At 44.7% G+C, this 133,144-nt stretch overlaps 2 protein-coding genes across 2 annotated transcripts; both read left to right on the forward strand.

The window, feature by feature from the left end:
- Positions 1-71,429: 71,429 nt before the first annotated feature.
- LOC311203785 (urea transporter 2-like) lies at positions 71,430-107,007 on the forward strand. The gene is made up of 14 exons (XM_084278542.1): positions 71,430-71,518; positions 74,012-74,204; positions 75,424-75,571; positions 78,532-78,666; positions 80,440-80,489; positions 81,922-82,171; positions 99,596-99,757; positions 100,525-100,714; positions 100,958-101,086; positions 102,209-102,401; positions 103,765-103,912; positions 105,104-105,238; positions 106,223-106,272; positions 106,797-107,007. Exons 1-14 carry the CDS (start codon positions 71,445-71,447, stop codon positions 106,971-106,973), a joined length of 2,034 nt encoding a protein of 677 aa, XP_084134668.1. The 5' UTR covers positions 71,430-71,444; the 3' UTR covers positions 106,974-107,007.
- Positions 107,008-127,089: 20,082 nt separating this feature from the next.
- Positions 127,090-131,843, forward strand: SIGLEC15 (sialic acid binding Ig like lectin 15; the record flags this gene model as incomplete). The annotated part of the gene is made up of 3 exons (XM_084278543.1): positions 127,090-127,123; positions 128,204-128,587; positions 131,400-131,843. 3 exons carry the CDS (start codon positions 127,090-127,092, stop codon positions 131,783-131,785), a joined length of 804 nt encoding a protein of 267 aa, XP_084134669.1. The 3' UTR covers positions 131,786-131,843.
- Positions 131,844-133,144: the final 1,301 nt, after the last annotated feature.

Below are 133,144 nucleotides of genomic sequence, written 5' to 3' on the forward strand. Positions count from 1 at the left end.
CTGCGGTCGGGTGGCCTGGGATTGCTGTCAGGTGAATGCTTTCGGGTCTTTCAATTATGGACACTAGAGAAGGGCAAAGTCTTCACAGGAAAAGAGTAACACTGTGAAAGTACACCTTGGAAAACAATTATGTTAATTTTGTCATTTTTATGCTTTTAAGGTAGGTGATAAACAGTTTATATTCTGACTCTTGATGTTCTCTCATTTGTTACCTTAGTAATTTCTCCAAGTGGAGGAAAATCACTTTAACAATTTAGTGTCTGAAACTCAAACTTTAAATGGGCATTTTTATCTTGGCACACAGCTTTTCCTAATCTATTGTTTCTGTTCACCAGTGAGCACGAGTTTGAGAATAAGGTGTGAGAACGTGAATCTGGCATTTTATTCCTCTGGTTGCAAGACTTTCTATTCTCTTCTGGAATAGTTGGTACATTTGCTTATTATATAAAAGGGGCTCCTATTAATACAACAATGAAATAAAGACAAAAAGACATTCATGAATGTTCCACTTGCAAGAGGGAATAATAATTTAGCTGGTAGGGTTGGACAGGTGACTGCAAAAGAATTGCTATTGACAAAAATTAGTCTCAGAGCAGCCAAATATTTGAGGCACAGGGCTAATTCAGATGGGGAAGTCCAAGCAGATGCAGTCTCTTGTTGCACTGCTTTTGTAGAAAATATGGACATATCAGGAAAATGGCAACCCCCAAAACTTTGCAGCCAAAAAAAGCAGCTATAATCGTTCTCTTTTGTCCTTTTCCTATTCTTTTGAAAATTCCAGGATACATGATTCACATATATCTTCCCCACTTCTTTTTGCTTCCCTCGTGATGAAATCTGTGTCAGAGCAGGCGCTTGCGAAACTGCAACGTGAAACAGTAGATTATAGAGGAAAATGAGAGTATAAGGAAACATAAAAAATACGATAAAAGCATATGGTGTGGAAGAAAAAGACCATTTTTTTCTGCAGAAAGCAAGCATTATAATGTAAATAATCACTGACAACAACAAAAAAAAGGTTAAAGATATGTTGCAAAGCCCTCAAGTACATGTTTGAACCCTATTTACAGCACAATGCATAACACTACACATCCATTAGCATCAGCTGGTAGTAAATCCTGACTTGTAGTATTTATAAATTCACAGAATGGCTTGGAGTTTTCAGTCCAACTCTACTGCAGTAAGCAGGTACTTCTTCAACTAGATCAACAAAGCCACATCCATCCAGAGCTTGAAAGTTTCCAGGGATGGAGTATCTACCACTTCTCTGCGTAAACTGTGCCAGTGTTTCACCACCCTCATTGTAAAAAAATATCTTTGGTGATTCTAGACTAAATCTATGTGTTTTCATTTAAAACCATCACAACAGTGCCTTATCCTATCACAGCAGTGCCTGATAAAAAGTTTGTCCCCTTCTTTCTTATAAACCCCTTTTTGGTACTGGAAGGCTGCTCTACAGACTCCCTGGAACCTTCTCTTCTCCCGGCTGAACCACCCCAACTCTCTCAACTTGTCTTCACAGGAAAGATGTTCCAGCCTTCTGATCATTTTTGTGGCCTCCTCTGGACTTGCTTCAACAGCTGTATGTCTGCCTTGTACTGGGGACCACAAAGCTGGAGGCAGTACTCCAGATAGGGTCTCACCAGAGCAGAATAGAGGCATAGACTCATCTCCTTCACCCTGCTGGTCACACTGATTTAGATGCAGCCCAGGATACAGCTGTGAGTGCACATTTCAGGGTCACGTCCATTTTTTTCATTCACCAGCACCACCAAGTCCTCCTCAGGGCTGCTCTCAGTCACTTCATGGCCCAGCCTGTATTGATATTGGGGACTGTCCTAATGAATGTGAAAGACCTTGCTCTTGGCCTTTTCGAACCTCCTGATATTCACATGGGCCCACTTCTTAAGTTTGTCCAAGTGCCTCCGGTTGGCATCCTGTCCCTCAGGCATGTCAACCACACCACTCAGATTGGTGTCATCTGCATGTTTTACTGATCCTTTAGACTGTGTCTCACAGCTTTTGCCTTGGCTTTAGTCAGTTTCTTTTGATACTCCTTTGTGGAATACCACTATTATCATGATTGCAGACTCTGTCTAGAAGGGACTTTAAGACTATCTATCTATCTGAGTAATTTTGTCATCTACAATCCATTCCTCATTGTAGCCAGCACCAACTGTATTTATTTAAGATTTTCTTTTATTAACTCCTTAATAAAAACCCATGGCAGTGTCAAAGAGTAGTTTTGCACCATAAAACTGATCCCTGGTGGGATTATAATTTATATTTTTAAACTGAAACCTATTGTCTGAGTCATAAATTTTTTTACTATGGAAATCTGTGCAGTTTTCATGATTACAGATGTTATTCTTGACTTAATTTTTTCCTTCCTTTTTAATCTCAAAATAATATATTTTAAAAAGCTAGAATAGCACAGAAATGTTCAAGGGTCTCTTTACACCTAGAGGTAACAGTTTACTGAGTTTGTTAAAACACAGGCCAGGGGAAGAGAAAAGATAAACCAAAAGTGGTCTTGGAGAAACTTGGCAAGGTCACTGGAAATATGGACTGAGTTTCCAGTTCAGCCACATACCCCTTGTGTTACCTGAGATAATTCACTTAGCTGTTGCTCAAGGAAGCAGTTAAATAAGTTTTACACACATGCTCAGGGTCCACAGACTCTAACAGAAATTAAACAAGTATTCACCTACTTCCGGAGATATAAGCTGCTTCCTGAATCAGGAAGTATCTTAGCTCCTTATCTCAACCAGGAATGTAGCAACATTGCTTCCTCTTATCCTTTATTTATCTTATTTGTCCTCAGCAAAGGCCATTTCTCAGACACATTTGCACAACACCCAAAATACTGGGATCTGTTATATCAGCAATATATTCTGGATAATTAAGCATTTACTGAAAAGGTGTGGAGAAGAGAGGGATTTGAGGGGATATGAAAAATGTCGTGTTGATATGTGCAGAGAGAGATTCTTGTTGAAATGGAAATGGGGGTTGGGGGTAGGCAAGAAATCAAAGGAGGACTAGCTGAGGGCAGAGTGAAGAAAATAAGAGATAAAGAGAAGAATAGAGACAGAGAGAAGGAAAGAAGAAAGAAGGAAATGAAAGAAGAAGAGAAGAAGGAAAGGGAACAAGAAAAAGATGGTTTCAAAATGAACAAATGTACACCACCATTGTAAAACACGGCAATAGGAGGGCAGAACAGCACCATTTCAGGTGAAAGCAAGAGGCTTTGTAGTGTTCTTTGTGCTCATGAGAAACAGTATGCTTGTCCCTTGCTAGGACAAGGTAGCCCATTAAGCTTTCAGTTCATCAAAACCAGATTCTAGACATGTCTTCCATGCTCTTCCCCAACCTCATTTCTACCATCCCCCCTATATCCTACACCTTATTTTTCCACCTCCATCCCGTTCATGAAAACTATTCTTCAGATTTGTGCTGGACCTTCGGACAGTGATTTTGACTTGCCTGTAATCACTGGATTTGCAACAGTCACAGCTGAGATAATATCCTTGAGAAAGCTCTGGCAATGATGCAGACAGGAATCTGTGTACATGAGAAGGCCGTGATTCAGAGGAAGCAACAGTCAAACACACAGTGCAGATGACTTTACAGATATTTTTTTGACACTGGTAGAGGTGTAGAACATCCCATGAGGAGGAATTAAACTCGGGCAAGGTCTCAGGCTGGATTTTGTTGCTGTCAAGGTCACCCGAAAGACACTACCCAAGGCTATGAAAGTTTTCTAAAATTAAAACAGACCCCACTTACCATGGTAGGCAATTGAAACTGTTTATCCACTTTGAAGAGGTAGAGTTACCTAATCCTTCTATGATTAGAGGCTAGCGAAGTTAAGTTAATTCCATTTCTGCAGATGCTGCTGCCTTTGATGGAAGCAGTGCATCTCCTGGAATGGCCTGCTGGTGTGTGATGGCAAAACAAATAGTTTTGTCCTTTTGAGCTAAGGAAAAAAAAATGTACTATTGATTTTGGCTTAAGAGTGGTAAGTGCTTTCTTTACGATTCTCATCATGCCTAGACAGCTATTATTTTGGGCATTAGCCTTACATACCTTGCTGTGGAAGACTGTTGCAATACAGCGTCTTGCAGGAATTTACTGCAGGGATCGGTAGGTCTCTTGCTTTTGGTTTTCCAGACAGAAAAAAAAGGGCTGAATATATGAAACAGCCTCTCTACTGGCACAGAGCTTAATAAGCTCGACAGCCCACAGATACTGATTATTTTGGGGAGAAAGGTCAAGAGAACACAAGAGTCTTGCTGTTTTTTCTACCTACAACCGGAGGTTGGTTTATTACGAAAGACCACACAACTATTGTTTAAACCCCCCTGAAAAACCAACAGGCTCACGGGGCTTTCAGCCTGATTATAAAGGGTACTGGTTGTTTTCTATAGCAGCGTGCAAGTTGAAAAGGACGGAGGCAGCGAGCCTGGCAAAGCCCTGCAGATTGGCAAGATCTGTACAATAGTGATGTATTTAGCAGTGCTGAGAGCATGAACAGAAAGGCAGGTGGAAAGGCAGCAGAGGAATTACTATGATGGTGCAGCACACTTTGAAGATCAGCCTTCTAATGACCAGGTCTTGAAAATGGTCCTTCCACTCTGCCCTTTACAAAAGTTATGAGTTCTTGAGCAAGTAATAAATCTTCAGGGGCATAAAGATATGATGCTTTTTTTTTTTTCTCTGGCAGTATTCTGCATAACAGGAACAAAATCTTTTAACTTGTCCTTTTTAGGTGAGTGTAAAATCAAATACTTGCCTTCTAGCTATCAGCTACATTAATTGAGTAGAAGATATGGACAAATCTTCCTGTAGAGAAGAGCGGCTCTATGCAAGTGCAGTATGGCAGATCCTGAGACTGAAAACTACCACAAGTAAAAAAAAAAAAGAAAACGAACTTTTTTCCCCCCCCACAGAAAAAGGTGGAGTTTAAAAAAAGAAAGATCTTGGATGCAAGCTTTAAAGAAATTAACTTGCTTGAACAGATTCCAAGAAAATCCAAAAAGAAAAGTATCTCAGGTTGATGTTTCAAATCAAAATGAAGTTTTCTCTTAAAATGTAGGGGAATTTTACTGAAAAGAAAAAATGACAGTTTAGGTTGTACTGTAACACAATATTTCATCTTGTTTTGAAATGATCACTCAAAACAATTTTTTCCTTTTGAATTTCTCACCGGCAAAGTTTTGTGTGTGCAAGTACATATAGCTGACATTCTCTTGCCAAAAATTAGGTTTGACAAAACTGTATTTTTTGGCAGAAACTCTTTCCTCCTGAAATTTCAATAAGCCTTAACTTTAAGAAATAGATATGTTTAAACAGAAGGGAGAGTAGAAAACCAAGAGATTCTGGGCTAGACACTGGGATAGCAGAGGCGCTGGGTCAGATGGAGACCAGAGTTAAAAAATCCATCACCAGAAATGCTCACTGCTGAAAAGAGCTGTTGATGAATTGTGCGTCAGCAAGTATCTTGCAGCTATGAACCTTGGTCATGTGTGGATGTCTGGGTGTGGGAGGGTAGTGAATGAAGGATTGTTCATGAAGGCACAATAAATTAATGTTGTTGATGCATTTTTACCATGCAGGCGTGGCTATAACAAAACTTTGTATACAAAAGGTTGTTATTCCTCTTCCCATGCCCAGCTACAAGTGCTTTCCCACCTACCAAGACAAATGCCATGGTAAGAAAGGAACTTTCTTTTGTCTATAAAGTGGCAAATGCTGCCTACAGGCTGCTCTGGCCAGTGACTTCCACCTACTGTGAGAAAAGACTGCTGCAGCTGCATTATCAGTCTGATAATGTCACATGCAGGCAGGCTACTATTTATGTATCAGGGCTCAACATAAAATCTATCAGAAACTCCAACAAAAGCCTCCTGTTCATCACACTGGTCTCCAAATCAGGCATCCAGCTACGATCAATGCTTGCTGAAGTTGTCGGAGATGCTGCACTAGTCACTGATTTAATGTCTGGAAGAAACACTTTAGCATCAGCACCATCAAACAGGGCGTGCCCATGCTGCCTGCTCCTAGACACCAGGCCTTGGTGTCCTGAAGAAACTTCTGGGGGAATCTACCTCTTTCTCCTATCTATGAAATTAAGCTCAGGATGTGGGTGTTTAACTTTACAGGTCTCAAATGTAAAAGTTACACTGACTGGTCACCCTTCTCACTTGGAAGAACTCCAAAGGACAGTGCCCCTAATCTTAAAACTAATGATTCAGAACCTCTCTTTCACCATTGACTATGGACTAAAATGAATCAAAGATGAACAGATCAGATGGAGACTTCTACCTTCTGGACTTCTGAAATTAAGAATACAAAATCCATTAGGTTTCTTCAGTGCAGTACCCAACATAGCTTAAGGAAAGCACATAAATATCCCACTATAAAGTTAATAAAAATCTGTAGACCAAGTAGAGAGAACTGTCTATCCATAAAACTCAGGCAGAGGGGTTAAAGTGGTATTTTACAACACAAAGGCAGGGTAGAGTAGGTGATTCTGAAAAAGATGGTAGTGGGAGGATTAGACATCATGCAACAGTCTACAGTGAATCTCTGTCTGCCTCATTTCCCTTATTGCAAACACCTTTACCTCATCCAGTGTGACCATCTTGCTTTCATATAAAAGTCAACAAAGGACTAGAACAGGCCCATCAGCCTTGTAAGTATTACTTGTCTCCTGTCCTGCCATCTCAACACACAGGCGGTGTGAGATTGCATCAGCCTGAATATGTCCTCATGGACATATCCCATGCAAAGACAGAGGTATATGTGCTAAAATCCTGATTACTTCTCTCCTTCCTTCTGTCAACTATGCAATACCATGCTACTAGCACTTGCTCATTGGAACATGCCCAGCTGCATGGAGCGAGCACAGAACCATGGGGCTACAGCGTCACAGTCAATGTCCTAAAGTGCAAAGGGAGCATAGTCCTTCCTATCAAGTCACTAGGCATTTGTGGACTTCTTGCACAGACATACACACACAGACCCACCCAGAGACATTATCATCAGTCAGACAAAGCATCTCCCACCATCCTCCTATTTTCCTAAAGCTTTTCATTGTCTTCAATATTTTATATGCTAACAAGAGACAAACTTTCTTGTTTACCAAGTTTGAGACCTTAATAATAGAAAAAAAATAAAGAAAGATATCTGTTGGTACAAGAAAACTCTTCCAATGCACAAATAAGTCAAGGCTTCAAAACAGGATACTGTAGATACAGGTTCCTACATTCAAAGGTATCTTGCACCCAGTAATATTGCATCACTCAGCTGTTTCATTCAGCTAGCAAAGTATCCAGCTGTATATTCTTCAGGACAGCTTACACAAACAGGACATCTACATGACACAGAAAACACCTTGCACGGACTCCCTGTTGACAACACACAGCCTGTTTATACAGCCAGTGGCAGACAGTAGCCTCTACATAGAGACGTGATGCCTGGGACAGGAAGGGACGAGGTTTGGCCATGATGCCCAACTCACTGCTTAATTCCCTGTTAGTAGAAGGCAATTTTTTCTGAACCACAGAATAGAACTGCATCTTAAATAAACATGTAGTAAGGCTTTCATGTATTTATAGAAAGCAGCTTATGAGATACATAGTCTACGCTGTAGACTTAGTCAATGGAGTGGTTTTCAACATGTGATCTCTAGGTCATGCAGGAACTACAGCTAAGGAGGTGGAAAAGGAAAGCTAACCACGTAAACAAATCCTGTAGTTAGCATCTTAACTTTGCAAGGTAGCAATCCGCATCTCCATTTAAAAAGAAAAGTTAGAAATTGAACATCACTGGCAAATTCAGCGAAACCGACTCAAGAATGTCTCTCTGCTTTCATTAAGTATAATGAGCTACTCCTCAAGAAGCCATGGGAGATGCCATGTCCATTACAAACTGCAGATATGACTCTTGTTCATGCTCACAGGTATACACATGTGTACAGCAGTGCTACAACAGTGAATCAGAACCATAGTAGCTTGGTGGATGTGCAAGGGAGCACTCATTGTTCCAGCCTGATGCTGCACCAGCGTGTATGCACTTCAGGAGACATTTCATTCAGGTCTACCAGGTTTCCCAGAAAGGGCCCCAAAAGGTCAGCTGAGTAAACCTCTTTTCAGCATAGAAAGCAAAATCTTTTTTTTTTAATATGGACTCACCTGACCAGCGTTTTTGGGCTGGGGCTCTTCTGGTCTCAGACCTGGACATGTTCTGGTTTTCCACACTTTATATCGCAAATTTCTGAATTCAGCTGCGAAAAGGAAAGCCAAGCTTTGGGGCACAACACTAAGGTGGTAAGCATGATTGGAAGCATGACTCTATATTTTTCTTCTCCAGGAATATGGGCCATGGTCAAGCTTTGCAACAGAGTGCAGAGTAGTGCATACAGAGAGCTGGTATGGGTAGTTTATTAGGTCCACACGCTTGTGAGTAATGGAACAAGGAGTTACACCATAGATTTTTAAATTCTGTTCTACTGATGTGAAACAAAAAAAAAATTGTTTTTGAAGACTGCTAAAGCAATTGCCTTGCTGGTTAGGATGTTTTATTATTCACTCTGAGGCTGTAAGTGATGTCTTCTGCTGGTCTTCTTGCATAAAACTATATCTCAGCCAAGAATCATAAGGATGTATAAGTAAAAAGGGAGAAAACTGCACTGGAACTATATAAACACCTATTTAAAAATTACATTGTTAAAATAACAAAAATACAGGACCAAATTCAGTTCTAGCAGTGTGTACATATCTCTACTGATATCAATCAAACTGAAACCGTTAACACCAGCAGAACATTTGATCCATAACTATAAGATCTGGTCACACCAGAAGAGTTCCAGAAGGCAAATGTTTTACTTGGTAAAAGAATATCTGGTGTCTGATTACGCATCCAAATTCAAAACATGAGATTGCCATGTCCATGATATGCAAGTTCACAAGGCATTCAAAAAATATTCAAATATATAATTCACAAAAATTAATATTATCCAGCAAACAGGTACTCAATACTACTAAAACACAACCCAACAGAATAATTTACAAAGATTGCATTTCTTTGTCACTTTCTTGACCTTTAAAGTAAAGCCTAATTCCAATTAGTTCAGTTATAAAGTCCATAACTCTTGTAGGTACTGCAGTGTGCAACACATTATCATTTTACAATGTTCTCCCTGATTTGCAGCACAAAACATGCACTCCTTGTGGGAATTTGTTGGCAGGCATTTAGGGCAGCTGGAAGTGATCATGAAGTGCAATTACTGTCTGTGCATATCCACATCTGGAAAACAGTTCTTTGCAGATTTTAAAATAGCCCTAATGAAGAATGGAACCTTGTACTTGAATAGATGGAAAGGGTGAAAGGGTCTCAACGCCAAATTTGTTAGAGAGCTAGAATGAAAAGAACACACTGTACAGAAATAGAAAATAATTAACGGAAAATTAATTATTGTCAGAAATGTTTGCAATCATTCTTCATGGAGGGAGAAATATCATTCTTGAGCAGGGGTGAAGGGAAGTTCTCCATTAAATAAAATATTTAATATTTGCCATTAAAGATTTAACAGTGATGATATTGGCTGAGTGAAGGATGTTAGGCGATATTATCTTTAACACGTAATCTCACAAAGCCTCGTGGCCAGGGTGACACTGGTTGGTGTCAGACATGCTAAAAGGTTTACTGGAGAAGGTCTAGGTGCAAAATGGAGGCAAACCAAGACATACCAGCATAATCGCTAAGACTTTTCAACAATGGGTTCCTTGTGAAGGGAGCTGCTACACGACGTGCTGGGTCCAGCCCTTTCATTGCCTCACAAAATCTCCTGTGTGTACACTCAGATAAACATTATGGTATTTTTTGCTATCTCTCTGTGATCTTGGCCAGCCTGGCCACATTTCTAGTTGATTTAAGATGATGGAGAGCTGAGGACGGTAGTTTTGTAACATACTGCAGGTATGAGAATTAACGTGCACAAGCACCCTGGTCTGGAAATCTCACCAGTTCAGCCACACTGGGATGTCATTCTCACAGTATTGGTGTCCCTCATGCTGAGCTCAAAGCAGTGGATGATGCTGCTCCTCAGTACCTCTAAAAATTGGGGAAACAAAATGGAAGGTACCCAAAGCAGAACACGTAATTAAGACAGGTTTCCCACATTCAAATGTATTCCAAAAATCTCTTTAAGACTCATTTAATTTTTATTCTGAGTTTATGAAACTGTCATCTAAAGCTTTCTCTTTTGCTTCCCCCTTCCCCCGGCTGCAGGATCATGTCTCACGTGTGGGACATGACCCTGCAGCTGAAATCTGCCATAAAGTCCCTCCACATTCCTCCCTCCCCATGCTTAGCCACTGAAGTTGCTAAATGGGTTCTACTTTCTGCCCTGCAGGTAGGCACGCTGTGTTGTCCGAGAGTAATAAACTGGATATGCAATTTGCAGAATTTACTTTGACTCCTTCCAGTTGAAGCTATTTTTAACAAATGCACTTGGGTACTTTTAAGTTCCCCCTCCCCCCCATCTTTTTTTCTCAGAAGACCTGTCTAAATCACTGAGCTTCACTCTCTTCAACAGAAGCTGGATCATGTCCTGTGCGAGCATTTCTATACTTAGAATATTAGTTACTTTCCACTGACCTAAGCTAAACTAGACAAGTACTTAACATAAATATAAACAGGCCTCTACTGATACAAAAGATTGTAATGACAGAGATTTTGCAGCCATCCTAAGAGGCTTCTTTTTCTTTTAATCCTGAGGGAGGAAAACTAAAGCAACAAAAGCGTTGGGAAGGGTAGCAAGAAAGTAGCAAGTGTAGATCCAGGCCTGGAGGTTGGTGTCCCTGCCTGTGGCAGGGGGGTTGGAGCTCTATGATCCTTAGGGTCCCTTCCAACCCAGACCATTCTATGATTCTATGATTCTATGAAAGTGAAGGCTGTGGAAGTTAGAACAGCTCAGGCAGGAATAATGCACTGTTCCCACTACCCACACAGGAGCAGGCCAGGCAGGTTGCCATGCAGGATGCTATGGTAGCTACATTACAAGTGCTCACTGCGTCCAACACACTGCCCAGATCAGGGATTTCCCCAAAATTTCCTCACTGTCTGCAACCTCCAGACGCTTTTTCTGAATGGTGGGACTAAAAGGAAAAGTGTAAACTGTTTCTCCAGCAGCTTGTGATTTTGTTCATCACCCTGAGTGTGCAGGTCAGCTCACCTCGGTGTTCTGGAGGCACAGCTAGCATGAGGTTTCACCCAGTCATTCCTATAGCAAGCAAATAATTTCTAGAAGAACCATAGAATCGCCTAGGTTGGAAGAGACCCTTTAGATCATTGAGTTCAACCATAGCCTAACCCTGCCTAGTGCATCTCTAGATCAGGTCCTTGAGGACTTAATCTGTATGTCTCTTAAATACCTCCAGGGATGGTGACTCCACCTCCCTGTGCAGCCTGCTCTAATGCTTGACAACCCTTTCAGTAAAGAAATTATTCCTGATATCTGACCTAAATCTCCCCTGGTGCAATTTCAAGCCATTTCCTCTCATCCTATTTCTTGTCACCCAAGAGAAGAGACCAACCCTGACATCTCTGCAACCGCTTTGCAGGTAGCTGGAGAGAGCAATGAGGTCTCCCTTCAGTCTCCTTTTCTCAAGACTAAAAAGCACCAGCTCCTTCAGTCACTCCTCACAGGACTTGTGCTCCAGATCCTTCACCAGCTTTGTCACCCTGCTGTGGATGCACTCCAACATCTCAACATCCTTCCTGTAGTGAGGGCCCCGAAACTGACCACAGTACTGAAGGTGCAGCCTCACCAGAGCCGAGTACAACAGAACTATCCCTGCCCTGCTCCTGCTGGTCACACATACCTGACACAGGCCAGGATGCAGTTGGGCTTCTTGGCTATCCGGGCACACTGATGTCTCTTGTCCAGCTGGCTGTCCACTGACATCCCCAGGTCCTTCTCCAGGCAGCTCTCCAGCCACTCTGCCCCAGGCCTGTAGTGCTGCACGGGGTTATTGTGACCAAAGTGCAGGACCTGGCACTCGGCCCTATTGAACACCATAAAGTTGGCCTCTGCCCATCAATCCAGCCTGTCCAGGTCCCTCTGCAGAGCCATCCCACCTTCCAGCACATTGACAGTCCCACACAATTTGATGTCATCTGCGAACTTATTGAGGGTGTACTCCATCCCCTTGTCCTGATCATTAATGAAGATGTTAAACAGGACCGGCCCCAGCACTGAGCCCTGGGGAACACCACTTGTGACCTGCCACCAGATCACAAGCTAGAATGTCTCAGGGAACAGTTTGAGGGCTTCACCTGCAATGTTCCTGAAGTCACCTATTGTCCCAGGAATCCCCACCATGAAATGACCCATCTGGCTCCCCTGGCCGTTGCATACACAGGCACCCTCACCCTCTCCACTACACACAGGAGGGAGAAAACTGAAATCGTCGTTCATGGTCTGCCTGCTGTGGGTAGTCTGCTCTCAGGTACATCTCAGGCAAAGGAGCCTTAATCTTATTATTTTTTATTATTATCATTAAAATTATTAATAATAATTGTTTTCTTCACTGAAGGAAGATGACAGACAACAGAAAAAGAAAGGAAATAATCCTCTTGTAGCATTAACAATATACAAACATAGAAATAAGTGAAGTATTACTGTGAATAGTTCCATGCTTGTACTTCCTCTGGAAATAGCTTTAGAGTAGAAAACTGGTGGTTTAGTGAAGTCTAATTTGTAATTAACACAAGCTTCTTTTCCACAGAGGTATTTTTTATTACTTTTCTATTTCTTTTTCTATTAGTGGAAAGATTACCATCACAAAAAGGCTTTTTTTTTTTGGCTAAAGGAGAAGTGTTGTTAAGTAAAGCCTTGGGGGTGAATTTTGCTGCCCACAGTCCCATTCTCACCTGGAAGCTGGACTCACCAGCAAACTACATCTCCCTTAACACTTCACTGCCTGAGATTTCCCAAACGTTCAGCTTTCCTTCAACAAGAAAAGAAACCTAGATGTATTATGGAGGATTTAGCAGCAAACTCCAATTTCCCTGTGGCATGATGTTCAAAATATTTTGGGGACTGATTTAATTTAAAATGAGATGTTAGATGGAAAAATCACAATAAAACTAAAATCCCGCCTCTGCACCCCCACCCTGGAAAATTATGCAGAAAGAAAATTCTGTCCAGAGTTAGTTTTCCCACTTCTCAGATGGAAAGAAAAGCATAGGGAAAGTAGATGCATTTTCCAATAAATACATACTGAGCCTGTGACAAGGTATAAACTCAACATCAACACATCATTCCTCGCACTACACAGATTTCTCTCTGCTGGAAGCAGGAGTACAATTACATGTAGGCCTCCAGACAGCTGGCCTGCAGTAGGAATTTTTCAACACTTTGAATGTGAGATAGATGAGAAAAAGAAAAAACATCTATGCCACAAACCTGGTGGGAGAAGTTTTGCCTGCAGGAGATGATGAATATTCAAATCACAGCTTCCATGAAATATCATAGCACCTTAGTCAAATAGAGTTTGAAACAAAATCATTCCTCGACCATTTTAGGTCTGGTCTACAAATCAAAGTGTTTCAATTCAGAATTACAAAAAATTAAAAGTACAAATTAATTTTCACTAATTATAATACAATACTTGAGGAAATAATTTACTTTTCTCAAATCCCTCTCTTTTCCAAAGCCGATGTTTAGTGGAATTTGCATTCTCTGTCTTCAACTTGCAAACAAGGATCTTTAGCCATATGTAGGTTAAAATATTTGCCTAGGGGCATCCCTCATGCCATTAGTCCTAATTAAGTAACTCACACATGCTCACTGTCTCCCCTCTCCTGTCCTGTGGCAGGGAGTCCCATAGTTTATCCTTGCACTGATGGAGAAACACTTGCAGTACCAAATGCAGTCTGACAAATGCTTGAGGATAAATTTATTTATTGTATCAAATGATTTGCTTTCCTGTACTGAAGGTGTAAACACTAATAAATTGGCAGTCGTGAAATTAATGATGACTGTAAATTACTGAGGTACTTAACTCCTTTCTATGAAATGTATCCTGAACAATAAATAACAAGAAAATTTATTTGGAGATAAGGAAGACCCATAAAAATAATAGATGGAATTTGGGAGCTCAGGGGAGTCTGGAACAAATATGTCAGTACATCTATGTGATAAGACGTAGTTGGTAAGAGAAGTACACCCAGTATTTTATGGCAAACCCCAGTGCACAATGACCAGAATTTCTCATGTGTCACAGGATCAGAACTTGGCTGTAAAGACAGTGAAAGAGTTCAAGTGTGTGAATAAAAGCAACATTGCGTATTATCCCCATTTTCGGTCTAGGGCCGTGTGTGAACAGCTCCAGGGATAAGAATGAAAGCCATGGCCTTGTTAGGAGCATAACAGATTAAAAGCTGTCACGTAGGGTACAAGCCCCTCCTAATAATAACAGTGATGGTGAGCCTTTTGCATGCTCAAAGGCACCTTGAGAAGTGGGAGGAGAGTCTGTGTTTGTACACACATTTTGCAAATGAAGGAAATAAGACCCTGAGGCCCATTTTCATTTCAACATAATTCCAGTTGCACAGTATCTTGAGCAGGGCCTGGATTCTTCCAAGCACCTGAAAGACCCTCTCAATTGTAATTGACATCATATGCCACCTAATTTCCCCTCCCAGCAGTAATTCAGTGGCAAAGTGTGGATCCAACCCATGACTACTGCTGGCTTGAAGGTCTTTCACCTTTGTCCCGGCAACTGTCCTTCTTGAGGACCTAATCCTGCTCTGTATTATTGGGGAAGGAGACCTGGACACAGGCAGCTCTGACAGCCCAATAAAAGCAGATCCTTGGGGAAGGAAACTCATTTTCCTGGAGCTGTGGGTCTATTTTTTTTTTTCTCCATGAATGGATGGGAGATTGATGTTAAGGGACTTCAAACCCAGCCTCTCAAACACTAGGAAGCAGCCAAGGAGTCCAGCCAAAGCTACACAACTTTCCCCAAATGCTGCCCCTTCCTAATTACACTTTCGAAGTGATTTGCTTACAGTATCTCTGGCTTCCTTCTCCCCACCTGCCACTCAATCAGAGCTAAATGTCAAATGTCTTTGCCATCAGCCATGCCAGGCATGCTATAAAAAGCAGCTGTCTTCCTGACAAACTGTGCTCTCTGAAAGTCCTGTCTTCAACTTTACTGTAATTTGCAGTCTTCCTTTAATTTTATTTTTAACATTCTCCCCAGCAGTCTGTTCTTCTCCCTGGGATCACTCTCTGGCAGGGCCATCCCAAAGGAGCATGCTCCCCTCCACAACACCCTGAAGGAGCAAAGGCAGGTAGGAATATCTGAATCCCTGCAGACCCAGGGATAAGCAGAGAAGTGCAATCATCTCATGGTCTGCTTAAATCTCCCTGGGAGGGATATGCTCACAGGGGAACTCCTCAGTGACAGGTCCCATCACCACCATGCTCCATACACTTGAGGCATGGCCTAAGGCACCCTCACACCCAGCCTTTCCCCACGGGCACTAACACCATGAGCAGGCAGCACAAGTCAGAGTAGGTTTGTAGTTCCCCACAATGACTTTGGAGACCAGGTCTGGAGACCTAAACAGGGTTAACCTGAGCATGGTTATTGAACTTGTTACCTGCAATGCAACCCTCTCCCAAACAAGGATATGTTTCCCGTTTGATGCTGAAGCTTATGAGCAGACAGATACTGGGGTTGAAAAGCTGTGAGAAACAAAAAACTGTTGACTATGTATTAGGAAAATGCATATGCTGTACTACCAGAGAAGTAGCATTGTGGGGATTTGTAAGGTGTCTGCCTATTTCCAAAATTATTTGCTTGATAAAGCATTTTTTTAATAGCAGAAAAGTAACTTTTCTCCTTACTTTAACTCTGCAAACTGTTTCCAGCCAGCCATGCCAAGGCCGCTCTGCACTTCATCTCTCTCTAGCACAGAGGAGCACAACCAGATCCCACCCTACACAACACCTGCAGCACAGCTCAGGCACTACCAGTGCACATGCTCCACAGGTTGATGCTGTTTCTGAATTTATCACCCATGAACCTGCTTCTTGCTGAACCATTAAGCACTCAGGTAGAAGAAGAAAAGCACCTCCTTTTCGTGTGGAGTTGACTCAGGATGCCACCACCATTCCACCCTTCTCTTCCTGTATTCACCCGGTCCCATTGTCATCCCCACACAGTCTTCACCAGTGAGTCCACCTGTGCTGTCAGCACCAGTGATTTTGCAGAGAACATGGCATTTTACCCTTCCCTCTGAATACAGACCATCCTGCTCACTTTGAACTTACAATTTGATTTGGAGAAGGGATTTTTTTTTAGAGAAAATAACTAGGTTGACTACCATGTTTACCTGCCCCCTGTGACATCCATTCTTCTGTGTGTGTCTAGGCAAAAAGGTATTTTTAGCCTCACTGCCAATCCCACAAATAGTCCAGAATTCAAACTTCATTCCTCTTGCCTCTCTTGTTGCCACCAGTAAAAATACTGCAACCAGAGGCATGCTCACAGTGTGAAGTGTTAGCCACAAGAGAGTCCAGCCCTTACTCCCAGGAGCATGTCATCTCTGCAGTGATACCAAGCAAAAGACAGCAAATCTGCCCTCATGTGCACATCAGAAGGTAGAACTGAACTCCAAAGCCATGTACACAACACACAAAAAAATGGGGGTAGCAGTTAAAAGAGTTGCTTTTAATTCTTTACGTGATCATAGATTAGAAAAGTGTGGGTTGGAAGGGACCTTTAAAAGTGATCCAGTCTAACCCCCTGCCATGGACAGGGACATTCTCAACAACCTCAGGGACAGCCTCAAAGAAGGTTGCTCAGGACCCCATCCAACCTGACATGGAACATTTCCAGGGATGGGGCACCTAGCACCTCTCTGGGCACCCTGTGACAGTGCTTCACCTCCTTCAGGATAAAACATTCCTTCCTTGTACCTTGTCTGATACAGTATTAGCTCTGCCAAGTTTCTCAGTGTTTGTACACACAGAACATGAATTATCAGGGTGGATCCAACTTAAAAATATTTGACGATGGATTTTATTTTAAGCAGTACTGAGGCAAGTTCATACATGGGTGACATGATCTCAAAAGATTTCTTTCTGGTGTGGGATATTAAAAGTGCACATGGAGTCAAGAAAATTTACTGTATGATCAGAGTTTGTTATGCCAGTCAGGCTATACTAGGTGATGTCAGCTGCAACTCTGCCATGTGGCCTTCATCTATTCTTTCTCCTTGCCTGTTAATTCCTACTGTCATTTGCAGAGACTTCATTGGGAAACTAAATGGACTCAGATAATAATAGTGTTCTGATGTGGATGCAAAATCAATCTCATTTAAATCCAAGACCCTGCCCAAAACCTTGAGGAAGCCTAGCTCGTTATAGTGTAAACGGATGCTTAAATTCATCCCAATTAAGTGCAACACATTAGAGTTTTTCTAAAGATTTTGCAGATTTGGGGGTCTTTGGTTTGTAAATGGTGAGTGGCTTTGATTTTAGTGTGCCAAAGGAGTTAGAAAGCAATTTAATTTTCATAATGAAAATCTTTCCACCAACAAAAGACAAGTGGTTCTAAGTAGGTCTTTTTGCTGTCTATTTAAATTAGATTAAATAAGATTATTGTATTATTAGCATTATTAGGGTTATTATTAGCAAATTACTATTCACAGCATTTTTATTGTCATATTCTGCAATAAAGAAAGCAAATCTTTTAAAATGGTTGAACATCAGTACCTAAGCTCTTAATAATCCAATGGTATCAATGAGTTCATCTTTTAGATTCAGTTGCAAAAGTCATCATTTGCTGGTTAATATCCAATTGTTCATTAGGAGAGATTCTCTGAGACTCAGCAGCTCTCTTATGATGAAACATAGTCATTAGATTTCAGTCAACCTATTCTTAGTACAGCCATTGAATGGCATTGAGTTGTTGCTATTTTATTATTGTAATTGGCACGTAACAAAGAATCGTGACCCAGACCATCACATCAGAATTTTATCTTGTCACGTATTTTAAAGGATGCCAGTGAGATGGGGCTAGGATTCAAACTGTGATTTTAAAGGCAGACGCACACGCTGCATAACATAGAGCTGATCTGTACATTGCAGTGATTGTTCCTCTAACTCAAGACTGAACTGTAAGTCCAGTAGGTCCCAGACAGCATAGTATATATGACAATATAATAATATAGTGTATGTATACACACAGTATCTCTCTCTACAACCTGAAAGGAGGTTGCAGTAAGTTCAGAGTCAGTCTCTTCCCAAGTAACAAGCAACAGGAAGAGAAGAAATGGCCTCAAGCTCTGCCAGGGGAGGTTTAGATTAGATAAAATTGGGAAAAATACTGAAAGAGTTGTCAGTCACTGGAACAAGTTGCCCTGGGAAGTGGTGAAGTCTTCGTCTCCAGAGGTGTTCAAAAAAACCTGTAGATGTGGCACTTCAGGGCATTGTTTAGTAGATATGGTGGTGTCGGGTGCATGGTTGGACTCAGTGGTCTTAGAGGGGGCTTTTCCAACCTTAGTGATTCCATGATTCCTTGATACTATGATGTAGTGTACAGTATTTAGTATGTAATACATAGAATATAGTAATATTGTAGTGTATGTATGTAGTATATAGAATATAGAATCACAGAATGTTATGGGTTGGAAGGGATCTCAAAAGATCATCTAGTCTACCCCTTCCAGAGCAGGATCACCTAGATTAGGTCACACAAGAACATCTTCAGGCAGGTTTTGAATATCTTCAGATAAAGAGACTCCACAGCCTCTCTGGGAAGCCTGTCCCAGTGCTCTGACACCTTCACAGTGAGAAGGTTTTTTCTTATGTTCACATGGAATCTCCTGTGCTCCAACTTACACCTGTTGCCACTTGGACATCACTGAGAAGAGCCTGGCTCCATCCTCCTCACACTCACCCCTTACATATTTATAGACATTGATGAGGTCACACCTCAGTCTCCTCCAGGCTAAAGAGGCTCAGTTCCCTCATCCTTTCTTTATAATGAAGATGTTTCGCTCCTTTAAGCATCTTGGTGGTCCTGCACTGGACTCTTTCAAGTAGTTTCTTGTCCTTCCTGAACTGAAGGCCACAGAACTGGATACAATATTCCAGGTGCAGTCCCACCAGGGCAGAGCAGAGGGGAAGAAAGACCCCTCTTGACCTACTAACCACACCCTTTCTAATACACTCCAGGATGTCATTGGCCTCCTTGGTTAAGAGGACACATTCCTAGTTCATGGTTATCCTGCTGTCCACTGGTACATGATGAATATATTGAATAGTACAGGGCCCAGTACCGACCCCTGAGGGACTCCACTAGACACAGTCCTGCAGTTGGACTGTGTCCCATTGACCACAACTCTGTGACTTCTTTTCTTCAACCAGTTCACAATATACCTCACTACCCGATCCTCCAGACCATGCTTCCTCAGTTTAGCCACAAGGATGCTGTAGGAAATGATGTCAGATGCTTTACTGAGATCAAGGTAGATCGCATCCACTGCCCTACCACCATCTATCCACCTGGTTATGTCTTCGTAGACATCAGGCTGGTAAAACCTGACCTCCTCTTGGTGAAACTATGCTCACTGCTCCTAACTAGCCTCTTATTCTTGATGTGCCTAGACAGCACCAAGGATAAGTCATTCCATCACCTTTCCAGTGATGGAAGTGAGGCTGACTCGTCTGCAATTATCTGGGTTTCCCTTCTTGTCCTTTTGAAAACTGGAGTGACATTTGCTTTCCTCCAGTCCTCAGGCACCTCTCTCATTTCCCAGCATCCATTAGCAAAGATGACGGAGAGTAGCCTAGCAATGACTTCCACCATCTCCCTCAGCCTATGGGTGCATCCCATCAGGACCCGTGGACTTATGGATATCCAGATGACTTAACTGATCCCTCACCCAGTCCTCATCAACCAAGGCAAACTCGACATTTGTCCTGACTTTGTCTGGGGCTTAAGAGTCTGGGGCTCCTGAGAACAGTCACCAGCAATATAGACAGAGACAAAGAAGACATTCAGTAATGCTGCCTTCTTAGTATAATCAGTCACCAGGGCACCCACCTCATTCAGCAAAGGGCCTACATTGCCTCTAATGTTAGTTCTGTCTGCAGTGTATTTGAAGAAACCCTTTCTGCAATCCTTGACCTCCCTTGCAAGGTTTAACTCCAAGGAAGCCTTAGCTTTCCTAGTTGCCTCCCTACATGCTCTGACAACAATCATATATTTCTCCCAAGTGGCCACCCCTTCTTTCCATGACCTTTAGGCTCTCTTCTTCACGTGAGTTTGCCCAACAGTCCCCTGCTTAAACATGCAGTTCTTCTGGCTTCCTTTCTGGATTACCTACCCATTGGGATGCTCTCATCTTGAGCTTGGAAGAAGTGGTCCTGGCATATAAACCACCTATCTTGGGCCACTTTTCCTTCCAGTACCGTGTCCCATGGGATTTCTCCTAGCAATTGCCTGAAAAGGCCAAAGTTGGCCCTGCTGAAGTCCAGGGTCATGATCCTGCATAGTATTCTGTTGCTACCACATAAGATCCTGAACTCCACCATCTCATGGTCACTGCAGCCAAGGCTGCCCTGAACCTTCATCTCTTCAACCAGACCTTCCCTGTTAGTGAGTATAAGATCCAGCAGCACTCCTCTCCTAGTTGGCTTATCCACCATTTTCATCCAGAAGTTACCATCAAGAAGTACTGGAAGAACCCCCTGGACTGTAAATGTTTGGCTGTCTTGACCTTCCAGCAAATATTTGGGTAGTTAAAATCCCCCATGAGAACCAGGGCCTGTGACTGTGAGGCTGCTACCAGCTGCCTGTAGAAGGCCTCATCAACTTCCTCATCCTGATCAGGTAGCCTGTAACAGGCACCCACAACAGCAGCAACCATGCTAACGCATCACTTAATTCTCACCCCCAAACTCTCAACTTGTTCCTTGTCTGCCCCTGGACAGAACTCAATACATTCTAGTTGCTGTCCCACATAAAAGGAAACTCCATCACCTCGCCTTGGTAATAGTATATATCAGAAAACAAGTCACAGCTCTGTGTGTGATTGCTACCTATAAAACACTTGTTAGAAATCTTAACTCTGCAGTTCTCACGCAATAGGTGTAGCCTGATGATGACAGTAGCCATCACAGGAACAGTCTGTGTAAACGTTGAACTAGCACTTAATCTTTGATAGGCTAAAGTCTGAAAATATCATTTGACCTTCTTCATGCCCCTTGAATCATTTGGTTCTCATGCGACACACCACAGGAGGTCATTTCTTTTGGGACAGGGATTGTCAGGGAGAGGAAAGACCATGACTGGGATGACTTCATTCAGACAGTTTTAACTTGGGGGATGGTCTTTCACACTTACTCAGACTTTTTGGCCCACACTGTAATCAGTGGCAGGACTTCCTTGTACTTCAGTGCTCATGGAGCTGTTGAAAAACAATTGAAAGTCTTCCAGGATATTTCCAGAAATAGTGGAAACCCATTTTCAGTTATTTTAGACTTAGTAATCTCAAAGAATTCTGGACTGAATAAACTTTTGCACCTTTTGCATCTTTGAAATCTACCTGCATTTCATGTACTCATGTTGTCCCTTGCTACCTAGAGAGTGACCTGTAGACAAGCTGCAATGGTAGTCTGGTTCCACACGTAGGGAAAACATGTATCTGATACTACTTCCAGAACCAAATATGAGGTATCTCTTTTTCAACTTATTAACCCACATTATGTTATATCAATGTGGATGCCATAGAGATCCTTAGAAATTGCTGTGTTTATTCCTGTGTAAAACTGGTAGGGAATCCTAATAAAGCTCCAGCAAATATGGTTTCCACAGTTCAAGGAGAATGGTGATTTTGCATCTGACTCCAAGTTTCGACTGTTTAGATCCTATGGTTACATTGCAGTTGCTGTTGTACACGTTTAAACTGTGATATCACTCTGAGCAACATCCATGGGCCAAAACCCCTTGTCATCAGTTCACTTTTGGCTGGAATTTAGATGCAGAGCTTCAGGTTGGCAAAAAGGCTCTTGGGAGAAGCAATTCAATATATATATCTATATATAATATGGAGCACATGCTTCTATGCTTTGCTGAACAGGAGTGGATTTAAAAACAGAGTTAAATTCTTTGCTGAATGAGTCTTAGCTAACTGAGAATGACTGCAGCTAGATAGGGCTAGTTGTGGACCTAAGGGAGAAAGAAGTGCACAACTTTGTTTCTTAAATCCTCTGAGCAGCTTCAGAACCATTTCTAGAGATTACTTTTCTCCCATTTATCCTGCAGGAGTGCTTATAGCAAGATGACTTAAACCATGCAGTACCCCCTGCTTATACATTCTAGTCATAAACTGGTAGTTTCTACCCTGTCTTTGCAATCCTTTCATTGCCTATTCTGTCTTTGCAAAGAAACAAACAATCCATTTTTTTTAACCAAGAAATGTTGGTAGATGGGGAATGTCTGTTCCTCACAAGAGAGATCATCGTGTATGTGTGTGTGTGCTTGTGTGAGTGCGCACGCGTTGCCATTTGCAAGTGGCCCCGTTGCATTATGCTGTCTGGTGCTGGCTTGAGCATCTTTGGGACCAACTGTAGGGAAATGCCATTACTGAGGTATTTCCAAGGAAATATTGGCAGCATCTGCAATTCAGAACCAAAGGTGTTAGCAGTCTCCTAAGCTGCGCCTGGATATTGCATGCCTGCCCACATCCTTTTCCTCTATCCCATCTCGTTCTTCAGTTTGGCCACTGGTCTGATTCAGACAGACTAGATGGTCTGGGGTTCCTCTTAGGACCTTCTGCCTCCCAGAAATTGTAGAGCGAAGGAGCACTGTGGTTCCAGTCCCAATGCAGTCCTGTTACGTATTTGTCATTTCTCCAGCCAGCTGCATGAAGAAACAATGTGTGATATTATGGTTTGTGTATGAAAGACTGCTATGTGTCAGAAAGTCTCAACCCTGATTTGACACATGAGAAAGCAATTAGGGAGACAAGAGAAGCCAAATGTCTCAAGAAGAAAAATGAAAAACCGTGGGATCTGGCTAATTCCAGAGGCAACACCACTTATGTTATTACTTGATGCCAATACTTACAAAAATAGCAACTATTCTCCTTAGGCCACAGTGATTCTCTCAAATTGGCTGAGAACAGCCACATCACAAGCAGCAAAATTGTTGCATGTGTCTGGAAAAAGAAAACCCTACAGGAAATGCAAGAGATATCATAAGTAGGTTGCTGCTCACCCTTGTGCATGCCCCATGGGACAGAGGCATGCATGTGGGCTGGTTGTGTCAATCAGGGTGAGATTGCCTTGCTGGGAGAATGTTCTGGCAAAGAGAAAAAGATCCAAGTCATTGACTGCCCAGGACTGCAGTTGGCTTCAGGATTGATGTGGAAGTGATAAAGGTCTGCCATGACTCATCTACTCCCCACTGGGATGAAACAGTTGTCAGTGAGAAACAACCAAGGAAAATGTCTGAATGCTGAGCACACAACTGCAGAACAAGGTGACACCTATGTAGGAAAAGATTTATATAGTCAAAGATCCTGGATTCCCATTGCTGAGCTGTCAGGCAAGCGAAGACCAATGCCAAGAATAGAGGATAACTGAGATCCCTGTCCAAGTTGTGAAGTTGAACCAGATCCAAGATGCCCTGCGGCTGTTTGACTAACTAGGAAAACTTAAGCAATCCCCCCGCAGTCAGTCTCAATCTTCCGCACTCATAATACCTCAACAGTTCCTCTTGCCATGATAAAGGCTGTCAAGAAACAAATTCACAATATCTGCAAGGAAGTTTTTGAGCCAGTCAGTAATCATTTGTATCCATGTCTTCGAACTCAGCAAGAATGTGGGGTGGGAATAGACCATTATATGCACATTCCAGCTGCAAAATATTAAAACTTTCTACAAACATCATGACCTAACTCATGATTGTGGCAACTACCACTCTCTCAGGGATCATCTACTTATGTCAGATTCCTTACTTCATTTAAGAGACATGCTTTCAAACAACTGTCACGTGCAATTTCCTCCGCATCCTTCCAAGGATGAGCCAAGTACAGTAGCCTGGTAGGGTGGGACAACGACCCCATGTGTACATCTGTTGGAGTTGTTTGCAAGGGCAGGACACATTCTGAAGTGGAGATGGTTCCTATGCCAGCAGCTGTGAGGAGAGCAGGACTGAGATAATTTATAGAAATGGATATTGCCTGAAATCTAAGCATGTTTAGGGGCACTTTCACGCAGTGCTGTCTGTTTCCTGATAATGCCCAAGCTAGTTAGTGCATATCACCTCTAATAAAAAGAATGGCAGTCTGAAGAGCGAAACCTGGGGCAGACTTGGTAGACCATGATCAAGTGAAGTGAACATGTGATGTACAGCCTATTTTTTATCCACCTCAATATCAAAGGATGCCAGTCTAAAATGGGCCACTTGGTAATTCATCATAAATCACTACGTCTTGGATGTGTCTAGCTGCTTTCCTGGGTGTTATTAGATTTAGCTGCTTCCTGGGTGTGATAAGATTTCTATCAAAATACCCACGGGTGGGCTAAACCATTTTCCTGAGTATACTGAGAACATTTTTTTCCTAAACAAACAAACCCCAAACCAAACAAAAGCAAAACCAAAAAAAACCCCACCCCAAAACAGAACAACAAAAAAGCTCACACCGAAAGCTTTCTTACATATGCACAAACAGCCTTGTTTGTGCTAACAAGTCCTGTTTAATGCATTTCCCAGTCAAAAGTGATTTATATATTATTGCTATAGCATGTAGCAATTAGAAGCCCCTTGACACTCCGTTCTTTCTGCTCCTTCCCCCTCTCCAGTATTCAAAAGACTTTGGCTCCTAAAAACACTCACCCTCATATCCCATTCCCCTTCATGTCAGCATCAGCCAAGTTGCCCTCTTCCTTACCTTCTTTAAGTGTTCAAAGGTAATTTTAAAGAACACCTCATTTAGCTTTCATTTTACTGAGATTCAGCCTGCCCATAAATCAGAGCTGAAGGGGAACTGGAGAGGGTCTCAGCTAATCAAAGCTCCAATCTCTAAAATGTTTAAATATAAATCAAAATAGTTGAAGGCTCTCCAAAGCTTCAATTTTCTTTGAAAGCCCTAGTTCTTATTTTTTCTGTGCTTAGCTCTCAATTTCATCCTCATCCCTTGAAGGTATTTTTCTAAGTATTTTTTAGTCGTTTTCTCCAAGACATTGAGCTGCCTAGTTCAAGAATTATATTAAATTTTGACCTGTGAGTGAGTTACTGTTGCTCCCAAGTAGGAGCGCTTTGTCCAAATTAAGGTTTTAAGGTTCAGCTCCTAAATTGAAGTTTACTAATGACTTTAAGGCTAAAAATGTTCCTAGAATCTATTGAAAACATGACTTTGATCATCCATTCCATATTGCAGTCAGTACTACATGCTCCATATGTCAGAAATGATAAAATGTTCTTGCCTCCCTCTTTTGCTCAGAAGTCTGGAAGTCTGCTAAATTAATCTGCTTACCTGTCTTTACCACATCTTATAGTTCTGGAATGCAATATGGGTTAGGAAAGTTAAGAGTATAAGCTTATTTCTCTCTCTTCCTCCCTCCCCTCCTTCCTGTGTTAAAGTTATTGCAAGAAAGGAAAAAATTACACATTGTAAAAGATATTTTTGTCCTTGGTTTAATCATTCAAGCATGTGAGTTTACCTAAAGAGTTCTCATTGAAAAGCTGATCCTTTCATTCCTCCCAATAACTGGACTATCAGCACGTCTTATCAATGCATTTCATTTTGCTACAAAAAAAAAAAAAAAAACCCAAACCAAAAAACACCCCAAAACCCAGTCTTTCAGAAGCCTCCCCTGTAAGAAGCAAAAATGAGAAGTGTGCAGTGTATGAATATTTTGGCATTCGTCCGGGTGTGCGTAAACATCGATGTGTGAAAGAGCTTCTGTGCAAAAATATACCAGGTATCACTTAACAGATGATGTACATCTAGTTTATATTTGATGTATTGACAGCGGGTACACAAGGTTGTGCAAATCAAGATTGAGGATTGTGTCTTGTAGCATACCAGGATGCTGCCAGCCCCGTGTAAGATGGCTGTTTTAGGGGATATTGTGCTCTGGCATGGCTCTTCAGTGAGTGGGATGACCTTTTTAGAACTCTTTCCTAGATGCCTGAGTTAGGGCAGATGAGCCTCAATAAAAACAGCAAGACATGCACAAGGGTGGGTAGATTGTAGGGCAGAATTTTTCCACGCAATATGCATTCTTGCTTACTGTCATCGTGAAGCAAATTTCTCAGCACTGAACAGAATTTTTTAAGCTGGGTTGGTTTCAACAGCCTCTCACAACAGGAAATTTTTGGAGGAATGTTTTTACCATTCAGAAAGCGCACTTTCTACCAAGAAAATGCTTGATGGATCTTTAGCTGCATGTGAATAAGGCTCTCACCAAACTCTGTTTGCTCCCGTATAGAACAGGAAGAGCAGCATTCAGAAAACCAGGACAGTATAGAACTGAATGGGTCAGTGCTCCCTGGAAGCAACAACTCCTCTATAAGGAGAAAAAAGAAAGGGGAAAGGGAAAAGAGGAAAGGAGGGGAAGGAAGAGAAGGGGAAAAGAAAAATTCACGTATCTCTTGGCATGATAATATAATAGAACAAAAAAATCCAGGATCCTTGGGTTCACTGACAACCAGCTTTACCCTTAGAAGGCAGTTATTACAAAGACATTTTACAATATTTTGCCTGACCTCACAGGTAGCTCTCGCTTTTCTCTTTCTGGAGGAGGCAAGTTGCAAACTGCATCATTTCTTGGTGTCTGCTTTCCTTCTGTTTGGGAGCAGACTACTGGAAAATAATGAAAAAAAATTGCTTCCTAGCAAATGAAAGGTTCTGCTTCACATTCCATTGTTTTCACACTATTACCATGCAACACAAAACTGGGGAAAATCAAAACAGAAGAGCATCAAATAAATTAGTATAGACTTTTTCTGGATCTCAATTTGATTCTATTCTGAAACAAAATCTGAATAATATTAAGCAACATTTTCGAAGCGTTAGCACTTGGACAAAGCTACTTCCACAGGTGAGAAATCATTCAACTAGATTTTTCTGAAGCAGCTACAATGCAAAGGAGAAAGAAAATGCATTTTTAAAAATGGCCTTAATGTCTAGCACAACACAAATTGCACATAAGAAAAAAAAAAGGTTAAAAATACAGAATCATACAGTTTTTCACATTTATAAGAAGCAGGTGCACCGAAAAGTTATATAAGTTAAAGAACAATATTGCCAAAATAAAGGAAGAATTTAAAGTCTCCAAGACTATATTTTGACTGGAAATGAGGACAAAATTCCAATGAACAAGAGAAAAAATTATCCCAGGATGTCTATCATGGTGAAAGGGTGTAGAGGGGAGAACCTCAAGCTTCTGTTGACATGACTCTCCGTGAGCTTCTGAGAAGAATGATGTGACTCAGGACCCCCAGTAATGGGGAATGGCACTCATTGACTCGGCTTCTGCTACCCTAGGTTTGCACAGGGATGCAGAAAGCCATGCCCATCCTACAAAAAAACACATCAGAGGGACATTGGAAATCTCTTTGGAAAACGAACTGCTGAAGGAAAGATGGCAAGAATTGGCCCCTTTCTTTCAATGAGAAAAGGTCATTTCCTTTATTCTGAGTTGTGAGCCTGCCTGACAGCTAGCCATACTGCAGGTGTCACTTGCCAACGTACAAATGAATGACTACATAAATATTGCTAATCAACGACACATAACAAAACTGTAATTTTCTCGGGACTTTGTAGGACCTTGGTAAACTGCAAATCAGGTATGGAGCTGCTGACAGGCAGACAATGAAGACCATTGTATTGCTCTTACAAGAGGACCTGTGGCACGGGTATATATTAATTTTTAATAGAAAATGTTATTCTTTATGGTCAGCTCTTTCAGCAGAATCATTTATCAAGACTGACATCAACCAGATACACTGTACGTTGCTAAGGATTGATGTTAGTGTGGAGAGGGAGGGAAGGGGGAGATCTAGTATTTACAAATGGCAGGGTTTTTAAAACACCACTACTTAGAATGAAGTGCAATTACAGTGCATTTAAATGAGTATTAAAGTATTTGTATTGCCAGTTTGCAAATTCAGCATCTTGAGAAGCCCGAATGGATTTTCATGTAATTATTGTCATTAACTCAAAGGAATAAATGCTCAGCAGAGAGTCTGCCTAAAAAAAAAGGCAAGTGCATAAATGTATCACTAAATGGCACCTTCATGCTTAATTCCTCATGCGATCTTCTAAAACATACACCTCACAACTGCTGAGTATCTCAGTGACATAGTACAAGCTTTACAAGCTTCCCGTCTGCATAGCATTAGCATCAGGGAAGCTATATATGGGGTCTTCTGAGAAGTTTCTCTTAAGAAGGTGACATTGAGAAATTTTCTTTCCCTGCAGCCCTATTTATCTGATTTTCCTCCTAACACAGTCATGCTTGCCTTTTTCTACAAGTACTCTGCACAGAAAGCATTCACATATGTTTTTATACACACAACTGTCGCAAGTCAGGGCAGACCCAGGCTCTCCTCAGTGATGGCCAGTGACAGGACAAGGGGCAGAGGGTGCTAGCTGGAGCAGAGGAAGTTCCATGGGAATGTAAGGAGGAACTTTTTCCCTATGAGGGTGACAGAGCCCTGGGACAGGCTGCCCAGAGAGGTTGTGGAGTCTCCTTCTCTGGAGACGTTCAAACGCACCTGGATGTGTTCCTGTGTTATTTAGTCTGGGTGATCCTGCTCTGGCAGGGGGGTTGGACTAGATGATCTTTTGAGATCCCTTAAACCCCTAATGTTCTGTGATGCTGTGAAGTTTCCCTCATTGTTAGCCTTTTCCACTAGAAAACACAAGTACTGTGCCTTCCTCACCAAATCTCAATCAAAATTGCCCATAGCTCTCCAATTCTTATTACATCTGAATACACTGTAGAAGAGATGGATTTCAGCAGCTAGTCACCAGTAGAGACTAGAAATAGGTGGTAATCCAAGAGTGAAAAATTAAAGGGGTGTTGTCCTCCTTGACAGCATCATGGTTCCATCAGCATCCCAGTGTGTGGCGTCAGATAACTCTCTAACCTTCCATTTTCAATGGCAAAATGGGGATAGGAGTACTTATTTTTGCAAAATGTTCTCATCATCCTTCAGTGAAAGATGATATGGAAGTTCAAATCACTGATGAATTCCAACAGTAGCACATGGGGCCTTGTAATATAAAACCTGCAACCTACCCCTTAAAAATAGACAGCATGAGACCATGAATGACTGTCCTTATGGCTAGCTGGGTTTTGGAACAAAGCAGAGTTTGTGTAACTCAGTAGGAAGAAGGGACAGGAGAGATTTTTGAGAATGAGCTGAAACAACATTGTCAAGCAACAAAAAAAGTGGCAGCACAAAGAAGCAAGCAAAAGATTAGAATAACTTAGCTCTAACAAGGATCCAATTCTGTCAGGAATCTTGTCTCTACGTCAAAACCCTCTGTCTCAGGCAGACTTTGAATAGCCAGTAGCAACAACGAGCAATATGACACCCAACTCTCTTATAGAGATTACAAACATTCACCTGAGAAAAAGTAATTTATTCTGCCCCAACCAATAATTCCTTTAGTCAATATTCTGATCAAAAAACCTGCTTTAACCAAGTTGTCTCAGGTGCCTCAGTCCACAGACTCAGTACTTGGCCCACAGCCACACAAGGAATGTTTTCGCTCATGATTATCACAAGCAGGTCCTTCTTCTACCCGGATGTAATACAGGCTCTCAAACTGATGCATGACCTCAATTTCAACTGCTGCAAGAACAACTCCAAACTCAGAAATGTCAGTGTGTCGAGCAGGGCTTTGCTTTATAAACATTCCTTTGTTAATGAAATTGGAAAAGTTCAGGGAAGGAATTTTCCATGAGTAATCATTCCTCACGTAAACATTACTTAAAAGTCCCTTTTCCCAAATTCGCTTTGACAGCTGCTTGGGAAATAATAATAATAATAAAAAATTTTAGTGTTATTGTTTTATCAACAGAATGGACATCTGCAGGTTCAAGTACTGAAACCCAAATTTCTGGGTCTCCATCCAATGTGATGTTGTCTGTTGCTATGTGGCTAGAGTACACCCACCAAGTAAGGGAACAAGATCCAGGCTTATGGTCCACTTCTGGAGACCACCACTTCCAGGGGACATCAAGGAAACTCTGACGCCGTTAGCAAAAGGGAAACATCCAGGCTTTGTGGCATCTGTGCATTTCACAGATCTTAAAAGTCTTTTTCTTTCTTCACTGTCCATAAGCTGATTCCACCTACTGCCTCTTATCTTAGAAACAGATTGCCATCTCTTGGGGAAAGGGGGATGGATCTTCGTTATATGTTTCTACAGCACCCTGTGAAATGGTGATGGGATCTCCAGGGATTTCTGAGGTACAGATAATGAATCTGACAGACTACGCTATGGAGGGGCTGTCAATCATCAGTGAGCTATTCACATCCCCTCTGTCAGGCTCCCATCACTCCACTGCAAGCTGTTGCCAGGGTTTCAGCGGATAGAGCAGAGGGGAGTGGAAACAGCCAAGGGCCAGGTGGTGCAGCCGGGGCCAGCTCTCGGCACTGGCAAAGGAGGCAGTTGCCTGGGGCAGGTTATTGCTTCAAGGGGGCTGGAGGAGAATGAAAGACAGGGACAAAAAATAGATACAGCCCTGCAGACTTTGCACCTTGGAAAATTTCAGTATAAGGTGGCAACTCCAAACTGCAGTTCCTGCCTGCATCTCCCATGCTTTCCGGAGCCCTTCTGGCCCCAACTGACCCCCAGATTTGCTACTATGCTTTTCACAGAATCACAGAGCATTAGGGGTTGGAAGGGACCCTGAAAGATCATCTAGTCCAATCCTCCTGCCAGAGCAGGATCACCCAGACTAAATCACACAGGAATGCATCCAGGTAGGTTTGGATGTCTCCAGAGAATGAGACTTCACAAACAACTTTTCTCCCACTCCTGGCAACAGTGGCCTGGGACAAACCTTTATTCAGCTTTGGTGTCTGGAGGAGCCGAGCGATTTGTGATGGTGATCCTCTAATTGTAGTCTCACAGCCTGAAGACCACTGAGGACATATAATAAGGCACCAGAGCTACAGGTACATACAGGTCTCCTTGCTGCCATGAGCTGCCCTGCAGTGTGAATTCAGTCATGAACCAAGGAACACGGGATGTGTGGAAAAAAACCTGGCACAATGCTGCAGCTGTTTGAGGGATAACGCAGCAAGTACAAGAGGTACTATGGAATAGAAAGAAAACCAAGTAAACAAAAATACCCTCAGAAGTTTAAAGAACAACTTCGGGGGGAAGTGGGTGTTGATGAATAACAGTGTCCTGCATGGTGCATCAGTGAAGGTGATACTCTAGTTTTAGTCTCATAGCCTGAAGACCATTGAGGACACATAGAGCAAAGGTCAGCACAAGGTCAGCCCTTTTTTCTGCTGGTTGAGAGTTCTCCATGTCCACAAACCCCATCAGAAACAGTGGGTGAAAAAGCTGTGCTGTTGTCCACATCAGAAAACCAGTGTGCTGTTTGAACTATTCAAACTGGATGTTGAATAATCATGAATTATGCAGAAAACCAAGGTTTGTTTGCCTGAACTACAGCCTTAACATAAACGCTTTACAAGAGGTAGATGTACTATCACAATGAGTGATATTAAAGGCTGCAGTTACATCCCCCCTTAAAAAAAAAGAGGTTGAAGTGATGGAGTGCTGTTAACACTGCCTTGTGCTGGCTGCTTTGACTTCAACACTATAAATATCTCACTTGTCACCTGTACCAGTCACAATAAGAACTGGTGAAACTCTCTGTGAAAATCAAAAGATCAGAAATAATGAGTAGAGTTGGGCTTTGCAATGCATGTAGGACACATGGAGAATTGAGGTCCTATCTCTAGGAAGAATGACCTGCTTAAGAACACAAGAGTAGTGCTGCCCATCACTTATGAGTCCTGGATTAGTCTAGACAACACAGAGAAAAAAATCTCAGTAAGCTTTAACTAAACTTTTGGTTTGGGCTGACACATTCAAAGCCTTCCAAGCCTTCCACCATTCCTTCATGTTAGAAAAGAGAGAAAGAGGACCCAGGAGAAGGAAAAAAAAGCTTGCATCTTTGGTCTGTCTTTCTTTAGCCTAAAGAAAACTGGTTTTGTTAAGAGTTTATTTTTTTATTTCCATTTTGGGAAAATAGGTTTTGTGTTGAAGGACTGTCTGATGACAGTCAGTCTACTAAAATGAGAATGGGTGAGATCAGAAAAAGCAGAGTAACGGAAAGGTGACCTTTTGCTAACCATTTACTTAACATCAGTGATTAAACTTTGGTCTTCAGAAAACCCATGTAGAAATTTAAATACTGGGACTTGAATTGATTCACATGGTCTCTGTGAAACGGCACAAAGATTCTTTGGTAAAAGTCTCAGCAAGAACAAGCAGCAAAATACTAGAAGTGAAATCATAGAAAATTTGTTGGTGAGTGTTTGTTTATCAAAAAGAAACACAAGAAGAATTTAGAAAGATTCTAAGAGGAAGAGGGACAATTGTTGAAAATCCTTGGCAGGTTACCTTTAAACACTCCTTCCCCTGTAGGTCATAGATCATACAGAAGTGAGAAGCCAAGTTGCATCTCTTTGTAAGATAGAAAAGAGTGTAAGGATTTCCATAAATAGTCATTTTCTGCATTAAAATCTGCCTTCTGAGAATATCTCTACCCTGGTTTCCAAAGAAAATAAGGACTTACGTGATCCAAGTTATATGTGTATCAGCTCATCTCTCCGCATCCCCTTGACAACTTTTGAACCTGTTTCAACAAAATTTGTTAGAGTTGTACAGGTTTCATGAAAATTTACAGCCTGGGGGAAGACAGGGACTTAATTAATTGCACCAGCCAGAATGAGACAGGCTCCAGTTACCCTTTATCAGACACTGGAGAATCCATGTTGGGGAGAGACATTATTCATATCACAACTATGGGAAAGGCTGAAGTTGGCACTCTTGTTTAACCAGAAAGTTCAAGCCCAAGACACACGTCTACAACAAACATGGTATTATTAATTCTGCTGCTCTTGGAACAGCTTGTTCCCAATAACATCTTTTGTTGAAGATAATAGCAAAGATGACACTTCTTTCATTAACACTGTAGTTTCCAGAACTCACCAACTGATGACACTGGTGACAATAAAACAAGCCTTTCAGAGACTGTTTAGGCTGCTGACTCTTCTCACCCTTGTTTGCAAACTCCTTACACAAGCATTTTTCAGTTTCATTGTTTTGAAATATTAGTGATGTGCATCTGGGTCAGCTACAATAGACAGCTCCTCTGAGTGCATCTGGGGATCTTGAAGGAGCACAAGGGGAGCCGTCCAGGTCTCTGGCTTTGAGCTGACTCTGAAAGATCTTTTGAAGCCCAGCAGAAACGACCTACTTTCCATTCACTATCTGGGGACAGACCTGCCAACACCATTAGTGCCCACAAGGGGTCCAGTGACTGCATCATTTACACCATTAGCACTTGTGGCTAATCACATCTTTTTTACACCTAGATGAGGTTTGGTATGTTGCCATATATATAACCTTACATTTGTTGATTTCTCTTGTTCTATGTCCCACTGGGATTTCAGGCTCCTGTTATGTCCTTGTTTTAGAAAAACATGACTAGGAGCCATCTACATTACCCAGCACACTGCAGGCCAAAATAGACAGTCTCTACTTCACAAGTACAAGAGGACAAGACCACCCCACACTACCCTAGTGAGTTCAGGCTCCCTTAGTGTGTGTGTGTGTGTGTATGCCCACGCTCCTTTCTGTCCATGACATCTCTCATCTCAGCATGCTAGTTACCTTTCTCTAAGGCCAGGCACTTTGATTCAGGCTGGAAACCTACCTGCCTTTCAGAGAAGGCACAGTTTCTTCCCAGCTGCCTTTCAAATAAGTTGTGCAGTGGAAGTGCAACCAACCGTGCAGGTATGTTGGAGGACATACTGGCAGCACACCAGGTGGGAGCTCCTCGCCAACTCTGCGGTGCTGTGTGCATTACAGGCTATAGTAAGCCACTCAGTCCATCCAGTAGTTCAGGCACCCCCCAAGGGTCGCTTTCGGGACCCTTGTAAGGAGCAATCGCTTCTCCAAATAGCAACCTACTTAGTACATTCCAGGAGAGCTGTACCCTAAGTAAAAAGCAACTCAGGGCACCGGTGGTGATTTGGCTGCCACCACATCCTCACTGTAATTGCTGCTTGGAGTAACCGAGGTTGTACGTGCTCACAGAATAAATCCCCTTTGCTAGCAAAGCTTCCACATGGAACTCTATCTTGATATAGTTTAATCTATAAAAGGTTAAAGCAGGATGCAGGCATGAAGCTTATTCCCTTCAGTGCTGACTCTGTGCATGGTCTAAACCAGAGCTTTTGGGGAGACCTTGTGCATACAGCCCTGCTTAGTGGGCACTGGCAGCAAGGGATCCCAGTTTGTGAATGGCAATGGTCACACCTTGGTGGTGAATTCTTCAAGGAAAGGGCATGCCAAAAGAAGGTACTCTGAGTGATAATGTGAATACGGATAGCATGATATCATAACCCAGCCCCCTCGCTTTATTTCAGATAAGAAAATGTGCAAAAAGTCAGGAGGATTCCACTTACATTACAGACTGGTATTGGCTGATATTGAGCCAGTTGCTATGAGCTAAAAACCATGTTAAAAATTTCTTGTAATTTGGAAATACGTGTAATTTGCCCTTGCATGATGGCAGCCACGGAAATTTTGCTCAGATTTTCCAAAGTGATTCACATTCTGGCTTCTAGCAAACACGGTTAATGCCAGGTGCCAGAAATATTTTTTTCACCAAACATTTTGAGCTAGAATGACAGTTCCAGCCCCAGCAGTAACTTTAATAATTGTTCATGCTGCTGCATTTCTATTTCGGGTCTTTTTTTTTAAGAACCCCCTCACAAGGAATAGATCCTTCAGTAGATACCTTCCGTACATTTTCAAATCCTTAGGGGAAATGTCAACACTGCAGTCTTAATTCAGAAGGTCATCTTGGGACTTGAACTTCACAGCTGTTGAAGACGTCCTGCTTTTTCCTATTCATTCCTTCCAATACTGCAGCACAGCAGCAGTGCTTTCAAAGCTTTTAACATCTTTTTAGCGATTCTTAATTGCCCCTTCTTAAAAAACTTTGCCCAAAGGTCCTGATTTTTGGAGCCTGCTAGCTATCTTCCTCTTGAAACCGATTTCCAAATTGGAAGTCCGAACACTGAGACACATAAAGCCACCCGGTATCTTTTGTGTCACTGGTATATGTCTACAGGGCAAAATCCACTAACTCTGATGATAAGCAGAGACAATCAGAGCAGGTGAATTCTGGTCTGCACATGGATGCTGACGAACTTCCTCGAGAGAGAGAGAGGAGCAGCTTTGCCATTTCACTTCACAGTAAGTACGAGAGCGTTGCAGAGCTCTGCAGGCTCTCTTTGTGGATTTCATGCCATGTGCACTTGGCTTATTAATTAAAACATATTCTTTACTGTTTTCAATACATTAAATTGAACGCGTCTAATGAATATCCAGCTGCATTTTTCCTTCTTTATACATAATAATTTAGAATCATAAATTGCACTCGTTCCAACCCAGGAACATTTTGCCCATTATATGGCTTCTGCTGATAATGTATCAGACAGCAATAATGATGCTTGATTTTCATAAGCTGCACTAAATGGGAAGTGCTCAGAGCTACATGTTTTGATTAGCAAACTAAGCAAACCATGACATGAGAATCCTTATTTACATTGAATACTAAGGCTTCTTCCACAAAGTGATTTATTTAGCCAGAGGGACAGCTTAGGTGTACCCAACCTGCCTTAACTGAGATCTAGATCATCTCAAGGTGGATTTCTCTGATGCACAAAGCACTTGAATGCTTGTCTACTCTAAGCTACATATGCCAAATTATAGCTAAAATTTGATTTACCAATAAAAGTTAAGTCTTGTTTTTTATGTTGTATGTGTAGAAGTTGAACCCAATGCAGGATTTACTATGGAGAGGCCCATAGACGCCAAAAAGATTCTCCCAGATGAAAATTTCTGTGTCCTACATTACTTTTCTAACACTCCTCCATCTTTCACTGCTGCGGTGACATGTCCTTCATGCCGCAGCTCATTGTTCAGCTACACATCTGTCATTTCACAAATGCAGTCCCTCCCTGATACACCAAAAAAGCAAGCAGGCCCATGTATGTGTTCACCCATGTGCTCTGCATTGTTCCTTCAGCTCCTCCCTTGGATGTCCTAAACAAATGAGTGCCTTGGGGCAACAAGTCTCTTCCATCTGTCTTGAGCACACGGCTCAGCCTTGTACATGCACACAGGTGACCCATTGTCCTCACAAGGAGGAAGTTTCGGATACTGAAGGACATGACTAATCTCTGTGGTTTAAGGACAACTGATAGAACAAAGCTGTACTCTACCAGGGTTAAATGGAAATTCTTCTTCAGAGCTGGCAGAAACATGTGCTTTAGGTAAGAAAAGTCGAATATAAGCCAACCCAAAGGAAGAATGGCCATCATTACCATCATTATCAGGTGGCCTGGTTTCAAGCCAGACACAAACATTACTGACTCAGTGGAGGCAAACAGAATAATCTATAGAAAAGCGAAGAAACGTGTGTGGTTGGTACGCAATACTCCTTGTTGACTGGACTTTCATAATTGAGTTAAGAATTCAAGGAAATCTGATACTGAGAGCCATGAAAGAAGGATCATAGAATCCTGGAATGATTTGGCCTGGAAGACACCACAAAGATCATCTAGTTCCAAGCCTCCACCATGGGCAGGGACACTAATTACAAACAAGTAAGATGTCAAATTGTGAAGCTCTTTTTGTCACCCTTGCAAGGTTCTAAGAGGAGGGTGCGCATGGGGAATGGCAGAGCTAAATAGTGGGTGATATGCTGGCTGGCATCTAACAACCTGCCACAAGGTCCACCTCATTGCCTCACCTGAGCCTCATGCAGAGTGCAACCACATTTCCATGCTCTTTCCCTGGGAAGAGTGTGTTCACCACAACGTGGCTGGTAGGTCCCACAGACTTTGTACCTCTGGCACATCCATGTTTGTGCTTTCTTGGAGGTCAGGATTTCTGGTTCTGGAAGAGCTTTCTTGGGGCAAGATGAGCAGAGCAGCCTCATGAAGGGCAGGGAGCACTGGGACAGGCCACATAAAATCTGAACTCTCATTCAAACTGAACTCTTTACTAGCTTTTGACCTTGGTTGCAAAAGCACTTTTCATGCTTTTTGTCTCTGCTAGCAATTTTTACATGTAGCTTTTCTAAGCTTCCATTTAAAGGAATGTGTTAAATAATCCCCATCCTAAATGGATCCATGTTCACCCAAGTAACTGATATTAAATAAGGACACAAAAGAGAGAGGTTCAACTTGCTTCAGGGTTACATCATACCGATCTATGTTGGGGAAGTCACATAAGTCTCAGTGGTCAGACAGAGATGAGGCAGCAGTGGGGACTTCAGAGAGTTGCTCTGAAACACTAAAATTATTAATATTTTAAAATAACTTCATCTCTGGTGGGAAGGAACTAGTGAAGTGTTAAGTATTATTATGAAAATAGCACTTGGACACATCTCTTCATTGATGTATTTGGTTTAAGGTTGGTTGTTTTGGTAAGTGGTCCAGACTACTGAATGTGGCTTTACAAGTGCTACTGGAGATGACTCAGAGTGCTGATTACAATTCAGAGACTCAGTCACATCCCTATAGGTCTCCAGGCATTATTTGAACCCTCTCAGCTTACAAATTGATGATGGCACTCACATGGAAATGGGCATTTCCATCACATCTGGTAGAAATATCTTGACAACAGCTTCTCCCTATCTTGGCACTTCTGGTTCCAGAAACTACAGATGGAAACAGAAGGGGACAGCAGAGGTATTTTATTTCCAGTACTTTAATGAAAGGTTTGGTCGCAGACATACAGCGCAGTCAGACATTGAGCAACACATCCATCATTGGAACTGTCAGACAGCATTATAGCTTTTATCTTCTCTCTGATGTAGCTGAAGTTTATAAAGTAATGCTGCAAACCTTTCCGGAGATAGTCTGTCACCTGGAAGGTTTGCAGCCTTGTTTCTGCTCTACAGTACCTAAAGAGGGAAAGGAGGTGGCCAAACTCATCTCGATGTAACTCGGATGAGCTGAAGGGAGTTAGCACAAGGAATGAACCCAGCTTGCAGTTCTCTGTACCTGATATGAGCTATGTGATCTGATAGGATGTGATCCAGCTCAAGGCTTTGCAACAGCACAGGCAACAATTGCTTATGGGCATGTCAGGAATGAGGGGCAGAGCTGATACAGAAAGTCTTGTGGGGAAAAACCCTGGAGAACTGGATTTGTAGCTCCTCCTGCTGCCAGGAGCATTGACTGTTCCTATGAGGGCTTGAAATCTCCCTGAGGGAAGATACCGTCCCAAACACCATAGTCTCTCCCCAGCAGCAGTGGCAGCAGCCAGAAAGTCTGGCAAGTGCGAAACAGACGGGGCCAATGCCACACTGCCATCTGACCACGTACTGTCCTACCCACAGAGTGTAATGTTTCCAGCAATCTATTAGCTTTATATATGACCTTGTAGTGCCTGCAGCTTGAAGCCATTATGTCTTTGCTCACCACTTCCCCGTTTTGAATCGTTCCGTCAGCACGTAGCTGCAGGAGCCACATTCTTGTTGAGTTGCTGCAGTCAATAAAGGAGACATGTCCACACCCTGGGCTCTTTGATGGAGACTTTTGCTCACCCTTGCAGTAGTTCTTTTTGGACCTTGCATAAAAGCAGTTCCAACCAAAAAGATTGTTTGAGTGGGAGAAGATGCAGGAGATGCTCAGATTGCTGGAGGGAGTGCAAGCTGAGGACACACACCATCTCCTGTCTAGGAGAGATGTCCCCAGAGAGAGCAGCACCCCTGTGTGTTGCGCTCAGGCTAAAAGATGTGGCTGTACCTAAAGAAAGACACCTGAAGTCAAAAAACACCAGATAAGACCTGTCATTTTAAATGAGGGGTGAGGGGAGAGTGGTCCCAGGGCACTGTGCGAGGGAAAAAACATGCAGTCTGTGCTTTTGGTTGAAGTCCAAAACCGCACTGGCTCTTTGTGCATGAGTCATGAGTCTGTGGACTTGTTCCATGGCCCCACACTATTTCTGTATCATTTCACACACATTTAGGAAACCAGTGCATAATCCTTACAGCTGTATATTTGCACTGTAAATTTACCGGCTGGTTTGTTACCCCCCTCCTTCCACACACACACATGGGTATATATTTGTACACAGTCTATGCCAAGGCTGCAAAAAAGAATTCACAAACAGCGCCTAAAAGTAACACACAAAATCTTATCCTCCACCCTCAACTTTCTGCAGTATGATAGGCAACTGTCCCTTGGGCCAGGTAAAATACAGGGACAGAAATTATTTAGTTTTTCATGTAGGAATGAACTGTGAGGGTTTGGGGTTTGTTCTGTGTTGGTTTTTTAGGTTGTTTTTTTTTTTGGAGGGGGGAACATGGCACAAATTCCAGGAAGCTGTTATCAGAAATGTGTTCAAAACACCCAGTTGTCTCACTAATCTTCCCTTTCCCCCATCATCTCCAAGTTGTTATCTGTTTACCACATTTTTGAACTATAACAAAGAAAACAGAATAAAATTGATAGCCCTTTCCCCATCTAGGAGGACAAAAATGTTCAGCTCCCCAGTGGGAAACATGGTTCTTTCTTCCTTTCTTCCTTTCTTTCTAATTTTAAACTTCACTTAAGGTTCGGTGATTGAACAAAAGCAGACAAAAAATATTGCAGTTATCTGACGTACAGAAGTGTAACATGAAGTCTGCTCATTATGGATAATATTTATGGCAGATCATAACATTAAATTACAACTCAGCCGCCTCAGCCAGAAATTTGTAACACCACACATGTGCTTCTAATTAAGGGCTTTTGAAGTTGCCCTGGATATTTATTTTCAAGGGATTTAGTGCACAGAACGATTAAAGTTTGCTCTTGTTAGGAGTTCTGCAATCTAAAAAAAAGAAAAAGGAAAGAAAAAAAGAAAGGAGACTGCAAAAGAACCTCAAACTAATATATACATTCATTTTTGTATGAGTATATACGTGCACGTCTGTTTATACATATCTATAAAAAAATAAAAATGTGTGTGTTAACATAGATAAAATAATATATTTAAAAGAGTGAGACAAAGGGCCCTTTGTTTCAAATGTGGTCTGAGTCCAAAATTTGTGACCGTAATTTTGTTTATAGGAAATCCTTTATAATGCTAGTTTAGTGTTTCCATATGGAATTCTCATAGGACTCTTTCCCCCCCATCACCCCCCTCCCTTTTTTATTTGGATAAGGCAAGAGAAAAGTGAATGTACATTCCAAAGATGCATAGTCATTCCAGATCAAATTCAATGGATTCTGGCAAGAGTTGAAAAACACAGATGCAGTGTTTTAGGTCTCCTGCTGTGCAGCCTCCAGCCGTGAGTGTCTGGTTGAAGCACTTTGTAAAATCATGAAAACCCTATTAAATTCATGAAATATGATATACTGCATTTTCGGGCTAACTTTCCATTGAACTGTCCATGAAGATGGAATTTGGCTGGCTTGCTTATACAGTGAGTGTGCACACACACACACACACACACAGAGTCCATGTATGCACCAATAGATACAACCAGGAGCTGCTGCAATGGTTCAGAGGGGTCTTTTCCTCTCCAAACCAGCAGAGCTGATCAAAGCTCAGGAGTTCCCATCAAGCCTGCTCTACCTTTTGCACCGCCGAGCTCACCCAACGACCTCCGTACAATTAAAGTGCTGAAGAGGTCCTGATGTTGAGGAGAAAGGAATCCAGCCTCCAACACAGCTGCCCCTCTTCCAACTTAAAACAAAATCCCTTGCTAGGAAACTACCCAACTGAAAGCAGTCTGATATTCTTACTTCATTTCCTATTGGATTTCACATAATAAAACCATCATATGTTTAGGCTTGGGTTTCTTTTCTCCTTTTTTAAATGAAAAAGTGAGAGCAGTCCCCTGAGGAGAATGGTCTTGCTGTTAAAATTGTCCTCGAGACGCAGGCAATTGCAGCCCCTCGCATGCCTGTCAGAGTGAGAAAAGTATGTATTTTAGTAAAACCAGTCTGCCCTTGCTTATTTATGTCTAGGCACCCACTTGGTTGAAAGTTGTAATAAGTTTAATAAAATGCGCGTGTACCTGAGCTCACTATACAACTCTGAGAGGTTTTCTTTACCTCCACGTGAGGCAGATGGAGCTCTCCCATAGAACTTCCAGTTGGGTCTTTTATTCAAGGATATGTAGGTACTTTAGAAACATTGAAATTCATAAAGGTTTGGGACAGAAAGGATATTTCAGCATTCAGCCCGTGTAATACCAACGGTAAATTTCACCCTGTAGCTGCCACACTGACTGTAGTGATGCTGATTTCCAGTTTTGAGATGAAAATGAGAAGTGAATTCTACTGCTATCCCTGGTAGTTTGCTCCAACAGCTAATTGACCCTTCCATTAAAAACATTACCAACAATGAAGTTTAAATGAAGTTACCCATGCAGTTTAAAAATAGTAATGGGAGGATTTAAGTTGCATATCTGTGATTATGACTGACCAACGCTTTTGAGAAAAAATTATGATAATATGCTTCATTTTCTTTCCATGATGTCCTCCAAGTTCTGCTCCACCCCACCCTCAGATAATATTTAAGATTTTGTGTAGAAATGCATGCTGGCAATACCTAAATACCTCTTCATACTTTTGGCACAACTTTTCCCATTTCTGTTGTGCAAGTTTTCCTTCAGTGAAGGTTTATGCTTACTTAACGAGTTCAGATCTTTTGATGAATAGACTTATTGCAAGTACTAAAGCAATCCAAAACTGGAAGTTGCTCTGCAAGACAAATATCCAGAAGTTTGCCCATTGACTTAAAAATCCCAGATCCCTTTGGACAGGAAATAAAGGCTTACATTTCAAGACCACAGTGCATGTTTGACACATTTTCTGGCCTCAGATATGCCAAAATAGAGACAATAGGCTGTCTGCTATTTCCCATTCAAAATAAGAAGGGCAAAGGAATGCCACAAGTCCCTAAAGTACTCACTTTTTTTTTTTAATAAATACAGTTTTAAACTTAGGCTTGTTTGAGTAAGGGCTAGATGTGAAGTTTCAGGTTAGGCTGAGATGAATTACCTTCTGGAGCCATCTGTGTATCTCCATTGACTGAAAAGGAAGTCTACTGCTTCTCATTCAGACCTCCATGTCTTTATAGACATTTATTTTGGGTGAGAATCCAATTTTTTCTCTTAAGAAAACAGATTGAAATGAAAACAATTGCCAAAGTGTTACTACAGCTGCGATTGACTAAGAACATAAGAAAAAATGAAGGTAACAGAGATAAGACCTTGTCTGCTGTTGATTAGAGGTTACAGGGTGGTTTATTTCTGTATCATGTGCCACCATTGGTCAAGGGGTCACCTAAGTTACTTTACAGGTCTTTAGATGTTATTGATATTACGATTCATAACACAATACTCTGCTGTCTTCCAACTTCCTTTATAACACTGAATCATACATTCGCAGATGCTGAAGGAACATTAATTATTGAGGCTTATGTTAACAGACATCTTGAGTAGATTAATGTGCAAAAATTAGATAAATAAGTGCATGCCATTTAGGCTTAAAGTGCAACTCCTGCTGTGTTGTGTGAAAATTTTATGCAGAAAAGCACCTGTATTCTCCACAGTGCAACAAAATAATGGGCGACTTATTAAGCTCTGCTAATGTGATATATAAAGTGGCAGCCACAGGATGCACGCATTTACTGCTCACGGCATTTTGGCAAAGTAGGCTGTTCAAAGGGGAAAAAAGCCCAAAATCGCCTGAGATTGTTTTACTGGACATCCAGGTAGCAAGAAGAGAGAAAATAAAATTTTAGATACCCTCGACTTGGTCCTAACCTCCCCACTCCTACTCCAGCCCTTGCTAGTTGCAGTCATCAACAACCCATTTGACAGGGACACATCCTTTGTAGGGCTCCCTTTTGTGTCAGAGACCAGTGTGCATGTTGTTAGATCCCTGTCCTCCCAAAGCTTCCAAAGGAAGGAACATGTTCAAGCTCCTAAGAGTGCTTGTTACCACCTCTGACTGAGATGTCACATCCTATTATGAAGCATAAGCGCCCCCAAATTCCCTAACCATGTCTGCATACTCTGCCTCAGATCGGTCTCATGAGCACAGATTTGAAAGCTGCTTCTAGAGATGCCACTGAGGTGAGGAACATAATCTACAAATCTTACAAAGGTCTCTAACCCCACTGGTCTTTACTTATACAACAAAATAAACAGGAAGCCCAGAAGAAAAAGAACAGCATTATACACTTCACTGCCACATCTCTCTCACTGCTTCTGCGTGGTTTCAGTGTGGACAAAGTCTTTTTGCAAACCCAAGATCCTATTTAACTCTGAAAAGTTGGTTGCTTATTTCTTCTTCCCATCTCTGAATTCTTTGATGAGATATTTCCCTTCTGTAGAGTCATCCTTTTTGTCTGGTTACCCTCTGGTTGAGCCTGTTAGGTGATCATATTTCTCCTTAGTTACCCACCAATATAATTCTCAAGAATTATTCTCAAGAAAAATGCACCAATTTATTCTCAAGAAGAGACTACTCTTCACTTGACTACTTTGTGCCAGTAGAATATCATGAAGATTTGACAGGTGTTTACAGTCTTTCCTGTGCTGGGGTTTTTGTTTTGGTTTGGTTTGCTTTTTTAATTTCAGAAATTTCAAAAATAAGGAACACACCATTCCTACATTCAGAACAGAGCTCAATACTGGATAAAACCTACAGTTAGTGATGATAAAAAAATTACCAAGACACTTTTCTGAGTCAAACTCTTCATTCATTTCTTATTAACCATTGGGCTGTCATCAGACAGTCCTTTTTGGCTCCTCATACTAACATCACATAGCAACATAAAGTAACTGACTCTATTTGACTGTAAAGTCTTTGGTGAAGGAATGATGGGGTTTTCTACATTTGTGCAGTATCTGATTAATGTTTATAAATATCTCAAGTGTGGGACACATGGAGAAATGGCCAGCCTCTTTTCTATGGTCTGTGGGGACAGGATAAGGGATGATAGTCTCAAGTTGAAGCACAGGAAGTTCTGCACCAACATGTGGAAGAACTTTGACACAGTGAGGGTGACAGAGCCCTGGGACAGGCTGCCCAGGAGGGTGTGGAGTCTCCTTCTCTGGAGATATTCAAGACCTGTCTGGATTCCTCCCTGTGTGACCTATTCTAGGGACCCTGCTTTGGCAGGGGGGTTGAACCTGATGGTCTGTGGAGGTCCCTTCCAACCCCTACAGTTCTGTGATTCTGTGATCTTGCAGCACACTCCATGATCAACACAAGAAGTGCTGAGACCATGTAAATAGTGCATGGTTTCCTGGTAAAACACTTCACCCTTAGGATTGACAGCAATAGGCAATGACTCTATAAATTCTCACTTCCAATAATCATAGCTCTTCATTATTTCAAATCCCATTTCAGGATTTTTTGGATCACAATTTCTCTTGTCCCTTCCCAACAACAATAGGACTGTTAAAAAGGAACATTGTTCTTATTGCTTAAATGCAATGAAGCATTTTGTCCACCACACAAGGAGATAGATCCTTAAAGGCATCCTCAGGCAAATCTCCAGCAAGACGAGTCAAAATGACCACATCATTACTGACATTTTGCTTAATATGCATAAGGGAGGGTCACTAAAGAGTAGCAGGGATGGGCATAATTCAATAGTTATTTCCTAAAAATGCTGTTTGGAAAATTTATGAGTGGAAACACTAGTTTGTTGAAATACAGTTCCCTGACCACTTGCAAATCCCATTGACCAAAAAAAAACCCCAACTAAAAAAACCCACTATGATTCGAACATCTCTCTTGCTTGTGGTGTTCTATTTTTAGGCATAGGATTTGTGTTAGATGGTCTACAGCAAGCTTGACTATATTCTCTATAGTTATTCATACTATTCTTATTATTCATCTTGTGTTCCTTATGGAAGTCTTAGTCGTAAATCCCAGTGGGCTAGATGTTGTACATACTTAGCCAAAAAATATGGCCCAGCTCCAAAATAGTTTTGTATTGAAACATGAATTGAAATAAAAGATTGATACAGCCAAACAGATGGGAAAATATGAGCACAATGCAAGACAATACTGGTCATCTGAATAGGCAAGAGCTCATCACACCAGAAGCCTGATCATTTCCAAATGCTAAATGGAGATTAGTCTCCTCACCACCCCATTTTCCCAGTGAGCCTGGAGAAGACTGGCAGATAGAACATGAGGAAATAGGAAGGCACAGATTAGCATCAAATTTAACACAGCTCTAGAACAGCCTTTCCATGGAAACACCCAGGGAGAAACCTGGTTGGTTCTCAGATGCACAAAGATGGGTCTGTGTGTGGAGTTATACCATAGGTTGCCTGGTGGCAACCAGAAGGTGGACTTGATGACCCAGAACTAGTGGGACTACAGTGGGGTTTGTTCTGTTGTTTTAGGCCCAAAGGACAAGTACATAGAGATATATTTTGGACCCCAAAAATGATAGGAAAAAAAAATAAAGGTTATTAAAAACAGAATCTATACACACTAAAATAGGTTTTGTGGGGAGCATATTTATGGCCACATACAGCTGAAAAGTGATGTTTAGTTTTGTATTACAGATATACACATTAAAAAAATTCTACTAATGAACAAACTCTTTACATGGTTCTTTGAAAGATTCACAATAAGAAAAACGCTATCGTATCCTTTTCCATCTCTCAGAAGTGTGATTTAACATGTCCAGAGGTCTCTACTGTTGCATCCAGGCTACTTCTGGCCCAGATATTTCTTGCCTTACTATGCAAAGAGACTGTTCCTGTGCTTAAAGAGAGAATATTGGGTAAGATGGCACACGTTGTTCTAAGGTGATACTGATTATACTTTCTGTTCAGAAGTTACTCTAGTGTATGCATTGCTTACAAACTACAAGAGATTAGTGTTCAAAATGGTGCCTGCCTTAGAGCGAAGACCAGGACAAAGAGGAGAGGGGCAGGACTCCACCCTTCCCTGAAAGGGAACTCAGACTTGAATGTCTCAACCACACCAGAAAAATGGCCTGTTTCTGGTGAGACATCACACCCTTCCTGAAGCATTGTAGCAGACTCCACAAATAAAACAAAATAACAAAAAGAGCATATGCATGATCTTGGTCCACACTGGTACCTGTGAAACTATATGTCAAAGTCAAGTAGCCCAAACTCATCTCTGATGGGAAGAAGATATTTGATCATCTTATTTTTGTCTGTGGTTGAAAATGGTAGAAATTTAAATCCAACGTTTAGTTTGGGAAGGAACCACAGGCCTTCGTGAACACAGAGTAACATCTAAGTGTGGAGGGAATGGAGACAGATGAAGAAAGCCAGTGTCTGTCCCTTGTAGGTGAGTCACTCCCATGTCCACTGAGGGCTGAGCTCCCACAGGCCTTTTACCATGTTCCTCTCTTGTGCCAGCCCAGGCTTCTCTGGATGTAGTAGATATTCAGAACAGAGTGGAACAGGCTGCCCAGGGAGGCTTGTGGAGTCTCCTTCTCTGGAGATATTAAAGACCCATCCGGATGGCGACCTGTGCAACCTGTCCTAGGGACCCTGCTTTGGCAGGGGGGTTGGACCCGATGATCTCTGGAGGTTCCTTCCAGCCCATAAAATTCTCTGAATTCTGTGAATCTGTGAATCTGCATTGCAACTGATCATGTTTAGATCAAGGTTCTGCCTAGGTGCAACGTTACAGCTTACACAAAATTGTCACGCTTTTCCTACTTTGACTTTCTGAAGTCAACTTCAGCTAGGGATCAACAGGTCTTTCTCTGACAATATAAATGTAAATCCCTCCTTTAGCTATGGTATGGCAGCTACCAAATCATGGAGCTGTGCATAAAGATGTTCTCCTTGCTCAGTCCATCCCTAGCCAATGAATCTCACTGTGATAGGAGCAATGATAAGTATCCATAGCTGTTGGACCAGGCACAGAGTTTCCCCAAAGTTGGCACAGGGGACTGTCTGGACACAAGCTAGATAAGGCAATGTCTTCCACAGTCTGCAGCCCCCAGTGTCTCTGTTTTGTCCTCTCTTACTGGTTTTTCATAAGCGGGTTCCTCTTCCTCTGTGTCAGCACTTTCCACCCACAGGTCTCACAGCATATTTGGGAACATGCAGCAGGTGAGATCCACAGAGATAACCCCTGTCTGGAAACTGCAGAGCCCCAGGAAAGGCAGCATGTGTTACGGTGACAAGGGCCCTCATCCGCAACCCGACTTACAACTGACTTCAGTGGGGTTTGGGTCCAGCTTGTGAAGATTTGGTTCCTCGGGCCGTTGATCTGTTGCCTTTCATGAGCACCAAGTTCACTAACATATTTTTCAACACAGTCCAGCGATCGCTTGGATAATTTCAGATCTGCCAAGTCAGACGGATGTGCTGCATGCCACGGTCCATAAAAACGAAAGGTCAGCTATTAATCGGCTCCAGCTTTAAGCTCCGTCACTTAGGAAAAGTCCCTTTCACAGCCACAACATTTAATTTATGGGTAGACATGTTTGGATCTATTTATTTCAAGAACCGAATTCTCTGGTTTGCAGCCATTGATTTTATAAAAGAGATAATAAAAACGTAATGAGTATGGAGATGCAAAAGTGGAAATGACACGGAGAAAGTAATAATCATTAAAATAAAAATATAAACAAGTCTATAAACCAAACCCTCAAGACATTTGCCATGTGTAATGTAACTTTTATACCTCTTACTTCATAATGCATAACTTTCAAAGAAAATTAATTTAATTCTTTTACTAACCTTACCCAACCCCAATCAAGTAATAGGTAGCAAGAAAAACAATTATATGCACACACAGTAAGCTTTCATTTAGTTCAATTGGTAATTCAAGTATTTTGATAGCATAATAAAGACCTGAAACCAATTTTACCAACAGCAACACTGAAATCACAGAAACTCTGTTTTTTTATGTGAGACTGCTTGGATACTTAAACCTGCTAAAACTTCTAAACCAGCGCTTTTGTGGAACACTGACTTGGACTGGCTTCTTTAAATTTTTTCTGGTAGTTTAACTATGTTTCAGAAACAAGGTGCAAATATGGGAGCAGTCTTGCAGGACGGGCAGGGTTTATGACCAAATTATACTGCAGAGCCAACAGCCAGTCAGAATGGAGAGAAGGACATCTGGGTCCCTGCTGGAGCAGGCAGGGAGGGAAAGACTGGCCCTTATCATCCCACCCACAACAGATGGTTTAGCCATGGCAGCTCAGACCACAAGCATGACTCTACATCTCCATGAGATGCTGAGTTAGAGCTGAACCCCTGCTGGGACTCCCAATGGCCACCACACTGTCTGCATGATGCCAGGAACCTCCTGGAGTGCTGTGAGGGGCCTGCCAGGATGGAGGAAAAAACTCTGAAAAACTCTTTAATTCCCCACCTCCCTGTCTGAGGTCCCACCTGAGGTCCCATCCTGAGAAGGGTGATTGCTGCTTCATTGCAGAGGGAAGGATGGAATCATGGAGATACTGAAGTGGGAAGATTGAAACTGTGCTGTTTAGCCCATATGTCTACCTAAGGATACATGGCTTGATATAACCTGTTGTGAAGCTTTCCTGCCCGCAGCTGCCTTGAACAGAAGTCAGACTGCACACACACAGATTAGAAACTCATGCTGGCTGTTAAGATGTGTGATTACGGATATTTCCATAATCACAGGCAAACATGTCAGCCTTAAACAGTCTCACTCTTGGGGTCCTCACCTGTAAAACAAAAACCAAGGCATTTCACACACCATTCCAAAGTGTCCCAACCCAGAAAGATCAGGTCTGGGGGAGATTCATTGTTATTCCCAGAGTGAGATTAAGACACAAACGAGGTCAGATGCCATGAGAAGAAGTAGTTTAATAGTTATATCAAAATTCACAGAGGTGCAAGAGAGAGAGAAAGATGGGAAAAAAAGGACAATAAAGGTGCAATATCTACCACCATGGAGCTGCGGCATCCCGTCAGTCCAACTTGACTTTATGTCAGGTGGAGAATTCTGTTTGATGCTGGTTGTCATGGCTCTTTTATAGAGATGCATTGCTCCTTCTGAGAATCAATTAGCATATTCTGTTTAGCTTAACCCCACCCACCACTCATCAGTGGTGAGCAAGCCCAATACCATCGTCATCCATAGTCTTCAGGGGTCTCTGGGTACCTCTGTTTTCTGGCACTGGGACTGGGCATATGCATGAGGGTTGGGTTAAAGTTCTTAGACTTTCCTACACAGACTGGTGTGTAGGAGGGCAGGAAATGGGTAGTCTTATGGTTTGCCTGATACTTCTTTGCAGGGGCAGTGGTAGACAAGGTGATGTTCTAGCAATATTGAGACACATCTGCTGGCACAACCAACCACCACCACAGTCTGGACCTAGTTCCTTACACATCCATCCTTCACATCCCACTCTGTGGCTCAACACTGCTGCCATATGGATGGTGTTCCACGATGCATAGAGGATGGAGGTAGAGAAAGGAGAAAGGAAAGGAAAAGTGTGTGCACAATAGCTCAATAGCCACAATCAAAGCATTCAATTAACAATTTTCAAATTACATTTCCAATAATTAGTAATAACTGTAAATATTTGATAAACTTCAATTAACGATTTGAATTTGTTCAATTGCAAAAATCCAGATCATGTTTATATTGTTGTTTCTTATACTTGAGGGGTCAGAAAATAAAAAAAAGAACAAACAGTAATGATTTACATAAATGTTTACAAAATAAACATTCACCAAAACAAAACATAATTATCACAAGAACACATAAAGAAAAAGTTAACAAAGTTAAAAATGCATCATAAATTGGTACCATCAAATTAATATGTTCCATTGGTTTTTGCATTTTCAGAAATGCAAAACTGAGCGGTTTTGGAATGTGCAATGCAGGCAGTCTACAGTGTTCCCACCCCTTCACCCAGAATGTAGCAAATCAAGTTTTAGGTGGATCTCCAAGCCTGGTCAAAGCCATCTGGAGCTGTTCTTTGCCAGTTATGGCCTTGAAACCCGTTCTTTTATTGTCCTGTGTCACACTCATGGCTAAATTACTGGGGTCACTCATGTATGAGATTTTTATATTCCTTTCCAGTACTTTCTGAGGGGCAAAACTGTGCATGTGCATTTCCAAAACCACACAATTAGGTAGACAAGCACTCAGATAGTAGGAGATGGCTGGTGTCAACAAAGATGAGATCCCAGATCCCTTCGTGAGCTTGCAAAGGTATCTACAACTCCACAAGTGGCAACATTTCCTTTCTCCAGGCTGTAGGGACAATTTCCTCGCTATGGCTAGAGTGGAGTATTGTTCCCTTACCATTACATTTTTAGGTTGTCGTTGCCTACCAGACAACTGCATTTTTACCTCCTGGAGCAACCAGAGAGGTGGGTGTTACTGAGACTCAGGGGTCTCTTCAAACTTACAGTTACCTGTTTAGTTGGTTTCACAAACCTGGTATGTTTTATCCCATCGGGTGAAGTCACAGTAACTGCTTGCATGCGATTCACCACATTTTGGATTAATTGTACCAAACAAGGTATTACACAAGGCAAAAACATTAAGGTAACAATAATGTGACAAATCCCTGACCAATTTGCTGGTAGAACTGTGTAAGCATTGTGTCCACAAGTCCAGTAATGTCCCTTTTTGGCTTTGGCCCCTTTAGCAAAGGGTCCAGCTGCAGGCTTCGGGTGTTGCAAGTAAGATGTGTTGTGATCTCCCAGAGGGCCAGAAAAGGTGTTTGTCCAGTACAATACCAAGCACCCGTATCGTTTTTCCACTCACAAGTCTGGATACAACCTCGGCCATTGGGCCACCAAGAGTCAAAGGATTCATTTTTGTTTGAACAAAATCCCTCAAAATTTTTGCTATGCCCAGCTTCATTAACCCACAGCCACACACAAAGACCAAGTTTTTTTGTTAATCCACTTGTATGTATATGTCCACTGGCATTTGCTTTCTCCTACACTAACTCCTCCCTCTTGGGTGTGGTTTAAACAGTATTTACCTTTAACAGAGAATTGAACTGGCCATGTTTCCAAATCGTCCCAAGGAATGTTGCTGGTCTCTCTGTAATTGCTCATAATCTGCTCAGGTGAGATGGGCATGGAGGTCCACAGCCAGCTTGATAGCCCTAAAGGTCCAACACAAACCCAACAATGGCTTAAATTAAAAGCCTCACTTGCAGATTTGGGTAACAGGAAAAATTCATTACTCTCAAAAAAAGGGGAAATTGGCTTCCCTCTACACCCACAAATGAGGACAGAGAAAAACATAGCTGACAAAAAGGCAGGCATCCTCACTGTGGTTTCTTTCTTCCCCTGAAAAAGAAAGAAAACCAAATTTGCTTCTTGGTGAGAAGAAAGAGGAGAAAAAAAAACAGCAAGGGTTGGAGGAAGAAACAGTAAGCCCTTAACTTTAAAGGTGGCAAGAAGACAATTACTATAAAACTATGTAGGCATCAATATTTTCATATATTTTCTTCATGCAGACATCAAAGATTGTATCTGGGGAAAAAAAAGAAAAAAAGCAAACTTGTTTCGTTTTATGGAACTGGAAGTAGGTGGTTATTAAAAAGATGGAACAATACACCTAGGATTGATTCTGTGTTCCTTCCCATGGGCATCCTTAGCTTTCCAAGCGTATTTGTTCATGGGAATTTCAAGGAGCAGTGTGGTACAGCCCCAATGGTGGGTAATTTCACTAACACTGGTTGACCAGGAAAATGTGAGAGGTTCTGGAGATGGTCAGGGCCATGGAGATCTGGGATCAGGGTTAGAGCTTTCAGGCAGAATGCTGTAATTTTAGGGCATCCACTTACTCCCTATCAGTTATTCAGATGAGCAATTGCATCCCATAATCTTTCTGACCACCCTGATTTGTGGGGTTTGAGAAAACACTTGAGAAGTCCATTTGTTCATTTCACTACCCCATTTGCTTAGAGATAATAGGATGTGTGGAAAACCCATACAGTTCCTTCTCTTGTTCCAGTGGCTGAGCCATGGAAGTATGATAAAAGCAATCCATGTGCCCTCTGAACTCCCTGCATGTTGAACTGACACTTAGTGCCTTTGAGTCACAAGCAGACCCGGGAGCTATGGACAGATCCTTGAGCTTCTGTCAGCCCTGTGAGTATCAGGGTATCAGAGTCCTCAGGCACCCACATTTCTGCAGGTGAAACTTAAGACAGATGTGTGACAGCATCATTCTTCCCTCTGTCTCCCTTATTTTTAGCTCAGTTAACAAATAAGGCTGGAAAGCCACATGGGAGAAGTATTTCCTTGAACAGGTCTCATCCCTGGACAACAGCAGCCAGGAGCCAGCTGCCAGCACAGCTGGAGCAGCTCGTTCAGCTCCAGTTCGTTGCGTGTGCCCCAGGACAGGAGTCAGGGAGAGGCAGCTGCCAGGTTGGATTAATATTTTGGCAGGCTGAATGCAACCCACAGGACAAAGATTTCTGGCTGAGCTAGGCTCCCACTTGCCCACGTCCACTGTCTGGCAAGTCAAAGGTCTCCTGCCTGACCTGGGTGCATGTCTCAGGAGGGTAAGCTTCAGCATGGGTCAAGGCACTTACAAGGCAGGAACTGTGATACCCAGACTCCCTTCACACTAACCCATGCATCTGAACCTCAAAACTAACTCCCTTTTCCAGGTTCTCAGCTTCTTAAGCATTTACAACATCAAATACTTATCTCTCCCATTACCTCAACCAACTTGTTGATATGTCAAATGAGGAACATGTTGGCAAATTGTCTGCAAATGTTTCTTCTCCTTCCCCTGCCATGTCCAAAACATACAGATTACACCATCCTGAACTCACATAAACTCCCAACTGTGTTTATTTCAGAGCTGTAAAGCTGATTTGACTGTTCAAATTGATACAAGGAAATGGAAACAAATCACTTTGCAGCCTCCAAGTTGGCTTCTGCTGCCCAAACATCTTTCTTTGTGCCTCAGGCCTCAACAATTCTCCACCAAATGGGTCTGAGCACAAGCCGTGCAGATGAGTTAGTTCTCACACATGTCTTTGAGGGCTTTTCACACTCAGATCTTTTCTTTTTTCTAATTTCCAAGTATCTGGTTTTCTTTAATCATTTACATACTTACTAAGGACCTTGCCAATGTCCATTTAAACCAAATGAGGTCTTCCTGAAAGGTACTGGGTCAGACCATCCTGAAAGCTATCTTATAGCTTTTTCCTCTGGCACAATCTACAGTCAGACCTGTGTCAATAATGGGCTTTTTTGTGGTTGTTTGTTTGTTTTAATGGTTGAACTGAAAAACTAAGGGGAAAAAAAGTAGTGGATGAGTCTTAAACTGTTTCGTTTTTCTCAATGGAATGAAAACAAGCACAAAAACACAATAAATGTTTTATTGCAGTATTTTTTCCTTTGAAAAATTATTGCTGAATTTAGCTAAACTAGGCTTTAAAACACCCAGACTGTAACTCTTTGATTTTCCCTCTTTGCATTTGATCTTTTTTATTTTCCTCTGACAAAGTACTGTACTAAATACAGTTGTTATTGCTAGATGCAGAGTGACCTGAAACTGCCTTTTTAGCAATAAAATGCATCTTTACCTCAAAAATTATTCTATCCAAACACAGAGAAAGCGAGAGATTGATCTAACCTTTTCCTCTCCTGCAGCACAGAACCAAGTGGTATGTGACTCTTTCATTAACATTTTTGGCCAAGATGCTCTAAAATCTCTCTGGTAGTTTCTGAGGTAGGTTCTGCTTTATCATCCCTAAGGGCAAAAGGGGAAGGGACAGGGACTCTTAGCACCCTGCCTAGAAGGCAGTATTTACTTGTGATGGGGCATGGGGATTAGCCATGGGATTTTGCTCATGTTCTAGGCATGGAGAACTTAGGCCGTGGTCCGGAGGTGACATAGCTGATGTCAAGGGCAACATTATTTAGTCTGTGCTTTTGTCAAACTGTGTAACCAGAGCGTTTCAACTCTTCCTAGAAGCACAGGAAATCCCAGGGCAAACTCATGGAGGGATGGGTTTTTTTGTCTGTAAGAAGGAACCCTGAGTGCATCTTGACCCCAGGCCTAACCCCAACTTTGGCTCCCAGTGAGGCGTTCAGACTAAGGTCTGAGTCAAACAAAGCAGAAGCAGCCCTTGGCTCTTCTCGTTGCAGCTGGCCAGCTTCAGCCAAACCCCTGGCTTTCCAATTCAACTTCTTACGAGCCTCCAAACTAATCCCAACCTTCTCGCTGGCTTCAGTACAACTGGCAAATTTATATTATAACCCTCTTTATGCATCCTTTAGTCCCATAAACCCTATATTACCCAAGCACTATGCATCCTTTATTCTCATAAACCCTATGTTATTCAAGCACTGGCCATGCAGAAGGCACCCAAGGTCACACAAGCATGAGAATATGGTATGTAAATAAGCTGACACTAATTAGATGCTTCCTCCACATAACTGGAAACCTTCATTAAAACAAAATGTTGCATTTTGAGCATGACCATAGAACCTAGCACTAAACCTAGCCTGGCTAGAGACAAGGCATATTCTTCTGTGTGAAAATTCACTGTGAGTAAAACAAGTTGATGCAAACTCTTCATGTTCCTTCACTGTTGTGCCAAAGTTCAACTGTAAGCTTGGGTCTGCAGTCTTTCAAACCCTGTAAAAGTAACTTGAACAATAATATATGGAATGAGAAAGGCATAAAGCACCACAACCTACTTGATCTTAAGCTATTCCAGTAAAGTGATACCAATATCAATATTCTCTGCCACGGAAGTTGTAAATTTGAAAATAGCTGTAGCTCTGTGCTCACCAGTTTCATAGAGACTACCCCAAGTCTCTCTCAGCCTGGTCTCTGGCAGGAGTATGTAGCAAGCAAAAATTCAAATTCAGGCAACTGAATCAACAAGAGCAACACATAGTTTTCTTCCATAGGGTCCGTAAAATTCAATCCCAACCTTCTTTGTGCAGCAATTCTTTTTGTGATCCTAACCCTGCTCAAACACTAATTTCTTCCATGCTTAAACTGTTAATTAAAAATTAGGAAGATAGCATTTTTAAAAATTTTTCCAAATCGTGAACATATTCCAATACTTAATTTTTTTTAAACTTTAACAAATAGATTTAATGTTTAAATTCCCAATCAATGCCTCCATGTTCTTCCAGATCACTTTTGCACCTGCAAGTAACCTTTAACCTCGAGCAATGCACACTGCTCAGCCTAGAGTCCAAACTGGCTCACCCACACCTCTGTGAGAGTGAACTCAGTGTTCTTTTCACATAGGGGATGAAGTTGGGAGTACATCACACATAGACCCCAGTACTGTGTTTCCACCTCTTTTCACTTGAATATCTGAGTGTGAATTGCAGAAACTGCCTATGACATTGGCTCCACTTCCCTGTTTCACAGACCCCAGCTTTGATCTGTTCCCTAACTCTCTCTTTCTCCTTCCTGTTCCTCTGGATAAGTTGAGCATTTACTTAATCCTGGCTCTCCAGTCTTTCTTATCATAGAATCATAAAATCATAGAATGGTCTGGGTTGGAAGGGACCCCAAGGATCACAGAGCTCCAACCCCCCTTGCACAGGCAGGGACACCAACCTCCAGGCCTGGATCTACACAAGGCTGGCCGGGGCCCCATCCTACCTGGCCTTGAACACCCCCAGGGAACAACCTCTTTGGGTTGCCCAGAGCCCCATCAAGCCTGACCTTGAATGTCTCCAGGGATGGAGACATGCCTGTGAGGGTGGCAGTTCTTCCTAATGTTGAATCTAAACCTACCCTGTTCTAGCTTAAAACAATTTCCTTCCATCATATTGCTACATGCTCTTACAAATAGCCCCTCCCTAGCTTTTCTGTAGGTCCCTTCAGGTACTGGAAGGTGCTATAAGGTCTCCTCACAGTCTTCTCTTCTCCAGACTGAACAAGCCCAACCGTCTCAACCTGTGTCCATAGGAGGGGTGTTCCAGCCCTCTGATCATATGACAAACCCTTAGATATGTCTGTCCAGGTCTTGGCAGTGCAGGAAGACACAAAGAATCAAGAAATCAGACCGGGATGCAGCTGTCAGAAAAATGGAGACATGGAGAAATGTTTCCTTATAGGAAAGAAATAAGTACCAATGTGGACAGCTCCACCACAGCTCCAGCTTGCATTAGGACAAGCTCGATGGTGAGTCTTCACCAAAGATCTGCAGAGCTGTGCAACTCATCCTCCAACATGAAAGGGTCCTGAAAATCCTCTGGTGATACTCAACCTCTGATGTTCCAGTGTCCCATTCTGAAACCAGGCTTTGTTTCCTCTATAACTTGATATTACTGATATCCTACATTGCCATTTCTAAAGAGCAAAGCAAAACTAAGTATTTTCACAGAATCACAGGGTTGGAAAAGACCTTTAAGAGCATCAAGTCCAACTGTTCTGTCCTATGCTAAACCAGATCCCTGAGCACCTCATCTACTCTTTTTTTAAACACACCCAGGGTTGGTGACTCAGCCCCCTCCCTGGGCAGCCTGTGCCAGGCCCTGACAACTCTGCCAGGGAAGAACTTTTTCCTCACATCTGAGCTGACCCTGCCCTGGTGCAGCTTGAGCCCATTGCCCCTTGTCCCATCTCCTGTCCCCTGGCTGAAGAGACCATCGCCCACCTCTCTGCACCCTCCTGGCAGGGCAGGGGAGGTGGGGAGAAGGTCTCCCCTCAGCCTCCTTTTCTCCAGGCTGAACACCCCCAGCTCCCTCAGCTGCTCCTCATAGGATTTGCCCTCCAGCCCCTTCTACCAGCTTGGCTGCCCTTCTAAGATTCAACTTTGACAGATCCAACTTTAAAAAATAACAAGTACTTTAATTTTTTCTCATTAGAGCCCTTTGTAAAGGAGTCAGTGCGTTTGGCACATGCTTTCAAATCTTCTAAATCCTCCACAAAATAGCATTCCATGAAGCTCTTGGGCTATAAATGGACATGCCTCATAATGTGGATGTAAAGTACAGATGTAATCAGCAGTGGAACGTGGTGCTGATCTGCCCTGGGACGTACACCGGTTCAGTAGCACACTGAAACCATTCTCATTGCTGTAGTAAACAAGCCCCCGCTTGCTAAAAGCTCCAGAAACAGCTTTTATATACGTACAGCAGCACAAATCCAGAGCAGCTCCACTGAGGTTGATGGGCACGATTCTCCTCTCACTCATAATTGCATTACTCTGTTAGCTGCAGAGGAATAAAGCCTGAGACGAAAACCAGACTCCATCGAGTGATCTCTGGGCTTGAGCTGCATCAAGAAAAGGAAGCCCAGGTCTGCCAAGGATCCCAGGAACTGCAAACTTGTTACTTGCAGCTCTTGGTCCTCTGCGCTTCTTCCACCTCTCAGCCTAATGAAAAGGTCATTAGCATGCACGGAATCCCTCCATCACTCTTCCAGAAGGTGTAAGGGCAATTCTCCAGTGCATAAATGCCACATGGGCAGCGAGATCACTACAGGGGTGTGGATACAACCCCCCCACATGCACACTCCCTGCCCCACACCCTGCAGCGTGCCCTATATTTCCATTCCATTCCAGTCAGTAAGTCCCAGCGCTGTCAGCAGCTCGGGAAATTTGGCCTGTCGTCTATAATCTTTGAAGTGCAAACTTCAGGCTCATGCAGAACAGAGAGCAGAAGTGATGTCTGTATTTTCAGGTGAGCAAAGCTGCCGACTTCAAAGGTTTGGTACTAGTCTGTGAAGCTTCTTAAAGATTGTCACCCGAGTTTCTCGAAAGCTGGCGGAGAAACGCATCCGTGCATCCAGATAAACGCCTCCTTTGATCTGCGTGATAAAAACAGCTGTTTTTCTACATGTAAACTCCTTTATTGTAAATGTTTATGAACTGTGGGAAATTATGTCTCTGCCAGAATTTAAAATAAAGTGATTCAATGGGTTTGCTTTACATTTACCTTTCATTATGCTCACTAACACTGCAGGAATCCCAACGGAGTTTTCAAGGAAGGTTCATGGTGTTGTAGTTACCAGGGAAACACATGATAAATTGTTGCTATCTGAAAAAGAAAAATCCCCATTAACTTTCTATTAAAGAACATGCAAAGTGAACTATACGGAGAAATGCCTTTACAGCTACCCTATTAAAATGCTGTATGTTTTATTTCAAGATTTAACCAAATATTGGCCAAGCTCTGACATTTTTATTCGTTGTGAACAGCACCTAGCACTTTACAGCCTGTGGTTTACCATGCATTGTTAAAGACAGTCCAGTATTCAACAGGGTCTGCCCAGGAACGGCAGACACGGCGCGATCATTACTGCAGTTAAAACATTTACAGGCAGAGCTTTGCTGGAGAGAGGTTTGATTCTTTCATGCTAAGCTAGCAAAATCTGCGGTGTATTTCACACCAAAAATGAAGGTTGGTTGGTTTCTTTTTTTGCCAATCCCCTGTGGCTTGTACAGGGTATCCAATCCCAGAAGAAGAGTTCACAGGTGGAGCAACCAAATAACTCCACGTATTGCAGGCAAGGTTTCACAGTGCATGGCTGCGTTCATTTTTTGGACTCAGAGCAGAACTGTGTGCACACAGGCATCACAGGTCACTGAGTTCCTTAGCCCTACATGCTAGCGATGCTCCAACCCCATACAGACACGAATGCTCCAACACCATCTTCCTTTGGTGCTCGAGGGTGTGAAAATACCACCTATCCATGCATATGGAATATATAAGCATCCCCACTGAGATTCTAGAAAATTTCCCTAATCAAGCCCTCTTTGGCCTCTTGCAGATCAGGTGGGCAGTTCAAGAAGTCATCATCACCCTCAGCCACCACCTCTGAGGAAGTCAATGACCCCGCTGTCTTTTGGTCAGTCCCCAGCCTTTGAGACTGGCCACGAGAGCTGCTCCAACCTTACTGCAGCATGAATAGGCTGCCTAAAACACTTTCAGTGGAAGCTAAATTAAATCTGGCTTCTTCCACACTAAAACATCCTAAAAGCACGTTTCCTTCCCTGTCCTCTCTTTCACACCCATCAGTTACGGTATCTCAGCCAGGCAGAAGGTAGCTTCCAACAAAGAACAGTAATTTCTTTAGCTGCTCCAACCTGATTCACATTTGACTGCCCATGTCTGTCACACTCAAGCCTTACAGAGTAACTCCCTGAGTGACTATAGTGAGTAAAAAAGGATTATTCTCATTTAAGAGGTGACTTCTGAAATGATGAGAGACATTCAGGAGCTAACTTCCCCAAGTTTCCACTGTGAATTAACAAGAAAGCAGAGATATCGTCAGGTTTCTTGCTGTAGTACTCCTACCTTGATACTCTCTGGATTAAAGGAAGCATTAATTTCCTTGGAGCTCATGTTAGGTCATCTAAGCTTTGTACCACAGGAAAATACTTAGAAGTATTTCTGGCAAATGCAGGCAGTGTTGTGGGTCAGGTGAAGGTAGAAATTACTTTCACCCCCCTGAAAAGACAGAGCAATGGCTTGCTGTGAAAGTGAAGACATGCAGCTCATGGTCAACGTGGAGGAGAAAGGCAGGGAGTCATGTCAAAGCAACGGTGGGAAAGATGGCAGGAATGACTGTCAAGGCCAGAGAGACAGATGCTGTGCTGAAGAAGTGATGTGATGAGAGTTTTGACTTCTCAGATAAATAAGAAAATCAGGTTTCAAAAGACAACACACAGAAAGAGCAAGATTGAGGCACAGCCTGGACATGAAGGTCCAGACCAAACTGACGAAGTGATGAGAGATGAAGGCAGGGCAGGGGTGATGACAGAAAACAATGTGGAAGAAGCTGGGAAAGGGAAGACAGAAAACCCCAGCATCACTACTGGTGGGGATTTTCCTTGGTGCATCCATGGACTCATTCCTGCTCCAGGTCTGACAGGGCAGCCATCTGAAAACATCCAACCTCTTGTAAGAAAAGCCTGGTCCTGCTGGTGGTTACATCTCTGAGGCCAGAACACTCTCAGGGATGGGGGGGAATTGGGTTGTCTCCAAAAGCAAGGCACAGGTCCCACCTCCCTTCTCGGCTCCCAGGTCACCTTGCTGGCCCCTCTGAACATCCAGCACCCAGTACCCTGCAATGCAGATGAGACATTGCTTCCCTCAGATGTTGGACATCACACAGCTTCACACTGTCAATTTAGCCTTCACTTTAAATCAGTGTTACCAGAATGTAAAATGATGGAACAAAACACTCGGTTTAGTCAGTTGAACTAAAATGTTGACCTGTTTTCTTTTTCCTCTCCTTATTTTTAACAAGCAAAACCTTTTTTGTTTCCATTTGCAAAGGATTTAAGAAAAAAAAAAAAAAAAGAAAAAGAGTGAGAGAGACACACAGACACCCAAAGCCAAAAAGAAACAGAGAATCCAAGTGGAGAGGTATGTGTTATTGGACAAGTGTTTAATTTATGGAATTTGGCCGGCAGAACAAGAGTTTGAATTGTACTTCAATAAGTGGAGCTCTTAGAATAAATGTGGCTTGTAAAGTTGTTTTACAGTCTGCTTTGCTGAGCAGCCAACACCTCATGGAAACCTTTGAAAAACATTCTGTTTAGAAGCGACGGTTTTTATATTTCATATTTTCTCTATTTGTTTTCCCCTCTGGTTTTATAACTGAAACCATATGCAGAAAAACAGGATTTTTGTGTCTTAAAATATCTACCTGGTATGACTACTTTTATTATTTAAAAAAAAAAAACCCAACAGTTAGCATTTTAAAAATTCTTCCTGTATTAGGCACTTGGTTCAAACATTAATGTGTCCTTGTTTGATACCCCAGTCAGCTACAGATTTCCTGAATGACCTTGGGATAGTCACTGAGCTGAGATTCATCGCCCCTCTCCCTATGTGTATGAGGTGCAGATGTGTGCGCCGGAGCTGTCTGTCTTTCCCATTATAGACAGAAAATGCAACAGAGTTTAGGGCATGATTCATCTGTGTAGGATGGGAGGGGATGAATCACGCTCTAGATTCATATGTTGACCAACTCTTCACTGGAAAGCAAAGCAAGCTGCACAGATGCAGACGCTCATACTGGAGATAACCCTGGTTAGCCTCATAAGCCCACCTTGGCCTCTCTGTGCCACTAAAGTGAGAAGACAGAAGCCTCTGGAAGGAAATCCATCCCATCCCAAGGATGGTGTCTGATACATCTTGGTGGACTGCCCAGAGACACTACCAACAAGTTTATGTTGACCATAGATACTGCCAAACCAGTAAGCCCTTAAATAGCTGTGGGCAGGCAAGAGAAATTGTTCTCTACAAATATCATTCCCATGATAAGAAGGTCAAACCCACCATCCCTATGGTTACGTACACACGCATGTGCACATGTATGTACATGTGAGTCCCTGCACAACTGGTATCAGCACAACTTCTTTGCAAGGCAGGGGATAATCCATTAAATAAACCAGTTCCTCTGCTTTTCAGGCTGGGAGATTTGCTGCAGAGGCAGGAAGGTATCACCTGGGAGTGAAGTGTGGAGTTGCACTGCATACTGCACAGGCTGGGAAGGGAAGACACGGAAAGACTCTGAGATCATATCGTACAAGCCAAGGATCTAAATCAGGATGTTAGAGTCATATTTAGACCCTTAAGCTAAACTAGCCTGATTGCTATTGTGGTAGCTGTGTTTGTACAGGTAGGCCAGAGCTGCTCTGGAACATGACTTAATTCAATGCCTGTGACAGGAGACAAGTTTACTGGAGCATATTTTTCCTTTTGGGGTGGATCTTTTCAGTGTCTGGGGTTTGGTTTTTTTACTTTAAAGGTATGTGTTTCATACCTTCTCACTGCAATGTTCTTGCATTCAACCTCGGCAACTATTCTGAAATGCCCTGCTTTGTTCCTTTGTTTTCAGTGCTACTGGATAGAGCTTTGCTTGGTAAAGTCACTATGTCTCAGCCAAGCAACTTGCCACCACCCAAAAGTTTTGCCCTCCAGCTGTGTCTTTATGACTTCTTATGAGAGCAGTGTGCTTTTACAAACAGTTTCTTCTCAGGGCCCCTTGTGAGGTCACATCCCTCGAAGCCAACACCTTTCTGATCACCTCTGTGATTTTGGCACAGAGGTGCAATCACCCAGTCTTAGCATCAGGTATCTTGGTGTAAGGCTAAGCTCCCTACACAAAGAGCAGCCCTGTAGAAAAGTTGGCTCAGGCATTACACATCACCCATCATGCACGGTCATGGTCATGTACCATCCCACTGTTCACAGCCCACTTGTGGGTTGGGTTTTTTCTCATGGAGATACTAGGTCACTGCAGGCTGAGGGAGCTATGCTGTCAACGTTTCCTCTAGTAGCACAAGCCAAAAAAGCAACCCAGTGCTTACTCTGGGAGGCTTAAAAAATGCAAGCCTCTGTACTATGAGTATCCTGCACCTCAGAAGCATGCTACTGCAGCTGTCTGTCTGGGAATGAGCAGGCAGAGATAGGTCTCAGGGCAAGCCCTAAGCACCAGGCATTACCCTGCAGTCTGATAAATGCTCATAAGAAGCAAGACACCTCGTTATGGCACTGATGAATCTGTGTTTGCTGACAAAAGGCCCTTTTCTCAAGGAATTCCCCATCAGCCCTAGGTGTGCCGTAAGTGATTCAGGCTCTCATTAGGCCTAATTAGCTAATTGTTCAAATTATTTCTCTATTATTCACAGAGCCTCTACCACTGAGCACAAGCCAATCAACTGACAGGTGCTCGCTGCAAAGAAATCATCTTTTTTCCAGGGTGATGCTCCTGCAGGGATCACTGTGCCCATCACAGCCCTCCAGGATCTTCTCTAGCTGTTGCAGCCCCTCAGGCCACCCTGCTGTAAAGCCCCAGGGTTCACAGCTGTGTCAGTGTAGAGGATTTCAGCATCTCCATCTCTCTTTATACAGCACCACTCTTTTCCCCAGAAATTCGGTCATTCATCAGCCAGCTCCTCCAGTCATGACCCAGGTTGCCTTCCCCTTGAGGTGGGTGAGTGTCCTCCCTTCCAAGGAGAGATTTAGTTCCCTTCTGATCCTTCCGACAGCAAATCATAGGAAGAGACTGCAATATTTTTTTTCTTAGCCCCAGAGCTTTGATGCCCTTCTTGATGCAGATTACAGGCCTGATACAGATGGCTCAGTGATTTAAAGCACTAGGCTGGGACTCCAGATCCCACTTCCATAAACTTCAAGGTTGACCTTGGCAGAATCTCCTCGGCTGGAATTTCTCTCGCCTGAAAACACCCTCTAAAAGCTCAGCAACCAGGTTCCCTCCACAGCCAGTGGACAGAGAGTGGCAGAGTCTTTTCCTCGCATCTCAGATAGGTAATGTAAGAAAAGGGACATGGATCACTCTCTGGAGACACTAGACTCTCTCTGTGTTGACTACAAAGGGTTGCCACCACCTGACTACTTTGCTCTCAGCCCCTAACAGTTAAATTATGTGAGCAAGGAGAAGAATTTTTAAAATACACAGGTCCCACTTCTCAATCTCAGAGGGAATTGAGCAGTGCTGTAAATACAGGGATTAGAAACTCTGCAGTGATGTTTCAGCTTTGTAAAATCCAACAGTAATTTTTCCTGGTGAGGTTTTAAAGGAGCATGAGATTTTCTGGTCCTGTGAAGACAGAGACACAACCACTCAGAGTTTATCCTCCCTGGTGGTAGCAGCTGCTCTTGGTTGCTGATGGTAGATATTGCTCACAGCAAAGGGGCCATTGACCTTTCTTTACTGATGTGTCCCCAAGATTTCTAATGCTCCAGTCTCCTTTATGTTGATGCTCTGCAGCTGCATGAGCCCACCTCAACTCCTGAAACTCTTTGAAGAAGTCTTCTGGAAAGAATATGGACAAACAAACAAAATAGGCAGTGCAATATCTCCAATACCAGCGACACTTGCTAGATGTTGATACTAAGTTCTGGGGGAAAACAACCTCTATGACAGCTAAGTGCTAGCCTGGCATTGCCCTGCTGAGAAGGACGTAGGGTTTCTGGTGGATGAGAAACTTAACATGAGCCAGCAGTGGCTCTTGCAGCTCATAGGGCCAATGGTATCCTGGTCTCCATCAGAAGAGGGGTGGCCAGCAGGGACAGGTAGGGGATTGTCCCTCTATGCTCAGCTCTCCTGAGGGCCCAGATGGAGTCCTGTGTCCAGAGCTGGGGCCCCAATACAAGAAAGATGTGGAACTGTTGGAGAGGGTTCAGAGGAGGCCATGAAGATGATCAGAGGGCTGGAGCACCTCCCCCACGAAAAGAGACTGAGGGAGCTGGGCTTGTTCAGCCAGGAGAAGAGAAGGCTGTGGGGGGGGGACCTCATTGCAGCCTTCCAGAGAAACTGTAGAGGAATCAACTTGTTAAAGGGCAGACGCTGGCAAGACAAGGGGGAATGGACTAAAGCCAAAGGAGGGAAGGTTTAGATTAGATATTAGGGGGAAATTCTTTACAGAGAGAGTGGTGAGGGACAGGAACAGGCTGCCCAGAGAGGTGGTGGATGCCCCATCCCTGGAGGTGCTCAAGGCCAGGTTGGATGGGGCCCTGGGCAGCCTTGTGTAGCTCCAGGCCTGGAGGTTGGTGTTTCTACCTGTGGCAGAGGGGTTGGAGCTCTGTGATCCTTGGGGTCCCTTCCAAGCCAGACCATTCTATGATTCTATAATTGCTATGGAACGTCCTCTCTCCTTGCGCTGTTGACATCAGACCCTGTGTTCCTCCCCAAAAAAAATTGGGTGCTTGACTTGAGCACCCAGGTTAAGCTTTTAATGGGAAGAACAGCAACTTTCAGAGGACTTTTTCTGCTGAGATGGGTTGACTTCCATCTGAAGGTGTTTGAAGCTGCAGTGACTATCAGGAAGCCCAGGGCAACAATGTATCTTACTCAATGTATCCCAGTGTTTCTGGGATGAATCCAGGCACAAATACCTTATTTTTTCAGCAGGACCTGGCCATTTCCTAACTCAGAGGGGTGCAAATTCAGTATCTGGCCACTGCATATTCCCTCAGCCCAGAGGACGCGTAGGAGGAGAAAGGGGATTCCTGCTCAGTGTTTCCTATACCAGTGTGCTCCTGGATAGCCACAAGGGCCAAAAGTGACAGTCACCAAGGCTGCCCTAAACTGAAACTGGGGATTGGACTCAGCTTCTGGCCAGAACCAGAGTACGGGGGGGGGGGGGGGGGGGGGGGGAAACAAAAGAAGAGGGACAATAAACACAGCCACTCCTCCTTCTTTTGCTCCTTGCTTGCTAGGCATGCAGATGCACATTTGTAGCCCCCCATGCAGCTAGGCAGAACCTGGGAAATCCTTGTTTACAATCCCCTGAAACACTTGTAAGCAAGGTTTTGTGGGTGTCTACTTCTTGCACCACCCCATACACTGTTTCAGGCAGTTTGACACCCTCTATACTCCCCCTTTCCCACTAGGATCAAACAAACTGCATCATAGGCTCAGAACCACCCTAGGTAGAAAAGACCATTAAGATCATTGAGTCCAATGTAAACCCAGCCCTGCCAAGCCCACCACTGAAGGATGTCCCTAGGCACCACATCTACATGCCTTCTAAACACCTCCGGGGATGGTGACTCCACCACTTCCCTGGGCAGCCTGTGCAGTGATGGACATCCTTTCAGTGAATATTTTTTTTTTTTCCTAATGTCCAGTCTAAACCTCCACAAAGCCTCCTTTTCCCCAGGCTACACACCCCCCAGTTCCCTCAGCCGCTCTTCAGTGCTCCTGAGTGCTGGCTAGATTTAATGTGTAGAGCTACACCTTAACAACTTCTCTGGTCAGCCTGTCCATCTGTCCGTCCATCCATTTATCCACCCATCCATCCATCCATCCCGGACTGATGCCGATGCGGGAAGGTCACCGCAAAGACTCCTGCTGCCGGCAGAGAGAGCCAGAGCACCAGGCAACAAGATCTGAGGGATGAAAAGCAGGGCTGCACCAAGCTGTGTGCCTCCCAGGCTGAAGGGAAAACATCTTTTGATGTTCGGGGGGCCCCTCTGACTGGGGCATTCAGAGCCACGGGTGTTTTTAACGCTCGCCTCTCTGTGCTCCTCTCCACACAAGCCCCCTCCCCTCCCGTCGGGCATCCCTTCCCGGCTTGCCTGGCTGCTGCTGCAGGCTCCCACGCTGGCAGCCAGCCCGTCTGCGCTGCCAGAGCACAGGCTTCCCACCAGAAGATGGTGCCCATATTCCACGAAACGCGGGGCAAGCGCTTCACAGCGCAATCCTTTTCTGCCCCGCGCCCAAAAAACCTGCTCAGGCTGCCCCAAAACGATCAGGGCAAACCCACCGACAAGCTGGTGGACGCTGGAGCCCCTCAGAAAGTGGGGTGGCGTGTCCACAGGTGTAACATGCAGTGTAGCTCACCAGGGTGCAGTGCAGTGTGGGTTCTCTGGCCACATTGTTTCCTGGCCTGTATCAGGAATAGTGTGGCCAGTAGGTCTGCAGAGGGGATTGTGCCCCTAGACTGGGCATTGGTGAGGCTGCACCTCGAGTGCTGGGTCCAGTTCTGGGCTCCTCACCATCAGAAGGACATTGAGGTCCTGGAGCAAGTCCAGAGAAGGGCAACCAGGCTGGGGAAGGGGCTGGAGGGCAAATCCTCTGAGGAGCAGCTGATTGAGCTGGGGGTGTTGAGCCTGGAGAAGAGGAGGCTCAGGGGAGACCTTATCACCACCTCCCCTGCCCTGCCAGGAGGGTGCAGAGAGGTGGGCGATGGTCTCTTCAGCCAGGGGACAGGAGATGGGACAAGGGGCAATGGGCTCAAGCTGCCCCAGGGCAGGGTCAGCTCAGATGGGAGGGAAAAGTTCTTCCCTGGCAGAGTTGTGTGGCTGTGGCACAGGCTGCCCAGGGAGGGGGCTGAGTCCCCACCCCTGGGTGTGTTTAAAAAAAGGGTAGATAAGGTCCTTAGGGATCTGGTTTATCTTAGGATGGGATTAGTTGGACTCGATGATCTTAAAGATCTTTTCCAACCTTGTGATTCTGTGATTCTCCTAAGGGTTTATTGAGCTTTTTAATGAATGGAGCCCCGCAAGTGTAATTAGAACTAATTAAACCCATTATCCTGCCTGGATATTTACCTGCTAATGAAAGAGCACGCAGCCCTGAACCAAGGTGGTGAACTTTGTCTAAAGCCACATGTGGATGCTTTCTGTGCAATACCTTGTGCTGCCCCAGTTTGCTCCTGATGGTCTATCAAAGGCAGATGTGGAAAAGGGACAATGGATTGGATGTGATATGTGAAGGTACCACCTCAAAATGTTCAAAGGAATACAGCAACCCTGGGCAGCAGCACAAACTGATCTCAGCAGTGGTTCTGGCAGGTGCCTTCTCCATGAAACATCCCACCTTTGAAAAAGGATAACAACATGGGTCTCTAAAGTACAGCAGAAAGTTTCCAGGGCACAGCCTGAAAGGCTTTGTAACACATGGGCTTTGTGATTTACAGCTACCTCTTACCACCACCAAAACAGGATGGAGCTTGGAGACATCGTTGTGGCTGAACATCCCAGTGAGAGGCAGTTGTACACGGAGGAGGAGCCAAGAGCCCAGGGCTTGCTGAGGAGAAGCAGAAATCGGATCCACCGAGTGTTTGAGTATCTCACAGGAGAAATGAAAGAATACGGAGACTGGATGAAAGGTAAGCAGAGGGGTGTGTTTGGGCCACTCTGGCTAGGGAGAACATAGAATCATTGATTGTGTAAGGTTGGAAGGGACCTTCAAAGGACATCTAGTACAACCCCCTACAGTAAGCAGGGACGCCTTCACTAGATCAGGTTGCTCAGAGCCCCATCAAGCCTCACTTTGAATGTCTCCAGGGATGAGGCCTCCATCACCCCTCTGGGCAACCTGTGCCAGTGATCTGCAACCGTCATATTGAAGAGTGTTTTCCTAATATCCAACCTAAATCTCCCCTTTACTAGTTTAAAACCATCACCACTTGTCCTATCACTCCATGCCCTCGTGAACAGTTCTTCCCCAGCTTCCTTACAGGCACCTCTCAGGGACTGGAAGGCTGTTGTTAGGTCCCTCCAGAATCTTCTCTTCTCCAAGCTGAACAAGACCATCTCTCTCAGCCTATCCTCATAGGAGAGGTGCTCCAGCCCTTGGATCATTCTTGTGGCCTCCTCTGGACACACTCCAAGAGGTCCATGTCCTTCCTGTGTTGAGGGCTCCAAAGCTGGACACAGTATTCTAGGTGAGGTCTCCCCAGAGCAGAGCAGAGCAGAGCAGAGGGGCAGAATCCCCTTTCTTGGTCTGCTGGCCACACTTCTTTTGATGCAGCCCAGGGTGCAGTTGGCCTTCTGGGCTGCAGATGCACATTGTTGGTTCATTTCCAGTTTCTCAATCTATATTGCCAACAGTATTTTTGGTGCTGGGACACAAGATGAGGGGCTGCTTCACCCCCTGAGGCAGAACAGGGGCGGCATTCTGCATGTTCACTGCAAACTTACTGGCTTTCTAACCCAAATCCCTTTATCCCCAGGAAAGTCTCACCACATCCTCTTGCCATTACCATGGCTGCAGGCATAACTCAGCACAGGCAGAAGTCATCTTTTACACTGAATCAGTTATGTGCCTTTAGCATCATGTTTCTTAGAGTGGTGCCCAGAATCACGCATCTGGGCTGGAGTTTTAGTCTTGTTTGTAAATGCTCTGTATCAGAGACTGTCTACTTGTCCACATGTGGGCTAAGGATGGGGACGTTATCCAGAATTATTAGGGATCTGGGGTTTTGAGAGGCTGTGTAAGGCTGCAGGTCCTCCATCAAGGCTAGCTTCGTTAGCAGTCCATCTCCAGGAATGGCAGAGAAATAAGAGAAAGACATCTAAGCTTTGTTAGCAGTACAACTCCAGGAATGGCAGAGAAGTAAGAGCAAGACATGTACAGCCAGGCTGCGCAGTGACTATCGTTGGTGGAAGATGTGGGCTGAGGTGCCTCCAGGCATGGAGTTCAGCAAGCTGGCAGTGTGGTCCCCAGCCACAGGGAATCATCTCCTGCTGGTTTCTCTTTAGTGGTCCATCACTGGTAGACAGCCTTTCTTACTACATGTCCTGAAAACCTTTGGCTGCTGCCCAGTGTTTATATTTGAATACTTATAGTTAATACCTGTGTCCAAAGCACGGAGCATTGTTGATTTATTTCATAGCTCAAGACCAAATATTAGCAATAATTATTCCAGAAAGGCCTGAATATTTTTCTCTAAAGAAACTCATTGTTCCTGGTTTGTAACTGGCTGACTTCCCAGCAATGCACAGCCTGAGGGATGCTTGCAAAGTCATCCCTCAACTTGCACTCCAGACCCTTGGGAGGGCTCTCCCAGGGATGCTGAAGAGATGCAGAGTGGTACTCGGCCCTTCAGAGATCTTCTATGTAAACAACTCTTGTTAGAAAGCAAAAGTTGAGACTTGAATGCAATTACAGCACAGGGAGGGAGGGAAGGAGGGAGAGGAGAGTTTATAGGCATAAGTCATTGCTGAGATTCAAAAAGTAGCCTGGCACTTTATCCCGTGTCTACTTGCCAATCTAAAATAAATTAATTAATTATAAATATTTAAGAAGATGACAACTGCACATACATATCACATGAACATATTGTACATGCAATCAGCCCCTCCTTCACATCTATTCTCCTTGCATCACATTTAATAACGTGCAGCAGTACGGAAACAACAAGACCTTTCCCAGAAGCATGGCAGTCTATGTGCAGTGGAAGAGCCAGCAGCAGAACGTTATTGCAGTGCCACAAGACCTTCTTCTTCTGCCTGTGGAGTTCATTAGCAGCACTGTACATAGATGCCTTCAGACAGGCTGCCTTCCACTCCACATACACCTCACCTCTCCCCTTTGCTCACCCAAAGTATCTGAGCTTGATGCTCATTTGTTCTGCCTGGGTTCAGTAGTCTTCTCTGAAGAGCAACAGCTCTTTGTCCTTTGGAAATGTCTCTTTCCCCTGAGTACAGCCCGATCTACAATAAATATTCTCTTAATTTAGGTTCTTTCAGACAGATTTTGACAGTCTGACCCTATATACCTACATTTTCTGCGTCCTAAAAACAGCAAAAGTGCTTCCTTTTCATCCCTATCCACATCCTTTTCCTTTCATCCCTATCCACACAGAGACTGGTTCCAGTCTTAACCTAAGTCCCTCTTCACTTCTGAATTACGCACCAAAAAGGGACTGTCTCCTTATTAAATTTATAACAGAATCTTAAGCAATCTACCATGCAAGAAAGACAATTCTTTGACCACCATAAATAAACCACTTTGTTTATCAATCCCCCCACGAACTTCATAGCAGTGCCTAGTCCATTGCAATTAGCTTTTCCAGGGCTCAGACAGCAATTAATCAGAGAGGGTTTTCTACAGTCTTCTTCATAGATTGCCTGTCTTCTGTGGCCAGAAAACAGCTTTGGAGATGAGTGTGCTTTGAGACCCCCTCCTGAAACGATGCCTGATCTTCAGCTTTTCTACTTGATCTCCTCCAGATAAGCCCCTTATGGTCCAGCTGGTGGACTGGATCTTGCGAGGGACCTCTCAGGTGATGTTTGTCAACAACCCTCTCAGTGGACTGATCATTTTAGTGGGGATCTTTGTCCAGAGCCCCTGGTTGATGCTCACAGGATGTACTGGAACAACAGTGTCGACGTTAACTGCGCTGGCCCTCAGTCAGGACAGGTAGGTGGCACCTCACATCCGGGCACTTAATGAAAATTAATTGTTATGGTATCTCCCTATGATGGGTTATAACCCCTCATTTGAGTATCTTAGAGCCAGCAGACCAGTTGTCCTTACAGATGGTTTGGAAGCAGGTGAGGACAGAGCTGTGGTCCAGGAAGAGCTCACCTGTCCTCAGAATTGGCTGTCTGTGAGAGCAGTCGCTTATCTCTCTGGTAGCCATTGTTACAGTCATGAAGGTCCTTTGGGTTGTGTGGAGCACCCTGGATCATCATTTGATAGTCTCCAAACTCCTGCTTTCCCCATGCTCTTGCAATGCAAGACCACTTCTTTTATCCTTCCCCTTTATTACCTCCACTCGGAGCAGGACAGCATTAAGTTGTGTTTTAGTGGGCCCTGTGACAGGCCACCTTCTGCACTGCTTGCTACCTCAAAAGTGTATCTTTCCAACACAGATCAGTCATTGCAGCTGGTCTGCATGGATATAATGGGATCTTGGTGGGACTGCTCATGGCTGTCTACTCTGACGAAGGGGACTACTACTGGTGGCTTCTTCCTCCTGTGGCAGTCGTATCCATGGCTTGGTAAGTGTCACTCCTCCTCCTAGGGACAATTTTGAGAGAACGAGATGTCCTGCTCTGCACAGCTTAAACATGTTGGAAGTCCCCTCTACACCAACATTTCCAGTCACGGTGGCACTGGAAAGAGGCTTTCACTGATGCAGGGAGCTTGTGAGGCATGTTGGTTGGAGGTGGATTGCACAGAGAATACTGATTATAGCACATGGAAAGACATCCCTGCTCCAGTGCTCTGCAAACAGCCCTCATCAGCAGAACACACTCAAGATGGATGTCACCATGTCCAACAACACAACAATTCTTCCTCATCTTCTGCTATCCTGTGGGTTCAATCCAGTCTTCCCCTCCTCAGGGACTCAACCAGTCATGAGAAAAATTAATTCCCCCAAGTAGCTCCGATCACCAGAAACCATCCTTACCACTTCTAAGTACAGACACGAGCAGCACGATCCATTTAACGGCCTTAACTGAAATTAATTCAAGAGTCACCTTTTAATCACTGTTAGCAGTAAGATTCAAGTCACTGCATTTCGCTGCTTATAAAATCAGATTCTTTTTTTCATATTTCATTTCTTCAGTCACTCTCAGCAAAGGTCATTTTACAACAAACTTCTCAAAACCCAGAACATGTGAGCAAGAACGTTTAGTTTCTCTTGCCTGCCAGAACTCCTTGAGGCCTTTTTGTTAAAAACTTTTCTTCATTCTTTTAGTTCACAAAGACTCAAGGGCAGAGCCAAAAGATCTTCAAATTAGACATTTCAGTGATTTTTTTTTTCAACCGATACTTAGAATCTCAGTTTTAGAAGTGAGCATTTCTTTAATTGTTTCCTTTCTTCCTGACAAGATGTATAAGTGGCAGAAGCTTTGCGCTTCAGCACAGAAATTAGGACACTGCTTTCACTGAAGTGCTGATTTTTCTCCTACAGCTACAAGCGAGGAAACCTGTATCCCACTCTGGGAACCAAATCTATTATGTAAGAATAGGTTTCATCTGAGATTATATACAGGAAGAACAAAGCATTTTTAGCACTGATAGTATCTACACAACAGGACACAAGATGTTGCTTTTGAAATGCCAAACAGTTTGGGTGTGTTTGGCTTCTTTATTAGAACCAGCTAAATGGCTAAGAATTAATCTTCCAGGACTCAAATGCAGCATCTTGAGAAATTCAAGTCTTTAACCTGAATTTTTTTTAAGGTGTGCAGTGTCCACTGCTACTTGGAGGCTGACTGTAAGAGTTGCTCAGCTCACTCATATTAAGAAAGCTCAGCTCAAAGCACCAGAACGCATACCACTGCTATTAAGGACCTGGCTTTTCACTCTCTTCCGTAAAAACAGATATTATGTTGACATTACGTTACCAGAAAAGCAATTATGCAGGACATCCACTTTGAGTGGAAATGAGACAGCCTGGAAACATCCTGAGGAAAGAAGATCATGTGAAATTTATACCCTGGTTTCCTGGTGAACTTTATATCCCGTGTTCTACAGAGAAGAAGTTTGGAAAAAGTCATGGTATCTCAGGCTTTGCATACTTTTTAGTGTTCAGTCTCTAAATATTTTGAGGGTCACCCCAAATATTTTATGTGCTAAATACAGTCAGTCATGTTTCTGAAGAAGGAAGCTCAGTTTTCAGAAAATGCTGTATGATTTCGGTTGGTAGCTGGGCAGATCACAGAAGCAGCATCAGTATCACTGACATGTGCAGGAACATCAGGTCTGGGTCATGACTGGCACAACACATTTCACAGGTGGGTTACAGTGGAGTTGTTTTCTTACACTTTGTCAGCCTCCATCTGTCCTAAGGACTCCTCCCCAAAGCAGTCTAGCACGGTAAATATTTTACATCTTTCTTACATCAAAATGTTTCCACCCTCTTTGATCACCTCTGCTGCTTTATTTTTCTTCTAGAACCAAACCCCTAAAACAAAATAAACAGAAACAAAAAACAAATAACCAAACAGAGAAAAAAAAAAAGACAAATGGACAAATTAGGTCATGTCAACATTTCTCTTGCTTCCTCAAGAAAGCAGCTTTTTTAGAGCATCTGAAGCATTCTCTACTGTTCTTCATGTGGCATTTCCAAACTTTGCTTTTCTGCTTCCTGTTAGATCTTTGTACTGCACAAGAAGCTAGTGAACCTGTCCCCATCTGTGACTAAAGGCTGTACTGGATGCATTTCTTCACTGTGTACCTGAGCTCAGCATAGCTAGCAGAGGGCTCACACATTATCCAGCTGTCCTCAGGAGAAGGAGTGGAGTGAATGGATGTGATAGTTGTTGTACAGCATTCTGCAACTATTTGTCTGATGCAGACTAATAGACTGAAGGCACTAGTATATTAAAGGTGTAAAAGTGATGTTTAGAAGCACCACAACCTGATGTTTCTAAAAGGAACGGCATTGGCTTTCATGTGTTTATGACTGAAGTGGTAGGCTGATCCACCACTATAATCGTCATGACCAGCTGTATTTGTTTCTCTTCTCCTTCTGTTCTCAGCCCAGTCCTGTCCAGCGCTTTGGGATCCATCTTCAGTAAATGGGACCTTCCAGTTTTCACTCTGCCCTTCAATATTGCGGTGACTTTGTACTTGGCAGCCACAGGACACTACAACCCCTTCTTCCCGACAACCCGCATCAAGCCTGTCACCTCAGTGCCCAACATCACGTGGTCTGCAATCAATGCACCCCTGGTAAGCTTCACTCCAACCAGTTCATGTTTGTCATTAAATCAGGGAGTGTGAAGGCATCCAGCCTGGAATAACAATTTCACGTGTGTCAGAGAGCCTGTATGACATGTACAACCAACAGGCATTCACAGAAGTGCATGGCTTGGTTCAGTCTGCAGAGGACAGTGCAATAAAAGCCCCAGGGAAAGTCCTAGCTGATCTGACAGAAAGACTGATAGAGCCTGAGGGAAAAGAGCTGCTGAATCTCTCACTTCATCTAAATCTGGACTCCCCCAGAAGTCTTCAGTGCTGCCAATACAGAAGTACATCTGGATATACACTCCCACTGTCCAGGTGATATCACTTGCTTGTGACATCAGCAAGACAGTCAATGACAATATGGAAAGACAGAAGAAACACCAGGGTAGTGAAGGGAGAGGAACTCATTTACACCCAGTTCTCTCAGGTTTAGCTCTAGCTCTGGAGGATCACCTTTCCAAAGCAGCACAGGTGTAACAAGTATGCTTCATATACATTCACAGAATGAATTAGGTTGGAAGGGACCTTTAGAGGTCATCCAGTTCAACGCCCATGGAGTGAGCAGGGACATCTTCACTATATCAGGTTGCTCAGAGCCCCGTCAAGCCCGATCTTGAATTCTCCAGGGATGGGTCCCCACTACCCCTCTGTACAACCTGTTCCAGTGATCCACCACCCTCAGAGTGAAGAACTTTTTCCTAATATCCAACCTAAATATCCCCTTTACTAATTTAAAACCACCACCCCTCTTCCTATTGCTACATGCCCTTGTGAACAGCTCTTCCCCAGCTTTCTAACAGGCACCTATCAGGTACTGGAAGGCTGCTATAAGGTTCCCCCAGAGTCTTCTCATCTCCAAGCTGAACAACATATAATAATCCAGGCCCACCACACCAGAAAGGTCACCATTTTTCTTCCTCACTAAAGTCACAATCCCCCACCAAAAAAAAACAAAACCACACACCCATCCACCATATTACCATCCCCCCCAAAAATAAGAGTCCATCTTGAGCTGATGAAATTCAAATCAAACAGTGAACTAATTCTGGTTTGAAGGTCACGAGTGATGACATTCACCCATGAGGCTCACACAGATCTAGGGTTGCTTCCTTCCTTTTTGACCAATATCTTGGACAAAATAAGTGTTGTCACCTTTTGGGTACTAAGATACCATAACATCTCTTTTTTCTACTGGCTGATGCAGCTCTTGCAGTCCATCCCAGTTGGTGTGGGTCAAGTGTATGGTTGTGAAAACCCCTGGACTGGAGGCATCTTCCTTGTTGCTTTACTTATCTCCTCCCCACTTATATGTTTACATGCAGCAATTGGATCAACAGTGGGGATGTTTTCAGGTAAGCAAGATATCACGAAGTAATTTTTTAATTAGACTATCTTGACACTAGTCATTAAACATCTCTGTCCAGACTTTAGAGTCATGTGGGCTTGTATGCACCTCAACAACACTCCCATTTTTGAAAATGTATCTAAATTTGGTAGGTCTCACTGAAGGTCACTCAACATGGTGAAGGCAAGAACAGAAGCAGATTTTCTTTAAGTTTTGAAATTTTTATTAGATTTGTAACTCAGGCAGGTGGTTTGTTCCACTTAGCTTAACTCTCCTGCCATCAGATGTGATGAATCCCATGGAGATGATGGCAAAGAAATCTAGCTAGAGGAATAGTTTCAAATTGATCTCTTGCTGCCACAAGCATTTTAAACTACCACCTCATGCAGTTGTCTACCTCAGAGCTGATCAGTCACTAAAAATAAACAGACTTTTGGGATACAGGTCACAGAATCACAGAACAGTAGAGGTTGGAAGGGAACTCTGGACATACTTCATCCAACACCCCCCACACACACCCCGATAAAGCAGCTTCCCCTAGAACAGGATGCACATATCCAGGTGGGTTTTCAATGTCCCTAGAGAAGGAGACTCCACCAACTCCACCATCTCTCTGAGCAGCCTGTCCCAGTGCTCTGTCAAAGAGTGAGGAAGTTTTTCTTCATGTTAAGAGAGAACTTCTTGTGTTCTAGTTTGTGCCCATTGACCCTTGTCTTGTCACTGGCCGCCACTAAAAAGAGTTTGGCCCCGTCCTCTGGACATCCACCCTTTAGGTATTGTTAAGTATTGATGAGTTTCCCCCTCAGTCTTCTCCAGACTAAACAGTTCCAGCTCTTTCAGCCTCATACGAGAGATGCTGCATTCTCATAGTCCTCTGTTGGACTCTCATGCTGCATTCTCCTAGTCCTCTGTTGGACTCTCTCCAGTAGTTCCCTGTCTTTCTTGACTTGGGGAACCCAGAACTGGACACAAAACTCCAGACGTGGCCTTACCAGAGCGGAGTAGAGAGGGAGGAGAATCTACCACAACCTGCTGGCCACAATCTTCTTAATGTACCCCAGGACACCACTGGCCTTTTTTTCACACTGCTGGTCATGGAGAGCTTGTTGTCCATCAGGATTCACAGGTCCTTCTCCACAGAGCAGCTTCCCAGCCCCAGCAGGCCAAACCCTAACCTGTACCGGCACCTGGGGTTATTTGTCCCAGGGTGAAGGTTGTTATATCCTAGTTTATCCTATACAGCTGCAGATCTGTAAAAACAGCTAAATGGATACCACTCACAATGGCCTGTCTCCCCACTAACCAGAGAAACAATTTTCTGACAATCTTCTAACTTCTTAAAGTTAGACAAGTTTAATGCAATTTATGTTTCTGATTGTAATAAAAAATATGATGGAATAAGAATCATCTGAGACCTTGGAAAAGGCAGAGTCATGCAACAATAGGTCCTATGTGCTCTGAAACACTTTGTACAAGATGTGAGCTGCCTTATACTTGTGTTTTTAAACAAAACTACCCACCATTTGTATGATTAAGAGTGCTTGGCAAGTTTTTTACAGGTTTGATATTTAATCTAGAAGAGAAAGGTCAGGGAAAATTATCTGGGGATAAGCATAGCAATGAAACAGAAGACAAATGAGGACATCATAGCAGGTAATGTATTAATCTTAAGACTGACATGAAGGTGGCCTGTGCACTGTGTGTTGTGCTCTTCTTTTCACTGTTAGTCCTGAGGCCTCTGAGAAATCCTACAGAAGTACCCATGAAGTTAGGTTTGGAGCAGACCATCAGCTCCCAAGCCAGTGGGGAATTTCCACGGCAATGATAGAATGACCACATCTAGTAACTAGACCAGATCTAGGAAAGCTCACTAGGCCAAGATGGAAAGCCCTGTTTGTTCCCACATAAGACACTCATACATGCTTCTGATATTCAAGATCAAGGGATGTATGAAGTTTAAACAGCATATGTGAACACAGGCTTCTGCAAGGAGGACACCTGTGAGTGAAAGTCCTCCTACATTCTGGTGGGATCCTCCTTTTAGTCATCTGGGGGAACAACTACAACATAGTGCTCATGCAGAAAGTTTTGCCTGAAAGAAACCATTGAGACTGGGCCAAATTCCAACCCCTTGCACATTATCAGAAGTCAAACATAATGCCCATCTTTTGTTTTCATTCTTTTTCTGCATGTGCATGTTATGCAAGTGTGGACACAGTTGAACTTTCCAAGATGTCATGAGAAGAGACAATTGTCCTGGTTTCAGTCAGGATGGAGTTAACTTCTTTTGTAGCAGCAGCTGGAATGCTGTGTTTGGGAGTTAAAATGAAAGCAGTGCTGATAACACCCTGATGTTTTCAGTTGTGGTCAAGCAGTCAAGGATTTTCTCAGCTCTTCATATTTCTCTATTCATGAAAAAGGAGGGGCAAAGCCAGGACATGTGACCCAAACTGGCCAAAGAGAGTATTCCATGCCAATTACGTCCTGTCCAGTATAAAGGGGGGCTGGTGGTAGGAGGAGGGGGCAGCTCCAGGACGCGCAGTTTTTGGCGGACGGTTGGGTTCCAGGACAGCTCTGGGTGGCACAGCCTGAGCTGTGGGTTCGGTGAGAAACTGCATTGGGTATCAACAGTTTCATAGATTTTTTTGCTCTAAAGTCCTGTCAGCATTGTTATATTTTATCTTTCTGCTGTTTTAGTAAACTATCCTTATCCCAACCCACAGGCTTTTGGTTTCTTGGTTTCGGGGTTGTTATTTGCCCCTTTGTTTTCCCTTCCCTTGCCTCTCCCGCCCCCACCCCCCCACCCCTCTTCTCCCCCTCCTCTTTTCCTTTGGGGAGCAGGCAGCTGTGTGGATCTCAGCTCTCAGCTGGGGTAAAACCACGACACAATGGATTTCCAGCAAGTGATAGGTCCTCCTGCAGATACCTCTCTTACCTGACCTCATGGTCTTGCCTTTTGCCTTGCAGCACTGAGCATTGCATCACCATTTGACAGCATCTACCTCGGCTTGCACAACTACAACTCCGCCCTCGCTTGCATTGCAATTGGGGGCATGTTCTATGCCCTGACCTGGCAGACTCATTTGCTGTCCCTTGCCTGTGGTATGTATCTTTTACATAAAGGGAAGAGAAAAATTTATGCTGCCAAGCAGTCCATGAGGAGTACAGGCTTTGAGTTAACTACCACTCTTTAACCAATCAGTAACTCCACAGATTCATAGAGGCTGCCTTTTCATAACTACATGTATCATTAGAGGAAGTGTGTCACATGAAGAGAGCTCTTGCACAAGGTCAGTTTGAAATCCATCTACCCAAAGACCCCATCATCAACTGCAGCCAAAATCAGGGATTATGGGAAGAGTTTAAGAATGAAAATTACCCATTTAAGAAATTCCTGTCAAGATCCATCCAGATTCAAATCACAGAGTCACAGAATCACAGGAAGGGATCTCTGGAGATCATCTAGTCCAATATCCCTGCCAGAGTGGGATCACCTTGAGCAGGCCACACAGGGCAGCATCCAGGCAGGGTCTGAATGTCTCCAGAGGTGGAAACTCCACAGTCACTCTGGGCTGCCTGTCCCAGGGCTCTGCCACCCTCACAGGAAAGAAGTTCCTCCTCATGTTTAGGTAGAACTTCCTATATTCCAGTTTGTGCCCATCGCTTCTTCTCCTGCCACTGGCCACCACTGACCCACCCTCCTGACACCACCCCTCAAGTATTTATAAGCACTGATAAAATCTCCTCTCAGTCTTCTCTTCCTTAGTCTAAAAAGTACCAAGTCCTGCAGCCTCCACTCATCAGATAGATATTCCTAGCACCCTCCGCATCTCCATAGCCCTTTTGTGTACCCTCTCCAGTAGCTCCCTGTCCTTCTTGGCCCCAGAAGTCTGGCACTGCTCACAATATTCCAGATGAGGCCTGATCAGTGCAGACTAGAGGGGGAGAAGAACCTCCCTCAACCTTCCGGCCACACTTTTTTTGATACACCCCAGGATGCCATTGGGTTTCCTGACCATGAGAGCACATTGCTGGCTCATGGTCAACCTCTGGTTCACCAGGACTCACAGGTCTTTCTCTACAGAGCAGCTTCCCAGCAGGTCACCCCTAACCGGTACTGGTGCCTGGGGTTATTCCTCCCAAGGTGCAGGACCCAACACTCACCCATACTGAATTTCATAAGATGACTCTCTGCCCATCCTTCCAGCCTGTCCAGATGACACTGGTTGGCAACGCAGCCTTCCAGCATGTCAGCCACTCCTCCTAATCATTTGCATTTCAGCTGTTTTCTGTCCTAAGCATAGTTTCTGAACTTCTCAGTAGCTTTCCCCTCCTTGACTTTGTCTTTGGGTGCCTGAGCTTACCTCCCACTTTGTTGTCTCGGACATCCTGGGACATCCTGGGACAAGGAGGCCTAACAAGGACACTGCTAACTGTGTGTGGTTTGAAGCCACAGGGCAAAGAATCGCTGCGTTCCCAAACTGGTGGGGAATTTCTGCAATGCCCCACTGCACACAAGTCAAGTTGTGCCAATTAAAAAGAAACTAAAGACAAAAGAAATACCACACTCACATGCTTCTGAAAAAAAAAAACCACAAACCATGTTCTTAATTTATCATCCATCTCTACAGCATAGGTAGGACCAGACCTAGTCCATACAGCCAGATGCAGCCTCGGGACATTTAAACTGTTCAATGCTAACATTAACCTTCACATCAGGTAGATGGGAGGATAATTTTCATGTGAATTTGGACAGTATCACTATTTCTGGGGTGGGATTTGGTTTGGTTTGGTTTGGGGTGGTGGGTTGGTTTTTTTTGAAGAGATGAACAATACTTTCCCAATCTTGAGCTGTCGTTGGTCTTCTCTTCTTAGCATTGTTTTGTGCCTACTCTGGAGCAGCTCTTGCTAATATCCTATCTGTGGTAAGTTGGTGGGGCATCGGGGTGTTTTATGGGGAGTTTTTTTGTTTGTTTGTTTGAACTGTATTTTGGGTTGTTATGATACATTGTTAAGGAAATTAAAATTCTCTGTGTTCAGTTTTGACAGCACTGAAACGAGTGTGCTGCATCCAGTGGCAGGTCTTTTAAAGATTCCCCACCAGTTAAATTGTGCACTTGCAGACACAGCAGCTCACAGAAAGGTTTTTTTCCAAGACCTTTGGAGCATGTTATCCACTGTGGGATGCCACGTGTAAACATGACTGCCAGCAATCACAAAAGGTTTCACATGCAAGGCTTAGTTGCAGACAGTATTCTCAAACAATTCTTAAGGGTCCAAATTTTTCCCCACTTTCTCTGAAGTCTTCCTCCCACTCTACACACAGATTTGTTTAAGTTTAATCCAGGTATGAGAAATAAAAAGGAGGGTGTTTGTTGGAGAGGGAGGGGGGAGCCTATTCTCTCAGATATAAAATTGCTGTATCTTGACAATTGAAGGCAAGAGGTGAATCCAGAAATGCCAAGCTTTGTTTCTACTGTAAGGTCAGAGAGATTAAAGCAAAACCCATATTTTAATAAATTCTATCTAGTAACTTAAAAGAAAAACAAAAGTAGAACCAGCAGCTTCATGCATTAAATGTACTCAACTGGCATAGAGTCAGTCCCTGCAGATGGGTTGCTCTGTTATGCACATGTGCTTTGGGGATGTGTGAGAAAAAAAAAAGAACATCTACTTTTTCCCCTGGTGATTTTTTTTTTGGCAGCCACCAATTCAGGCCAAAGGGTGAGGTCACAGAGAGGAACTGGGGGCTGGATGCAATGCCACTAACACCTGGGCACTGGAGAGAGTGAATATGTGTGAACAGAATAGTACTCTCAGTACAGGACTTTGTGGGACAGTAAGGGTAGGAGTCAGCTCATTTGTTAGAGAATTTAAAACCCTATGTGTGAGCTGGGTGTCTGGGCTTCCATTGCAACCATCAGAGCTCTGGAGCCTGATTCAGTCAATTCAATATTCGTTCCAAGTGCTCTTCTGGCCAATGGCTGCATCTCCAAGGTGGGGTTTCCAGTGTGGGATGCCTTATATAGCCCCACACATTTCAGATGATCTAGATACCTCTGTGTGAGCAGATCAATTGACGTTTGGTAGCAGAGGAGCTCCCCAGATCTCCAGCAGGAACCTAGCCCACCTTTAGCCCCCGCCACATAGCCACCTGCATCTGGGCATGCTCCTCTGTATCTGAATGGGGGATCCTGCATGGGGAGGTTCAGGGAAGTATGCCCTGCATCACACCATCCTCAGGGAAAGCACAGGCTCTCACAGCTTCTCAAGTGCAAGAATTTTGCAATGGGCAGAAGTAAGCAGAGGAAACCCACGAAAAGAGGTACCAAAACGCAGTTATCTTTCCCCTCCCAGCTTGGGCTGCCACTCTGCACCTGGCCTTTCTGCTTCTCTGCACTTCTCTTTTTGCTGATAAACTCAGAGAACCCAGCCATCTACAAAATCCCCCTCTGCAAAGTCACCTACCCAGAAGCCAACCGCATCTGCTACCTGAGAACAAAGAGAAGAGCGTCGGAAAGCAAGAGAGAAGAGCAGAAAAGAAAGGAGCAGAAGCCCTCTGGTGACTCAAAAATAAACACGGGAGGCACCCCCCTTTGCACCCCCAAAAACCACCACACTTACTGATTTCATTTGCCCACAAATGCACAGTTCTTGGCTGTTTGTTTCTTCAGCCAAGCACACAGCAGCCACAAACACCCCCTTCCTCAGTGGCTGCGGGCTGGGAAGCACAGTTTGCCCTTGAGCTAAACTTTCCAAAAAGCACTCAGGTAACAGATTAATGGCTGCCTTATCAATCCACATGCTGTTAACTTGAAAGTCACCTCTTATCAATAATAATTATAAGAGTAGGCAGAAGAACATTAAAGCTGACAAGAGGCTGTATTTAATTTCAGACATATAATTTAACTAAATAAATATGCTGAGAAGGCATCGGTATCTAATAACAATAAATAATGTAAGAACTACGTCAAGAGCTGCAATTCAAATTAAGAACGTGTGTATTTGAAAGTGGAATAAACAGACTGATCTCTTTCTTTCTTGTGTCCTGTCAATGTCTAACCCTCTTAATCCCACTTAACAGCTACAACTTGCACAGGTAAATATTCTTACAGATCGCAGGCTATTTTTGGTGCCGTCTTCTGACTCCTCATTAAGTTCCCAGATAATGAAGGTGTGAATATATATGCTTTAATCAGACTAGAAAAGTGACTAGCCAGCAGTGATCAAACATTTTCCTTTTCCTTGTGTAATTTTCTGTCTTACAAGCATAAGATCTCTGTCTCTTGTTGAATGGAGGGTAGCAAGTCTGCATCCCTGCACACATCCAGTGGGAGAGGGGGGAACTTCATGTAGCTGGTGGCACTTGCTGCAGCCCTCTCTCTCCTTTTCCTCGGTGTCCAGTTGCCTTGCATTAAACTGTGAGCCATAAACAAGCCATCAGATCCCCTTGGTGTTTGTTGGGTGACAGGTTGGGATCTTCACATGCGTCTTCAGTGTCTCTCCTGTTCTGGAGAAGCCACAAGAGGCATCATCAGAGTAGTCATGGGAATCACAGAATCACAAGGTTGGAAGAGACCTTTGAAGATCATCGAGTCCAACCATTCCCATCCTATCCTAAACCAGATCCCTAAGCTGAGGACCTTCTTGCAGATGTCCTCCGCAGGGGCTGGTTTCTGACAAGCATAAGCTGTGAGAAGGACATTGTGAAGACTCCTCTAAGTCTTCACAACAGGGAAGGGCTCTAGAGAGCACTTTTCTTGGGAACAGTTTCCAAAACCTCCACAAAACCAGCCTGACCAAAAGGCTTCATCATTCATAAGTTGCTTCATCATATGGTCACTTTAATATCACAGACCCAAAGGACTTGAAGATTTGCAGTGAAAGGGATGATGCAACCACAAATGTTCAGATTAGATGCTGTCTTTTTCTTCCTCTTGATGTGGGGCTGCTTTGCAGATTCATTTGATGGTCTCTGAGCGGGTAAGGAGACCACAGCACTTGGACTGATTTACAAAAGGTGAGCCTGGGTGCTTCTCACTGGACTGTGCCTTTGAAGCAACACCAGCAACAGCCAGCCCCTCTACATGTCCCCTAGAAGTAGCAGCCAAGGTGGAAGTCAGCCTGAGATGCTTGTTGAAGGTGAGGCCATTACAGGGACTCTGGTAAAATCTGGGTCCTACTTCCTCCCCTTTCTGCATGACAACAGATTTGTGACTCCAACAGGCAGGACAGCTTCACATATACAGGTAAACACAAATTTCTGTAGCCAAAATCACACCGTTATTGAAAATTTAGGGTTCCAGCAAGCTTTTTAGCCATGATAACCTGTCCTACCTCTCAGACCTGAACATCTACATTACACCTCTGTCCCATTTTAGACCTCAGGCTACCCTCTGAACACTTCCAAGCCCTCCTCAGAGCTGCTCTCAATCCATTCCCTATCCAGCCTGTGCTTGCGCTTGGGATTGCCACAACCCTTGTGCAGGACCTTGCACTTGGCCTTGTTGAACTTCATGCAGTGCCCGTGGACCCACCTCTCCACCCTGTCCAGGTCTCTTTGCATGGCATCCCTTCCCTCCAGCATGTTGACCTCACCACATAGCTTGGTGCTGTCAGTCAAGCTTGCTGAGGGTGCACTCAGTCCCACTGTCCACATTTCCAACAAAGATGTTGAATGGTGCCAGTCCCAGTACTGACCACCCACTTGTCACTGGTCTACACTTGGAAATTGAGCTGTTGACCACTGTTCTTTGAGTTTGGACCATCCAGGCAACTCCTTCTCCACAGAGTGCTACATCCATCAAATCCATGTCTCTCTATATAATAGAGTCAGCTAAAACAATGCTAGAGTCATATTAAAAAAAAAAAAAACCCTCAACTGTGGTTATTTATGTAAAGCATAATTTTTTCTTAAAAATAAAAGTGAAGTCCAAGTACAATAAGGCTATTGGAAATAATTTGCCATGTAAGAGGCATTGCAGGCATTAATTCCTCAGCCACCAGCAAATCCATCCTGAAATCAATTAGCAAAGCAATTTCTGGAGTTGAAGTCATCCATAAAAAATAGGCTATAAACAGCTTTATTAAGTCTCTAGCTAATCAAAAGATTTGAGTAACTATAGGCACTGCTAATAATAATTCTTGAAAACAGCCAAGACAAATCAAGTGTCTACTGGAAGGGAACAGTACACAGAAAAAGCACTCACAGAAATTACCAATGGTGGTCCCAGCAGCCAGCTGCCTGTTGAGTTCCGTAGAAAATTCACATTAAGAGAAGGAAACTGTAGTTATCAATGGGACTAACAATTTCAGAGAGTTCACAGAAATCTAATGTAGACAAACTCCCCGAATCCCCTTCTACAGTAGGAGCAGTCACTCCACCCGGCTCACCTGCAGAGAGAACATGAAATAAATACTCCTGAACAAATCAACAGTTGCATATATTAAAAAACAAATAAACAAGCAACAAAACACCTCCTGAAAATTTGCCTTCAAAATCTGAACAGCAGTGGGAAATGAGAGGAGTTGAAGTAACTCGAAGGAATTCTGAGAGGTCTCCCCAGTGAACAACGACCATCTGGTCCAACGTAACTGGAGTCTGATGCACAAACAGTACATACACTGTGTGGCTCCAGGAAAAATGCTTTCCTTATTGCTCCAAATGTCATTTTTCCATTTGTTCCTCACCCTCTTAAAAACAAAACAAAACAAAACAAAACAAAAACTCTGCTCTTTCAGAGGATGCTCTCAGCTCCTCTCACACAGACACGGGAGATTCTCTTGATCAAGATTAATCACAGAACCTCTTAGAGAAAAAGCTGAACCAAGGGCTTTCAATGTCCTGGCTCGGGACTGTGGTGGCTCCAGGATGACTTACCCGTTAATCACTGTTCATGAACAACTGGCAGAGCTGCACTGGGGGAGTCTGGAGGGAGGGATTTGCCTTCTCAGCAGACGTTACTTGTGGCAAGGTCAGAGCCATGCTGCCATCCACACTGGAGCATCCTGGTTGCTGGAGCATGATGTTTACCACCCAATTCTCCGATTTTGGAGCAGTGTAGGTGACAGGGAGCTGGTGGTTCTGGCACACAGCAGGATGACCATGAGCCAGCAATGTGCCCTCATGGCTAAGAAGGCCAATGGCACCCTGGAGTGTATTAGAAAGGTGTGGTTAGTAGGTCAAGAGAGATCCTTCTCCACCTCTACTCTTCCCTGGTGAGACCACACCTGGAATATTGTATCGAGTTCTGGACCCCTCAGTTCAAGAATGACATGGAACTCCTTGAAAGAGCCCAGTGCAGGTCCACCAAGATGATGAAGGGGGTGGAACACCTTCCTTATGAGGACAGGCTGAGGGAGATGGGCCTCTTTAGCTTGGAGGAGAGGAGACTGAGGGGTGACCTTATTAATGTCTATAAATATGTAAAGGGTGAGAGTCAGGAGGATGGAGCCAGGCTCTTCTCAGTGATGTCCAGTGATAGCACAAGGGGCAACAGGTGCAAGTTGGAGCAGAGGAAGTTCCATGTGAATGTCAGGAGGAACTTTTTCCCTGTGAGGGTGACAGAGCCCTGGGACAGGCTGCCCAGAGAGGCTGTGAAGTCTCCTTCTCTGGAGACATTCAAACCCTGCCTGGACATATTCCTGTGTGATTTAGTCTGGGTGATCCTGCTCTGGCAGGGGGGTTGGAGTAGATGAGCTTTCAAGGTCCTTCCCAACTCCTAACATTCTGTGAATTCCTTCATCTGATGACTTTTATTGAAACCAAACAACCCCTTCACTTAGTACTGGTATCCAGAGCAGACAGAAACAGCAGTGCAGAGGGAGTCCACTCTAGGAGGTGGAGGACACCAAAAGCAGTAGGGCTGGAAAACCTGCTTACAGGGCTGTTTAGGAAGGGACAGGCAAATCATGATGGGTTAAATAACTGCTGCCAGAGCAGGTTGGTTTGCTCACTTCCACTCTCAAGCTGCCAGAGATGCTCTGCAGCAGAGCCTGGGCTTTTCTCTGCCTGCTCCATTCAATTCTGCTGTGAGCTTAAAACAAAGATTGTCATTTTTTTCAGCCCTGCTGCAATGCCAACACCTCTTCTTCCCAAACCTGCAACTGCAGACCAGTGTCTCTCTGCAAACAGGGGTGTAAAGCTGTCAGACAGGGAGGGCAAACATCCCCTCCCACCTCCCCAACTCCAAGGCAGCCTGTGCATGGAGCCCACCAGCACCCTGGCAGCCGTGAGGAAACACCAGTAGGGGCTTTATGCTCCAGGAGGTACTGCAGCGACGTGGGGCCTCACTGCAAGCTGAAAACCTCACAAGTTTACAACATGTCCAAATAAGATAAGCCCCTAAAATTTCCAGCTGCTGGGAAGCTGCTCTGTGCTTTGTCCATGCCAGATATCTCCAGTCTGCAGTGACAGACGCATCCCCCAGCACTGCAGACAGACCTGGGGTTGTGCAGATCACGTTTGCCAGGGCTACAGAAACCCCTCTGCTCCAAGGGTGGGATCTGCTCACCAAGCACTGTCCCCTCACTCCCCCTTCAACAGAAAGGGTGTGCTTTAATTTGGAAGATGGAAGGAGTTCAAACAGGAAACAAACCCTGGACTGCAATTGATTTTACAGTTCTCAGGGGGTCTTTAACGAACTCCTGCAGCTGTTACCACAGCTGGAATTCACACATCCCAGTGGGGGGATAGGAAGACCAGGGACAGCTCTGTGGGAAGCAAAGTTTTCTGACACCACATTTTCCCTGGGAATAAGTTTGGGCACCTCTGACTAAAACTCAGCAGCTCCTGAGCGCACTCAATTACATCAGTGCATTTAGCAGCCTTAAGCTGTCATGAATCTGCATCCTCACATCCTTCTCCTGGAAGAATCCTTTACAGAGAGAGCTGAGGTAGACCCAAATCCATGCTCCCAAGATGGGCCACTTCACTCTGCACAGCAGTGCTGAAGGACCAAATACATGTGGGAGCCCTTCCAAAAACATCCCACTGCCTCACCCACCTGGAGTGCACAGGGGTGTGGGCTGCCTAGCACATCCCAGCACTGACATCCCTGCTCTGTGCAACTAGGGTGATCTGGAGTCCTTTCCCCTTCACTCCAGGGTACCCCAGCTGGTACCTGATCCCACTTCTCCGCACTTCCCTCCTTTTAACTAAGTGTTGACAGGTCCATTGCTCTGTCATCCACGGATCTCTGCTCTGCAAAACCACTCAGCCAGAAGCCAGGCAGTGACTTCCCAGCTGCAGGGAAAACCAGAACAGCAAAGATGATGACAAACTATCAGCCAGCAATGGTTTCTTACTGTAGCTGAGGGACTTTATTTCACTTGTGTAAATTAAATCCCATTTAGGGCACTTTCCGTTCCCAGAAATTGAGCTGTCTAACAGATATGACTTTGCTTTTTTTTTTTCCTATTACAAAACATGCATCTTTACTGCAAATGGATTTATGTCTGCTTGTGTCTGTGCATAAGAATGCTGCTCTGTAGTACTTCTTATATCAGCATCTGCAGCCAGCGTAACTCTGCCTCTATCCGTTGCACTGATCGTTAATTTTCAGCCCTTCCTCTTGTCTGCTGGTTCACTTCTGGACAGTACCACTCCTCTTTCTCTAGTCAATCAGAGCTGCAATCCATGCTGTGACCAGAACCTTCCACTCCTATTAAGAACTACTCAGCAAGAAAATAGCGATCACTGGGGTTTGTATGCTTAGAGAGTTTCTTGCTGGAAAGATAGAAATCTGCTCTTTGCTAAGGGCCAACACTCATTTCTACAACATACAGGTTTGTGAGAACCTTTTCCTTGAAAGCAGGTAAGCCCTGGGTGAGAGTCATGCCCCCACCATCAGGGCAAAGGAAAGGAAAAGGTTGTAAAACTTTACCTCACTGAGATCAGATGCAGGGAAGTTAAGTGCTCTGACTCTGAAGTGGATGAAGCAGCAGAAAACATCTTGCCTCGTGTCATAAAAATGAGACGAGTTTGGCCAGCTTTGACGTCCTTATGGGGATCCTGCTGTCTTGAGGTAGGTCTGAAAAACGAGCTTTGGGGTTTTCCAAGGAGCCAGAAGAACAGAAGAGGGGTTTGAAGATTAAATTTAGAATTGTTTGAGTTGCAATTTCCTCTCCAGCCCTGAAATACAGTGATACGGTTAACTTTGGGCTCGCAAAACCCTCTAGTGTTTCAGGGTGTTTCAATACAGCTGATCCTGAGAGGAGAGGGTCTGAAGATGTCTGAACCTGAAGATGACCATATGAGAGGCCAGTGCCTTCCAGCCAAAATGTATGTTATCTTCTGAGCCAGCTGGACATAGTAAGGAATCAGAGCTAAGATCATGACAGTGAAAAGAACAATTTCCAGTGGAGGTCCCACAGGTACTTAAGATTCAATCTCATTTCCACAGGCATGCAGGCCAGCCAAGAGAAATGGCCATTTTTGATAAGAAAAGTGATAGTGTGGTCCAAAGGGCAGGGAACACAGATCCAAAAAAGGGGACCCAAACAGATGAATGCATTTATCTTCTCTTTGACCTGCATTTCATTGGATTTCATGAGTGATATCATTACCTGGTCTTTCTCGGGGCCTCAGAGACATTTCCTGTGCTGGACACCATGACCAGCACTAGTGAATGGAACAGTGCCAGGTGACAACTCATTGTCATAGTGAATCACCAGCACAGTCCTTGGCATACATTGCCTTGGTTAACTACCTCACTTCCAAGTATTTCTTTATTCCAGCTAAAAGCAGCATTCTAAACAAATATCTTGAAAAATCTGCAGCTAAAAGAGACGAGTTCTTTATTTCCCAACAGTTTGGTATTCAGAGCATCACCTTACAGGAAGAGCCTGAAATTCTGTCCAAAGTTTGTGCCCAATTCCCATGACAGAGTAGAGCTTTTTCACACCCTGGCCCAGCCATAAACTACTTACAACCCACTTTTCACAAACTCCTGCCCCACTCTGATCCCAGCGGGTTTCCAGAGAGCAACTTTGCATTCAGTTGTGTGAAGTGAGAAGATGAGTCCTGGGAGTGGGTCAGGCTGGAGAGAAAGGTCAGTGGGTCTCCAGAGTAGGTGGACAAAGGAGGGGAAGCAACATGTGTACATTAGGGTGAACTGTTTATTTTGGAAGTGTAAAGTAGCAGCAACAGGGGCTGTAGACAAGCTCAGAGCACGGGGAGTTTTGACTGTGTCAGGGTCAGGGAATTGCTGTTTATGAGCCCTCTAAAAATCAGCATCTGAATATCTTTATCTAATTTCCGAACCGGGGCATGTGGCTGTGCAGGACACACACCACGAGAGGGAGCTGGACACCAGAGCTGGACTGCTATTCTCCTCCTCACTAGGTAGAGGAAATGCCATCCAGCTGTCAGTCACACAGAGGAACGACAAAGAGCATCTTCCTCTAGAGACGTTTTATAGGATGAAATGAAGGGACAGAAGCTGCTACAGACACCAGCTGGGCTTTTGGTCCATTCCATATAAACTCAAAACTACTTCCCCTCAGCAAACAAGTGCAAGATTGTGACAACCCCCTTGGCGGTCTGTGCTGAGAGAGATTTTTCTGCTCTGAATTTTCTCATAAAAACAAAACAGCAGAAAGCAACATGGACATGGATTTGAATAGGCACAGACATGCAGATGTTGCTCCTCCTGGCACCCTGCTTTTGGGACAGCTCAGTCCTCACCTGGCCAGAGGGGCTGTCACCTCAGCCAGCACATGAGCTGAGCATCACTCTCCCTCAATATACCATGCGGTTATCTTCCCCTCCCATTACATCTCTATTTCCATTGCTGCCTCTCCACGAGCCTCCAGGGAAACCACAGACTGGGAAAAATCCTGGAAGTGAAATGGTATATTCAGTCATAATCAGCCTTTACAACAGGAGCTTGCACCAAATGACAGAGGTCCCTTACCCTATGGTCTTACCTCACTGGAGAAGTTTTGGAGCACCGTTTGGTTTTGACACTGTCTCCTGTAACATTTTCACAGATAAGTTAGTAAAGTATAAGCTGCATGAGTTGAGGCGAATCAAAGGTGGCTTGAAGTCCAGCCAGAGGTCTGCCACTCATGGTTATTACCTAACGGTAACATATACTGGGACCAAAATCTTTTAAACAACTTAATTAATGATCTGGGTAGAGTGCACCCTCAGAAAATTTGGTGAAGATACCAAATTGGGAGGAGTGGTTGATATGATGGAGGGTCAGGCTGCCATCCTCAACAGGCTGGGAAAATGGGCTGTCAGGAACGTTACGAAGTTCAACAAGGAGAAATGCAAGTTCCTACAGTTGGGGAGCAACGATTTTATGCACCAGTAAATGCTGAGAGACACCAACCTGGAAGAGTTTGGCAGAAAAGGCCCTGGGGGTCCTGGTGGACACCAAGTTGACCATGATACAGCAATGTGCCCTCTCAGCAAAGAAGGCCAACACCCTCCTAGGCTGCACCAAGAGGAACATTGCCAGCAGGTCAAGGGAGGCAATCCTTTATTTCCTTTCCCTTTAGTACGTACTGGTGAGACCCATCTGGGATACTGCGTCCAGTTTCGGGCTCCCGAGTACAGGGGAAATGAGGGCATAAAAATGATAAAGGATGAAAGCACCTGTGATATGAGGAGAGACTGAGACAACTGGAACAAGTGAAGGCTCGAGGGTATCTTAACAGGGTGTACAAGTTATTGGTGAGGACAGCACAGAAGGCAGAGCCAGACTCTTCTCAGTGGTGCCCTGTCACAGAAGCACAGCTCCTGGGAGTGATTTCCCCATCAATGAGAGGAGAGAAGACAAGAAACCCACAAACACTGGCTTGGTTTCACACATCTGCAGCCCAACCTAGCAAAGACAGACCAGAACTTCAGCTTTAGCGACCTGCAGAGCATCATCCATGGGAGTTAAAGCACCTGTTTGAGCCCTAGAGCTGATGCAGCTCCTTGCACAGACCTAATCCCTTCAGCACAACCTGAGCCAGGACCACAGCCAAAAACAGCAGTATAATGCCAATCTGCTACCAAGTGGTTTTCAATGCACTTCTTGAAGGCCAGTGAGCCTTGAGAGAGGCATGGAAATAGGGTGCATGAAGCTGGATTAGGGCTGTAAGAGTCTTTCCTGGCAGAGCCCACAAGTTCAAGCACTGTACCCAGCTAATGCAGCGAGATAGCTCTTGTTCAGCAAGCCAACACCGTCGGGGATCACTCAGGCATTTCTCTGGGACAAGTAACAAATCCAGTTGGGATCCCACCACCACCCCCTCTTCTCACCAAGCCAACTGCTGGACTCAGTCCAAGGGGTGTTACCAGAACCACCTTCCCGCAGATCACACCAGCAGAACGATGAGTTAAGCCACAGATTCAGCCCTCCTAAAACACAGAGGACTTAGGTCCCAGACACTTGGTTGCACACACTTAGGTCCCAGTTGCCTTGTCCTCAGCACTAAGTGGTTTCCACACATGCCTAAAATGAAGAGGTAACTTGCTGATCTCCTCTGTCACCTGCATGCTGGGTTTGCAGGGCATTACTTGATTACTTAGAGCTCACCTAGAGCTGGTGACCCACTCCCAGGCAAATGGTTCCTGACAGCTACATAAGAGGCCCATCCTGATCCTTGTGATGAGGAATGGCTCCTGCTGTTTCAGTCTTCCCACCTGGAAACCCAAAGCCCACAAGACAGGAGTGCTCAGCACGGGAGGCTGATGGTGGGTACCGGACTTGGCAAGGACCAACTCATACCTGGGAGATGTTCTGCTGTTCCCACCTGTCCTATACAGCATCAGGAGTACTTTGTCCAGCTAAGGCACACAGCCCAGGCAGGTATTCCTGCACCTGATTCTAGCACCAGATCTGGGATCTGGCCCTGACCTTTTTTTTTGGAAGGTAACTGTTGGAAATTCAGAGATTCCCAAGGCAATTTTCTAAGGCAACTGATGCAGTAGTTAAACCCTCCCCATAGCTGGCTACACCTATGATGCAGTGAACCTGTCACATGGCAGAGAAGAACATCACTCCTGCCTCTAGTTCACAGAGCAGGCTGCTGCCAGGGCCCTCATTCCCACGTAGGCATCAGCAGATTGTGAACCTGTTACTTATTAACCAGCTCTTTGATAATCTAAACCAACCATCGCTCCAAGACATCCATCACAGACCTGCAATCCACTGGCTTTTTTTCTTTTTTTTTGTGAATCCCCTCCAACCTGCCAACAATGTCTTTAAAGCACCAGAACTGGATAGAGTGGTCATGAATCTGTTTTCCTGGAGGAAAGATCCACCCAGCAGGTGGAAGCAGCACAGCCTGACAGCAAATCCTGCCTGCCCTGTGCCCTGCATTCCTTTTGCAGAGAGTGGAAAAGGTGCCCTGGTTTAAAGCCAGTCCTGAGCATCCCTGAAACATGAGAGATGTGAAGGCTAAACTCTCATCTAATCCAACTAGGTTCCCTGTGAAGATTCCCCATCCAAATTACCCAGTGCATTTATCTTCATTTGAGATGCAAGGATTCATTTTACCAGTGAGAAAGCAAAGGCAGCCCAAGGAGAAATTAACAGTAAAGACTAAAAAAAAGATGTACTGAGATGGAATGAAGTAGCTTCCCCTCCAAAATTTCGTGTAACATGTACTACTAGGTGCAAAGTTTGTGGGTGGCAGTGTCTGGCTCACTCATAACAGCCAGTGCCTGTTCGATTAGAGGAAGCCTTGCTCATGCAGGGATGCTAAGCCACAACTTCTATCAAATACCCTACTCCAAAGGAGTGGGGGGGGAGGAGAATAAACCCATTCTCCTGTTAAAAACATCTCTCCATCAAAAGAGAGGTGCCCTGGGAATGAAAACAGTGAGAATAACATCACTCTAACTCACTTAGATGCCGAGCCTTTTTCCTCAGGGCTGGAGGATGCAAAGCCACACAGTTAGATGAGGTCTGGTTCAACAGCAAACTGTTTGCTCCAGCACTCACGTGAAGGGGCAGGGTTGCTTCTCTAAAGCATCACTCTAAAAAGGTCCTAAAGTGAATTAAACTGTGGTTTACGTTAACCTAGCGGTTTCCTTAAGTTCATCAGCTTTTTCTCTGCCCTTTCTCCTATAATTTGTTCTCTCAAGACTTCCCTCTCCTGACTCTCACAGCGATTTCACAGCCTTATAAACCTCTCAAATATGCCACACTTCTGATTCACCAGATTCCTCCAGCAAGTCAGGGAGGCCAGGTTAAAGAGAGAGGAAGGAAAAACACCCCTTGAATTTCTCAAATAACCAATAAAAATGAATGAAACAATGGAAAGTCACCAGCTCCTTCACTCCAGTGTGTTAACAGAATAGTGCCTCCAAAAACTGCCCAGAAACAAGAAAACTCAACAGGCTGCTGAAGGCAGCACATTGCAATGCATGATCCTGGTTTAGTGTTTTGAGATGGAAGGGTGCTGAGCTGTCTGGGATAACGCTGGAGAGGTCAAGCACTGGTATACTGAGAATCCACTTTGAAGCCTTCAGTCCTTGTAAATGGTGGAGGAGGAGAAAGGACAGAGTTAAAGGAGAGTTAGTTAAAAAAACAAATCAAAAGGGGGGGGAAAATCAGCAGGGAAGAGGACATTTGGATAGGCTTCTGGCAAGACACCAAGGACAGAGCAAGAGGAAAGGTGGAGAATTCAAGAGGGAACCTTCTTAACATTTGCTTGGAGCTCACCAAGTGGGAGGAGAAACAAACTAATTAGTAATATCAGGACGGGAGCCATGCTAGCCTATATAAGCTGGTGGGGCATATTCTTTTTCCCACTTTCCTAGCCCTGCTTTCCTCCTGTCCTAGCCAGCAAAGCAACAGCTACCTTTGCACTCATCAGAAAGGTAAGAGTACTTTCTTCATTCCTTTTCATGCACAGCAATAAACGTGCACCTTGTTACTGACTTACCTGGGTCTCTCTTCTCCCCCAGAACACCTAACAAACTGCATTTGAGCAGTCCTGAGTGAGAGCAGTGAAGGCTCAAGAGGAGCAGAGAGGTTAGGGAATGTCACAGGAATTTCAAGTATTGAGAATTATCTAGCAGGGTGAGCGCTTGTTAGTACAGCTTAGTCCAGTTGGATGAACCTTAGAGAAAAAAAGAGGAAAAAAAACAACAAACCCAAACAATAGGAACCCTTTAATATCTCCTTTTACTGCCTCTCTATCCTGCATCATGTAAAATGAAAAAATATACAGTTAATGTGATAGTATCGCTGGCTTTCTCTGTCCCCAGGAGACAAATCTGAAAATTGAATTGCAAAATGAATATTTGAATCTGAGGGATATGTTTTCTTTTGAACTAATGCTTTGAAATGTACTTTCTATGGGAAAACCTGAATGTTTGGGTTTTTTTCACTGAGGGTCAGGTGCATCTCTGTTTCGGGGGACGTTCATTGCACGCGTGTGTTCCTAGGCATAAGGCAACACTACGCTCTACCCAGGTTCCCTAAGCTCCTGGTAACATTATGCAGGCTGTGCTGGAAGTCAGAGTTGCTGAGAAGCTGTCTCTTTCCTCCTATTGTCCTTGGATGCAGGAATTCCTCTAAAAACACGGCTGCACACAGAGCTGGCTGCCCGCACAGTTCACAGCAACAATTCAGAGAATGCAAGATACAATGGCTGTAATTGTGCAGTAGCAGTTCCTTGCACAAACAAATACCACACGGTAATTTAAATCCCCTTGATTTACAGAGTAACGTGAGTTTTGTCAGGGACAGAAGAAAATTCCAGAAAGAAGTAAAAGTACCTGGTAGTTTTGCTGTGTTTTCAGAGATAAAAGCCAGCCTGGAAATAACTATGACCTGAGAGTATTAAACCAATTAGCCAAACAAAATCTTCCGTTCCTTTCCCTCCTGCAAGCACAGCACCTCTCTTACCATGCACAACACATAAGGAGTGTGTGACTGGGCTGGTCTCGACCTCAGCAGGCGAGTAAAGAATGAGTATTTGCAGGCCAGATGTTGCAGGAGCTCAGCACCAGCACGGAGCCTGCTTCGCTGCAGTTTTAACGAGGCATTACTGAGATGCCATAGGTACAGCGTGACATGGAAGAAGTGTACACAAGAGAGAGAGAAATTGATTTAGGGAGCCATGGAGTTGCATAATATCAGTACTTTGCTACAGGACATTTATTAACTCTGAAAAGATTACTTAAAAAGACCAATAGATTAGCTGCTTCTGATGATTTCGTTTTCATGAGAAACATCCTTTGCTCTGCTTTGCTTTCCTTTTCTACTATCACAGGTTCCATTTCCTCGTGGGTACCAAAGTATTTAGACAGCTCTAGCTACGAAATTTTCCTTGCTGCTTACATGAGCATTCTCAGCAAAGGATGTCAGAGAGAGGTATTACCCAACACCAAACAAAGGGGAGGCAGCAAACCTCTGGAATCACTGAAGAAAAGCAGCAGTGCCCCAAATCTGGTTCTCACTTTCCACAGTACACCATGGGAAAACAGTTTTAAGTAGTTCCTCTGCACTGGCAGCAGAACACAAATCACTCCTTGCACCACAGAGATGTAAATCACACTCAGGCTCGCTCTGCCTCGGTCCTGCTGTTGCTCCCATATCACACCTGTAACACACCAGCACCGGGAGCCCGCAGAGCATTTCCTACCCAACGCTTGTCTGGAGCACCTCTGCAGAGTGTACATGAGATCAGGCAGTGGTGCACCTCAAGCTGTGCCTCTGAGAGCAGGATTTACAGCCTTCAGTGAAGAATCTGAGATCAGAAAACATTTTCCCAGACTAGTAGAAGTAAGGAATATTTTTTTACATATATATATATTTTTAACCCTCTCCCCCCTGCAGAAGCCAGGCAGTCTGCTCCAGCAGAACAGTCCTTTCACAATTATTTCCATTTGCCTCCTTCACAGCCTAAGAACACAAGAAAGCCCACTTTGGCTGAAAATGTTAGTTTCAATAGCAGATCTTCAAAACACCTGCTGTAGACTGGCCTTCACACAATCCCCATCAGAACATGCACACTTCAGACTGAAGCAAAATTCATTCATCACTGTCTTAAAATTCTCTGAGCACCTCCATTATTCTGGGATGAGACACTGTTTCTCTTCTGTCCTTTCTTAAATAGCAGCTCTCACCTACTGCCTACCTCAAGGTAATCAGTAGGTCTAACTGAGCATACAAGGCAGCTACTGCTTCTTACTATGTCCAAAATTATTTTAAATGCCCCAAAATTTCCATGCTGGTTCAGGTTTCCAAGTGGTTTGCTGTTCCTTTGTACTTTCTTTGGACAAGTAAGTAGACACAGTGCAAGTCCTCCGTGCTCTGTGTTTCTGGACAGATGGGACAAGCCCGCAGCTGTGGTGATAGCCAGACAAACATGCACAGGAGGTTGTCCTGACACAGTGACTGGGGTGTGATTTCAGGTGTCAGTAAAGACAGTAGAGCTGGATCTGGGTCTTTGCAGTGTTGTGGGGACCTCACCTGAAACCAGGGGTGCTCTTCACTTACCCATTACATGCCAGGCTTCTCTGCAGCTGATAGGGGTGTATTGTAACTATTTTCTTCTCCTTCAGCATATATAAACTGACAGAAAAGATGAAGCCAAGTTTTCTAGAGAGACCCATTGCTTGATAGACAGAGACATAACGAATATGAGTTTGACCAGGGACCCCCTAATCACAGTGATCTCAAATATTCTTTAAGAACAGGTATGTAAAGGCACTGACACAGCCTTTGTTGGGGGTGAAGTTCAAGCCAGGGTGGTGGAAGTGACTCACCTGGTTGTCTTTTGGCTGTGCCAAGTGCATCAGGCTGATCTGATTTATGTCCATGCAAGCTCAGAGCAAAGGAGTCCGCCAGTCTCAGACTTGCACCATGTGTTACTGCCTCACAGAGCTGCCGTGCCAGCAGCAAAGCCCATGCACTGTCAGTCAGGCTCAACAGCAGCCAAAAGGTTTCATATCTCACAGGGACTGTGGGCATGTAGTTGTTATATACCCCGGGGTTAAATTTACCTTGCATAAAAATGGAGTATCCACGTGGGAGAAGTCTTTTCCCCATCATTCAGGTCCAGATTCAGCAAAGCACTGAATTCACACTACTTCACTGAGAAGTTAAGTATGTGCTTAAGTGCCTTCCTATAGCAAAGCAGCATTGTATTTTTTTTTCAGTATGGCTTCCAATTTGACACTTCACATGCACGTAACACCCCACACTGCAGAATATCTCCTGACTCCTGTGGTGCAAACAGCTCCTCACTCAGGATGCAGGGAAACGTAACAGGCATGCCAGCACAGGACACCCAACATCAGTCTGCAAATGCACATCCAACAGCCCTTCAGTGTTTGGACTAGTAACAGAAAAAGCTCAAATTACATAAAGAGAAAGATTCTTTAAATTGAAAATGTAAATGCACTTTTGCCAAATGAAGAGCATTTATCTTGGCTGGAAATTTTGATTTAACTGAAAGTGCATCCAATTCACTTATTCCATTATTTCAGAATAAAATATGAGAAAAGCGAAGGTTAATGAATCAAGGTAATGAATTATAACTGAGCCAGAAAAAAGCCTTCCAGCACCGAGACATCATCCCTAGCAACACACTCATCCTTTTATTTCCTTACTTCTCTAAGCTCCTTGACTTCTTATCACACACAAAGTCAAATTCTACACTCTTCTGTGTACTGGTCCTGTCTTCAGCCTCTTCTTGTGGAACCTATCCTTGCATTACCCAAGCTTTTCCAGAGGGCAGAAAACACCTACTTATTTCTGCAAATATTTACTACTTCTCAAACTGTCACCACCAGCCTTCTAGTAATGTAAAATAAGAAACTCACCAGGATGTACATTAACCAGACGTTTCCCTACAGAGTCAGAGCTGTTTAACCTCATGTCTGCAAGTATAGTGCCCAGAGAGGATGATGCTTTAGCTTAAGCACTCAGCACCTGCAGTCCTGAAGTATGGATCCTCTTCCACAGCTGCCAAGAAGGCACTTACTTAAGTTGCAGGAAAATCCAAAGTCTAGCTTCAAATATTGTGTGCTGTATCCTCTTATTTAAACTAACCACAACTTAAATTCTTTGCTTCTTGCACAAGCTGTTACTCACCAGTGAGACCTAAAGCAGCTCTGATTCTCTGTATTCCCATAAACAGCATACCTTGTCTTGTGTTTTCTTTGTCTCAACAATTACCAAGAATTAGTTCTACTCGTCAGGAAACTGGATACACTCCTGGGAAAGGTTGGGCTGGTTTAAATTTGCTGACTTCATATTAAGAATAGGTGTGGTGGTTTGAGCCTGGCTGGAGGCCAAAGACCCACCAAAGCCTCTCTATCACTACCCTTCTCAGCAGGAGAATGAAAAGCTGAATGAAAAGCAAGCGCCCTGAATTTGGCCTTTAATCTCCTAAATCAGTGCTGGGTACTTCTAAAGATGGGGCAGCTAAAAGTACAATCAACCCAGAAAAAAATGTATGTGCGAACACATGAGCAACAGAGTAAGGCACCCTTAAATCTAACTTTAGGTGCCTGTTATTGATAGCTGGTGGATAAATCCAGACTGGAAAGAGGTGTTAAGCAGCAGTAAAATCTTGATCATTGAAGCAAGCTTCCTAGATTGTTGTTCAGCTTTTACCAACATCTGTGTTCAACTTCAGTCAATTTGAATTTTGAGGTAAGATTTGACTTCTGTGAGGCCAGAGTTCTCCACTGCCATCTTGCTCTTTTTGAGGTCACCCTTTAAATCAAGAGCTGCTTGATTTCTAGAAAATGTGGCATAGCTGAACAGAGTGTTAAAGTCATGTAACACACTGTGATGCGAGCCTCAGTGGTTCCTTGTGGTGTTCAAATCTACAACTTTATGAAAATCCGGAAGGAGAGCGTGGGGTCCCAAGAGCACGTGAAGAGGGACTGTGGTCATGGAGACAAGAGAATCAGTTGTCCAGTGGAAGGATTTACCTCTTTCGGACTCCAGAATAACACATGGTGAGCTATAATATGTGGTAGATAGGTTAAGCAGGGATGACTAAGAGGCATTGTAATGAACTAACTTTTTTTTCTTTTTTGTCCATTGAATTTTACCAAAAGGTCAGAACATCACCATGGAAAATAGTGTTGATGTCAAGATAGAAACCAAGGGGGAAAGAAAGCAAATAAAGCAGAATCCACTGAGCAAAGCTGGGAAGAGAATCTGCAAAGCTGTCGGGTACATCACTGGAGACATGAAGGAATTTGGAGCTTGGCTAAAAGGTAAAGCTACTTCATCATGACTAATTAGGGGTCTGCAAAGAAGAATTACATCAAAGGAGTAATAACTAATTTCTCAGTAGTGTGATTCAAGTTAGAACCTTACAGAAACTACATCTGTCTTGATTTATTTCTATTTTGTGGAGAAAAATCAGCTTTGTGCAGAGATCCACATACTGCTTAAATCTTGAGGATGACTGAGATGACATTTACCTCCCAACATGCCATGTACAAAGCGAATTTAGTCCCACAGAACATAGACCAGGATGGTTATTCTGTGCTTTGCCATTCCTCATAACACTCCCTGTCCTTTCAGCTGAGCAGTTTCTGTCAAGCCTAATGCCACTGTGAAGTTAAATTACACATAGGTAGGTGTGTTTGGTCCCCATAATAAATCAGCAATGGGATACACACACAATTTGCCATCTGAGGCACAGACATCATAAATTAGCTGGTTCATATGAAACCAGTCCAGGGTAATTTATAACAGGGGACTCTGGCAACCACACTGTTCATCTCAGCTTTCCAGCTGTAAGACTTCAGTATAGACCATAATAAATCCCAGTCAGGTTTTGCAGTCTTGTTGATTCATTGCTTCAGTCATACTGCCAAGTTCCCCTGCCAAATCTCTTCCTGAGTTCCAAAAAAAAAAAAAAAAAACCAAGCAAAAATTCAAAAAACAAAACCAAAAACATCCTAAATCAGTATCATCTGCATATTTTGGTTTGTGGGTCGTTTTTTTCTAAATCATTTAATGCAATGTCTTCCAGATAAACCTCTCATGATCCAGTTTTTCGACTGGGTGCTGCGTGGGATATCCCAGGTGATGTTTGTCAACAATCCCCTCAGTGGGCTTGTTGTAGTTGCTGGCTTCCTGGTGCAGAACCCATGGTGGACGCTCACAGGCTGTTTAGGAACAGTTGTATCAACTTTAACAGCACTTATTCTGGGTCAAGACAGGTAAGTCCATTCTTTTCCCCCCTCAAAACCAGACTTTAATGCTGAATGACTGAAAATTGTGCATCTAGCCTTCACTGGCTATGGATCTGATCTGGTAGGACCAGACAGATCTTCCCACCATCTGCATGAGCCTTGGCAGGTCATCATTACGTGGAATCACATCTGCATGGGAAAGGGAGGGGGTGATCTGAGCAAAGCAGCTGTGGGGGAGAAGATTTCAAGATGGTTCTTTCTTCCACACAGATCAGCCATTGCAGCAGGCCTGCACGGCTATAACGGTGTCTTGGTGGGATTGCTCATGTCCGTCTTCTCTGCTAAGGGAGACTACTACTGGTGGCTTCTGCTGCCGGTAGCACTGGTATCCATGATGTGGTAAGTTGGATGGCTCCTTTGCTCCTTAATTCCAGCCCCAGTTTCCCCACACTGTGATTGAGATGTTGTATTTTTACCCACTACTCACAGGCTACAATGGGAAAGAAACACAACTGGCGCATACATGCCACTAAATCTGTATCATTATTTGCACTTCTGTACTCAAATGTAATCCTAAAACAAATAAAACACCCACATAATCATAAATAAACCCAATGGGGAAAACGAAAATCAATGGTTGATCATCCGTAATTCAATGCCCTAAATGTTAGCCATATTGCTGTGATGCATCAATTCATTTTTGTCTCAAGAGGAACATTATTTTCACCATTCCCTGCCACCATCAACCACAAGTGTTTCATCTATTTAAGCCATCATATAAAAATGTCAAGAAAATTTACCTCTCCGGTCACAGAAGCTGTTCAACGGTCCCAAGACATGATGGTTGATGCTAATGAAAGCAAACAACTAATAATACTTTAGTCATATATATGACACCATAATCTACTAGGTATTTGGACAGCGAAAAATTTGAAAGCTGGTCTTTGGCCCCCAAATGTCGAGTTGGAAATTGCTAAACCACACATATCATCTGTCTGCCTGAAGTTCATGTACCATTACGCCCGCTTCAATAAGCACAACTTTGATGTTCCCGCCTTTACTTCTGATCCATAAGCTTGAACATGGACACACGGCCACCTTCACAGCTCACACAGACCTGGCACGGGTGTCCTAAATCCAGTCCACTTCCAAGAAAAGAAAAGAAAAAAAAAAATTAAGTAAAGTTAAACGCCAAGACTGAGCTGTGGAATAACTCCATTAAATCACTCCTCTGCAGGATCTTGGCTTTCTTGTAGCCACCAAACTCGCCTCACGTATTTCGTAACGTGTCAGGAATCTGTACATTGCTAAATGCCCTGGGAAGTGTAAGAAACCTACTGAGTAACCCTAGCACATCTCTGATTTTATCAGAAAACCTGAAGAAATAAAACAGCTTTAAAATTTAAAAAAAAAAAAAAAAGTCCTGCAGGTTTTTTGGTTTTTGTTTTTTTTTTCTTGTTGTGGTTCTTTTTGCCTAGCTGACAAGCTCCTTGTGAGACCATTTTTATTTTCTTCTTTCAGCCCTGTTTTCGCCAGTGCTTTAGGCTCAGTCTTCTCTAAGTGGGACCTGCCTGTTTTCACCCTGCCTTTCAACTTGGCCTTGACCCTCTACCTGGCTGCATCAGGACCCCACAACCTCTTCTTCCCTACAACTGCCATTCAGCCTGCAACAGAAACACCAAACATCACCTGGACAGATGCTGAAATGACAATGGTAGGACTCCCTGAAAATAACAGCCTTCTCCACTTACAAAGAAAACCACTGCAGCATCATACTATCTTCCCTTAAATTGCTGCATTATGGCCTGGAAATACAGAACTGCATTTATAAAACAGCTGTTATCCGAAACAGAGAGGTTTACTCTAGGAACTGGCATTCTTGATAGCTTGAAAATGAGGATCTTTTTGGTATCTGGTATCATTCATTGACAGTTGGATTTAAATTACAACCTTCAAAGACCGTCTGGAATCTAATTACCTGTGTCTGTGCATATGCTGATCAGCAGCCCATAGATTAGGTTGTGCTGTGACTACCAGCTAATCCACAGGTTAATTTTAGTTTCCCATGTACAAAGTGCTGTGTTTATAACATTGCATCTTTCTGATTAGAACTGAGAAAGCAGCTATTACGATGGAAGGATGGTTACAAACTCGATCACAGGCACATGTTCAAATATCCTTAGTTAATATTCAAGTGGGACCTTTCAAAAAAAAAAATCTATTCTCCTTCATACCATGGTAAACAATATAGATGCTCGAGTAATTGCTTTCCCTAAGGCTCAGTGGACTATTTTGAGGGGTTCCCTGGGAGTGATTAAGGAAGGGAAGTTAATTGACACTGAATAGCAATCTGTAAGAGTGACATTTCTCAAAGAAGGTTTACCATGATGCATAATTTTATGGGCACATATATATGGGCTGTTCCATAGGGAGGAAGACAACATTTTGAGGAAAAGTGTCTTGAAACCCTCCCTAAGGTGTGACCAAATTAAGCTCTGCCTCACCAACCCAGCTACTCTCACTCGTATTCCTAGGGAATCCAAGGGAGCTTCAGGTATTTAAGTAGATCAGGGATGTAGTCTTAACTGAGCAAAGTCTTGTTATTCGGGCCTGGCTATTTTTGGCCAACATATCCTCAGAGCTGCTCACTCAGAGGAAAATGTCTTCTCAAAGGCATTCTCATAGGTCACCTACCTAAGCACTTCCATTTCCTAGAGTCACTGCCGTGGTCCAAAACACCATGAAAAAATGTCCACGTCAGCAGCACACGTAAAGATGATGAGCAAACCCCTTCACAAAACACATTTACCTTTGACAGTAGAGCAAAAATCTGGCAGAGGAGCTCATGGCTAGGGAACAAGGCATGACTTGTTGTCATTGAAGGGGAAACCCTGTGGAAATGTCCTGCTGTCTCCTGAGAAGTGTCCAAACTTTCCACTTACAGTCTAGGAAGAGAGACTGCATCCAGCAAATGCTGAACACAAACACAGCCAAGAAAAATAGGTGATTTGTTGGGTTTTTTTTTCAAATTATAAATCTGATAACAGATTGTCTTCTTTTTTTTCCAACTCATGCAGCTCCTGCAATCCATTCCAGTTGGAGTGGGTCAAGTTTACGGCTGCGATAACCCCTGGACTGGGGGAATTTTCCTGATTGCTTTATTTATCTCTTCTCCACTCATCTGTCTGCATGCAGCAATTGGATCAGCCGTGGGGATGCTGGCAGGTAAGGATTTGATGTGTGACAAGTATTAGATGCCTAAAATGTTTTTGATATGTAAAAGCATAGAGAATGAAAGAACCATAATGAGTGGAGCATTTATAATCACAAATGTTTCTTCCATTGGAAAATAACTGCTTGAAAAATAATACATATATATATATACACACACACATACTTTTGTCTTAAGAATTACTTTGATTGACTTCCCCCATTCTCTTAATTCATTTTATGATGGTGGAAATCTTCTGAAAAAAACAAAAGAAAAAGCAGAGGGTTTTTTGGCTGAAATGAATTTTTATCATGAAATACTTCATTTCTGGGTATATTCTGATGGGCTTGGGAGCAGCTTAATAAAAGTCATAACTATCAGTCTGAATGTGCAGGCCTCAGGGATGCATTTACAGTTCACATGTGGGCTTGTTTGCTCATATACCTTCCATGTATCTTCTGCTGAAATCGCATGGCCCAGTTCAGCTCTGCAGCACCAGGGAAATCCAGATGTGATCGCGTTAGACTAAAGCAGCTTTAGTCTCAGGCTGTAGCAACATGGCTACAAATAGGAATTCTGTGTGCATATAACAGAATCACAGAATCATAGGGGTTGGAAGGGACCTCCAGAGATCGAGTCCTACCCCCCTGCCAAAGCACGGTCCCTAGGACAGGTTGCACAGGGAGGCGTCCAGAGGAGACTCCACACCGCCCTGGGCAGCCTGTCCCAGGGCTCTGTCACCCTCACTGTGAAGATGTTCTTCCACATATTGGTGCAGAACTTCCTGTGCTCCAACTTGAGGCCATTGCCCCTTGTCCTGTCCCCACAGACCATTGAAAAAAGACTGGCCATTTCCCCCTGTGTCACACACTTGAGATATTTATAAACATTAATAAGATCCCCTCTTAGTCTTCTTTTCTCCAGGCTGAACAGCCCCAGCTCACTCAGCTTTTCCTCGTAGGGGAGATGCCCTAGTCCTTTAATCACCTTTGTAGCCCTTCTCTGGATTCTCTCCAGGAGATCCCCTGTCCCTTTTATACCAGGGAGCCCAGAACTGGATACAATATTCCAGGTGGGGCCTGACCAGGGTAGAGTAGAGGGGGAGTATGCAGACTAGAGCCCTTAAAATGCTGAATTTATGCCATTTCTCAGCTGCTTTGGTTCTCTTTGGCCAGGGAATGACACCTCTTTGACTTCTTTTCCAGGGCTGAGTTTAGCGACGCCTTTCAGCAAAATCTACTCTGGCTTGTGGGGCTACAACAGCTCCCTCTCATGCGTTGCGATCGGAGGCATGTTCTACGCCTTCACCTGGCAGACACACTTACTGGCAATTGCCTGCGGTACGTACCCTGTGGATTCTCACCACTGCCATACACCAACACCTAACACTCACTTTCCCCTTCAAGTGAGGCAAGATGTCTTTATACAAGAAGTGGGGTGAAGCCAGAGGGCCACCTCTAGACAGGCAGATGGATTTAGGCAAGGTGGTGGAGCCCGATGCTGGGGCCATTACTCTAACATACCCTGGCAAAATAAAAGCAGTGCCTTTCCTTTCAGCCAAAAGTTTATGTTCTAGAGAAAGAGGCCACCAGTGGATGCTGATTGGCTGTGGTCTTTAAAATTAGTTTTGAGGCATTAATTTTGCTTTTTCAACGTTACTTAGACGAGCCATGTCTTTTTCTCAGCCATGGATAGCAGCTTAAATTCTTCCTCTGGAGAAAATCTTATCTAACCTTTTGAGAAAACTGGAGCTCAAGCTCAGGCCACATCTGTAGTTAGGCAGTACAGTTCCCCCCCTCCACTGAAACGGATACCAAAGGCACGTGCTAGGCAACACAGAATGATTGAAGAATTATTTATAAGGCAATTTCATACGAAATTTCAATATCACAGTGAACTGGGAGTGAAGCTATTTCTTATTCACTGCTCATATAAAAAAGATTTAGCTTTTTATCTCATTGACACACCTTCTAGCCCTGGAGGCAGGAGAGATGGTGGTGGAAGGGTTATTTTCCTATTTAACCCCATCCATCAAGCTACATACTTTTCACATCAGTGCATTTTTTTGAAAGCTTCTGTTTCCATAGTCACATTTTTCATCTCTTCAGCTAGTGGGTTTTTTTTTGTTTGTTTTGTTTTGCTCTTTCCATGAGTTCCAGTTTGGAAGGGGGACAGCATAAAGGAAAGAGTTGTAAGAGCAGGCTGTCCAGGTGTGGTCATAAGCATTGGCTGAGCTACCCAAGGCATTGTGAGAAGTGTTTGTCCCTGCTTGGTCTCCTTGATGAGAACCTGATCTCACAGGGAATTACTTTTCTTTTCCACAGCGCTCTTCAGTGCCTACCTGGGAGCAACACTGATGAACATGTTGTCTGTGGTAAGTAGTGTATTAGTTATAGGGTGGGGTTTTTTCCAAAGACAAATTTGGAACAAGTATTTTCCTGGCTTGTGAGGCAAAAACACTGAGACTCAGAGAACAAATTAGTCAAATCATCCCGAAACAGGGCACTTATTTACAGTCATCAACACTTTTCATCCTCGGAGCTTGCATGATCTTCCACAGCTCAGCCCTCAACCCCTCTGATATAATGACATGTCTATACTTTGAGCCTGAAGCAATTCAGAAAAAGGCCCTCAACACATGTAAAGAAGGCAAGGCAACTGCAGATGCACAAAGAGAAGGCAGCCTTCTCACCAGAGCTGGTAGATGTTGCAGGTTAACACTTAACATCAAGGTCTCATAAAGAAATCCTGCCTCCCCAGGGAGAGACTCCATGCAAAACCAAGTCAAGACTTTCTTGAGACAGCTTGTTCCAAGCTGCCTGGCTCTGAGTTTTGTTCAAGTGGGTGATCAAATGAAAAGTTGCATAGCAAATAGGCAGTTTGTATTTTTCTTTGCAGTTTGGGGTGCCATCAGGAACCTGGTCTTTTTGCTTCTCTGCGCTGACCTTCCTGTTAATAACCACAAAAAACTCTGCCATCTACAAGCTGCCACTCTCCAAAGTCACCTACCCAGAAGCCAACCGAGCTTATTATCTGAAGATGAAAAAACATCAGAGGTCTTGCTGTGAGGTATAAAGACCCAAGAAGAGAGATACTTTTCTGATTTTAAGGCAAGAACAAGAGGTATTTCCCCAAAACCCATGATTTGTGTGCTACAAAGTCAAAAGACCAAAAATAAATTCCTGCCTTCTGAGTGGAGACACTTTCCACTGCATTAATTTGTTCGATCCTGATTAGATAGTACTGTGCTTTGCTGGAAGGACCTTTCCCAAGACCAATCTGTAATGATTTAAAAGCACATATGCCTGAAAAGACACTTGAATTTTAAGCAGTGGGGAAATGACTTAGAAGTTGAAAAGAAAAAAAAAATCTGTTTTTGAGATCCAAGTCACAGCAATGGATGTAAAGCAATAAAGAGCAGAGCATTCCTCAGCATCTGATGGGACTCCTAATTAATGGCCAAAACCAGCTTACAACAGCAATAGCTTACATCTTAGAGAGCTTTATAGTTGCAGAGAAGTGGAATAAAGAGTACACTTTACTAAGTAGGAAATAGATGGCGAAGAATTCTACCTGGAGAATCATTCAAGCACAGTGGAGAGAGATGTGCTTTAGCAACCATCACATGCAACATGGGCACAGATAAATTGCAGGCAGCATTGCTAACACTTGCAAGGCTTGTGGTAAAAATCACAGTAATGGCAGGGAAGGTGTTTCTATCAGCCCCAGTTTTTGAATGCTTTAGATTGCACTAGGCTCTAACTTTTCATGGAAAAACATTTCAGGTCTGCCCAGCTGCAGAGGAAATTCTGTAAACCCAAGGCCAAGAAAACAAATTCCAGGGAAAAGATTCTTTTTCTGACAAAAAAAAAGAAAAAAGAAAAAAGTTTCACAATTTTATATTAATCTCATTATTTTTCTTAATACTTTAACTTGTTCAGGGGTGGGCAAAGGAGGGACAGCAACAAAGCCATTCCTGTCCCTTTCCTGTGCTATGAAACAGCTCTGTGTAGTCTGTGAGTGAGCAGAACTAATTTGATCTGATCTTCTTGAGACCTCTCCCCTACACCAACCCCTCAGCCCACAAACATCAGTCAGCAAAATTGTGCACTGCCCCTATCTGCTGCAGAAGTTCTGCCCTACCATCTCCCTCCACATCATGATGGAAGGAGGATGATTGGAGGACCAGTGGACATGGAAGGGCTCTGCAGTAGACCAGCCTTGTGCTCCCTCTACACAGGCTCCCAGGGTCTGCAGGTAAAGAAGGAGGAAGATGTCCTGGCACCCAAAAGTCTGGCCAGTAGCTACTACATAACCAGAGTTAACAACCATCAGCTTTTTGACTGTCTCATCAAGAGGCTTCATCTCATGATGAAGCTGACATCTCCACCACAAACAGTCCAAATGGTCAGGCCCTTCAGGTGGCATTAGCTTACACACAGTTATGTCATAGAATCACAGACAGGTTTGGGTTGGAAGGGACCTTTAAAGGTCATCTGTCAACCCCCTGCCACAAGCAGGAACATTTTCAATTAGATCAAGTTTTTGCTTATAGGAAAGTAGGTTAAAACCTGTTCCTGTAGTGACAGGTGAAATAAAAAGCAGCCTATGAATAGTGCTACTGTTGGTTTTTGAGGTAGGGGGGAAAATGGCTTTTTACAAACACCAGAAAGATCTTCGTGAAAAATATTTGGGATGAACTGCTGGCAGTACTTTCTGGTGCAGTTCTAGGTTTCCAGAAGTGTGACAATATGTCTGTATGATTGACATTCCAGAGATCACTTGTACGGTGCACTATTTGCCATGGTTTACTTGGTAAATGTCTTCATAATATTGTCTAGAATCAATTTTTAAAACAAATACTCATCCTTTTTTTTAGTTTGGCATAAGTTATCATCACTGAGCTCTTCCAAACCCAGATTATCTCTAACTAGTCCAGAAGATGTTGGAAAATAAATGATAAAATCAGTTTACAGGGGATATTTGGGAAACTTCTACTTTCTGCTCTTTGCACTAATGGCATTTTGCTGCATCAGTAACTTATTAGGTGTGCAAGTGCCAAATCTGGTTCTGCACAGGAAGCCTGATCGGCTGAAGGCAGAGTGTAGTGCCTGCAGAGCGACAGCTGGGGCTGGAAACCTCCAAATGATGATTCATTCCTATGGGAGATGCTGGACAGTCCCCCAGACTGGGTTAGATTGGGTCATGTTCTGTCCAGAAGATGCACCCTTCCCCTTGTCAAACTGTGACGGAAAAGGATGTTTTTCAGTAAAGGATGTGATGGAAAAGGACATCTCCCCACACAGGACCATGTGTGCCCCTAGAGAGGCAAACCTACCAAGGCTGCCTTTCACTCTCATGTCAAAATCTGCACTTGGGTAAAGAGTACACACTTTATGACCAGCATAGATCAGCAGATTTCCCCCGACTGGCACTATTTCAGCTTGCTGTTGCTGAGCAACGGGGAGGTTTTGGCAGTACCGAAAGGAAGCCATATGCACGGAAGAGAAAAACAACACGAGATGAAGGCCGTGTCTCAGCCATTAGGAAGATTCTGCATGCCATTCAGAAATAATTCTTCATTATATGCTACCCAGAGAATTCATTCTTTCCATCACCCTACGCAAAATAACAGTTATCTGGTGATTTCTTGTGTGCATCAGTCAGGATATGCGTATCAAGCTTTTCCCCATTATCGTTCATAACACAGTCCTTGCTCATAGAACTCATTTATCTTATTACTGAAACTGTTCTTTTTTTTTTCCCTCTTTACATCAAATAAATGCTATTCAAGTCACTACTTTTTTTCATGCACTTTTTTTTTTTTGCATTCTTGTTTTTGGCACACAAATGATACCAGACTCAAATAAGAAATCTTTATTCAAGGCAGGAGTTCTGGGGCTCTTTTCCTGGACTATTTAACAGAATCACAGAATCGTAGGGATTGGAAGGGACCTACAGAGATCATTGGGTCCAAGCCCCCTGCCAGAGTAGGATCCCTGGGACAGGTCGCACAGGTTGGCATCCAGATGGGTCTGGAATAGCTCCAGAGAAGGAGACTCCACAACCCCTGGGCAGCCTGTTCCCTCACTGGGAAAAAGTTCTTCCCCATATTGGTGCAGAACTTCCTGTGCTCCAACTTGAGGCCATTAGCCATTGTCCTGTCCCCACGGACCAGTGAGAAGAGGCTGGCCATTTCCCTCTGTCTCCCACACGCCAGATATTTATAAACATTAATAAGATCCCCCCCTTAGTCTTCTTTTCTCAGGGCTGAACAGCCCCAGCTCACTCAGCCTTTCCTCACAGGGGAGATGTTCCAGGCCCTTAATCATCTTTTTAGCCCTTCTCTGGACTCTTTCCCGGAGATCCCTGTCTTTTTTGTACCAGGGAGCCCAGAACTGGACACAACACTCCAGGTGGGGCCTGACCAGGGTAGAGCAGAGGGGGAGGATCCCCTCCTGTGATCTGCTGGCCACACTCCTTTTGATGCGCCCAAGGATCCCATTGGCTCTCTTGGCCCCCAGGGCACACTGCTGGCTCATGGCCAACATGTCACCCAACAGGACCCCCAGGCCCTTCTCCACAGAGCTCTTCTCCATCAGGTCATCCCCCAGCCTGTACTGATTCCAGCAGTTACTCCTTCCCAGATGCCAGACTCTCCACTTGCTTTTGTTGAACCTCATCTGGTTTCTCCCTGCCCAGCTCTCCAGCCTGTCCAGGTCTCTCTGGATGGCAGTGCAGTGTCCTGTGTGTCAGCCACTCCTCCAATCTTTGTATCATCGGCACTTGCTGAGGGTGGATGCTGTTCCCTCATCACAATTGTCGATGAAGTCATTAAACAAGACTGGACTCAACTCCAACTGCTAGTCGCAGGTCTCCAGCCAGACCCAGCTCCCCTGATCACCACCCTCTGAGCTCGGCCCGACAGCCAGTTCTCAACCCACCTCACTGTCCATTCATCCATCCCATACTTTCTCAACTTTCCCTTACAGTGCCAACAAAGCATAGCAAAAGAGATGTCATGGTGTTCAGCATATCTAGAAAAAAATTTTAAATAAAAAAGAATGATTAAAAAAAACCCCACAACACCAAACCACTTGAAAACATCTGCTTGGAATCAGGTTTTATCCAAAAGTCTAACTCAAGTCCAACTCCCTGCTATTTCCTAAACCATTCTCATTGCTTCTGTCTGACATGCACCATTCCCTCCAGCACTCCCAGTTCCATGTCAAGCAGCTGCCCTAGTCTCCCCCAGTAATTTCTGCTGTGGTTCAACAGCCCAGTAGCCGTGGGTGCAGCTACACACCTTGCAGTCCTGCATGGGGTTTGCCATTGGAGTTGAGGGGAGAGAAAGAATGAATTACAGTTTAAGACAAGAAATCACAGGATGCTGAGCAAGCCCCAGCAGATTTTTGTCAGCAGAGCCCACTCCTCTCTGTTTCCAGAGCAGTGCTACTTCTCCGTGGAGCCCAGGAGATGCTGACCACAGCAGCACAGTACCAAGACACGGGCCACAGCTCCCATTTCCTCTTCCCCTAGCAACCTGGGTTATCCCAAGTATCCAGGCAAGTGCAGAAGAGGCCAATATTTAGCCACACAATGGAGATGCTACACCTTTGATGATGCTGAACTGAGAGAAGGAAATGTTCAGCCCGGGTTACCTGAGGACCAAACCCAAAAGTTAGTTGTAGAAGCAGGACCAAAAGCAAGATGTTTGAGTGCAGCACAATAACATTTTAGAGGCTCAAATCCAGGGACACACAATACAATTTCCTTTACTTGATCCTCCAGGACTGTGGCAGGTTTTGCTTGGTTTTACCATGCTGTATATGAAGTATGAACAGTGTAAAAAATGCTCATGTTGATAATTGCCTAATCTTTTGGATCTTGACATTTAGTGCAGAAGGTGGAATTGCCGTAGAATTTGGGCATAGCTAGGAGTAATTCACTGGCAGAAATAAAAAGAAAAGAAACTAGCTGCAAGGAAGCAGTGCTATGCATTCAAAAGAAACACTTGACTGTTACACACCCTCCATCAGAGTGAAAGCATTTCAGATCGCTATGGCAAGTGAACTGTTAGACACAAATAAACACCTTTCTGATGCTTTGTCATGCCATGGGAACCTGCCTTTGAGTGCAAGGTCTTTTTTGTTACCAGCATTTCATGCCAGTAAAGATTTTGAACCAGATGGGGACACAGTACAACTCACAATGCAAATTTACCTCAGTGACTTTAAGGCCCTCGCTCTGCTTATTCTCAAAGGCACAGATCGACAAAGGTAATTAGTTTTCCATGCTGGAATAAATGAAAAGTGTTCAAACAGGAGCTGGAAGCCTTTATATTTCATAGATGTGGGCTAGAAGACTTAGTCTTAGGTACACAAAGGCTACATCCATGCTGGTAAATTAAAAGGATCAGATGCTGGCATACCGACACCCACCCTGCTCAGCTGAGCATACATGGCCCAGCACAGACTCAGCTTTTGTCAGCCAGCATGCTCCAGACTGTGCCTAGACACAGCTCAGGAAGCAGTGTGGATCTCTCTTGGCTCCTACACTAGCTAATACTTAAAGACGTTTCCCTTGCAAAGGGGCTAAGAAGGTTAAATTACCTACCTTGATGTTGAGTTCTCCTGACTTGCTATTGCATTTCCATGCAAAGTAGAACTTTTGTTCACAGAACTACTGCATTTTTCATCAGCAAGAGCCCTTTCATGCCCAGCAGTTTGCAAGTGCAGCCTCCTGGTCCTGTACCAGCTGGGATTTAGCTCCTGCACTCCGGGAGCCCACCCTGCCTCCAGCATCAGGGCCAAAGATGTCCCTGGCACACACAACAGGAAAGCCACAGGAGATGGCAGCATTGAAGCTCTGCCTTTTGCCTGACACAGAAGCACTTGCCTCGGGTTAGAAAGAGGAACAAAAATGAAGAGGGAGAAGGAACATAAGTAACTCCGCAACCTGGTGCATCACTCAAGGGTGCCACTGAAGAATGCCACTGAGAGCCAGCAAAAGGCAAAGTGAAAGGGCAAACGCAACAGAGGAGCTTGTGTTCCTTCATGTGCTACAGCAAGAGCCTCGGAGACTGGGGCAACGAAATCCAGACTGAAGCCAAATGAAATCCTGCCCACAACACCAGTATTTCACGCTACCCAGTGATGCAGCTCGAAAGCTGACCCCAAATGTGGAGAATATTCAACCACTGCAAGAAGGATTTCTCACAACAAATTCAAATGCTTAGAAATGAGCACAAAAAATCAATCCTGTGACCTCTGTGAGGTACCTGCATGGGACAGTGTGGCTCAGTTGCACTTGTGACATCAGAGTAATTGCTTCCACTGCTAAGCCCACCAAGGTCAACGAGATATAAACCAGTAAGTGAACACGAGTGCAAAACTGGGAGTTCAAACACAAGCACTTTCTATGAAAACCTATATTTTCCTTTCTTTTGCCTCCCATGAAAAGATATAGATTAGAAAATGGATGTCTATGTCCATATATATTCTATATCTAATGTATAAATTAGAAAATGGATGTGTGTATATATATATTCTATATCTAATGCATAAATTAGAGAATGGATGGGAACCATGGGCTTAGAAAACTGACAAACTACAAATCCCCTCACTTTAGATTAAATATACTTAGACCGGTCATCAGTTTAATCGGATAAGGCAGAGATCAGTGGGAGGCTAAAGATCAGATTTGTTAATTACTATAATTAAAGAGATAATACCAGGAAAAGCGTGCACATGGCACGGTGCACCAGGAAGGAAAAGAAGGATTTCTTTTCAAGTGGAATTTTCCAGCAAACAGTCCTTGTGCCTCAGCCATAAAGCAGCTATAAACCACACTGCAGTATATAGTTTTGATGAGAGAGGATGTGTGTGACATCAGGGTTTTAAAAAATGCTAATAATAATTTATTTAAAACCCACATGCAGATTCAATACATCATTACTGCAGGTGTTATGGATGCAGTGGAGAAATGCACTACTGCAGGTTAGAAGTACGACCACCCTTGTCACAACCACAAGAGACCCACAAAATGTGCTACTGCCAGCACAGCAGAGTCATGAAATGCAGTGTTACAGCCCAAAACAGTCCCATTACTCCCTGTTACCACCCACATGTGATTCACAAGATTCACTGTCACAACCAGGGCAGATTGAGGGATCCCACGATCCCAGCTCATGAGCGCACTAAATACTACAGATGTGTTAGTCAATCACCTGAGGCTACAAACTTAAAGCGTATCAAATACTCACTCACCCATCTCTCTAGGTAAAGATTCTCAGAACGTTCCCTTAGCCACTCTCCTGGCCAAGGGGAAGGGTCTCCTCACAGAGTTGGAGAAACATCTCCCACCCTCTCAGACCAAATCTGAGGGGTTTGATTTGGTTTTATGTCTTTGATCTACGTGACAGTGCTGGGAGTGGATGATGCCACCTTCCACGTGTGTCATCAGCAGTGTTCCCCTTATCTTACACCCCATCTGTTGCACATCTTTAGGCCCACTGAAGCCAAATGGGACCCTCTGGCTTGCCTGTATCTTACAGCTGGACAGCTGAGTAGTGGCTTGATTTAGACTCAGGGCATGCTCTTTGTTGAAGGAATTTAAGGCTCAAACCAGCTTTTGGTCCACTGAATTATGCAGCACTGCCCTGCTTAGTCTGGGCTTAGAGGACAGCTCCCCATGAGTTGTCTCTGTGGAGAGGGAGCCTCAAGGCAACCCAAGGCTGAGTGTGTACAGGCGAAGGTGTGTACAGTGCTACCCTGCACTGACTGTGCTCTCGTTCCCTAATAACTAGTGACAGGACAAGAAGGCATGGGTTCAAGTTGTAGCTGGGGAGGTTCAGATTACTGGATATTAGGAAAAAATTAGTCACTGGTGGTGAAGCACTGGAACAGGCTGCCCAGGGAGGTGGTGGAGTCACCATCCTTAGAGTTGTTCAAAAATGGGTAGACATGGTGCTTCAGGAGATGGTTTAGAGGTTACAGGGGTATGGCATTGGCAGTTGGACTAGATGATTTTGAAGGTCTTTTCCAACCTTGATGCTTCTACAATTTATGAGAATTCTATGCCACATCTTCTCCAGTGCTTTCTACTGGGTAAGCCAGCTCCATGCCCATTGTGCTGCTCTCCTGAGTCCCTGGTCATGGCAGCGAATCACAAGCAAAGCACTCATAGCCTAAAAATTTGACCAGCAGGGTTTCTAGAATGCCTGCCCTTCTGGGAACTGGGCCTTCACAAAACCATAGCACAGCAGTCTAGGGAGTTAGATCCTATGGGGGAGAACAAAATCCATCTCATTCTGTGTCAGGTTCTGAACCCTGGTTTCTCACACAGGGAAAGACAGAGGGAGGGGGAAGGGCGTGTTACTTTGGAGAAAGCAAGAAAAACATTTATAGATGGGAAATGTGTGTTCTCTAAAATAGAGCTAGGTGTAAAAAGGAGTGGATCTTTATTAATGTTCAAAAAAAGAAGGATGGAATTGCACAGTCAGAATATGGAATTTTCTGGGGGTTAACTTTCCATGGGAGAAGAAAATACACCATGGCTTTCTGTGTGTTCAGATGCTCACACACAAATAGGACTCTCAGCAAGCAGTCAGGGGGCATCTGCCTACGGCCTCTTCACGGCTGCTCTACAGAAATGATGTCACTACATCTGCCAGCCCTAGTGAACCAGCCACTTATCTCAGTAGCCACCCTGATGCTGAGCACCTTTCTTGTGGGTAAAAAAGGGAGATGAGGTTTCATTAGTGATGACAAGCAGGCCACATCAATAGAAGCTTGTGTTAAGTTACTGGAACCTTCTCTTATCTGCAGGGCATGAAAATAAGACAATGTCCTGTATCTGGAATCACTATATATTTTTCATTACTGTTGTGGGCTGGTGTGGCAAGGTTTGGGCTGAGGAGGGCAGGGGGGATAGTGCTGCAGGGGTGGCTTCTGTGAGAAGCTGACAGAAGCTTCCCCCAGACCCAACAGAGGAATACCAGCCAGCTCAAGGACAGACCTGCTGCTGACCAAGGCTGAGCCCATCAGCAACACAGTTAGCACTTCTGTGATAACAGTATTAAGAAGGAAAACAAATCACAAGCAGCAGCTTTTTTCTGCCAGAAAAAGGAGTGAGAAGATGTGAGAAGCTCTGTAGACACCAAGGTGAGTGAAGAAGAGGGGGAGGAGGTGCTGGAGTACAAGTTCCCCTGTAGTCCATGTAGAATACCATGGAAGAAGACCAGGGTAGAGCAGGTTGTCCCACTATCCCGCTGCAGCCCATGGAGGATGGTGGGCAGCAGAGATCCCACCTTCAGCCTGTGGAGGACCCCATGGGGGAGAAGGTAGAAACACATGAAGGACGCTGTGACCCATGTTGGAGCAAGCTCCTGGCAGGACCTGGAGCTTGTGTAGAGAGGGGACCATGCTGGAGGGTTGCTGGGGGAACTTGTGACCTTATGGTGTAACAGGCTGGAGCAGTCTGGGCCTGAAGATCTGCACTCCATGGAAGGGAACCATGCTGGGGCAGTTGGCAAAGAACTGAAGGACTCACATTGGAGAAGTTCATGAAGGACTGTCTTGCTGTGGGAGGGACCCCATGGTACAGCAGAGATATCATGTGATGGACTGACTCAACCCTCCATCCCCATCCCCCTGTGCTGCTGGGGAAGGAGGGAGAGAAATGGGGAGTGAAGTTGAGCCCGGGAAGAAAGGAGAGGTGGGGGGAGGGGGTTAAGATTTGGGTTTATTTCTCATTATCCTTCTCTGAATTGACTGTTAATAAATGAGAGTCTTTTTTTCCTAGCTGAGTCTGCTTTGCCCATGATGGTCACCGCTGAGTGCTCTCTCCTGCCCTTATCCCAACCCAGGAGCCTTTCACTCTATCTCCTCTCCCCTGCCCAGCTGAGAAGGGCAGTGACAGCAAATGCAAGATCCTAAGTCACCTCCTACTGCCTGAAACACCCTAGCTTCTTCTACCTTACTCTAAGCCAGAGGACTCCCTGCATTCAATTTTCCACTGAACAGGAAAACCCAGAAAGAAAACCCCCTTAGACCTCTCCAATTCTCTTCAGCATAACCCAATATATCACCACCTATCTTCAACTTACCCTGCTCTAAACTGCGTAGGTGACTCACCCCTACCTACGCACAGAATTGTCTTCAAAATACAAAGATCCCCTCCCTGGAGAGAGAAATCCTGCTAACAGCAAGCATTGTGTGGTGGTGGCTTAGCAACAAGATGCACCTCCACGTGTGACTTTCCTGCCAGGCACTGTGAGGAGCCAGCAGGCTTGCTACGATTAGTAAACCCAAGTTCATCCAAGAGACTGGGAACACAGCGATAATTTGGAAGGACTACAAGTCCAAAAAGAAAATCCCCTAAGGAGATATTGAACTTCTGCCCTTTGCCCCAAGAAACCCCCTCCATTTGTGGCCATCCCAACCTGAATGGCCTTCAGTGCCTTTTCCATTTCCCTATTCCAGGTCTGCTGGCAGTGTTTGCTGGCGACGGACATAGTCCTCAACCCCTCTTCTCCAGAACCACCAAGTATTTCAGATTCACTAACCCTTTAATATCCTTAGCCACAACACCCTCCAGTTGCTCCCAAACCTTGTTCTGGGGCTTCCTGCACCCACATTCCTGCCACAGCAATGTCTATCCACAGGCATCCATGAGCAAGACCCTTGCTGGAGTTCATTCAACCCTTGCTGCCCTCAGCAGCTCGTTGGAAAGTACATACCATTCATTTCTCTCTCCAAACAGCTAAAAATCACAGCATGTCAACTCTGTGGGGTGGAGAATGACGAAAGATATGACCTGGCAAGAGAGTCCACAGCACCAGCATCGTGTTCCATTCAAGTACAAGAGCAGAATTCCCAGAGGGCTGACAGCCACAAAACTATTACACAGGCATTCAGTTAAGGTTTCATGCAGGCAGATTACATACTGTTTGATCACTCTTCATCCACACAATACAGACTCATGGAATCATAGACTCCCCTGAGTTGGAAGGGATCCCTAAGGATTAAGTCCAACTCCTGGCTCCATGCAGGCCCAGCCAAGTCACAGCATGGGACTGAGCGCATCATCCAGACACTTCTTGACCTCAGCCCAGCTCAGGGCTGTGACCCCTTCCCTGGGGAGCCTGTTCCAGTGCCCGACCCCTCTTCAGTACAGAACCTCTTCCTAACATCCAGCCTAAACCTCCCCTGGCACAGCTTCACGCCGTTCCCTCAGGTTCTATCCCTGGTCCCCAGTTTGATTCCCAGAGGTGCTGTGACCGTCGCTGATGGGCTGGGCCTTGGTCAGCAGCAACTCCGGCCTTGAGCAGGCTGGTGTTTGCTCTGTGGGGCCTGGAGGAAGCTTCTGGCTGCTTCTTGCAGAAGCCACCCCCTGCAGCCTCTCCTCCACCAAAACCCAGGCACACAAAGCTACCCCACCACTGCAAACGCAAATAGTTGTTACAGGTAGCTCGCAGCCTGTGTGAAGGGCAGCAGTGTAAGTACTATTGAAAGAGGAGATATTTACTTGAATTCTTAGCAGAATCTCTCAACAAGATCATCTCCTTTCTAGCTGGAACAGGAACTGGGTGAGATGAAGGCAGCAACTTTCCTTGCTCTGATGGAGTGACCTGCCTGTGGAGGAGGAGGAATCATTCTGCTGTCTATGGCAGAGATTCCCCAGAAGGCAGGTTGATGATGGGATGGCATTACTGGCTTATTTTGTTTGGGGTTTTTGCTTCTAGAGTTCATTTTGCTCAATGGGTGTGATATTTTGACCAACACAGGCAACAGGGCTAAACAGGACATACTGGTAAAGAGTGACCGGCCGTGTGCTTACTCTTTACTTCAGGAAATATTCCTGTTAGTAAATGGAAGATTTAGTGGCAATAAATGGCAAACTGTTTCCAGCACTTCTCCAGCATGTTCAGTCCTGCCTTCACACCACAAGACTTGCATATGTCCTTATTGGGAAGTGCCCTTTCTTTGTTGTTTGTACTGGGATCTGCTGGGTTGGAAGGTCTCAGCAATGGAAGTACCACAGGGAGACATACAAGTTATAAAGACATTGGATTTTTCTTCCTTTGGCCTCTGGTAACATAGAAGTGTTCCCAAAAAGCCAGTGCCAACACTTTGAGGCCAGTGTAACCTTTACTTAATTGCACTATCGCCATAACCTCGTGAGATAAGGCCCCTGCCTAGGGGAGCTCACGCTCATTAGCAGTGATGGATTGTGACATTGACTCCTGGGATTAAGATCAGAGGCTGATAATGTGGAGGAGAAGCCTTATGGGGAGAGCATTGTTCTTATCAGTTCTTACCACACGCAAGGTTGAAGCACACAATAGATCAATTTACATCATTTAATTCATCCAGGTCACAACCATGTGTGCAAGGGGCTGTTGACTTACTGGCAGGACCTTGTTGAAAGCTCAGTGTTCCTGTCTGGGCAAGATTAGAAAGTGAAGTTGCACCAGAGGAGGGGAGCTGATACCGCAGTGGCAAAGTGAGGGAATCTGAGGTACCATGGTGGGAAAGTGGGGTGTAGAAGAGATGTAGCTTGGGGTTGGGCAAAGATGATGCTACAATGCCAGAGAACAGCAGAGCCTAGGAGATGAGGGAAGGGTGGCCCTTCCATGAGATGGACATTTCCATACAGTTGTTTCTCTCCTCTCTTATCTTGCACCACATTTAAGCGTTGAGTCCATTGGTCACGGTCCCCTTTACAAAGAGATTGCCTTACAGCACAGTAGGATGGAGCCAGGCCACCAGCAAGATCAAATTCGGTCATGCTGCAGGGTAAATCAAACACAGGTAGTCTAAATCTGGTGAGCAGGTCAGGAGGGGAACGTGCTGGTTAGGAGTGGACATGATTAATGGAATGAGCAGTTAATGTCACGTGGGGTAGGTGAATTTCTCACAAATCTCTGCTTCTCATGTGACGCCCTCAGAGACCTTAGCTGAGTTAACTAGAGAGGCTTTGCAGTCCCTGAAGGCAAATTCTTCCTGTGGTTTCATCTGTTTGGTTGGATGTAGGCCTTAGCTTGTTGTGTTTGAAAATCACTGTGCCTTGTTGCAGCACATCCTTAAGTACCTTAAGAGTAAAAAAATCCCTAACCCTAGGCTGCCCACATGGTAGTAGCCAGTAGTAAAAGAGGGAAAAAGGTTTCTCTTTCTATTTGGGAGCTGGGTGACTAAAGGCCTTCCACAGCTAAGCTTTCAAGGGGTAAGCTGCCTTTGACTTTGTCACAGAATCACAGAAGTTTGGTCTGGAAGGGACCTTTAAGGGTCATCCTGTCAATCCCCTCTGCCATGGGCAAGGACATCTGCAACCAAATCAGGTTGCTCAGAGCCCTATCCAACCTGACTTTGAACGTTTCCAGGGATGTGTTACCTACCACCTCTCTGGGCAACCTGTGCTGGTGTTGTCATACAGACAGGTTTTAGTCTAGCCCATATTGATGAAACAGAGCCAAGCCCTTGCAGGCGAAAGGCATTGCTTGTTACAGGTAATCACACTGTAGAAGGATTATTCCAAGATTTAGCCAAGAAGGGAAGAACAGACATGTGTGTCTTCTGAGCTGCAATTGCTCCTTTGCCTGTCATGCTTGATTATTCTGAATAATCAGGGTCTGGCCCTTTTTCTCTGAGTATGTAGATGATTCTCAGTTATCCTTTGAATGCTTCTGGGTGTGCTCCCAGAAGAACTTGAATCCTGGATGGCTTTGTGATACATCTGTAAGCAGCTGTCTTCTTCAGAACTAGTTGCTGCTACCAATCCCATGACCAGGAGAAATATGGCCTTGTGATGTTTGAGGAGCACATGAGCAACCCCACGTGCCTTAAGTCAGAGCTGTTTGGGTGCATTTCTTTCGTGGCTTGCTCACAGCATCACAGGTTTCTGCGAGTCTTACAAATAGCCATTCTTCTTTGAAAGGACAATGGAACAAATGAAGGTGCAAAACCTGCTGGCGTGATTATCGGTCAAATCACAAATGGGGCCTCTGTTACCTCCTCAGCCTTATTACGTAGATCTGCAACATACAGGTTAGTGGCCTCCTCTGGGAGAAGGATTGTTGTAAGGACAATGTGCCCTTACTGCATGGCATTCTTGCTGACATTCCTCCTCTGCTAACGTAGGCCTCAATAGTCCTTGGCCTGCCATGTGCTCTAGTTGGAAGGGTAGCACTGGTTTTGCCTGGCTGGTCGATGTGAGTCTTGTGGATTCCTGCTGGTTTGCAGAATCGCCGCCCTGGGAGGCTGTGGAGTGCATAGAGCTGTGATTTTCAGCTATACTGGAAAGGCCCTGATGGGTGGTTTTGACTTGCCATGAAGGACCATTCCAAAAGGTCTCCAGATAGTTCAGGCTGGAGCTATGCAGATTGCATCCCTCTTGTGTAATTCCTTCTTTGGCATCTGTTGCTTCTGAGCCTGGCTTGTGCTGAAGCTGAGAGAAAGCTTTGGCTATCAGTCAGGGGAAACATCTTCTAGACTTTTCATTACAGTCAAAATATAAAGCAATAAACATTTTTTTGCCAAGGAAAAAGCTTTTCTTACTCTGGGGAGAAAATCTGAGTGTCTCCATCTAACTGTACCTATTTCTTAAAGTACAGCTGATGTAAGTTCCTCTGCTCTTTTTCAGCATGTCTGTAAACACCTCAGGGATAGGGATAGATGTCCTTTTCTGCTCTGTTCTACTGTTCTCAATTCCAGCATGACTTCTGCTTCACAGCATCTATCATTTGGTGGGCATTCACCCTTTCAAAAATAATTTAGTTCTTCTCCCTCTGCTTTGTGGCACATTTCAGTTTTGGCTTAGTAAAATAAAAAATGACAATGTGGCAAACTCACCCTTAGTCTCACCTTCCGTGTTGTAAAATCCCCACTGAATTTTGGATTGGCTGGTCTGCCTTCTGAAGTGCTACACGGATCCTCTCTATCCTTGTTGCAGTTCAGGGTACTGGCAGACAATAGGGGCTGAAAAAATGGCTGCTGTAAGAAGCAGCTAGAAGCTCTCTGCAGGCCCCAGAAAGCAAACAGAAAAGAAAATCAGCCTAGAAATAAAACCTTATTAATGTTTATAAATACATAGTCAGGAGGATGGAGCCAGGCTCTGCTCAGTGATGGCAGCGATAGGACAAGGGGCTGTGGGCACAAGCTGGAGCGGAGGAAATTCCGTGGGAATGTCAGGAGGAACTTTTTACCTGTGAGGGTGATGGAGCCCTGGGACAGGCTGCCCAGAGAGGCTGTGGAGTCTCCTTCTCTGGAGACATTCAAACCCACCTGGATGTGTTCCTGTGTGATTTAGTCTGGGTGACCCTGCTCTGGCAGGGGGGTTGGACTAGAGGATCTTTTGAGGTCCCTTCCAACCCCTAATGTTCTGTGATTCTGTGATTCAAAGGATTCATGATTCTGCACTGATTCTTATAAATGTGGGGTTTTTTTTTTAGGAGATGCTGGAGTAAAACGTCAGGGTAGAACATCAATACAAAGTGCTAAACACAGGTATTCTTTACATCGATCCTTTACACTCCACTGTAACAATGTGTTTCAAGCATGGATTTCACTTTAATCTTTTACTTCAATCCACTGGGATGCACCAGGTGAAGAAGGGTGAAATGCTATGGGAGAGTCACAGCAGCAGAAGAGTTTACATCTCAAATCGATAAAATCAAACAGTATGTGGAGAAAAATGGGGAAGGTGCACACAAATGGCACATGACACAGGTGGCATAAGGACATGGATCTGTTATTCACTATTCCCACCACCCATGTCTTCAGGACACTGCTGACAAAGGCATGCATCACTCTTTAAAGCTATTAGGGACAGTTTGCAAAGCAATTAGAGCACTGGGTGCTGATTCTCCTGCTCCAGGGCCTGAGCAGAGCTCTAAATCATCAGTTGAAAGAATTCCACCCTCTGCTGAGTAGGGACAGGTCCAAGCCACCGTGAATAGTATCTCGATACTCTCAGAGCCTCCCCACAAATGTCTGGGAAAACAGGAACACACATGCAGCCCCTCACAGGCCCTGGGAGAGGAACCACGACCAGAGCAAAGAATGAGTTGAGAAAGCAGCAAACATGCCACCAACAAACGCCCACGTCCCTTTTCTGGGGGAGCTTCTGCACAGCAGGGTAAGAAGGAGGCACATGAGAAAAGCTGAGGGAGGAGAGATGAGGAGCGAAGGGGACCCCGCAGCATCTTAGCTGAGGGAAGGCGTTTGCTGCTGGCACAGAGAGTGGGCGCAGCCATGAGCAGCAGCATCTTCCCTTGGCTCTGGGAGCCCTCCAGTGGCTGCGCGCCCACGGCCGCAGGAACCGGTGGGTGATGCTGTCCCGGTCCCCAAAGAGGAGAGAGGGAGCAGGTCCCCCCAGAGCAACGCTGCCGAGATGAGAAGAGGGAGTCAGGCATCGGCCCTTCCTCTGGTCTGAAGCAAAGCCAGCACACCTCCAGCTAAGCCCTGACAGGGACCGTGCGCTCCAAGGTTAAATGGCATTGGTGAGGCTGCACCTCAGGTGCTGAGTCCAGTTCTGGGCTCCTCACCATCAGAAGGACACTGAGGTCCTGGAGCGAGTCCAGAGAAGGGCAACCAGGCTGGGGAAGGGGCTGGAGGGCAAATCCTATGAGGAGCAGCTGAGGGAGCTGGGGGTGTTGAGCCTGGAGAAGAGGAGGCTGAGGGGAGCCCTTCTCCCCACCTCCACTGCCCTGCCAGGAGGGTGCAGAGAGGTGGGCGATGGTCTCTTCAGCCAGGGGACAGGAGATGGGACAAGGAAAAAAGGCCTCAAGCTGTTCCAGGGCAGGGTCAGCTCAGGTGGGAGGGAAAAGTTCTTCGCTGAAAGAGTTGTCAGGGCCTGGCACAGGCTGCCCAGGGAAGGGGCTGAGTCCCCACCCGTGGGTGTCTTTAACAGACTGGTAGATGAGGTGCTCAGGGATCTAGTTCAGCACAGGACAGGAACGGTTGGACTTGATCTTAAAGGTCTTTTCCAACCTTGTGATTCTGTGATCACCATCTAGGAGATGGTGTGGAAGGGAGCATGGTCAGAGCTCTGCAAGCTCCTGTGCTTGGCAGATTAGCAAATTGAGCAGTAAATTTGCTAAAGCTAAACCCAGAAGGAAAGGGGGAGCCTTTGCACTAGGATTCTGGGCAAACACTGGAGTTTAGCTTGTTTCCAATGCAGGTCAACAACAACGGGGAGAGAAACTTGTGACTCGTCAGGGTCATGGGAGTCCAGACAGAGAACCAGGAGACACCAGAGCACTCTTCCCCTGCTGAACACAAGAGATCAGATGATTTTGAAGGAAGAATGTGTGTTTTAACACCTATCGTGGCAACAACCGCTGAGGACAAGAGGTAAAACAGTGTTGGATTGGAGGTTCAGGAGGATGAACTACCTCAAGCCAGGAGAGCAAGGGTCTCATGTGCCCCTCTTTAGGCAGGTTGCAGGGATATCCTCCAGACCCATGAGCTGGTAGCCATCTCTTCTTTCACCACCACACACATGGAGCGGGTGTTTGCAGCCCCAGTCTGCAGTGACCTTCCTTTAGGTGGAAGACAGCAACGCTCCGATTTCCTCTATGGGATTCTTCACATGACTGACCACAAAACCATTAATATCTGAATCCAGAGCTGATTCAGCTAGACAACACACTTCCTCCAAGGAGAAGAAAACCACAACTTCTTCCATCCCTGGAAAAACCTTTTGTGACTGCCAGAGCAGCAGCTCAGATGTAGTAGAGACGGTTCTGGTTTGCCGATACACCTCAGCCGAGAACATCGACGAGTATGAGAGAGTTTGGTTTGTTTCTTCTGTGCCTCCTTCGCATCTCCAGGAAGGGTGAGTGCTGGGCCTGCCCTGCCTGATCAGGGCTTTTCTTCTCACTCTTGCCAAAGTGCCAGGGGAACCAGCTGGTACAAAAACTCTCCAAGAGTTGTACAATGCATCATGTTATTTAAAAGCACCCTGGTGCATGTCAGGAAAAACTCAAAAGGCTTGACTCTGAGATTGTCAGAGAGGTCCTTGGCGTGGTTTTGGGGTGGGTTTTCTTGCATTTTTTGCTTTTTCAACTTGTGCAGGGAGTTCATCATCATCTAACTTTTCCCCTGCACTGCCAGTTGGATGCAGCATTCCCATCACCACCCACAAGTGCTGTTTCACGTTCCTGGGAGTTACTGTGCAACAGATGCAGTTTGCTTCGGTTCTGCTGAGCCCTTAAGCTCATGTTTAACTTCAAGTGTGCGCTTAAATTCCATCAAGCTCAGTGGGGATTTGTTTTGATATGCTGGTAAACAGGTTTGCTAGAGCAAGGCTGGTGTCTGTGGTGGTCTCCAGCTCCCGGTCTTGCTATTGTGTTTGTGACCTCAAATCATTTCCACTGACAATCATCCTGACAGCTCCTTTCAGGAGTCAGGTTGTGTGAGGTGTCTAGGCTGTCTGACTATGACCTTCAAGCCCACTAACAAATGGGGCTGAGCATTAGGCAAGAGGAAGCCTTGGAAGACCTACCACGCTGAAGCTTTAGGGTTAAATTATACACGAGATCCTGACCTTGGCAAACTGTGTTTCCATAGAAATGGGTGGAGCTGCCAGCATTAGAAGGACTTATTTTTAACATTATTTCTCACCCAGAAGGCGGGGTGGGGGGGAGCGTTATGTGCTAAAAATAATGATGTTCTTTGCTTGGGACCTAAAAAAAAAAAAAGGCAAAAAAGGTCGAAGAGAAAAGCAAATCATGTGCTCAAAAACCACATGGTCTGCGGTTCTCCAAAGGCGAGGGGTTACGGTGACACGCTGTAAAATAAAGCAACGTGAAACCAAACAGAGAGCAAGAGCCTTTTCTGTTTTCACTGCCAGGCCTTTGTGATCACAAGGCCGGGAGCTCCTGTGGCCTCGTAGGTTAGGTAACCCAGGCTGCAACAGGTATTAGTGTGGTTACAGTGAAGGACAAGCCAGCCCAGCTGCAGACCTCAGGAGTCAAAACGCCGGCGTGGCAGGGATTCCAGGTAAACAAGGGAGCTGGGCCCACACCGGCCTTTGTGCATTGTGCAGCAGCACACAATGGATTCAGACAAGCTGCCCTGCCACTGAGGGACTTGTCAAATGTTACAGGGAACAGATAGGTGGATAAGCCACAAATCTTATCTCAGGGTTTTACTCGGTTAACCCCACAGCTCAACACCCACAGATCACAGCAAAGCCAGCCAGACCAGGGATGGGTGCCAGGTATTTACAGGGCACCCGTCTCCCTTACTCTCAGCTATCAAGAGCAGAGCTCCCACCTTAATAAAGCCATCAGGAGAGTTCTGTAAGGCAGGAAACTCGCCACAGGCGTTCCTGAAGCCACAAGCTGCTGCAGCTCTTGGTTACACACAGGCATATCCACATCGAAAGTGTATCCACATGGAAAGCGATACAGTCGCACACATCCACATGGAAAGTCACACACATGCACGCTTATCCACATGGAAAGTGACCCCCACACACGTATCCACATGGAAAGCAACACACACTTATCCACATAGAAAGCAACACACACATGTACCTATATGGAAAGTGACATACACACACACATATATCCAACATGGAAAGCGACACATACACGTGTATTTACATGGAAAACGCTGCCTACTGGTGCCGTTTGTTGGCACTGTTGGTTCCTGGGGAATGGAAACAGACGAGCCCTTGAATTCTTCTCCCTTTATGCTGCCAAGGTGGGCAACATCCAGCCATCTGAGGGCTGTTGGCATCACTGGACAGACGTGTTCGGACTGTGTCTGGTAGCAGTGAGGTTCAGCTCCCCAGGCTGCGCTGGGACTTAAGGTGACTAAATTTTCCCAAGAGAGTAAAATCCCAACTGTTTGTGACATCTCTGCTGGAAAACTTGGGATTTCCCCAGTGTGACACCAAGACAAAGGCAGGTCTGGGAATACAGCAGCAACTAGAGCCCACACAGAGACAACCTGCCCTGCTAACAGGGAGGTACTTTATTGTATGTGTCAAGGAGGGAGTCAAGGGCACCCTCCTTCCCACAACAGGGAATGTGCCTGTACAAGGGCACCAGCCCTTGTAAGATGAGCATCTCTGAGTCTTTACTTGGATCCTATCAGGTCTTACGAGTGAGATGCCACTTTGTGATGGCAGCAGTACTGACTGTTGGAAATGTCAGCGGTTGGTACCTCCCCTGGGGGTAATGAGACCACCAGCTGAGCCCGGTAATGCCTATGGTAATGCAGGAGTGGTGTGAGCATGCACTCAAAGGCAGGGCTCTTGCACCTCAACACTTTAAGCAACTGGGCCTCTGAATGCATGCAAAACTTCTATTTCTAGCTTTTTCTTCCTTTTTTTCTTTTATTTTTTAAAAAAGTCTTCCCCCAAGCACATACATTCTGTTAGCTGCAGAAGTCTGTGTCAAACAACTTAAGAGGCTGCTGTTCACTTGGCATGCAAGAGACCTGCTTAAGAATGAAATCGCTTCCCATGTGAACTAGTCTGTCCCCTTGGCTCTGCTGCAGAGTAGTACCTAACTCAGCATCTGGGCTGTGCAATCATCTGCAAGCCCTCAGCAAGAGTCCCAAGCTGCACAGGGTCCACCATGGGAAGAACTGTAGAATGGTCTGGGTTGGAAGGGACCCCAAGGATCACAGAGCTCCAACCCCCTGCCACAGGCAGGGACACCGACCTCCAGGCCTGGATCTACAAAGGTTGCCCAGGGCCCCATCCAACCTGGCCCTGAACAACCCCAGGAATGGGGCATCCACTACCTCTCTGAGCAGCCTGTTCCAGCCCCTCACCACTCTCTCTGGAAATAACTTCCCTCTAATATCTAATCTAAACCTTCCCTCCTTTAGCTTTAGTCCATTCCTCCTTGTCCTGCCAGTCTCTGCCCTTTAACAAGTTCATTCTCCTGCAGTTTCTTTGCTCCCTTCAGGGACTGGAAGGCTGCAATGAGGTCCCCCTGCAGCTTCTCTTCTCCAGGCTGAACCAGCCCAGCTCACTCAGCCTCTCTTCGTAGGGGAGCTGCTCCAGCCCTCTGCTCATCTTCATGGCCTCCTCTGAACCGTCTCCAGCAGTTCCACATCTCTCTTGTGTTGGAAGCCCCTTCTCTGGACACAGGACTCCAGATGGGGCCTCATGAGGGCAGAGCAGAGAGGGACAATCCCCTCCCTATCACTGCTGGCCACCCCTCTTCTGACGGGAAGGGAGCAACCATTTTCTGAGCAACCACAGAGCAGATGTGGAATTTCCTGATTTCCCTCCCAGGCACTCCAGGCAGATCAGTTTTGATGATCTCTTTTCTCTTCTAGGCGTGCAGTCCAATGGCTGGTCCGTTCATGTCCCATCTGATGTTACCGGTGAGCTCGGGAGGATGGCTGTCCTCCCCTGCACTTTCACACACCCCTACAAAACCTTTGACCGGACCCTCACGGCCATCTGGAGGATCAAGGAACCTTACAACGGCACGATAGTTTTCAAGTGCATCAGCCAGAGCGCCAGTGAGCTCTGCAAGACTGCCATCAGCTACAGAAACAAATACAAACTGCTTGGCAACCCCCGCCACAAGGACCTTTCCATCAGGATTGACAATCTGACCTGGAGCGACAGCGAGAGGTACTTCTGCCGGGTGGAGCTGTCTGGAGACGTCCATGACAAGTATGAAAGCAGGAATGGGATAAAGCTGCATTTGATTGGTAAGAGGGCACAAGAACCAAAAGAGGCAAAGCCACCCAGTAGGGAAGTGAGAGCCACCGTGGGGGAAAGCCAAGATGGGAACAACAGCTGACCTGAGATGGTCTTCCAAAGGGTTGGCTTCTCCACCCCTGGGGATAACTTATAACATGTGGGTTGGGGGCACTCGTTGCCTTCTGCAGGCTGATGATGTGCACAAAGCCAGGAGGCAAACAGGAACAAAGCTGCCAAGAAGCCAGCCAGGCTTGGGCTGCTGGGTAAGAGGCAGCCGTGTCCTGGGCATCCCACTTTGTCACTGTGGCACAGGATCTGCGCAGGCAGCAGAGGGACAAGTGGGGTTCAGCAGCCCATGGCGGGGGTTTGAAGCCACCTCTGGCACCAGAATCAAAATGGGAGAGCCGTTTGTATTAGCATAGGTAAGAGTGAAGAGGCCCAGGTGGTAACAAGGGATAGAAAGGCAAAGTACCTGGTACTCACGTGCCATAGAGCCAAACTCCTCTGGAGCAGAAAACTAAGTAGAAACAGCCTAGAAAAACAGCTCAGATCAAGGAATGTGAAAGGCTAACCCCATCTCCCAGGGCGTGCTGGCAGATGAAGGAGCGCTAGGAGACATGGGTGGCCTGGGGAGCAGTCCCAGACCCTGTGAGCACAAAGGCACCACGTGTTGGAGGGTTTTACTTGTGAGGTGAAACTGCCCCACGCCCTCTGTGCGCCGTGGGCATCCATGTGGGACCTGAGGATGCACTCAGCTACTTCTTGGGAAGCTCTGCACAGTCAATGCTGCCCCTCACTGGGAGCAGCTCCTCAGCACCCACACATGCAAGCATGACCAGGGCAGGATGGCAGCAAGAGCTGTTGCTCAGGGGCTGCCTGGACTTTAACACCAGGAGTGACAATGTACACCGATACAGTACCAGGCTGCACCCAGCCTTGGAATGGACCCTGACAGTGTGAAGGGGAGTGGTTAAATAATGATTAAGAGGTTGATTTAAACACCAAAACACACAGACACATGAGAGCTAACACGCCTTTATTGATCAGTCCTCTAGCCCCAAACTCCTCCTGTGTCACACAGACAAGGGGGAAGATGTGCTGCAGGTGGTTGCAAGCTATGCATTTGTTGTCCAGGCCAACACAACAAATAAGAACGCTATTGAACTCCCCTTCTCTTCTGTGGGGACAGCCATTTAGTTCCCTTCTGCTTTCACAATGCCCTTAGGAGCTAAAGAATCAACAGAATCAAGACAAGCTTGGTCACAGCATCTATGCTTCCTTAAAGGACTAGGCCAAAGATGACATCTTCAACGGCACATCTCTTAATTTTTTGCTTCCCTCCTCATATGATCTTGCATTCAGTCACACAATCCCTGTGCTACAAATATGGGACCCAAAACTGGTGACCCTATCTTGGTATTGTTGTGCTACCCCAAGGCAACCAGGAACCTACACCAGCAGTTGGGTGGCCACTACAGGGTTGGAGAAATACATCAAAAGTAGGTTGAAGCAAGAAGTGTGAATGTTCCTTGGCAACAGTTTCCCAAATCTGGCAAGTCTCAGGAGCCAAGAGGGAGGCTCACAGAAATGGATCCATCCATGTGTGGTCTGGAAGTCAGAGGGTGTCACAGGTCACAAGAGCAACCATGAGATGCTTGCGGGAGAAGTTGCTCTCCTGCAGGCATCTCATGATTGTTCCTGTGACATGGTTGCCTTATCCTGGACCATGTGTAGATGGAGCCAGTCCAAAAAGGTCACCAGCTTCACCTGTGCCTGCATCACAGACAACACTGGGCTGCACTTCATGGTGCATCTCCAGAAAACAGACCAGGTTCAGAGATGAATGCCCTGGCACAGCACAGCACCTCTGCCTTCTGCCACCATGGAAGGTCACAGCAGCTGAAGCTGACCACAGCTCAGAAAACTGTTTAAGGCATTGCAGGGATAACACATAAATAGCACATACATCCTTGCACTCAGGCTTTGCTGGCTGAATCCCTTTGCTCCTCACTCCAACACAGGCGGGGTGGGGAAATCTAGGGAAAGGAAGTGCTGAGAAAAACCAGGAAGAGGAAGTTTGATCCCAGCCTCTTAGCCCTGCTGGCTAAGAGAGCCAATGGGATCCTGGGGTACATCAGGAGGAGTGTGGCCAGCAGGTCAAAGGAGGTGATCCTCCCCCTCTGCTCTCCCCTGGTCAGGCCCCACCTGGAGTGCTGTGGCCAGTTCTGGGCTCCCTGGTTTAAAGAAGACAGGGATCTCCTGGAGAGAGTCCAGAGGAGGCTACGGAGATGATAAAGGGCCTGGAGCATCTCCCCTGTGAGGAAAGGCTGAGTGAGCTGGGGCTGTTCAGTCTAGAGAAAAGAAGACTAAGGGGGGACCTTATTAATGTTTATAAATATCTTAAGTATGGGATACAGGGGGAAATGGGCAGCCCCTTTTCAGTGTCTGTGGGGACAGGACAAGGGGCAATGGCTGCAAGTTGCAGCACAGGAAGTTCCGCACCAACAAGCAGAAGAACTTTTACCCAGTGAGGGGGACAGAGCCCTGGGACAGGCTGACCAGGGGTTGTGGAGTCTCCTTCTCTGGAGACACTCAAGACCCATTTGGACACCGACCTGTGCAATATGAGCTGGGGAGCTGCTTTGGCAGGGGGGTTGGACCCGATGATCTCTCGAGGTCCCTTCCAACCCCTACGATTCTGTGGTTCTGTGATAACAAGCTGAAGGCCCGCCAAGGCCAAGACCCCCTCCCAGGCCCGTTGTGTTAGACCTGCCTTTGAAACCTGACCGCAGTTTCCCTTCCCTGTCGCAATTTCCGCAGCTGCCCCCAGGATCATCAACATCACGGTGAGCTCCAACGGGGACCGCAGCTTCCAGGCGCGTTGCACTGCCGAGGGAGAGCCAACCCCTGCCCTCACCTGGACCGGACCCACCTACAGCAACCTCACCTCCATCACCAGCATGAACCACCGCGTCACCAAGGAGCTGCGGTACCTGACTCAGGACGGGAAATACACCTGCACTGCTGTCAACAGCCACGGGAGAGCGGAGGGGGCCGTGTACTTCTATAAATTCAAGGCATCCAGCAGCTCCTTCTTCCTGATCCTGATCTTTGTGCCGCTGGGGATTAAAGTGATCGTTTTGCTGGTGATACTGAGCGTCACGGTCTTCTCCAGAGGGGGTAGGTATCATCGTTCCTCTTGGTAGTTAGCCTTTCCCCATCGGGCTGGTAACCAGCTGTGGGATGCAGCAGATGAAATCAGACAGGGGAGGTTGATTTGGGGATTTTTTAAAATTTTTATTATTTTCTTTTTTACTGATTTTTAGAATTTTCCACCCTAGAAGAATATTTCTAATAGGCAATACAAGAACAAGTAAGAGGGATGTCTTGGCTGGCTGCTCACAGCCTGCAGTCAGGAGGTCACCTTTCGGAAGGGACCTTTGGAAAGACAGAGGGGGCAGGAGTTTCCATGTGCCCAAGAAGAGAGGTTAATCATCTGACAGGTGGTCAATTAGGAGAAACCCCCACAGCCTACAGAAACAGATACCATTCTTTTTTTTTTCCTTGCAGCAGACTAATTACTAACTCTTCCCCTGTAGCTGGTGGGCAGGATTTACCTTTGCTGCATCCCACAGGGTAGTTTAATCTCCTGGGGTGGGTTATACAGACCCCTCCCCTCTCAGCTGCCCCCAGGCACTGCTCACATTGTTAGTGACATCCCATCACCTAAGCGTGCCAGGAAACCCTGGCTCATAGAAGATGAAAATCAGCTCATGGATTGAGGGGTAAGAACTCCAAAGATGACCAAAGGCCACTGACCCCCAACTCACCATCCCTGCTGTGTGATACCACAGGGAGGGGGGGGATAGGAGAGACTCCAGGTTCTCCTCTTAAGATGGGTGAGATGTCAAGTCACCGTAACTCATCTGTAGAGACAGTCTGATGTCAACAACTTGTGAAAGCCACCACTTGCTTCAAGGTGTAGAAGCTGTAAGACAAACCAGAATGACAGAGTGGCAGGGGTTGGAAGGGACTTCAGGAGATCATTTAAACAGACCCAGGTCTCTTGGCCTTTCCTCATACTAGAGATACACCAGTCCCCTCATCACTCTCATATCCCTCCAATGGACTCTCTCCAGTACCTGTCTGTCTTTAACTGAGGAGTCCAGAATGGGACACAGCACTCCAGGTGTGGCCTCAGCAGGGCAGAGTAGAGAGGAAGGAGAACCTCCCTCAACCTGCTGGCCACACACTTCTTAATACACCCCAGGACACCGTTGGCCTTCTTGGCCATGAGGACACACTGCTGGTCATGGAGAGCTTGTTGTCCACCAGCACTCCCAGGTCCTTCCCCACAGAGCAGCTCCCCAGCAGGCCAGACCCTAACCTGTACTGGTGCTTGGGGTTACTCCTCCCCAGGTGCAGGACCCTTGAATTTCTCTCCACCCAACTCCCCAGCCTGTCTAGGTCTCACTGAAGGGCAGTGCAGCCTTCTGGGGTGTCAGCCACTCCTCCCAGTTTGGTATCATCTGCAAACTTGCTGAGGGCACTTTGTCCCCTCATCC

This window comes from Gallinula chloropus (assembly GCF_964237585.1).
Source record: "Gallinula chloropus genome assembly, chromosome: Z".
NCBI lineage: Eukaryota > Metazoa > Chordata > Aves > Gruiformes > Rallidae > Gallinula > Gallinula chloropus.

Bases quoted from the DNA above. Each gene is read 5' to 3' on its own strand.
- LOC311203785 (XM_084278542.1), top strand. From the start codon at position 71,445: ATGGCTGTCTACTCTGACGAAGGGGACTACTACTGGTGGCTTCTTCCT. The intron at 99,758-100,524 runs GTAAAGCTACTT...AATGTCTTCCAG, and splicing joins ATTTGGAGCTTGGCTAAAAG to ATAAACCTCTCATGATCCAG. The intron at 105,239-106,222 runs GTACGTACCCTG...TCTTTTCCACAG, and splicing joins CTTACTGGCAATTGCCTGCG to CGCTCTTCAGTGCCTACCTG.